This window comes from Anomaloglossus baeobatrachus, chromosome 4, assembly GCF_048569485.1.
Source record: "Anomaloglossus baeobatrachus isolate aAnoBae1 chromosome 4, aAnoBae1.hap1, whole genome shotgun sequence".
NCBI lineage: Eukaryota > Metazoa > Chordata > Amphibia > Anura > Aromobatidae > Anomaloglossus > Anomaloglossus baeobatrachus.
In genome coordinates this window covers 492,521,107-492,643,002 of record NC_134356.1, presented here as the reverse complement: position 1 = coordinate 492,643,002, position 121,896 = coordinate 492,521,107, and the positions used below count along the sequence as shown (strand labels likewise).

The 121,896-nt window shown below is 44.1% G+C and overlaps 1 protein-coding gene across 2 annotated transcripts; it reads left to right on the top strand.

The window, feature by feature from the left end:
* Positions 1-13,981: 13,981 nt before the first annotated feature.
* On the top strand, positions 13,982-108,557 carry SCG3 (secretogranin III). 2 transcript variants are annotated; one of them, XM_075345790.1, is made up of 12 exons: positions 13,987-15,115; positions 15,505-15,557; positions 16,665-16,704; positions 16,786-16,992; positions 20,776-20,918; positions 30,163-30,324; positions 42,425-42,587; positions 42,696-42,812; positions 92,540-92,623; positions 100,753-100,884; positions 105,720-105,800; positions 106,388-108,557. In XM_075345790.1, the coding sequence occupies exons 1-12, from the start codon at positions 15,028-15,030 to the stop codon at positions 106,504-106,506; spliced, it is 1,389 nt and encodes a 462-aa protein (XP_075201905.1). In that variant the 5' UTR covers positions 13,987-15,027; the 3' UTR covers positions 106,507-108,557. The 2 variants fall into 2 exon arrangements, with proteins under 2 accessions (XP_075201906.1, XP_075201905.1); XM_075345791.1 differs by lacking the exon at positions 100,753-100,884 and having other exon boundaries at positions 13,982-15,115.
* The last annotated feature ends 13,339 nt before the right edge of the window (positions 108,558-121,896 follow it).

Genomic DNA, 121,896 nt, shown 5'->3' with positions numbered 1-121,896 from the left:
CTTCCATATAGTATAAAATGTCCTACATAACCCTTCATATATCAGAATTCACCCCCATAGTCTTCCATGTACTATAATGCATTTCCCATAGTCCTCCATGTATAAAGTAGCCCTTTTAGCCCTCCAATTATTATAATGCAACTCCCATAGTCCTCCATGTATTATAATTCGCCCCATAATTCTCCATATATTATAATGTACTCCATAGTACTCCATATATTATACTGCACCACATAGCCCCTCGTATATTATAATGCACCCTTATAGTCCTCCATGTTTTATAATGCACCCCCATAGTCCATGTATAAGGTAGCCCCCATGTCCTCCATATATTATCATGAATCCCCTATAGTCCTATATGTATTATAATGCAGCCCCATAGTCCTTCATATTGTATTATGCAGGTCCATAGTCCTCCATGTATAATGCACCCCTATAGTCCATGTATATGTGTCGCCCTGGGCAAGCCAGGGGACACAGGTCACACACCACCACACCCTACATCCCAGGTAGGAACATCTAAGCTAACCAAAAATCCTTGTTGCCTGCCTCCAGAGGCTGATGATTCACACCAGGGGGTGGGCCAGGCGGTTGGCTCCGCCCACCGAGGAGTTCACAGCTCTGGAGGCGGGAGAAACCAGGCAGAAAGCTCAGGGAAGAGCTAGAGTGTGGAGCTAAGATAGAGTTTGGAGGAGGAAGTGGAAGGAGTGGAAGATTAGCCCAGGCAGGGCATGAGTGCAGTCGAGTCCAGTGAGGGACATGAAGGAGTAAACAGCTAAGATGAGCTAAGGAAGTGAAAGTAGAAGAGAAGTAAAGTGGTAAAAGAGGAGAGCAAGAGTGTGACGGAGAGAAAGCCTGAGGTAGTCCAGCTGTGTGCAGGACAGGTCAGCAAGGTCAGCAACGGCGGTGACTGTCTGGAGGGGGACCGTTTGGAAGTTTCTGGAAGGACCCCGTAGGCTGTGTGCCCGGCGGTCTGGAGCAGTGTTCCGAAGGACAGTCAGCACCAGGGCAGGGGCCTCTCGGACCCCGGCAAGGCTTGGAGTCGCCATAATTTGCCGAATCCGTCAGTGAAGGGGACGTAGATCCCCCAACAACAAAGTCCCGATTGAAGGCAACAGCCCAGCCAGTGTAAGAGAGACACCGCCACCGCCAAGGCACCAGTTTCTTAGGGCCAGCGCCTGCGGGCAAAGAGTAGAGCTCCCCCGGTCCAGCTTGAAGCCGGGGAGCGGGTTACCGGTGGGGACCCATCGCAACCAACAAGTACACAAAGGTGCAAGGAAGAGGGACATCACCGTCACCTACCGGGAGAGCAAGTGCAGCTGTCCGTGGGACCGTCTTACCAGCCGTTTGGTTTACCGCAAAAACTGTGTCAACGTCTCAGGCTGAGTGAGTACCACAGTGCCGCAAGGCACAGCGCTGCCCCCGCGTCCCTGCGCCCACCAGGCCCTGCACCTCCCAAACCATCACCGGGCCCCGGGATCACCAACCCCTACCCACGGAGGGGCAACACAACATCTGGCTGCTCCGCATCACCATCCCCGGGACCCCTGTACTGAGCAGCGGTGGTGAAATCACCACAACCGTGGGTGGCGTCACGGACAATAAACATTTCCCACACCCAACAAAACCCCCTTTCACTCACGGGCGAGGAGTGCCGCTCGAGAAGCCCCCGGGATCCGGCCCACCGCTCGAGCCACCACTGAGCAGCAGCCGCCGGACCCGAGCAGAAGGGGTGAGCGTAGTGTGCTGACACCCTCCTCCCCGCCCGCGACATATAAGGTGTCTTTCATATTGCATTATGCAGCCCCATACTCCTCGTATATAATGCACCCCTATAGTCCATGTATAAAGTGTCCTTCATGTTGTAATATGCAGCCCCATAGACATCCATGTATAATGCAGCCCCATAGACCTTCATGTATAATGCAGCCCCATAGACCTCCATGTATAATGCAGCCACATAGACCTCTGGCCGCCTTCTACTCACTGATTAAAGAAAACAAGCAAGTCCTCACCTCTCCTCGTTCCCCCGCTGCTCCGGTCAGAGCGTCCACCGTCCTGAACTCTCTGCTGTCAGTACAGCAGTCTCACAGGAGTGACGTCAATGCGCTGAGACGTCAAGCGCAGGCACAGGGGGAGAATGATGGAGCATGGAGCGGAGCGCGCCACTCAATGCTTCATTATTGCTGTGTGTGAAGACTGGTGAGGGGGCCTGGTGCCTCCACTGACACCGGGCCCCCCTGACTCACGGGCCATATAGCAACCGTGTGGTCTGCCACAGAACAACGCAGCTCCTCTCACACAGCATGGTGTGTGAGGTGATCCGTAGCTCAGTAACCCGAGGTCGTCATTGTGATGACCCAGGATTGCTATGACAGCAATCGGGATCCTGTGATTGTATTACAGGGACCCAATTGTCAGGGAGAGGTAAACGATCCTTCTCTCTACCTCCTCAATGCTGCAATCACAATTAATTGCAAAATTTAGGGGGTTAAACTGCCAGGAGCAGACAGTGAGATCCAGGTCTCAGCTGTAACATCAGCTGGAGACCTGGTTGCAGTCATAGGGGTACAGCGCAGGAACCTCTGCGATCACCATGACATGAAAAAAAAAAATGAAAAACACATGCAAAAAAATGCAATAAAAAATGCACGTTTTTTTTCTGCTGCGTTTTTTCTGCCAAAACATGCAGTTTTGTGTTAAAAAAATTCTGCACACAAATCTGCTACATGGGCACATAGCCTTACATTTCGAATTGAGAAAAGGCAACATGAAAATGCTTTGCTATCTTTTTATAGCCTTCTCCTGCTTTTTGGGCCTTCACCATTTTCATTTTCAGAGTGCTAGGCAGCTGCTTAGAAGAAGCCATGGCTGCTGTTTTTTTGGCACAAGGATAGAAGAGACTTAGTTTTTATGAAGCTGTGAAATTTGCATCACCTGGCCTTTCCTAACGATGATAGTGAATAAGCCATAATCCTAACAGGCTAACTAAGGACTGAAACCTTGGTCAAAATTATGTTAGCACACACATATCCAAGGGTGTCCAAACTTTTGCATCGGCCCATTTTCCTTTTTGTAATTTAGTTACTTTTTTTTTTGCCTAAAATACAATGGAAATGTGTAATCTTTAACGTTATGCATTCTAGAGATTGTGTCATTTTCAACTTCTTAATGGTTCACAATAACAGTAATTTTGACCAGGGGTGCGCAAACTTTTGCATGCCACTGTAACTACAGCTGTTCTGTGAAGGTATCGGAGTTTTGTTTGAGAACAGTAGGGATCAAACAGCATCATAAAAAAGAAGGAAAACACCAGACAAGCCAGGGATAAAGTTGTTCAGAAGTGTAAGGGCGGCTTTGCACACTACAACATCGCAGGTGCGATGTCGGTGGGGTCAAATCGAAAGTGACGCACATCCGGCGTCTCACTTGCGATGTCGTAGTGTGTAAATCCTAGATGATACGATAAATGAGCGCAAAAGCGTCGTTATTGTATCATCGGTGCAGGCTCCGACATTTCCATAATGCCGGTGCCGCGACAGGTACTATGCAGTTCCTCGTTCCTGCGGCAGCACACATCGCTGTGTGTGAAGCCGCAGGAACGAGGAACATCTCCTTACCTGCCGCAAGCGGCTATACGGAAGGAAGGAGGTGGGCGGGATGTTTACATCCCGCTCATCTCCGCCCCTCCGCCGCCATTGGCCGCCTGCCGTGTGACGTCGCTGTGACGCCGCCCGGCCCCTTAGGAAGGAGGCGGGTCGCCAGCCAGAGCGACGATCGCAGGGCAGGTGAGTGCATGTGAAGCTGGCGTAGCGATAATTATCGCTACGCCAGCTATCACAAGATATCGTACCTGCGACAGGGGCGGGGACTATCGCGTGCGATATTGCAGCATCGGCTTGCGATGTCGCAACGTGCAAAGTCCGCCTAAAGCAGAGTAATAAATAAAATAGTCCTAGCTCTGAACATCTCACGGAGCATTGTTCAATCCATCATCGAAAGATGGAAGGAGTATGCTACAACTGCAAACCTAGCAAGACATGCCCGTCCACCTAAACGGACATCCCGAGCAAGGAAAGCACTAATTAGAGAAGCAGCAAGGAGACCCATGGCCACTCTGGAGGATCTGCAGAGATCCGCAGCAAAGGTGGGAGAATCTGTAAACAGGACAACTATTAAGCCACGGTCAAACGAGAATATTGAAAAAAAATTGGACCGATTTTCATGCAGGAGAGTAGGACAAGTGAAATCTGTTTCGTATTCCATATGTCATGCAAATGTTCTACAAGTGTACATTTTTTTTTCTTGCATAGCATCCGTATGACATGCCTATGCCATCTGTATGCAATACATTTTTTTTCTCAGCAACAATTATGCTACAATAATTAACAGTCCATTTACAGAGTCTTATTCTACAGAATGGTAATATATCCATAAAAAAACGGAAGGAATATGGATGGTCCGTGTGACATCCATTTTTTTTTCTCTTGCATTGGCGAGTCTTGTCCTACTTTAGCAGCCATACACAGCGTGCTGCGATTTTTTTTACAGGTACATGTGAGAAAAAAAAATCACAGAGCTACACTGACTCATTGAGTAACATTGGTCCATGTACAATGCGATATTTTGTCGCATTTCACTGGTCCAATTTATACGCTCATGTGAGCGAGCCCGAAGTCCACAAATCTGGCTTTATGGAAAAGTGGTTGTCAGGGAGAAAAACACAGGAGGGTCACACAGATATCTCACCACAGCTACCAATTTGTCACAAACAACACTCCACTACCCCGGAGTTGAACCATGATAGAAAGAAATCTAACCATAGATGTCTATAAAGTTAATCATGTATAATAATGAGAAATTATACAGAAAAAAGTATTGAACACACTTACTTAAATGTAATACTTTGTACAAGAGCCTTTGTTGGTAATGACAGCTTTGAGACGCCTCCTGTATAGAGAAACTAGTAGAATGCGTGGCTCAGGTGTGATTTTGGTCCATTCTTCCACACACTCTTCAAATCCTAAGTTTCCATGGGCTTCTTCTATGAACTCAAGCTTTAGTTTCTTCCATAAAGTTTCTATTGGATTTAGATCAGGTGATTGGCTCGGCCATTCTAGTAGCTTCATTTTCTTTATTTGAAACCAATTGAGTTTCCTTGGCTGTGTGTTTAGGATCATTGTCTTGCTGATAATATCTACCCCATTTCATCTTCATCATCCTGGTAGATGACAGCAGATTCTTATCAAGAATATCTTGGAACATTTGTCCATTCATCCTTCCTTCAATTATATGAAGTTCCCACCTCCAAACTTCACTATTTGTATGGTCTTTTGGGGGTGATAAGCAGTGCCTTTTGGCCTCCAAACAAGGTGTGTGTAATGCCCATGCCGGCATCCTCGCACTCTCCTGTCACCGTCCCCCAGCGAGAATGTTGATTCCTGACCAGGTGTCCTGCTGCTGTAGGCCTGTCTCTGTTCCATACTGCAGCCCCACAGAATATCTGTACTCCTGACAGGCTCCAGGCCTCTGCCCGTATGGCATAACGATGGCCACGCCCCATTCAGGTCAGCTGAGAGGTCGTAGGTATTTAAGGTAACTCTGGCCTTTTGAGAAGTTGCCTGGGCAATGAGTTGTACCTAGACTCATTGCTGTAGTCAGGTTCCCTAGCACCTTTCTGCTCCTGCTGTTTCGTGGTGGTAGTTCTGTTACTTATACAGTGCCTACAAGTAGTATTCAACCCCCTGCAGATTTAGCAGGTTTACACATTCGGAATTAACTTGGCATTGTGACATTTGGACTGTAGATCAGCTTGGAAGTGTGAAATGCACTGCAGCAAAAAAAGAATGCTATTTTTTTTTTTTTTTTTTTTTTTTTTTTTTTAAATTGTGAAAAGTTTATTCAGAGGGTCATTTATTATTCAACCCCTCAAACCACCAGAATTCTGTTTGGTTCCCCTAAAGTATTAAGAAGTATTTCAGGCACAAAGAACAATGAGCTTCACATGTTTGGATTAATTATCTCTTTTTCCAGCCTTTTCTGACTAATTAAGACCCTCCCCAAACTTGTGAACAGCACTCATACTTGGTCAACATGGGAAAGACAAAGGAGCATTCCAAGGCCATCAGAGACAAGATCATGGAGGGTCACAAGGCTGGCAAGGGGTACAAAACCCTTTCCAAGGAGTTGGGCCTACCTGTCTCCACTGTTGGGAGCATCATCCGGAAGTGGAAGCTTATGGAACTACTGTTAGCCTTCCACGGCCTGGACAGACTTTGAAAGTTTCCACCCGTGCCGAGGCCAGGCTTGTCCGAAGAGTCAAGGCTAACCCAAGGACAACAAGGAAGGAGCTCCGGGAAGATCTCATGGCAGTGGCGACATTGGTTTCAGTCAATACCATAAGTAACGTACTCCACCGCAATGGTCTCCGTTTCAGACGAGCCCGTAAGGTACCTTTACTTTCAAAGCGTCATGTCAAGGCTCGTCTACAGTTTGCTCATGATCACTTGGAGGACTTTGAGACAGACTGGTTTAAGGTTCTCTGGTCTGATGAGACCAAGATCGAGATCTTTGGTGCCAACCACACACGTGACGTTTGGAGACTGGATGGCACTGCATACGACCCCAAGAATACCATCCCTACAGTCAAGCATGGTGGTGGCAGCATCATACTGTGGGGTTGTTTCTCAGCCAAGGGGCCTGGCCATCTGGTCCGCATCCATGGGAAGATGGATAGCACAGCCTACCTGGAGATTTTGGCCAAGAACCTCCGCTCCTCCATCAAGGATCTTAAGATGGGTCGTCATTTCATCTTCCAACAAGACAACGACCCAAAGCACACAGCCAAGAAAACCAAGGCCTGGTTCAAGAGGGAAAAAATCAAGGTGTTGCAGTGGCCTAGTCAGTCTCCTGACCTTAACCCAATTGAAAACTTGTGGAAGGAGCTCAAGATTAAAGTCCACATGAGACACCCAAAGAACCTAGATAACTTGGAGAAGATCTGCATAGAGAAGTGGGCCAAGATAACTCCAAAGACCTGTGCCGGCCTGATCAGGTCTTATAAAAGACGATTATTAGCTGTAATTGCAAACAAGGGTTATTCCACAAAATATTAAACCTAGGGGTTGAATAATAATTGACCCACACTTTTATGTTGAAAATTTATTAAAATTTAACTGAGCAGCATAACTTGCTGGTTTGTAAGATTTATGCATCTGTTAATAAATCCTACTCTTGTTTGAAGTTTGCAGGCTCTAACTTATTTGCATCTTATCAAACCTGCTAAATCTGCAGGGGGTTGAATACTACTTGTAGGCACTGTACCTGTCTGTATTACAGAGTGCTCCTACCATTATCCCTACCTGCTGCTGCAACCCATCACACTGGCCGCCTATGACAATTCCTGCTACCACGAGGTATCATCACCAGCTGCTGCCGTCCAGCCATCCAATCCGGATGGAGTCTCAACACCAGCTGTTGCCGCAAGCAATTACCAGAGACTGTCACTGCCGCAACCTTATACCTGTGACTGTCGCTCCCGCACCCCTGGGGCCAGCCGACGCAACACCAGTCTTCCCAATTAGTACCCAGACCAATACCTGCAGCGTAACACCTCCACCATTAGGTGCTCTGGAGAAGACTAAGCTCCTCCAGGGTTTCTGTGCGTTGTGGCCCAGTGGGTTCTCTAAAACATCTCTGCTCACTCAGCGAGTGTAAGAGTGTGTATAATGATATAAAAAGAGTTCAATTTTGGTCTCATCTCACCAGACTATATTCTCCCAGTATTTCACAGAATTATCTATGTTATTGTGCATATTTTCAATATGCTTCAACATGCTCTTTGTTCAGCAATGGAGTCTTGCATGGTGAGCGTGCATAGAGGCCATGGAGGTTGAGTGCATTACTTATTGTTTTTCTTGAAACAATTTGTATCTGCTAATTCCATGTCTTTCTGTAGCTCTCCACAGGTGGTTTTTGGCTCTTGGACAATTCTTCTGATAATTATTTTCACTGCTCCAATCTGAAAGCTTGCAGAGAGCACCAGTTTGTGGCTGATTTATGGTGAAATGATTATCTTTACACTTTTGAATTATGGCCCTAAAAGTGCTGGCTAGAACCTTCAGTAGTTTAGAAATTCTGCAACCAGTGCCATCAGTATGTTTTGAGGTTTGAGACAGCTCTCTGGTTTTACTCATCATGAGATGTTTCTTGTGTGGTACCTTGCTAATGAGACATATTTTTTATAGTCTGTCAGTTGAACCAGCTATTACTTTTCCCTAAGTAACAGGAATGCTTTCTATTAACTGATAGATGCGAGCTGGTATCATAATTTTTAATTATATTTTGCACCTCTTTTTTCATGTGTTCAATAAGTTTTCCCTGTGTAATTTCTCATTATTACACATACCTTAATATATGGACATGCATTGTTTGATTTCTTTGCCTGTGTGGATTGGATGGGTTGCTACCAACATCTGGTGAGAAATTCATGTCAATAGCACCTTTAGAAATATATTTACTTATAAAATTGGTGACATGTTCAATACATATTTCACACTCTGTATATCAGTGATTTTATGCAGACCACTCAGTCAGTGAAAAATACACAGATATGTGAGTTCCATAGAATATAAAGGGGACAAGCTCTATCCATAAAAAACTTAATACAGCTTGTATGTTAAAAACTGATGTTTGAATGAGCTCATTATTATACACATCAGGGAAAACTTACTTCTACATTTTATTAATTATAACTAAACTTTTAAAATATGAGAAGTATATGAAAGTATAGGATGCTTTACACGCTGCGACATCGCCAACGATATATCGTCGGGGTCACGTCGTTAGTGACGCACATCCGGCGTCGTTAGCGTCATCGCAGCGTGTAACACCTAGGAGCGACGATCAACGATCGCAAAAATGTCAAAAATCATCGATCATTGACACGTTGCTCCTTTTCATAATGTCTTTGGTGGTGCATGTGGCTGGTTGTTCGTCGTTCCTGTGGCGTTCACACATCGCTATGTGTTACACCGCAGGAACGACGAACATCTCTTTACCTGCGTCCACTGGCAATACGGAAGGAAGGAGGTGGGTGGGATATTCCGCCCGCTCATCTCCGCCCCTCCGCTTCTATTGGACGGCTGCCGTGTGACGTCGCTGTGACGCCGCACAAGCCACCCCTTAGAAAGGAGGCGGATTGACGGCCACAGCGACGTCGCAGGGAAGGTAAGTCCGTGTGACGGGTGTGAGCGATGTTGTGCGCCACGGGCAGCGATTTGCCGTGACGCACAACCGACGGGGGCGGGTACGCTCGCTAGCGATATCAATAGCGATATTGCAGCGTGTAAAGTGCCCTTATCAATTATACATACATATATAATGTGGATGGGAAATTGTATTTGTCTTTTAATGCAAGTATCAATTAGCTGTAATAGTCCCTCTAATTATAAGGTAAAACATCTGTCAAGTTATATAAATAGCCAACAAATAAAAAAATCTATAAAGGTATCTAAACAATATATAACGTGTGTACATAAAATACTAATTTGTATTTGCGAGTCAAAAAATCAGTAGTTATTGTCCCAAAGACCTGTAACAACATATTGGTGATTACCAATATCTTTTTACTCCTACCCAACATGATCAATTTCTATTTTTTAACATAATAGAAGAGAAGAAGATATGCCTTCATTCTTTTTTGTAGTGTTGTAGTGGTCACTTTGTTAAACCTACATACAGTATATTTTATGTATCGCTTAAAATGACACGTAATAGAATTTGTATTGTTAAAGGAATGAGTGTCTTCTGAATTTTTTACTACCTTCTTTCACTCTCTGGTGAGATCTGGTTTCCAAAAAATAGCAAAAGTAATATTCACAACATGGTTTAAATTTCAGTCTGTCACAACCATATTTCTGTCACATGCCCATAATCAGTAGTCACCTGGCAGCTCCAAAATGGCTACCACAATCAGGTTTGGAGCAACCCAGAGGTTGACCTGGCCTTTACCCATTAACCCCCGAACAGGGGCCTGGACTTAAACAGATGTTCCTGGATAAAGACCACAGAGCCAGCTGCTGTTCAGTGGCGCAAGTTGGCAAGAAGCATAGCTAGAAAGTTGGGTCAGAACCAGGAGGTCACGTCAGGAATAGAATCAACAACAAGCGGGTAGTCAAATGTAAAGCCAAGGTCAATGGACAGGAACATCAGGTCAAAGTACAGTTCAGGGCAGAGGCACAAACCAGGACAGGATCTCTATTGACTGTAATGGGAGCTGGCTTTCTGAGGTTTATATAGAGCAGCCCTACCCAGTGCTGACAGCAGATAGAAAGCAAGATAACAAGATTAACCCTCTAGCTTCCAGACCACAAGTCCCAGTTATAAAATAGGATTGTATTTTCAAGCATCACCTGCAACAGAGTGGCGCCGCCTAGCGGCCAAGGCACAAAGTGGCACAGATTTTATAAATTCACCTTTAATACTGGTTTTAACTATGGATGCCACTAGATTACCTATCATTAAAATTTCCTGATTACATAGAGTGGCTTATAAACTAACTTTGAGTCGTTGATGTTGCACCATTTCTGCACCTATTATGTAAATTAGGTTACTTGGGGTTTTCAAAGCCACGTGCACACAACGTGTGCACATGGACTTACATAAGTTTTTATTGAATTTTTGACGCTGCGTTGTTTTGTTCTTGTTGTTACAGTGCTGGCCAAAAGTATTGGCACCCCTGCAATTCTGTCAGATAATACTCAGTTTCTTCTTGAAAATAATTGCAATCACAAATTCTTTGGTATTATCTTCATTTATTTTGCTTACAATGAAAAAACACAAAAGAGAATGAAACAAAAATCAAATCATTGATCATTTCACACAAAACTCCAAAAATGGGCCAGAACAAAGTATTGGCACCCTTAGCCTAAGGCGGGCTTTGCACATTACGACATCGCATGCCGATGCTGCGATGTCGAGTGCGATAGTCCCCGCCCCCATCGTATGTGCGATATCTTGTGATAGCTGCCGTAGCGAACATTATCGCTACGGCAGCTTCACATGCACTCACCTGTCCTGCGACGTCGCTCTGGCCAGCGACCTGCCTCCTTCCTAAGGGGGCGGGCCGTGCGGCGTCACAGCGACGTCACATGGCAGGCGGCCAATAGCAGCGGAGGGGCGGAAATGAGCAGGATGTAAACATCCCGCCCACCTCCTTCCTTTTCATATCAGCCGGGACGCAGGTAAGGTGATGTTCCTCGCTCCTGCGGCTTTACACACAGCGATGTGTGCTGCCGCAGGAACGAGGAACAACATCGTAGCTGTCGCTGCATCGGCATTATGGAAATGTCGGAGAATACACCGATGATACGATAATGACGCTTTTGTGCTCGTTCATCGTATCAAAAAGGTTTTACACACTACGACATCGCAAGTGACGCCGGATGTGCGTCACTTTCGATTTGACCCCACCGAGATCGCACCTGCGATAACGTAGTGTGGAAAGCCGCCCTAATACTTGGTTGCACAACTTTTAGCCAAAATAACTGCGAACAACTGCTTCCGGTAACCATCAATGAGTGTCTTACAATGCTCTGCTGGAATTTTAGACCATTCTTCTTTGGCAAACTGCTCCAGGTCCCTGAGATTTGAAGGGTGCCTTCTCCAAACTGCCATTTTGAGATCTCTCCACAGGTGTTCTATGTGATTCAGGTCTGGACTCATTGCTGGCCACTTTAGTAGTCTCCAGTGCTTTCTATCAAATCATTTTCTAGCACTTTTTGAAGTGTGTTTTGGGTCATTGTCCTGCTGGAAGACGCATGACCTCTGAGGAAGACCCAGCTTTCTCACACTGGGCCCTACATTATGCTGCAAAATTTGTTGGTAGTCTTCAGACTTCATAATGCCATGCACACGGTCAAGCAGTCCAGTGCCAGAGGCAGCAAAGCAACCCCAAAACATAAGGGAACCTCCGCCATGTTTGACTGTAGGGACCGTGTTTTTTTTCTTTGAATGCCTCTTTTTTTCCTGTAAACTCTATGTTGATGGCTTTTCCCAAAAAGCTCTACTTTTGTCTCATCTGACCAGAGAACATTCTTCCAAAAGGTTTTAGGCTTTCTCAGGTAAGTTTTGGCAAACTCCAGCCTGGCTTTTTTATGTCTTGGGGTAAGAAGTGGGGTCTTCCTGGGTATCCTACCATACAGTCCATTTTCATTCAGATGCCGACGAATAGTACGGGTTGACACTGTTGTACCCTCGGACTGCAGGGCAGCTTGAACTTGTTTGGATGTTAGTCGAGGTTCTTTATCCACCATCCGCACAATCTTGTGTTGAAATCTCTCGTCAATTTTTCTTTTCCTTCCACATCTAGGGAGGTTAGCCACAGTGCCATGGGCTTTAAATTTCTTGACACTGCGCACCATAGACACAGGAACTTTCAAGGCTTTGGAGATGGACTTGTAGCCTTGAGATTGCTCATGCTTCCTCACAATTTGGATTCTCAAGTTCTCAGACAGTTTTGGTTTTCTTTCTTTTCTCCATGCTCAATGTGGTACACACAAGGACACAGGACAGAGGTTGAGTCAACTTTAATCCATGTCATCTGGCTGCAAGTGTAATTTGGTTATTGCCAACACCTGTTAGGTGCCACAGGTAAGTTACAGGTGCTGTTAATTACACAAATTAGAGAAGCATCACATGATTTTTCAAACAGTGCCAATACTTTTGTCCACCCCTTTTTATGTTTGGTGTGGAATTATATCCAATTTGGCTTTATGGCAATTTTTTTTTTTTCATTGAAGACAAATTAAATGAAGATAATAATACCAAAGCATTTGTGAATGCAATCATTTTCAAGAAGAAAGTGAGTATTATCTGACAGAATTGCAGGGGTGCCAATACTTTTGCCCAGCACTGTATGTCATGTTTTAAACAAAAGGGCTTTGTTTTTTTAGACTTCCTAGTATTTGGCTTTGACAAAACTTCCTTTATATTCTTATTTATGGATTACATGTGTTTTTGATATGTTTCCACAGTGGAAATCTATCATATACTTGTCCATTTTTAAAAATCTTTAGTAATAAAGTACTTAATGTAAAATATAATGCATGTGGTTAATAATGTTGGATGAAATACGTTGATCGAGTGTTCTGTGTAATTAGACTAAGAATGGAATAGAAATGGTGGACATTAGGACCCAGCACTTTCATGATCAGCATAGCTGAGCTCAACATGCTTTCCAGACACCGGTGGAGTAACCTGCCCATATACTGTATACTGTATTACGGAGAACTCAGCAGCTTTATCACTGGCACCGGGGATTTTATGTGACAGTAGCAACTGGAGGAGGACTAGGATGCTCACAGATGCAGCCCTGCACTCTGGATGTATCTGGTCACGTTTTGCATTCTGCGACTCCTTCATTCCTTCCTGCTTTATTGCTGATGAGGATGGGGACAAGTTCCATAGTATTATGCTGTGTACATGACACATCTTTTGTCAATTTCTAAGGCAGAGCGGATTAACCCCCTCCTTCCAATTTTAACACTGTCTTCTCTGTGGGGTTGCTGCAGCCGTGTTTCTGCCCATCCAATGGCTGTGACAAGGTGAGCTTCTACCATCCTTGCCAACACCATCTTCCATCCAGATAAGACCTTATTGCGCTATTTGTCTCCCCGTTCCATTTATGTGTACAGAATACGGATCAGATGGTGTTTTGTTCTTATCTCACCCACCCTTTATTGACCCACCAGCTGCCAATCTATGACAGGTGAAGGGAATGGTAATTGTGTTGTGTTCTCAGACTTCAGCTCCATCAGGAGAGAACCGCTCATATGTTTGAAGGTAACACACAAGTCTTCCATGTACGTGGGTGTATCTTCAATAACCAATCACAAATCCACAGGCTCCAATCAGATTGAGTTTTACATCGTAGACCGTAGTAAGGGTTGCAATGTCCCGCATAGCAGCATTGGTGGTGCCAGACTGCTGTCATTAGGGTGACGCACACTGGAGCCCTGATTCCTGATCTATAGAAGAGCACATCCCATTCATACCATGATGCTATCTGCTGAGGAACAATAGAAGACAGCTACAGCAGCACGTTAAGTATCTCTGCTCAGCTCACAGCACAGCAGTGGCAAGATCCTGTGTCTTCACCCTGTTTACTCCAGCATCACAGCAGTGTGCACCTCTTATCTGGACACTATAGATCTGGATTCAGTCCCACAGCAGTGTGCACCTCTTATCTGGACACTATAGATCTGGATTCAGTCCCACTGCAGTGAGCAGCTCTTGTCTGGGTACTATAGAACTGGATTCAGCACCAAAGCAGTGTGCACCTCTTATCTTGACACTACAGTCTGGATTCAGCACCACAGCATTGAACAGCACTTATCTGGGCACTACAGTCTGAATTCAGCACCACAGCATTGAACAGCACTTATCTGGGCACTACAGTCTGAATTCAGCACCACAGCAGTGGGCAGCTCTTATCTGGACACTACAGTCTGGATTCAGCCCCACAGCAGTGGGCAGCTCTTATCTGGACACTACAGTCTGGATTCAGCACCACAGCAGTGGGCAGCTCTTATCTGAGCACTATAGATCTGGATCCAGCACCACAGCAGTGGACAGCTCTTACCTGGGTACTATAGATCTGGATCCAGCACCACTGCAGTGGGCAGCTCTTATATTGGAAGAACAGTCTAGATCAGCACCACAGTACTGGACAGCTCTCATCTAGACATTATAGTTAAATATTGGTTCAACAGCACAACGTTGGAAGGCAGTGCCATCCAGATTCAGCACCACATTAGTGGACAGCTCTCTGGGTACAACAGTTTCAGCATTTCTGCCTAGGACAGCTCCAGCATCTTCACCTCCACTGGAAGAACCTGCCCTTCTCTCCCCCCTCTCTGATATCATCAATTATAAACCAATGCACTGGTCATCGGCACAAGAATAAACATCAGCCACCGAATCCAAGTATATAGCAGGATTGGACAAGGATATTCGTATTGGTGGGAAATGGCTCTTAAGCCTGTGCTTTCCTTCTGTGCCCTTATTGGAGTGATATGTTTTGTTCATGGATTTCCTAAACCAGAAAGCAATCAAGGTAACTCTACTCTTGACTATGCCATTATTGCTATTATTTAGCAGCGCTTACATAGTGTGTAATAATTATACACAAGCTCCTGTATACTAGAGATGTGTATTGCCCTCTAGAAAGATGTAACAGAGAACGTATATAGGGAGAATGCGCTGACATGTTCTCTGTAATCCAACGATTAAAGTAATCCAACTAAATCCATGTTCACGAGCCAACTCTTAAAGGACTAAAGCTCCTTTTTTGTAGAAAGCATTCTTAATGTGTAGAGTAGTGAGTTTATGATTATTTTATGCAGTTTATGTTCAGTCATTTCCTTCATTTATGCAAATTTCATTTACATATGTGAACTCGGTGATGAGTGAATTGTAATATTTCTGTCTCTTTCTCCCGTCTAGACAAGGCGCTGCATAACCGAGAATTAAGTGTAGAGAGACCCCTGGAAGAACAGGCAAGTTTCTAGACTTTTACATGATTTACTGCATTTTGTGCACAGAACTTATATGGAACATTTCCAAACAGATTGTACAGTGTTGTCTTTAGTTAGCTGCGGATAATTATTTCATGATATTATATAAGATGCAATGTCAATTTTAGCCAAAGTATCATAAATATTATACAACCCAGATCGAATCTAAAACAGATGAACTAATATGCATGGACTAGACTACCACCAGCCTGATACCGTCTGATAGGGTTGGGTCACACAACTGGTTTTCTCCATCCAATGTTAGACTCTGATTAGAGTTTGATCAAAGTGGAATCAGATTTCTCGGAGGTGGAGAGAGAGAAAAAAAGTTTCTCGCCTGTCTCCATTATATCAGTTGGTGAAAATCCGATGGTAATCAGATGTCACCTGAGTGCAGTCCGATGTTTTTCACAGACTTTTCATAGACTTACATTACTGATTTTGACCCAACAGTTGGATCAAAATCAGAAATATCAGTGATTTTTTTTTTATCGGACCACTTGACCCTAGGAAACAATCATACATGTGCACAGCACCATAGAACAATGGGTACAAGGACCATTCGTGAAAACCATAGATAGCACTTCTCCAATATAATCGATCATGTGCGCAAGCTCATAGAACAGTGGGTACAAGGGCCATTCGTGAAAACCTCGGATAGCACTTATCCGATATAATCGGTTGTGTGCAAAAGCTCATAGAGCAATGGGTACAAGGGCCATTCGTGAAAACCACGGATAGCACTTGTCCAATATAATTGGTCGTGTGTGCAAGCTCATAGAACAATGGGTACGTGGGCCATTTGCAAAAAACACTGATAGCACTTATCTGATATATTCGGTCGTGTGCACAAGCTCATAGAACAATGGGTACAAGGGCCATTCACAAAAACCACCGATAGCACTTGTCCGATATATTCGGTCGTGTGCACAAGCTCATAGGGGCAGCATTCTTGCAAACACTTGCAGATGTGTTATATTCATAATTTAGCAGTATGTCATCTCCACTTGTATTCTGGAGGACATAAACAAAACACTAGGAAATCTGGAGACTAGTAATGTTCTTCTGTTTTTCACTATTTCTCCTTAGATTGCTGAAGCAGATACAGTAAGCAGAGGAGCAACACAAGGTAAACTCTGATCCACAGGCATTCATTGCTAATATAAGCAACAGTAACAGCTACAGTTTGTCCTGTTTTTCCATTTTGTAGATAAAGTAAAAAATGATTCCCTTGTGGATGATTTAAGCTTCTTGATGTCAGTAGCAGAAAAAGAAAAAAATGTCAAAAGAAGTGGTGGGACAAAGAGCACAGTCAGTAACCACAAGACCTCGGTGGATGACGCAGACTCAACGAAAAACCTAAAGCCACTGGAATATTTTGATTCCACTAAAAGTGGATTGGATGATAAATCTGAAGGTATTTGATAATCATCATAGCTATGTCATAATATTACTATTGATCGAATACCCGTCTGAGCTTTATCTATTGTTTATCTTTAAATTTGGTTTAGGACTTCAATCTCTCCCCAAAAACATATCACAACATAAAAGCAGAACCCCCGACCGGCTAAAGATACATCACAACAATTGGGTGGCCACATAAAGTATATACAGCTCATGCAGAGCATCACAAAATCATGTTTTGTTTTTTTATAAAAGATGGTAGATCGAGATTAATCCATTCTCTTCATTAGAGAAATCATGTGAGAAAGCCACCGGATATGATCTTCTGATAGGACACATGGGAGGACCACATTACTGCAGCCTGGGATTCAGAATGGTATTGATTTTAAGAATAAAATGGCTGGCGCTAACGATTAATCCCTTTCCTCTGATATTTCAGTTACTGGAAATCTAAAGCATCATTCGTTAGCATAGCCTTGCATTTACTATGTTCCAGTGATAAAAGAAATCTCAGTGATTTACTGCACTAAACAATTAGAAATGGGTCAAGCTCTTTTTAATAATATTTTAATTATGTAGTACTATCAAGAAGTAAGCTGCCATATCAAACAACAAAGAAAAAAGTCACCGCCATAATCTGGGACATTATACAGTGGCTGTACCCATAACACAGATGATTACTTTGGGGTGGATTTCCCCCTCTAAGGATTCATTCATGTAAATGACGTATAATTTGTATCCTATTGATACTAAATTCAGAGATACTGAGATACTAGGTGTAGAAGGTAAAACCTCCATAGATTATTACATTTATTTAAAATAGAATGTTCCATTAACTGCATTAATCTACGGAATGCCATTGACATAACTCACATAATTGATCTCTTTATTTAGTGTGAACAGCTAACTAAAGATACAACTAAGGCCCCTTTCACACATCAGTTTTTTGCCATCCGTCACAATCCGTCGAATTTTGAAAAAAAACGGATACGGCGACTGATGTCGTTCGATCCGTTTTTTTCTCATCGACTTGTATTAGCGACGGATTGCGACGGATGACCTCACGTTTCAACCGTCATTCAACGGGTCCATTGAAAAATGTTTGTCCGTTGGACGGAGACGACGGCTAAAGTAACGTTTTTTGTATACGTTGAAAAAACGGACGGCGACGTCCGTTGTTTGGTAGAGTGGAAGACTATGGGCGCAGGATCCATCGTAATCTGTCAAATTATGGAATTCCGTTTTTTTTTAATTGAGCATGCTCCAATTTATTATTTAGCCTCCAGCTAATCGGATCCGTCAAAAAAGGATCCATCGCATCAGTTTAGCCACAATCTGCAACAGATCCGTTGATCTGTCGAGAAAACGGATTGTGACTGACAGCAAAAAACTGATGTGTGAAAGGGACCTAAGAAGCTGTAAAAATAGTAAAGTGCTATTACCTGGACTCTAAATAGCTTATCAATGTCTATAATACTTATATAACATATTGTGCTAAATGACATCCTGTAATGTCAATGCTTATAACATAAACAACGGCCCCGATTCATCATTGTGTTATACCTGTTTTTGTCTACTTTTGTGTTTTCCACCTTCTTTTTTGTTTGCACAAAATTCATTATTCTATTTGCGCCTTTTGAAGTCTAGTTTACGTGTCCTCGCCTGTTTTGTTTTTCTGATTTGTGGCAACTTTTACTGATTCCACATATTTTTGCATGATTCATTAATTTGGATATTTTGAAAAGTCACAAAATTTGGTGCGACTTCACTCTTGTCTTCCCCCTGGTGTATTTTTGAGTACGTCAGTATTTTGGGATATTTTCTGTGTGACTTTTGGCGCCATGAAGTTGCAAAAAACAGTTCAACGCAGAAAAAAAGGATATTTTTTATTTTGTCCCAAATAATAATAATAATAATCTTTATTTCTATAGCGCCAGCATATTCCGCAGCGCTTTACAATTCAGGAGGTTCATATACATATACATATCATATACATAAACATATACAAACAAGTAACAATTATAGAAGATACAATATTTAAAGGGAAAAATGGCAACCCTGCTCGTGAGAGCTTACAATCTACAATGAGATGGGGGAGGGGCAAGGTACAAGTGTTTATTTAAAATGACAATCCAGCCATCTCATGGGGGATAGATGATGGCTTCCTGGACCAGTTGGCCAGAGCCTTGAGATGCATTTGGGTGCCATGGAGTTTGACGTGGGGTTATGTTCTGAGAAGTTGTAGATGGATTAGGTGAAATTAGTTTGGCTAGGGAGTGTGATAGGCCGCCCTAAAAAGATGCGTTTTTAGGGAGCGTCTGAAGCTGAGTAAGTTGTGATTTGTCCTAACTTCTTGGAGTAGAGCGTTCCAGAGGTTTGGTGCAGCTCAGAAGAAGTCTTGGATTCGGGAGTGGGAGGTTCGAATTAGTGTGGATGTTAGTCGAAAATCATTTTCAGAGCGTAGAGAACGGGTGGGATGATAGACAGAGAAGAGGGTGGAGATGTAGGGGGGTGCTGCACTGTGGAGAGCTTTGTGGGTGAGAACAAGCAGTTTGAATTGGATCCTGTGATATATGGGCAGCCATGTCAGAATTTGGTGCCAAAAACGGCAAGTACTGTAATAAGATAAGACAAAAAAGGAAAGTGACTAAAAAAAAAATAGAAATTATGAATTGCAGCCAAAGCTTCATGGTCATGTACTTTTAAAGAGAATCTGTCACCAGGTTTTTGCTCCTCCCATCTGAGAGCAGCATAATGAAGAGACAGAGACCCTGATTCCAGTGATGTGTCACTTACTGAGCTGTTTGCTGTCATTGTGATAAAATCAATGTTTTCTCTGCTGCAGATCTAGCAGTTAGGCCATGTGCCCACGGGAGATCGTACCTGTGGACTTTTCTGCAGGTATTTCCACAGGTTCATGCACCAACTCCCCAGAATCCGCAGCTATCCATTGCTATGATATATCTGCGCAGTTGTTGCAGTAAACCTGAGGAATCAGTGCAGATTTCATGCAGAATTCCTGCCCTGTATCTCCAGGGTGGAGAAGCGGGAATTCCATAGATAATTCTGCATGAATAATGGACATGCAGTTACGTGCGGCTGCGGGATATTCGCAGCATTTTCCGCAGCCGCAAATATAGCAGCATTGATACAGCACTTTCCAAATCCCATAGGATAACATGAAGAGTGTCTGTACTTGCGTAAACCCGAACCCGCGGATTTATCTGGGAAATCTAGAAAATCCGCAGGTTTTCCATGGCAAAATCCACGGTTACTTTCTCCCGTGGGCACATGGCCTTATACAGAGCTCATGAGTATGCTGGATTCTCTGGCACCAGGCCAAGTAGTGCTCTAATGATCATTTATTGTTGCTTAATCAGTGACTTTATCAAAACTACACTAAGCAGCCCAGTAAGTGACACATTGCTGGAATCAGGATCTCTGCCCCTTCGTTATACTACGCTCAGATTAGGTGGCAAAAACTTGGTGACAGATTCCCTTTAAATAGGATGAATTTTAGATGTAAGGATTGAATAAGTTCATGAGACTTCTTTTATAATAAATCATAAGTAGATGTATTTCTTTTTATAACTACTCCTAATAACCAATTTAATAGCGCATAGATTTTTCTCTGTGTAAGTTACTATTTTATGAATGGAAATGAATGGCTGATTGAGTCAATGGGGGCCTTTGAGTTTAAGGACTCCGCATTAATGAAGGAGACATTAAGTGCAGTTCTCCAGGAATGACATAATGAGATGGCTGAAAGTAGGTCGGAAATTATTTATTCTTTCAGATGATCCTGATGGTCTTCACCAATTAGATGGAACTCCACTCACCGCAGAAGACATTGTTCAGAAGATTGCTATGAGAATATATGAAGAGAATGACAGAGGAGTATTCGACAAGATTGTTTCCAAGCTCCTAAACCTCGGTCTGGTAGGTGAAGAGTTTTCATAGCTACAGTTTATCAGCTAACCAGTTATTCCCAGCCAAAAATACTTACAATCTGCTCAGAGCAAATTCATTTTAGCTTACTCAGAGATATTTGGTATGGGTTAACCCGTCTTGACCAAATTGTATCTTGATCTTGACCTTGTGCTTAGTAATCTAAGGCTTGCATGCAGCTGCTCAGCCATAAAAACCCGTTCCATGAAGCTCCGGATGCACAGTTTTTGTGCTGATATTAATTAACACCAGAGGAGATTTGGTTTGACCCTGGTGATCCCAATCTGTCAATTTCTAGCCCAATTTCTGTATTTCCTAAATGTGTCCACTTTCAATAATATACTTTAATAATACTTTTTGGGAAGGAAGAAACTTCATGAACTGACTTGTTATGATGGTGGCTCCTATTACAGAATCACTGTCAAATTCAGTAAGCTCTTTATAATGATTCACTATTTCACGATTGTTGTTAAAGGGAATCTGTCAGCAGGTTTTTGATATGTAAAGCGGGCTTTACACGATTTGACATCGCTTGCATCAGCTAGCGATGTCGAGCGCGATAGCTCCCACCCCCGCCGTACGTGCGATATTGTGTGATTGCTGCCGTAGTGAACATTATCGGTACGGCAGCGTCACACGCACATACCTTGTCAGCGACGGTGCTCTGGCTGCCGATCCGCCTCCTTTCTAAGGGGGCGGGTCGTGCGGCGTCACTGCGACGTCACACGGCAGCCGTCCAATAGCAGAGGAGGGGCGGAGATGAGCGGCCGTAACATGCCACCCACCTGCTTCCTTCCTCATTGCCGGTGGATGGAGGTAAGGAGATGTTCGTCGCTCCTGCGGTGTCACACACAGCGATGTGTGGTGCCGCAGGAACGAGGCACAACATTGCTAATAAACAGGCAACGATATTTGGTTTGGGGACGACCTCTCCAAAACCAACGATTTTTGCCTGTTTTGCGATCATTTAAGATCGCTCGTACGTGTTACACGCTGCGATGTCGCTAAGGACGCCGGATGTGCGTCACTAACGATGTGACCCCGACGATAAATTATTAGCGATATCGCAGAGTGTAAAGCCCCCTTAAGCTGAAGCCAGCATGCTGCAAGGGTTGATACACAGAATTCAGGCATGCCTGTCTTGCCACTGTCTGATCTGTTATATATTGTATGTTAGTTTAAGCAGCAGGACCCTTATAATTGCTCAAACTACAATGTCACGCTCACGGCAGTCCGGCACGCCCCCTCCTTTGATTAACATCTCGCTGCCAATTTACAATCTCTATAGAGAGCCTGGTGTGGGAGGGACAGGTTTCAGCTCTGCTACATGACTATATCTAAAAATTCTGATTGTGTCAGAATGGCTGCACCCAGTAATCTAAGTGATGCATCGTTGGATTCAGGATCTCTTTTCCTACATCATAGTGATCTCAGATAAGATAGTAAAAACCTGCTGATATGTTCCCTTTAAAGGCAGACTGCATGGCGAGGGCCTATTACTGATAATAGTGGTGTATTTACTGAGAATGTTGAAGATGAAAACTACACCTATATCTCATTAATTCTTTAATTTACTGTGCCATATGATAACAGACTGGAAATCATTATTAGATGTGTCAAAGGCGAAAAGGAATAAGGAATATTTTGGTATATATAAAAAAGCTATATAAGTATTTAAGTCAGGGAAATTGATATTAATAACGTATCACTTACAAAATAGTATAAATCCTGCCTAAATTACAGTCTATAGATATAACAAGTAGCAAAGAAAAAAACATTCAGAACCGGCGTGAACACGTCTTAGAGAGCTCTAGGCAATAAATTAAGAAATTAGACGCCAGCAGGCTTAATAAATCAATTCCACCAGCAAAAGAGAGGTGATAAAGCCAATGCTTATCCGAATATGCAGGACACGAGCTGGATGACTAATACCCAGGAAGGGAAAACATTGGCAGCAGCTTTATGGATGACGTCTGCATCTTCATTCAAGTATCACCTGCAATTTCACCAATTCAATATTTGCAATACAACTTCTATATATAATACCCAACCTGTCATGGAAGTTTGAGAGGAGCATTATACATGTCTGCTAGGTGTTTCTATATATTGATGCTACAATCTTCTGCTTCTGTGCAGGGGGAAGCAGCTGTCACGGGGTGTATAGAGACAGGACTAGGGCCACTAGGCTGGCCTTAAGACTTGTGACCCTGCTCTGTCCCTTATCTCAAAGTTAGGTTTGATGGTAATGTAGCGCTCTACGGGGCAGGTGTTTTAACCTACTCGTTGTCGGGGTGCAGATCCTCTGCATCGTCACAGGGTGGCCTGGCCGGGTTCCGTGGCCCCGATGCGTACAGGAGGGAGGGAAGGCGGTGTAAGGGAGGCAGGACGGAGGATGAGGGTGGTAGTGACGGTTAGGAAAGTCTATTAGATGATCGTGACGCCACCTGTGGTACGCGGCCAGACTCAATAGTGCACATAAAGATAAGCAACTTTGTAATCAGTCATTATCAAAATTCTCAATTCTGGGGTAAAATCTGTATTCACTGAAGACTTTCCCATTACTGAGATAGGAGATGGCAGCTGTTACCGATAATATGCTATGTAGATAGAAGTGGGAGGAGGGGCAGCGCTTTGCTTCTAGCTCCTCCCTCCTCCCATCGTCATAGAATTTTATCAGTACCGTGTTTCAACTACAAATAAGACCTACCCCGAATATAAGCCCTAACATGATTTTACAGGATTTTTTGAGTATGCTTAAAATATAAGCCTTAAGGGGGCTTTACACGCTGCGACATCGCTAATGCGGAGTTGTTGGGGTCACGGAATTTGTGACGCACATCCGGCCGCATTAGCGATGTTGCTGCATGTGACACCGATGAGCGATTTTGCATCGTTGCAAAAACGTGCAAAATCGCTCATCGGTGACATGGGGGTCCATTCTCAATTATCGTTACTGCAGCAGTAACGATTTAGTTCATCGCTCCTGCGGCAGCACACATCGCTATGTGTGACGCCGCAGGAACAAGGAACCTCTCCTTACCTGCCTCCCGGCCGCTATGAGGAAGGAAGGAGGTGGGCGGGATGTTCCAGCCACTCAACTCCGCCCCTCCGCTTCAATTGGGCGGCCGCTCAGTGACGTCGCTGTGACGCCGCACGGACCGCCCCCTTAGAAAGGAGGCGGTTCGCCGGTCACAGCGACGTCGCCGGGCAGGTAAATATGTGTGACGGGTCTGCACGATGTTGTGCGGCACGGGCAGTGATTTGCCCGTGTCGCACAACAGATGGGGGCGGGTACCCACGCTAGCGATATCGGGACCGATATCGCAGCGTGTAAAGTAGCCTTTACTCCAAAAATAAGCCCTAGTTCCAGTCATATCTAGCATTAGCGGAATTAAAGGGAACCTGTCATCAGAAATTTAGCTTTAAACCTAAAAGTTTCCCCTTTTGCAGCTCCTGGGCTGCATTCTGGAAAGGTTCCTGTACTTTTTGTGCCCCCTTTGAAACCAAATTAAACACTTTATAAAGTTTTACCTTTTTGTCTGTAATTCTTGTAAATTATCCATGGGGGCGGGCTCTCTTGCGTCCGTTGCTATCTCTCCTGCAGATTGACGCCGTCCTCCATTGCTCCATTTCATATCTCAGGACCCACCCACTGCGCCCGAGGTCCCGTGCATGCGAGGACCGCTGGTGACGTGGTCGCAGGCACGAGATTATGGGCGGCACTGTGATTACATCGCAAGTGGCTGCCCATAATCTCGTGACCGCGATCTCCCCTCTGCCTCCAGCGTTCTGCGTAAGCGCTGGAAGATGACCCAACGTCACATCCTTCCCATCCTGCCCTGCAGCAGGAAATAGATGGGAGGAGCGGAGCAGCACAGCACAGGTTACAAAAAAAAAAAAAAAAAAAACGTTTAGTGCTTTTCACTTTTCAGAAGACAATGTGTGACTTTGTTTGATTTTACATGTTTTTTTTTACTGTGTACGTCGCTCAGATCCTCTCCGCGTCTCCTCGTATCCTGTGGTGGCCTGCTCCGCTCCTCCCATCTATTTCCTGCTGCAGGGCAGGATGGGAAGGATGTGACGTCGGGTCATCTTCCAGCGCTTGCGCAGAACGCTGGAGGCAGAGGGGAGATCGTGGTCACGAGATTATGGGCGGGCACTTGCGATGCAATCACAGCGCCGCCCATAATCTCGTGCCTGCGACCACGTCACCAGCGGTCCTCGCGTGCACGGGACCTCGGGCGCAGTGGGCGGGTCCTGAGATATGAAATGGAGCAATGGGGGACGGCGTCAATCTGCAGGAGGGACAGCAACGGACGCAAGAGAGCCCGCCCCCATGGATAATTTACAAGAATTACAGACAAAAAGGTACAACTTTATAAAGTGTTTAATTTGGTTTCAAAGGGGACACAAAAAGTACAGGAACCTTGCTAGAATGCAGCCCAGGAGCTGCAGAGGGGGAAACCTTTAGGTTTAAAGCTAAATTTCTGATGACAGGTTCCCTTTAAAATTGTGCAATTTCTCAGGGCTCCCAGTCTTTTAGGGACCCCTGCAGTTGTATTCTAAGGATAAGATTGTTTAGGAAACTTTGATGACTTCACAGACATGTGACCAAAGGTCTCCTAATTGTAGGAGTCTAAAAGAACTGAACAGCAGACAGGCTGGCATGCAGGACTGGCATTAGACGGAAGAGTCTCCTAGGGGTCCCAGGGTTTATATCCTGATGATAACACTGCTTTAGCACCTTTGTGACATCATGTCACGGGACTAGATTATCACAAAAAGGTCTCTTAATTAATTTTTTGGTGCAGTTTTTTTGTCAGAAAGTTCTCACTTTTGACTTCCCAGCAAAGTCTATGAGAATTCAGATTTGCTGCGCCACGTTGCAGTTTTTTTGTCTGCAGTTTATTTGTCACAAAGGTCTGACAAAAAAACTGCAGCAGGTTCTATCGTCCTGCATTTTTTACTTGCTTCTACTGAATAAACGCGTCAAAAAGGCATGGTCAAAATGCACCAAAAACGCATCATCATTACAAGTTGGTTTTTTGACATTTCTTGGAGAAGGTGCAGTTTTGGTGCAGTTTTGTTGTAACAACCAAACTGCAGCATGCGCATGTAGCCTTAAGCTGATGAGACAGGCTGGTATGTATCGGCAGTGCGTGTGTAGATAGATGGATAGATAGATGGATTGATAGATGGATAGATAGATGGATAGATAGAGGAATAGATAGATGGATAGATGGATGGATGGATAGATAGATAAGATAGACTCACGAGATAGATAGACACAAACATGTGTTATACACTGAGTTTGGAGAGTATGTTGATGGTTCAGAATGCAATATGATAATATTTGAATAAATGTTGACTTTTTTGTTCAAGAATAAATGTGGTTTGTTGTTCTTTGAAAATAAAAAAATAAGACATCCCCTGAAAATAAGCCGTAGCCCATCTTTCAGCGCAAACAATAATATTAGGTCCTGTCTTATTTTTAGGAATCATGCTAACAACTTTCATCTCCTAATTTTTATGTGTACTATTGATTTATGAAATAAAAAATTAAAATGACGGATATGCTGTAAGGGTCCATTGCCAGACCCTTTCTTGTACTTTCCTGTACAAGAAATTATCTGGATGGAAACTAAGCTGAAGGGGCTATGAAACACATATACCAAATTATATACGGTAATTCTTAAATTAGCACATTTTCTATTAAAGCCACACTACATGGATTGGATGTACACTGTGTGCAGAATTATTAGGCAAATTAGTATTTTGATCACATGATAATTTTTATACATGTTGAACTACTCCAAGCTGTATAGGCTTGAGAGCCAACTACCAATTAAGTAAATCAGGTGATGTGCATCTCTATAATGAGGAGGGGTGTGGTGTAATGACATCAACACCCTATATAAGGTGTGCTTAATTATTAGGCAACTTCCTTTCCTTTGGCAAAATGTGTCAGAATAGAAATTTGACGGGCTCTGAAAAGTCCAAAATTATGAGAGGTCTTGCAGAGGGATGCAGCAGTCTAGAAATTGCCAAACTTTGTAAGCGTGATCAACGAGAACCGCGTTGGGCAAAAAAAGACGCAAAATAACTGCCCATGAATTGAGGAAAATCAAGCGTGAAGCTGCCAAGATGCCATTTGCCACCAGTTTGGCCATATTTCAGAGCTGCAACGTTACTGGAGTATCAAAAAGCACAAGGTGTGCCATACTCAGGGACATGGCGAAGGTAAGGAAGGCTGAAAAACGACCACCTTTGAACAAGAAACATAAGATAAAACGTCAAGACTGGGCCAAGAAATATCTTAAGACTGATTTTTCAAAGGTTTTATGGACTGATGAAATGAGAGTGACTCTTGATGAGCCAGATGGATGGGCCAGAGGCTGGATCAGTAAAGGGAAGAGAGCTCCACTCTGACTCAGACGCCAGCAAGGTAGAGGTGGGGTACTGGTAGGGGCTGGTATCATCAAAGATGAACTTGTGGGACCTTTTCGGGTTGAGGATGGAGTGAAGCTCAACTCCCAGACCTACTGCCAGTTTCTGGAAGACAACTTCTTCAAGCAGTGGTACAGGAAGAAGTCGGTATCGTTCAAGAAAAACATGATTTTCATACAGGACAGTGCTCCATCACATGCATCCAACTACTCCACAACATAGCTGGCCAGTAAAGGTCTAAAAGATGAAAAAATAATGACATGGCCCCCTTGTTCACCTGATCTGAACCCAATAGAGAACCTGTGGTCCCTCATAAAATGTAAGATCTACAGGGAGGGAAAACAGTACACCTCTCGGAACAGTCTCTGTGAGGCTGTGGCAAGTGAAGCGCTTCAGGCGCATCACATGCAAATCAGCCATGTGGCGGTGCGAGGGGTAGTGGAGTAGGATGTGTCATGCCGTGTCCCAGTGTGCAGGAGCATGATAAGGTCATTATGCTGTAACCTCATCACTGCTGTGGGCAATGCAAAGCCGAGGAGGTGCCGAGGACGCGACAGCCAGTGGGGAATGGTAAGCGCTCCATGGAGGAGCTGAAAACAGTGGCAGGACAATCGAACGGGCTAGGGGTGATGGAGGGGACCACTGACCCAAGCACCTTTTGTATGTGCACACATCCAGCTGAAATGCATCGCAGAACAGAGAGGATAGCGTGATCTGGGAGCCAGAGAGGGTGAGTAAACATATTTTCTGTTTTTGAGTTAGACAGATATGGAGATAGACAGAACAGAGACATCCTTGCCATCATTGGAACATACATACCGAGATGAACCCAGAAAGGTGACATATATACCAAGAAGAGCCCAGGAGGGTGACACATATATACGAGGAGGGGGACATATATACCAGGAAGAGCCCAGGAAATGGACAAATATACCAGGAAGTGCCCAGTAGGACATATATATATATATATATATATATATATATATCCAGGAGGGGGGACATATATACCAGAAAGGGGTCAAATAATGGGGGTAAACATACAAGTGCATCACAATAAATTAGAATATCATCAAAAAGATAATTTATTTCAGTAATTCAATACAAAAAGGAAATGCATATATTATATAGTCATTACAAACAGAGTGATCTATTTCATGTGCTTATTTCTGTTAATGTTGATGATTATGAAAACCCAAAAATCATTATCTCATAAAATAAGATTAATTACCACAAAACACCTTCAAATGCTTCCTAAGCGTTTGAAATGGTCCCTTAGTCTGGTTCAGTGGGCTACTCAATCATGGGGAAGACTGCTGACTTGACAGATGTCTAGAAGGCAGTCATTGACACACTCCACAAGGAGAGTAAGCCACAAAAGGTCATTGCTAAAGAAGCTGGCTATTCCCAGTGTCCTATATCCAAGCATTTTAATGGAAAGTTAAGTGTAAGGAAAAAGTGTGGTAGAAAAAGGTACACTAGCACCCGTGATAACCGCAGCCTTGATAGGATTATTAAGAAAAGGCCATTCAAAAATTTGGAAAATATTCACCAGGAGTGGACTAATGCTGGAGTCAGTGTTTCAAGAGCCACTATACAGAGACATATTCAGTACATGGGCTACAATTATTGAATTCCTTGTTTCAAACTACTCATGACCAATAGACAACGCCAGAAGCGTCTTACCTGGGCCAAAGGGGGGATATCATACACAGAGGTAGTGTGTGTATGAGAGAGAGATATTATATAGAGGGGCAGTGTGTGCTGGGATATTATACAGAGGGGCAGTGTGTGTGGGAGCATATTATTTCCTGAAGTGCATGACGTGGGGGATATTATACAGAGAGAGTGTGTGGGAGGGTATATTCTACAGAAGAGCAGTGTGTGGGGGTATATTGTAAAGATGGGCAGTTTGTGTCTGGGATATTATACAGAGGGGCAGTGTGTGTGGAGATATTATACAGAGGAACAGTGTGGGGGGGATATACAGAGGGGCAGTGTGTGGTGGCGGGGGTATTATACAGAAGGGCAGTGTGTAGGGGGATATTATACAGAGGGGCAGTGTGTAGGGCATATTATATATAAGGGCAGTGTGGAAGAGATATGAAGAAAGGCGGTGTAGGGGTGTATTATTAGTATTAACTTTCTGAGGTAAATACTTCATTTAATTGAACAACTTCAAGGGTGCAAACAGTTTCGGCCATGACTGTGTGTGTGTGTGTGTGTGTGTGTGTCTGTGTGCGCATATATATATATATATATATATATATATATATATATATATATATATTATATACACACAGCCTGCAGCCTCTATAATAAATATATATTTATATTATATAAGTAATATTTTCAGCCAGCAGATGCTGTCTAGGTGGGGTATTTTCAAGAGTGGAGGTGGGACTGTGGAACGTTTGAGGGGTGTAGATGGAGATGGGGTGGAGCCTGGGAGGAGTGTCAAAAAACCCGACATTTTTGCCAGTACGGGGCCCTGAAATTCCTGGTGGAAGTCCTGTACACAGTATATTCTACTATTGAAAAGAAAATGTCACAATGCAAAGCAAAAATCATATGATAGTCCTTGTATATTCACACTTTGGACCAATGTGTTCTTTATTACTCTTACATTGCACTGGCAGAAATGGAGATTTTTATGTTTGCGCATGAAGAATACTAAAATGAATGGCCAATTTGGCTTCACCTGCAGTTGGCAACTCTTCTGTTTAAACTGATTGCCCAGCATGATGTAATGATCTAAGTATAGTTTAATGAGCGCTTTCTTCTTTTCCAGATTACAGAAAGCCAGGCATACACACTAGAAGATGAAGTGGCCATTGTTTTACAACAAATAATTGCTAATGAGGCCAAAACTCGTGAAAAGGAGTCAGAAGGCCTTGATTATCCTGCAGTCAGAGCGGATAGCAAAGGAGAAGAGGAGCAGGAGGGGAGAATGGTAATTTCTTATTTCCCTCCCTCTTGTACACAATAAAAGCTGTTTAATGTAATGGTATGTGATAGTGGGCAGAAATTCAATTTTATGAATGTAGCAAAACAGCCCACAGATGGTAGCAGACAATGTTGACTGAGTGTAGTAAACAGACATGGCACTTAGAAGAAAACCAGTCATCCAAAAGCAAAAACTCTATTTTTTCTGATCTGGGTATGAAGTATGCAAGGATCCTGTTTTTGTAAGACTTTTTTTTTTTTTTTTTTTTTTTAATGCAGCATTTTACTGGCCCTGCAAAGTGAATGGGATTATTGAAATCTCGTGCACACGTTGTTAATATTTAGAAGCAGTTTCATATCTACGGCATGTCAATTCTTTCAATGTGTTTGCAGCGGTTTAATGAATGGGGGAAAAAACATTAAAAAACTGCAAAAACTTGGCAGAAACACTGCAAATATGCACATTTTTTGTGTGCAGCGTTTTCCCTGCCATGAGACACGCTTTTGATGCATAAATGTCTGCAGCAATACGTAACATGTGCACATACCCTTAATAAAGAAACCAGATGTATGAATAACAGACAGGTATATGCTACTTTTCCCCAATAACTCAAACTGATCTAACAAGAGCTAAAAGTGTTTATTGGCTACCTGTTGCCCCAATCTGAAATTTGGCTGATGATTGAGTAAAGCCAACACAGGATTCCCTGTTCATGTGTTTCCAAGGTTGATAATAATGATGTTACCATTGCCATGTTTTTACAGCTTAACCCTTTAGTGACGGAGCTAATTTTCACCTTAATGACCAGACCAAATTTTGCAATTCTGACCAGTGTCACTTCATGAGGTTATAACTCTGGAACGCTTCAACGGATCCCGGTGATTCTGAGATTGTTTTTTCGTCACATATTGGACTTCATGTTAGTACCAAATTTAGGACAATATTTTTTGCGTTTATTTATGAAAAAAATTGAATATTGGCAAAAATTTTGAAAATTTAGCAATTTTCAACTTTTGAATTTTTATACCGTTAAACCAGAGATTTCTGTGACACAAAATAGTTAATAAATAACATTTCCCACATGTCTACTTTACATCAGCACAATTTTGGAAACAAAATTTTTTTTTGTTAGGAAGTTAGAGGGGTTCAAAGTTTATCAGCAATTTCTCATTTTTACATCAAAATTTACAAAACCAGTTTTTTAGGGACCACATCACATTTGAAGTGACTTTGAGGGGCCTAGATGACAGAAAATACCCAAAAGTGACACCATTCTAAAAACTGCACCCCCCAAAGTACTCAAAACCACATTCAAGAAGTTTATTAACCCTTCAGGTGCTTCACATGAACAAAAGCAATGTGGAATGAAAAAAAGCAAAAATTAAATTTTACCTAAAAATGTTGCTCTAACCCAAATTTATTCACTTTTAGAAGAAATAACACAACAAAATGGACCCCAAAACTTGTTCCCCACTTTCTTATGAGCGCGCCGATACCCCACATGTGGTCAGAAACCTCTGTTTGGACAAATGGGAGAGCTCGGAACAGAAGGAGCAATATTTGAATTTTGGAAAGCAAATTTGGCTGAAATAGATTGCGGGCACCATGTTGCATTTACAGGTCCGCTAAGGTACCTAAATAGAAGAAACCCCTCACAAGTGACACCATTTTGGAAACTAGACCCCTCAAGGCTTCTATCTAGGGGTATAGTGAGCATTTTAGATCCACAGGTACTTCACAGATTTTGTTAACGTTACGTTGTCATATTGAAAATTTTAATAATTTTCTCAAAAATGTTGCTTTAGCATCAATTTTCTCACTTTTTCAAGAAGTAATTCCAAAAATTTGACCTCAAGGTTTGTTAACCACTTTTTTATGAGCGCGGCGATACCTCACTTGTGGTCTGAAACCTTTGTTTGGACAAATGGGAGGGCTTGGAACGAAAGGAGCAATATTTGAATTTTGGAAAGGAAATTTGGCTGAAAAAGATTGCAGGCACCATGTCGCATTTGGAGGTCCCCTATGGTACCTAAACAGCAGAAACCCCGCACAAGTGACCCCATTTTGGAAACTAGGCCCCTCAAGGAATTTATCTAGATGTTTGGTGAGTACCCTGAACCCCCAGGTGCTTCACAGAAGTTTATAACGTTGAGCCATGAAAAAAAAAAAATAAAATTTTACCACAAAATTGTTATTTCAACCAGGTAGCTTTTTTTTTTACAAGAGTAAAAGGAAAAAATTCAGCATAACATTTATTGTGCAATTTCTCCTGAGTTTGGCGATACCTTATATGTGGTGGAAATCAACTGTTTGGGCGCATGGCAGGGCTCGGAAGGGAAGGAGTGCCATTTGACTGCAAAATTGGCTGGAATCAATAGCGGACGCCAGGTTGCATTTGGAGAGCCCCTGAGGTGCCTAAACAGTGGCGGTCCCCCACAAGTGACTCCATTCTGGAAACAAGACACCTCAAGGCTTTTATCTAGGTGTATATTGAGCAGTTTGAATCCACGAGTACTTCACAGAATTTGATAAGCTTAGGTTGCCATATTGAAAATTTTCATTTTTTTCACAAAAATGTTGCTTTAGCATCAAATTTCTCACTTTTTCAAGAGACAACAACAAACCGTGGACCCCACAGGTTGTTATCCAATGTCTTATGAGCACAGGGATACCCCACATGGGGCCAAAAACCTCTGTTTGGATAAATGGGAGGGCTTGGAATGGAGGGAGCACCATTTGAATTCTGGAAAAGTTAAAATAAATTGCGGGCACCATGTCACATTTGCAGGGCCCCTTGGGTACCTATACATCAGAAAACCCCCACAAGTGACCCCATTTTGGAAACTGGATTTTATTCAGGAGTATAGTAAGCATTTTGAATCCACAGGTACTTCACAAAAATGTTGCTGTAGCAACAAATGTCTCACTGTTAGGCTATGTGGCCATGATCCAGCGACACGGCGTCCAGTACACAGTGCCAGCCTTCCTGCAGAGATGTGAGTGTTGTCCACGGGAGAACGCAGCTGCCCATGCCCAGGATTTGGGTTCAGGCCGCTGTGGAGCTCTATGCTACCTGCAGAGAACACTCTTGTCTCCGCAGCATAAATTGACATGCTGAGGCTCAGGAAGCTGCGCCACAGGTCAGTGTTTGCTGCGGAGAAAAGAAGCACATTGGGTACGGGATTTCTAAAAATCCTTCCACTGTGCTTCTACTGCACAATGCAGCGCTATGGACGCAGGGAAAACACTCTGCGCCCAAAACGCTGCAAATCCCGATTGTGGGCGCACAGCCTAAAATGCTACAATGGATGAATGGATAGATGTCAAACATATATAACGTCCCACCCCCCTGCATATTCTAAGCTGGCGCCCTTTAGTGCCTTTCATGTTGCAGTAAAGGGTGCCTAGCCTTGTATTTAGCCCCCCAAAAAATTAATAATTAAAATAAACGACGTGGGGTCCCCCCTATTTTTGATAGCCAGCTAGGGTAAAGCAGACAGCTGTAGCCTGCAAACCACAGCTGACAGCTTCACCTTGGCTGGTGATCAATTTGGAGGCCTCCCCAGGCGTTTTTTTAAAAAAAAAAAAAAAACGTGGGGTCCCCCCAAATTTGATCACCAGCCAAGGTGAAGCGGACAGCTGGGGTCTGGTATTCTCAGGGTGGGAAGAGCCATGGTTATTGGACTCTTCCCAGCCTAAAAATAGCAGGCCGCAGCCGCCCCAGAAGTGGCGCATCCATTAGATGCGCCAATCCTGGCGCTTCGCCCCAGCTCATCCCGCGCCCTGGTGCGGTGGCAGACGGGGTAATATATGGGGTTGATACCAGCTGTAATGTCACCTGGCATCAAGCCCTGGGGTTAGTGATGTCACGGCATCTGAACAGATACCCGACATTACTAACCCAGTCAAGTAATAGACAAAAAAAAAAGACAAAAAAAATTTATTTGAAAAAAAAACTCCCCGAAACATTCCTCTTTTACCAATTTATTGAAAATAAAGAAATTCCGGTCGCTGTAATCCATTTTGGAGGTCCCTCGGCGACTCTGGACCTTCTAGAATATGGGGGGCACGTTCAGGGAACGTATCCCCCATTTTCTGGAAGAGCAAGGTCTCCATGAGCAGTGTGGGTGCAGTAATCTGAGAATACTGCACTCACACTGCCCCGGTCCAACCTAGGGCAGAGTGACCTGCAGTAACCTCATTCCAGAATATGAGGGGCACGCTCACAGAACGTACCCCCCATTTTCTGGAACAGCAGTCTCTCCATGTGAGGAGTGTGACTGCAGATTACCGCACTCACCCTCCCCCGGTCCACAGTGGAGCCTGTGCAGCAGCGACGTCAGGGTCCCTGCTTGCAGGGATCCAGCTGACAGCCGCTGTCTGCGCATGCGCCGCCAGCATTGAAGAAGAAGAAGGAGGCGGCGATCGCGGGCCCGGAGCACCAGCAGACAGGTAACGTATGACCGGGGGCTGGGGGGGGGGGGTGACGGGGGGTGACCTAGCGGGACCTGGGGACACCTTTCTGTCGCATGTGACGTGTCACATGCGGCAGAAAGAGCAGAATGAATGCGGCCGCGCGGCGCCGCCATCTTCCACGCTACGGAGGGGGGAGGGGGGAGGCGGCTCTGGAGACCGGAGGGGGCTCCGGGGACCAGAGATCTCCGGTTTACCGGAGGAGGGGTCAGGGGGAGGACATTTCCCTCCGATCTGAAATGTTTGATCATTTCAGATCGGAGGGAAATGACTGCAGAGCCGGCGGCGGCTGCAGTTTTCTGTGCGCTTCGGCGCCATTTTGGATGTCCGGTGGGGGTAGGGGTGGGGGTGGGGGGACTCTCCGGTACCGGGGGCTTTGGGGGCACTAGGGGTTTAGATTTCTTTATCATCTGACATGTTTGATCATGTCAGATGAAAAAGAAATCAGTTTTACCGGCCATTTCTTTTTTTTTCATGTGTTCGTCGGTATACAGTGTATACCGCCGATTACATGATCGGGGTCCAAAAAAAACACCCCGATTCATAATCTGGGGGGTCTCAGCTACCCCCGGTAGCTGAAACCCCCGAGATTTTCGGTCGCTGGGGGGCGCTACAGGGTTTTTTCGGGCCGCCGCTTTAAAGCGGCGGAACAGAATAAGTACCCTGTTTTGCCGCCGCTTTAAGTCGTACGGCCGTCGTTATGAGGTTAAGGCCCGTTTCACACGTCAGTGAAAAACAGTGACGTTTTTCACTGGCGTGTAAAACACGCACATGTCCCTGCGTGTGTCGTGAATCACGGCACACGTGGGTTGTCTAAGTGCAATCCGGGCTCCGTTCTCCGTGGCCCGTGATTGCACTTAGAGATTAACTCACCTGTGCGCGCTCCCGCTCTCCATGGTGCTGATCGCTCCCGCGGTGCAGCATCCGGCCGGCGGTGACCCCCGCAGCAGCTGCTTCCGGGTCGGCTGTGTCGTGCATAATGAATATGCGCAACAGTAATGAGCCGGCTCAGAAGCAGCTGGCAGAACGGGCTGCAGAGAGCGTCGCTGGACCCGGGTGAGTAAAAATGATTTTTATTTTAGAAGCACGTTTTTTTCTGGCACGTGTCTCACGGATCACACCACTGCGTGGTCCGTGGGACATCAGTGATGCCAGAAAAAATGGACATGTCTCCGTGCGGCAATCACGGACACACGCGGGTACGCCGCAAGGAGACACGTGCAGTGAAAAATCATTGATGTGTGAGCAGACCCATTCATTATAATGGGTCTGCGTATGTCAGTGATTCTGGTACGTTTAAAAAAAAAGCACAAACGTACCAGAATCACTGACATGTGAAAGGGGCCTTAGATGTGGCCTAACATATTGGAAAAATAACAGTCATTTTAGTTTTCAAGCACATTTTTGACCTATAAGTCAATGTAAAGGCTGCTTTACACGTTACAATCTCATATGCGATCTCGTATGCGATCGCACACGCCCCCATCGTTTGTGCGGCTCGTGCAATTTGTTGCCTGTGTTGCACAAACGAGTAAACCCCCATCACATGTACTTACCTTCCAAACGACCTCGCTGTGGGCGGTGAACATCCACTTCCTGAAGGGGGAGGGACGTTCAGCGTCACAGCGACGTCACACAGCGGCCGGCCAATAGAAGCGGAGGGGCGGAGATGAGCAGGACGGAACATCCCGCCCACCTTCTTCCTTCCGCATTGCAGGAGGGACGCAGGTAAGCTGTGTTCATCATTCCCGGGGTGTCACACGGAGTGATGTGTGCTGCCCCGGGTACGATGAACAACCTGACGTTCAATTTTTAAAAAATGAACGTGTATGCGACCAACGTTTTAATGCACAATCAGGGTCGCAAGTAGGTGTCACACACTACGGTATAAGTAACGATGCCGGATGTGAGTCACTAACGACGTGAACCCGCCGACATCTCGTTAGATATATCGTAGCGCGTAAAGTCCGCTTTAGTGATCAATCCTGATTTAGGCTCTGCTCTCTTCTGCAATAATTATTTCTGTTGTTCTGCTCCTTTGTAGCTCCCTTCTGCCATGTTTTATGGATACATTCTAAGGCGGGTTTTGCACACTACGACATCGCAGGTGCGATGTCGGTGGGGTCAAATTGAAAGTGACGCACATCCGGCATCGCATGCGACATCGTAGTGTGTAAAGCCTAGATGATACGATTAACGAGCGCAAAATCGTCGTAATTGTATCATCGGTGCAGCGTCGGCGTAATCCATAATTACGCTGACGCGACGGTCCGATGTTGTTCCTCGCTCCTGCGGTAGCACACATCGCTGTGTGTGAAGTCGCAGGAGTGAGGAACATCTCCTACCGGCGTCACCGCGGCTTCCGTAGGATATGCGGAAGGAAGGAGGTGGGCGGGATGTTTACATCCCACTCATCTCCGCCCCTCCGCCGCTATTGGCCGCCTGCCGTCTGACGTCGCTATGACGCCGCACGACCCGCCCCCTTAGGAAGGAGGCGGGTCGCCGGCCAGAGCGACGGTCGCAGGGCAGGTGAGTGCATGTGAAGCTGGCGTAGCGATAATGTTCGCTACGCCAGCTATCACACGATATCGTACCTGCGACGGGGGCGGGGTCTATCGCGTTCGACATCGCAGCATCGGCTTGCGATGTCGCAACGTGAAAAGCCGCCCTAATAGTCTATTAGGCTTCTACTTGCATCCCATGGAAATAATCTGTTAGGAATCTTGGTTTGGCATTCCATCAATTTGGACAGCAAAAATAGCTCAGTATGCAAAATCATGGTCAAGTTTCGTTAGACCCTGTCATGTCTTCCGTATTAAACAAAAGTCATGTCCCAAAGATTAATATGTTTTCTTTCATTAGAAAAATATACTACTGAAGAGTACCTTTAAAAGGGTTTTTCACTACTAATGTGACTCCCTTTCATTTGTCCTAAGTATTCCGAACTAACACTTTCCTAATATACTTCTGCTACCTACCCTGCTTCTGTAAGCTGATCTCTCTACAGTTCCTACATTCATATGTTGATGTTTTAGCTTTGATCTTTCCAGTCTGGAGACCGGCATTAGACAGACTAAGCAGGGCAAATCACTGGTTTGGGCAGGGCTGCCTATCTGTGAGTGACAGCAGTCTGGGCAAGCATGCCCAGATCACACTTTACTCTCTTGTCAGTCTGCTTTAAGCCTGCTTTACACGTTGCAATTAGTTGTACAATCGCATTTGCGATGTGACACGCCCAGGTTGCATACGGGATCTTATGAGATCACACGTAGGTCGTTCATTTGCTGTCACACGTGCGTTAGTAGTCTATGTTAAATTGATCAATTTTGTGTGCGATCCTTTAGATCATGTGTTCTGTGACGTATGCATTGGGCACCTTTTTTTTTTTTTTTTTTTTTTTTTTTTTTTTTATTTATTGACTTGACAAGCGTGTGTAATGTGTAGGGATGCGTTTTTACTATGTCATCTGCCATTCAGCTCTGCTACATGGCCGCTAACAGCAGACACAGACAGCCATGTAGCAGAGGTGAATGGCAGATGACAGCAGACAGACAGAGCCGCACTGTCAGAATGAACTCGGGTGAACTTCACCCGACTTCATGGCCATGCTGCGGCTCTGTCTGTGTCGCGTCCTGATTAGCGGTCACCTGTGAAGGGCTCACCGGTGACCACTAATCCCCCGAGTGACTGAAGTTAGCAGCCCTCTCTCATACTCCCCGATCCCCGGCACTGCACGGCGTTCACACTGCTCCGGCGGCTTTTACTGTTTTGAAAAAGCCGGCCGCCCATTAAACAATCTCGTATTCCCTGCTTTCCCCGCCCACCGGCGCCTATGATTGGTTACAAATAAGAAAGCCGCGGAGACACCATCACGTGTTTCTCAACGCTGGCAGGAAACTAGCCAGGTCTTTCACCGGGAAGGAACAACCACGGGAAGGGCAGTCTCCAGTCAAGGAGACCACCTATACCAAACATGGTATCCATCCACAGACAGCCGTTTCGGGGTATTTGCCCCTCATCAGTGTGGAGTAGGAATCTGGCTAGTGGGGGCAATGCCTAGTAAAAGACTACTTAAGCAAGCATTGTTGACCTTAGGGAGATCAACATATCCACCGCGGAGACACCATCACGTGTTTCTCAACGCAGTGATTCTAGAGCATTGCCCCCTGGGAAGTATGCAAATAATAATAATAATGTTTGGTATAGGTGGTCTCCTTGACTGGAGACTGCCCTTCCCGTGGTTGTTCCTTCCCGGTGAAAGACCTGGCTAGTTTCCTGCCAGCGTTGAGAAACACGTGATGGTGTCTCCGCGGCTTTCTTATTTGCATACTTCCCAGGGGGCAATGCTCTAGAATCACTGCGTTGAGAAACACGTGATGGTGTCTCCGCGGTGGATATGTTGATCTCCCTAAGGTCAACAATGCTTGCTTAAGTAGTCTTTTACTAGGCATTGCCCCCACTAGCCAGATTCCTACTCCACAATTATGAGGGGCAAATACCCCGAAACGGCTGTCTGTGGATGGATACCATGTTTGGTATAGGTGGTCTCCTTGACTGGAGACTGCCCTTCCCGTGGTTGTTCCTTCCCGGTGAAAGACCTGGCTAGTTTCCTGCCAGCGTTGAGAAACACGTGATGGTGTCTCCGCGGCTTTCTTATTTGCATACTTCCCAGGGGGCAATGCTCTAGAATCACTGCGTTGAGAAACACGTGATGGTGTCTCCGCGGTGGATATGTTGATCTCCCTAAGGTCAACAATGCTTGCTTAAGTATGATTGGTTACCGTGAGACACGCCCCCACGCTGAGTGACAGGTGTCACACTGCACCCAATCACAGCAGCCGGTGGGCGTGTCTATACTGTGTAGTGAAATAAATAATTAAATAATTAAAAAAAACGGCGTGCGGTCCCCCCCCAATTTTAAAACCAGCCAGATAAAACCATACGGCTGAAGGCTGGTATTCTCAGGATGGGGAGCTCCACGTTATGGGGAGCCCCCCAGCCTAACAATATCAGCCAACAGCCGCCCAGAATTGCCGCATACATTAGATGCGACAGTTCTGGGACTGTACCCGGCTCTTCCCAATTTGCCCTGGTGCGTTGGCAAATCGGGGTAATAAGGAGTTATTGGCAGCCCATAGCTGCCAATAAGTCCTAGATTAATCATGTCAGGCGTCTATGAGACACCTTCCATGATTAATCTGTAAATTACAGTAAATAAACACACACACCCGAAAAAATCCTTTATTAGAAATAAAAAACACAAACATACCCTGGTTAACCACTTTAATCAGCCCCAAAAAGCCCTCCATGTCCGGCGTAATCCAGGATGGTCCAGCGTCGCATCCAGCGCTGCTGCATGGAGGTGACCAGAGCTGCAGAATACACCGCCGCTCCTGTCAGCTCCACGCAGCTAATGAAGGGAATAGCGCGATCAGCTGAGCTGTCACTGAGGTTACCCGCGGCCACCGCTGGATCCAGTGACAGCGGGTAACCTCACTGACAGCTCAGCTGATCGCACGGCTGTCTTCATTAGCTGCGTGGAGGTGACCGGAGCGGCGGTGTATTCTGCAGCTCCGGTCACCTCCATGCAGCACAGCAGGAAGCGACGCTGGAGCATCCTGGATTCCGCCGGACATGGAGGGCTTTTTGGGGCTGATTAAAGTGGTTAACCAGGGTATATGTTTGTGTTTTTTATTTCTAATAAATGATTTTTTCGGGTGTGTGTGTTTATTTACTGTAATTTACAGATTAATCATGGAAGGTGTCTCATAGACGCCTAACATGATTAATCTAGGTCTTATTGGCAGCTATGGGCTGCCAATAACTCCTTATTACCTCGATTTGCCAACGCACCAGGGCAAATCGGGAAGAGCCGGGTACAGTCCCAGAACTGTTGCATCTAATGTATGCGGCAATTCTGGGCGGCTGCTGGCTGATATTGTTAGGCTGGGGGGCTCCCCATAACGTGGAGCTCCCCATCCTGAGAATACCAGCCTTCAGCCGTATGGCTTTATCCGGCTGGTTTTAAAATTCGGGGGGACCGCACGCCGTTTTTTTTTTTAATTATTTAATTATTTATTTCACTACACAGTATAGACACGCCCACCGGCTGCTGTGATTGGGTGCAGTGTGACACCTGTCACTCAGCGTGGGGGCGTGTCTCACTGTAACCAATCATACTCGCCGGTGGGCGGGGAAAGCAGGGAATACGAGATTGTTTAATGGGTGGCCGGCTTTTTCAAAACAGTAAAAGCCGCCGGAGCAGTGTGAACGCCGTGCAGCGCCGGGGATCGGTGAGTATATGAGAGAGGGGGATAGACTGACATGGACAGAGAGTGAGGGACAGAGATAGTGACCGACTGACAGAGATTAGTGAATGACAGACATTGTGAGGCGCTTCAGAACGCAGCTTTTCAGCTGCGCTCTGAAGCGGACCTTTTTTAAGCTGCGGTGCAGAGCGCAAACCTGCGCACATAGCCTCAGACACCAAAATCGTATGAGGGATGTCACACGTTACAATTGACTAGGTTCGTGCAACAAAACGCTCAATTCTAGACAAAGATACGATGTGTTTGCGATCAACGGTTTTGCGTTCAATCCTGATCGCACATAGATGTCACACACAGATACCTCACAAACGATGCCGGATGTGCGTCACTTACAACTTGACCCCAACATGACAGCACTTGTCACATGAAAGCACTGCACTCTAAAGCAGGCTGATAAGAGAGTGAAGAGTAATCTGGGCAAGCGTGCCCAGACTGCTGTCACTCACAGAAAGGCAACCCCATCCCCAAAAGTGATGTGCTCTGCTCAATTGGTTCAATTACAGTCTCCTGACCATCAGGATCAAAGCTAAAACATCAACATAGGAATATACACGCTGCAGAGAAATGAGTATAAAGGAGCAGGGTAGGTTGCAGAAGTATTGGGACACTGTTAGTTAGGAAGAGTTAGGATAAATGAAAGGGGTCACATTAGTAGGGGAAAATCTCAAAGTTTTAGGTCCCAAAAGCCATTATTACAAATGCCAATATTACTGTCTGACAAATGAATCAAACTGATACAAGAATAGTCATGGGATTGTATACGTATAAAATAGGAAACCAATCACTTCAGTAGTATTCATATTTCATGTATAGATACCATATGCCATTCCAGCTGTTCTAATAGTCCTAAAGAGGAACTGGAAACTCATCACCAGCTGGAGCCCAAGGTGCTTCATTTGATACTTATTCATGCATTAACTACTTATAAATGCACAGTTGGCATATCTTATCCAACCAGCCTGGGGTTATCACAAGGGGTTTGCACCAAGTATGTAGAAAGTGCTGTACTCCGCTTTCTCCACCACTCCCAAAGAGATTGCATAGTGCTGAGTTGTACATGTTCAACCTTGACTCCATTTAGCCAAAGCTCGGTAGAGTCTCATTCTCAGGACTGGTCCCAACAGTCGGACCCGCAGCAATCAATATGTTATCCAAAAGCCTATAGGTACAGTATAACTTATAAACGTGACTCAAACTCTTTAAACATACTACCAAAAATAAAAACATATATTAAATAGATAGTGAGCACACATTTGATACATATTTTTCAGTCTTTACCAATACATTGCATAACTGTATTACAGAAGCCTCAAGATAAAGAATCATCTGATGGAAACAACATTGGAGAGAATGACTGGACCCCGGCAGCCATGTTGGAGAGGAGGAATGATATGCCTCTGGAAGATAATTTTGAAGATCTTCAGTATTTCCCAAATTTCTACAGGCTTATAAAAAGTTTAAATTCAGGTACAAAAACTGTCATTTCTCATTATCATAAGGAGCAATGGATTGCTTTAAGTTTCATTTTTTTAGGTGCATATTTCATATATACTCTTCTTTTTTATCATGTCGTAGAAAATGATGCCAAAGAGAAGGAAACATTGATAACTATTATGAAAACACTTATTGATTTTGTAAAAATGATGGTAAAATATGGGACAATTACGCCAGACGAAGGAGTCAGCTACTTGGGTAAGCATTACGTTTCATTTTTTTATATCTTTTCATGTCTCTATCCAGATAGAACAAAACACTGCAGCTCACTTGTCAGCTTTGCTATGTAAACTAGGATGAGTAAAGGTATGCATACAGCAGAAATTTTAAACTATGAAAAAGACGTTTTATACCACTTTCTGCTGACTATCAGCATTGTGGAATGCTCATGCTGTGGGCTATTGTGACCACGTACACTCCCGCGGTGTTGAAGAAGGCAGAGGATATAAGCGCACATGCACTGCACCAGCACAAGCATTCAAAAAGTCAGAAGAAGGAGGACGGTGTCATCAATAAAATGTTAATCGGAGATAGTGGTATGCACATGCACTGACTCCGAAGCTGTTTTATTGAAGAGTTTCTGCAATACTTCAATATTCTTCTCCCATGCACCTTTCATAACTATAATGGCGGCAATGGAGGGGACAAATTTACCTAACGGCCAACCAAGCACACAGGGGAGGAATATTTACACAAGACCCGACCTACATAGTACCGCCCTGATGCTCAAGCCACTGTGTTGCCAATAGTGCCTGTGAGGTGCGCTATGTGCCCTGCTCATCCCCTCCGCATGACCACTGGGCTCCGTGACCTCTGATGTCTGGTGATGTCACATCAACTTCCTGTTGACCTGACATCACTACTGCTGGCCCCAGTCTTCCTGAGTTATTGGATTGTAGGCAGCATTTCACTGCTCAGCACAGCCTAGCATCAATCCTGCTTGTGGTGCTCTGTAGTGAAGGAGGAAGCGGGGAGATGCTGGGCTGTGACACTGGGCTGTGCTGAACGGTGAAATGCCGCCAACAGCCCGGTCACTCAGGAAGACTTGGGCCGGCAGCGATAATGTCAAGTCAACAGGAAGTTGACGTGACATCACTGGACATCAGAGGTCACGGAGCCCGGGGGTTATGTGAAGGGGTGAGCGGACCGCAATAGCGCCTTTCACAGGCACTATTGGCAACACAAGGTATATGAGAGAAACCTTGTTTCTTAATATAATTTTGATGTGTCTATGAATACTAACTAGTGAATCGCCCCTTTAAGCTTCAACAGTAAATCTTGGTAAAAGTGAAGCTTCATCCCAAGAGTAAATTAGCACTTTCTTTGTGCTTTTCTGTCATTATTAATGTTAAATATTCTCAAGCCTGTATCTTTGATATACAAATGAGCCAGAGCAGGAAATTAATATTCAGAACAATTAAAATCTATGTTGGCTGACGGGTTATTAGAATATTTCTTAATCACGGTCAACCCATCTTTTAAGCTTTAAGGAATCTAGGGCAGCTTGCTATCTCTGCGTAGATAAGGTTTTTAAAGGCTTTTTTTTAAGGAATAGATCCCATGATTAAATGAAATAACGTAGATCAAACAATTTTCTCTGATTTGAATGTGTACGCTGGAATAGCTTGTTTCATCCCAAATATGTGATTGAATATATCTGCAGTGTATAATGCTATTGGGAAGGAAATTGTCCAGACTTAGTTTAAAATTTGGCAAAAGAATCAAAGGAACTGGCCCAATATTACAGCAATGATGTCAGGAATGGAACAGATATCTCCTATTTTACAAGGAAATGTTCCTCCATAATTAAATAAAAAGTAATAAAAAGAAATAATAGGATAATACATTGTGGATGAAATGAACAAGAAATATTCTGATCTTAAGTCTTATCTTATCAAAGCTTAAAGGGAACCAGACAGGCCCAAACCATTATCACATTATATGTAACTAGTGCTGTTTTCTAATGTTCACATTAAAAGACCAAAAACAGGTCTGGTCCAGGTAGTCATGTCACGGCAGAGTAGAACGGTCATACAGCTATTGGCAATGTATTTACATGCATTGGATAGGCGCTTTTAGGTAGTGACAAGGGAGCACTAAAATGCTTGAATCTTATCAAATCGAGCAGGTTGGACATTCGAACGGGATTGATTCGAGTAACAAGTGTAATGGAAATCAATGGGAAACTCTAGCATTTTTCCAGAAGACGCCACCCAGGAGGGCTGGTGGGGGGGCAGGGCAGGAAAATCACTGAAATGGATGGAAACACCACTCAAGTTGTAATGGGAACAGCATGAGGAAGATGCCTGGACACATCTGTGACTCTCAGGTCGCTGCTGGGAACAATGTTGTCTCAGTATTATGCCACTATCACGGACTGACAAAACATACAAAACTGAAGAGAAATTGTTTTTTACAGGAAAAAATGTTTAGAAATATTCTTTCTTGTATAATAATTTGTATATAGGGCAACATAAAAGAGCCTAAATATAAATGCCTCCTCCACCCCTTAGGCTATGTTCACACATAGCATTTTTGCACTTTCTTATTGCTTTCACTGTTGATGCTGCAAAAAAGCTGCAAAATGCTGAAAGAGTTGACACCTTTCTTCATTCAGAAATGCAGCAGTTTTGCACTTCAGTAAGGAAAAACAAATATTTGTGTGCATTAGATTTATGAAATCTCCTAGCTTTTGCTGGTACTGTAAAAAGTTTTTAATTTGTATAAAGCACATCATAAAACGCTGCAAAAAAATGCAACGTGTAACCATAGCCTTAATAGCTAGACCATCTGTCATAGTATTTCACTATCGCCTATGAGTACAGTAGATGACGTAGTAGAGAAGTAATGAAAACTACACCCAGGGTAGTCACCAGTAAATGTAATTTTAACATTTTGTTACCATATCTGGGCATGTGCTGTGTGTGATATCGTCAGACACATCCTGTTTAATTTCTCAAGGAGGGCCTCTGACTCTCACAAACCCTTGTAGGACAATGCAAGAACTTCTAAAAATTAGAAAGGAAAGGGACTCCGATACACCTTGTATTAGACATTAAGGAGGGCCTCATGCACATTCTGTTGAAATTTTTAGGTAGTGGGACTCTAAAAGGTGCTTTACACGCTGCGACATCGCTAACAATATATCGTCGGGGTCATGCCGTTAGTGACGCACATCCGGCGCCGTTAGCGACATTGCACCGTGTGACACCAAAGAGCGACAATCAACGATCGTAAAATCGTCAAAAATTGCTGATCGTTGACACGTCGCTCCTTTTCATAATATCGTTGGTGGTGCATGCCGCTAGTTGTTCGTCGTTCCTGTGGCATTAAACATCGCTGTGTGTGACACCGCAGGAACGACGAACATCTCCTTACCTGCGTCCACCGGCAATGAGGAAGGAAGGAGATGGGCGGCATGTTCCGGCTGCTCATCTCCGCCCCTCCTCTGCTATTGGGCGGCCACTTAGTGATGCCACAGTGACATCGCTATGACGCCGAACGCACCTCCCCCTTGAAGGAGGGATTGTTCAACGGTCACAGCGACGTCGCTCACAAGGTATGTGCGTGTTACGCTCCCGTAGCAATAATGTTCGCTACGGCAGCAATCATCAAATGTCGTACGAACGACGGGGGTGGGTGCTATCGCGCACGACATTGCTAGCTATCGCTAGTGATGTCGCAGCGTGTAAAGCACTCTTTAGACTCCTAAAGCCTATGCACTATGTGCAAGGGCTGCAACAAAATAGAAGGATGGACTGCAATAAACACTGGAAGACACGTAGCGGAGGGCCTCAGAATACAATTTTTTCCTATTGTTAAGAAATGGAACGCCTAGACTAGCAAAGTCCATGTATTATGTGCAAGGGCTGCCAAAAATTAGAAGGAAGAACTGCAATACACCCTGGAAGACATGTAGAGGAAGGCCTCAGAATAAATTTTTTTAAGGCGTAGGACTCCAAAACTAGTAAAGCCTATGCATTATGTCCAAGTGCTTTCAGAAATTAGAAGGAGGGACTGCAATACACTCTGAAAGACACATATAGGAGAGTCTCAGCTTTTAATCTATGCAAAGTTTGATAACATTGTATTAGAGTCATATGACTGAGCCCTGCTCTGTCCCCCTATGATCAGTATTGTTATGTATTCTGATTACAGTGGGGGGAAAAAGTATTTAGTCAGCCACCAATTGTGCAAGTTCTACCACTTAAAAAGATGAGAGAGAGGCCTGTAATTGACATCATAGGTAGACCACAACTATGAGAGACAAAATGAGAAAACAAATCCAGAAAATCACCTTGTCTGATTTGGCAAGATTTTTTTTGCAAATTATGGTGGATAATAAGTATTTAGTCATCTAAAAACATGCAAGATTTCTGGCTCTCACAGACCTGTAACTTCTTCTTTAAGAGGCTCCTCTGTTCTCCACTCATTACCTGTAGTAATGGCACCTGTTTGCACTTTTCAGCATAAAAGACACCTGTCCACAATCTCAAACAGTCACACTCCAAACTCCACTATGGTAAAGACCATAGAGCTGTTGAAGGACACCAGAAACAAAATTGTAGACCTGCACCAGGCTGGGAAGACTGAATCTGCAACAGGCAAGCAGCTTGGTGTGATGAAATCAACTGTGGGAGCAATAATAAGAAAACGGAAAACATACAAGACCACTGATAATCTCCCTCAATCTGGAGCTCCACACAAGATCTCACCCCGTGGGGTCAAAATGATCACAAGAATGCTGAGCAAAAATCCCAGAACCACATGAGAGGACCTAGTGAATGACCAGCATAGAGCTGGAACAACCGTACCAAAGGCTACCATCAATAACACATTACGCCGCCAGGGACTCAGATCCTGCAGTGCCAGACGTGTTCCCCTGCTTAAGCCAGTATATGTCTGGGCCTGTCTGAAATTTGCTAGAGAGCATTTGGATTATCCAGAAGAGTATTAAGAGAATGTCATATGGTTTGATGAAACCGAAGTAGAACTGTTTGGTAGAAACCCAACTCGTCGTGTTTGAAGGAGACAAAATGCTGAGTTTCATCCAAAGAACACCACACCTACTGTAAAGCATGGGGGTGGTAACATCATGCTTTGAGGCTGTTTCTCTGCAAGGGGACCAGGGCGACTGATCCATGTAAATGAAAGAATGAATGGGGCCATGTATTGTGAGATTTTGAGTGCCAACCTCCTTCCATCAGCAAGGGCATTGAAGATGAAACGTGGCTGGGTCTTTCAGCATGATAATTATCCCAAGCACGCCGCTAGCAACGAAGAAGTGGCTCTGTAAGAAGTATATGAAGGTCCTGGAGTAGCCTAGCCAGTCTCCAGATATCAACCCCATTGAAAACCTTTGGAGGGAGTTGAAAGTCTGTGTTGCCCAGTGACCGGCCCAAAACATCACTGCTCTAGAGGAGATCTACATGTAGGAATGGGATAACATACCACCAACAGTGTGTGCCAACCTTGTGAAGACTTACAGAAAATGTTTGACCTCTGCCAACAAAGGATATATAACAAAATATTGAGATGAACTTTTGTTATTGACCAAATACTTATTTTCCTCTATCATTTTAAATAAAAATCTTTTTTTTTCTGTATTTGTTTTCTCATTTTGTCTCTCATATTTGTGGTCTACCTATGATGTCAATTACAGGCCTCATTTTCTTAAGTGGGAGACCTTGCACAATTGGTGGCTGGCTAAATACTTTTTTCCCCACTGTATGTGTTGTTCCCAGCACCGACAATAATTCACTGATCAGATGACATTTCCTCCTCAATATAAATGGCCCCTTGAGTGAAACAGCATATGTCATGTAACTAGTTAAACAAGTATGACACAACAAAATACCAAAAATCATTAATTATTAAATTCATAAAAAATTAGTATGCATTCTTGCAATATATATTTTTCGGGAAATTTGCTGAAGTTGGATATCCCCTTATTATCTCTGTGTACACAATTGTACTGTGATTCCTGTGCAGAGACAATTTATAAGTATCAAATGCAAATAAATAATGAATATGTTTAGGACATTTTCATATGAAGGTTATTGATGTTTTGCCAATCTCACAGAATAACAGAGAGATGTAATTTAAAGCCCTGCGCATAATCTGAAATATTCTGCACAGTACAGCAGCTGCACTATGGATCTGAATGTCCATAAAATAACCTCTGCATGATTTTGACTACCCAGCAAAATTTTAATGATCTGCTAAATCTCAAGGTCTCTTACATTCCCCAGGTCAATTTATTTTTAACAGAAAATTGTGATCTAAACAATGAATAGCAGCCATGCTGGCAGAATAATATACAGTAGAATGGATTGCCCTTGTGAATCTCCTTACCCTTCCAAACCTCGGTTCCTTTTATCTTTCTGCAATTTATCTGTCTGGTAAATATTAATGTACATAGAAAAGCTATCAGTCTCCAAAATATGACTATGTACGGCAGAGATTGATGTCCACACGTACTGTTGGATTACAGTTTTCTATAAAGGACATTTGTGATTGTTCTCTGGCTTTTACAGAAATGTTGGAACAGACTAGAGACAGCCAGCATAAGGCAGCATTCTTTGTGAAAGCAAATCTGGAACTAGCTTGTCCAGTTATATAAAAAAGGTCTTCTTGTTATCTAGAAAGAGCGCCACTTTTGTTCAGAGACTGTGACTGGTAATGCAGCTCATCACCAATCAAGAATCCTCTTTATTACTAGAGATGGACAAGAACTAAAAGATTTGAATGCTTGTTACTGAAATTGAGCTGATGAAATGCTTGGACGAGTAATGAGCATTATGGAAAGTCATTGATTTACCTGATAGGGGCTCCGCTCACATACAGCCTGCCATAAAGAGAGCATTTTTTGGGGGGTTGGGGGGTTTGGTCACACTATGTCCGAGAACGTTGTTTTATTTCCTGGGAGAGCTATTCAGAGACTGCTCACATCATGCAGTAAAGCAAGCACATGTGTTGTGTTCGTTGTGTCACGGATGAAATAGCCGAGCACCCGTGATATTCAGCCGAGCTCTCTGCGAGTACCCAAGCACGATGAAGTAACAAGCAGTGATGAGCATGCTCGCTCATCACTATTCATTACCTTTAAATACAATGGCAATTCTATCCTTTCACTCTGTTCAGTTTTATTATACATCTTATTAAACTGTTTAATTATTGGTTTACTCCACATGCAAGGGGTATTTTTTTACAACTCTGAGTTATGAAGTCTGGTGCTGGTCATATATAGCATTACTAAACAGAACATTTATTCAAATAATATATCCATACAAGTGCTGTGAGTCTACAAAACCTGCAAGTTATTTCCAATATGACAAGGTAACCCCTATCTGTCCCCTGAGAACGGGGCTTTGCAGCCCTGTTTTCATGGCCATGACTTGCGGTGCCACTCTTGCTCTGGGAACTTCTGTTGTGTCCTCCTGCATTCGGTCATCTTGCTATTGTTTATTCTGTGTTGGGTCATTCCCTGCATTTGGTCGGTTACCGGCTGTGGGAGGGGCTTGCTCTCATGCGCCGCTTTCGGGCAATTGCTCTGCATTATCTTGGAGCGTTCGTGTCTGGAGCGGCACCAGTCGTATTTACTTGCTAAGTTGTGGTAAGCTCCCTGCTTCTGTTTTTTGCTATTGATCTCAGCTCTCGACCCCAGACTGACCCTTGACTTGAATCTGCCTGCTCCCTCTGACTTTCCGTTCCCGTCTGGCTCCCGACTTTGTCTTTCCATCCTGACTACTCTTTTGTCTGCCCCCTGTGGTTGTACTGTCTCACCTGGTTACATGAACTCCGACTTGTTACACAACTTCGCAGGGACGTTTCACCTGTCTTATGCGCAACTCCATTCATTATGATGGAAAAAGACGAGTACAGCTCTCCGGTATTTCCTATACATTCACAAACAATGAATTGAGTGGAGATCGAGCATGCGTATAACCACACTATTCAAGATGGGACTCTGCAGAGCCTCATTCTCATGTTTTCAGAGCCCCTTTCTCAACAGATAGTGAATTATTTCTTATTCTGGGAATAACCTTTTAAATTACTTGTTTAGAGCATCAGCTATGTAATAAAGATATTTACATGGCTCTCTGCAAATTACCAATATCTTCATCATGCTTGAAACATGGCAGCTACTTCTCCTACCAGTGCTTCTTAGACCACATGCACACACTGAGTATTTGGTGAGTATTTTTTACCTCAGTGTTTGTAAGCCAAAACCAGAAATGGGTAAAAAAAAATGCAGAAGTGGTGACATGTTTCTATTATACTCCTAGTTTGGGCTCACTCATATACTAAGGTAAAAAAAAACTCACCAAATTCTCAAGATGTGCACGTAGCCTCAGACTGCCAAAAGCTGTGCAACAGAGACTCAGGAGACATAAGATCAACATGATATAATATTAAGATGGTGAATGTTTGCCTGCTGAGAACTATAAGGAGAGACACGATTAATCCGATGTAGCTCACGGTCAGCTTCCCCCCACCCAGCTTCATTTGACTGATAGGAGAGACCTGTCAATTAACTAGAGTGGTATGGGAAGAAGCCGACCAAGGACCATGCTGGACTAGTCATGTCATACCCTATTGTAACCGTCCAGCGTTTCAGAGTAAAACATAACTGGCAATTGTACCTGCAGCCTCTGATTCATTCTGCCCGTAGTTTGTGCAGCATGAATCTAATGACCGGTTCCCTTTATACTCGATTTTAAGGAACATTTGTGAGTTTAGCTGACTGCACATGACTCGCCCACCCCAGGGCTATGGGACACCCGGTGCCGGGCCGGACTAGTCCGGTGGTAGTCAGTGGTGGCTGGGCCCGGCTCCGTGGCCCTGGTGGGTGTCAGTTGAATATGTGGCTGATGAGTTAGAGTTAATGTTCGTGACGCCACCTGTGGTATGCGGCTATTAAGCCGCCGCTGTTATGGGAGAACTCCGGGGTGATGTTATGACAGCTATGATGGTACTGCTCCCCACAGGTGGAGCGATGCCCCGGGATACCGTTGGTGCCCGTGAAAGTCTATGGTGTTGTGTGGCTAACACGGTGCAGGGCCGACAGGCGAGGAAAGAACCAGGCACAAACAACAGTCTCTTTACCTTCTCCTCTTTTACTCTGGGAACAGTCCAGTCCTGGGAGACCGTTACAGGTGGTGATGGGGATCCGGTCGGCCTGGAAGTACTTGGGATGATCTTTCTGGCCAGCTGAGTATGAGGCCTACTCCTGTACTTTGCTTTGTGATGATAGGACCCTGCTTCTCTGAATCCAGCAATGGCCCTCTTTGCTGCTGGGACTGATGGCACGTCCCTTCTTTCTGTAGGTGGCTGCGCAGACCCTCTCTCTGGTGCTTCTCCGCTGGAGTCCACACCGGGCCCTGATGCTGCAGCTGTACCTTGGATCTTTCTGGGCCAGGGGCTTACAGCTCTCCTGCCCTTCGGACTCGGCTACCAGGGACGGATTTTATACCCTGGCAACCACAGACTCCGATGTCTGAGTCTCTCTGCTGCCTCTCAGCTATTCCTGCTTCTCTGGGCCAAGCTGCTCCAGCTCTAGGCCCCAGATTCACAGGACAGCTCACTCTGCGTCTGTTCACTTCCACTACTCCCTTCAGACTGGCTGCACTTCCTCCCTCTGGTCAGGTAGAGGAAGGCTCCCTGGAATTCCAGGTTCAGAGCTCCCCCTGCTGGCCGGAGGGAGAACTGTGTTGGGTGTTAAACCTGCTGGCCAATGGATCTCCCAATTACCTCCAGGCTCAGCATTAACCCTTTGGGAGGGCAATGCTGCTGTGGCGACCAGGTCCTAGGGCGCCACACTCCCCCTTAGTTAAATTCAGTACTCCCGGACTGTGGAAACAAAACATAACATGTCATACATTTCATCCCAATATGGGAGGCACATTATTTTTAACGTTACAACTTCAGACAGTACTATAAGAGTCCAGTGTGGCTCCCTGCCGGGTGTCCATTACACTGCTCCATGGGGGACCCGCCGCGATCAAACCCCCAACGTAGGCTCTGGGCGTGCGTCAGAGCATTGATGACCCCACTCTATGCACGCCGGACGGGTTTTTCTTCAGGGGTGTTGAGCACACTGGTGCTAACTATAAACAATTTAGGTGTTGGCCACCCATAGTCCAGTGGCCCAATTGTCCATTTTCGCAATCACAAAAAAAAACATTTTGTACACGACATTACAGACTTTTCACATAACTATTTACATTCTAATAAATACTCTTTCTTTATATAGTTGATTCCCTATACCTTAGAGGGGGTTGTCCCCGAGTGCTGCGTTGAGACCTGCGTAGCTCTGGTGTTTGTCCCTGACTACTTAGTGTGTCTCCTATCTCAGCACTACCGGTAGGCCTAACCCCAATAGGTATGCATGATGATTGCCTATGTGGTCTAGGAGTCGCCAAGGGTATGACAGGTTCACCACTGACAGGGGGTTGATCCTCCTGTTCCACTGCTGGCGTGTCACCGCGTGTCGAGGCGGACGGTTCTTTGGGTGGATCCGGAACCTGTTCTGTTTCTGGCTCGACCAACTGTGGGAACGTCAGGACCGGTACCACTACGGCACCATTTATGCGGGTCCAAGTCTTGGGGAATTTGCCGAGGATCGTTTGTATCATCTCTTCCCCTTCTTCTCGAACTTCCTCCACTTCCCTTTGAACTTTGCACCGCTCAGGGCACGTCTTCAGGCGGTCTCTGGATATTGCTTGACAAGTCTTGCCTTCGTCCTTGCTTATGAGGCACACCTTACTGTTGTCAAAGTTGGAGGGGATAATGGTGTAGGGCTCGTTCTCCCACTGATCATCCAATTTATGCGTCCTCCGCTTCTTCTTGAGGACTTGTTCTCCAGGTGCTAAGGGAGTTGCTGGGGCCGTTTGATTGTACTGCTGCTCTTGTCTTGTTCTGGCTTGAGACAGGCTCCTCTCTACGCATTCCTGGACCTTACGGTACTGCTGCTGCCGTTCTGTATCCCAATCCTCTATTTCTTGAACCGCCTCAGGCGACACAGTCCCCATCTCAAAGTCTACAGGCAACCTGCCAGGTCTGGCTCGCATCAGGTAAGCGGGGCTGCAGTTGGTCGAATTTACTGGGATATGGTTGTACAGGTCGACCAGATCTGGCAGCTTCTCTGGCCATTGGTTCCTTTCTTCCAGAGGTAGAGTCTTCAGCATATCAATAACCACATGGTTCATTTTCTCGCACAGTCCATTGGTTTGGGGGTGGTACGGTGTTGTTCTGATTTTCTTACAACCGTACATGTTACAAAACTCTTGGAACACCTCCGCCTCGAACGCAGGGCCTTGATCGGTCAGTACCCTTTCCGGATAACCGTGAGGCCGGCAAAAGGATGCCTGGAACGCTTTAGCTGCTGTTCTGGCTGTCTGGTCCTTCACAGGCACTACTACCAGGAAACGAGAGTAATGGTCCACAATTGTGAGGGCGTACACATAGCCTGACCGGCTTGGTGTTAACTTCACGTGGTCCAGGGCCACCAACTCCAGGGGCTGCTTCGTAACAATTGGCTGTAGGGGAGACCTTTGGCTGGCATCATCCTTCCGCCTCAGGTTACACGGGCCACAGTCTCGGCACCACTTCTCGATCACCTTTCTCATGTGCACCCAATAGAACCGATCACGGAGTAGGGCCTCCAACTTCTTCCACCCAAAGTGGCCTGCGTTATCATGATAAGCTGCTAGGACCATTGGAGCATCCCTCTGCGGAACCACGATCTGCCAGACAAGTTCATTTGTTCGCCAGTTGACGTGTCTCTTGCAGAGCTTGCCTTGGTAGGTGAACAGTCGTCCCCTCTCTTTCCACAACTGCTGGGCTTCTTCTGGAGCATCTGGACCAAGATGAGTCTCAGCTTGTGCTAGCTTTTCTTTGACCAATCGCACCGCCGGGTCACCGTTCTGTGTCTCTTCCCAATTATGGTGGAGTAATGGGTTAACCGGGACCTCGTGTTGGCTCGAGCGCTTCACTCCCACAGCATGCTCACACTGGGAAACGCCCTGATGATGGAAAGCCGGTAACTCTATCTCTTCGAGTTCATCCAGGTCTTCTCCAGATTCGGGTAAGTGAGGCATTCTGGACAGCGCATCAGCATTGTTATTCTTCTTGCCAGCCCGGTACTTGATGGTAAAGTCAAAGTTAGACAGCCGGGCCATCCATCGCTGTTCCAACGCCCCTAACTTGGCTGTTGCCAGGTGTGTCAACGGATTGTTGTCCGTGAAGATGGTGAACTTGGCCGACGCCAGATAGTGTTTGAAGCGTTCAGTCACTGCCCAAACAATAGCGAGGAACTCCAGCTTGAAGGAACTGTAATTTTCTGGATTCCTTTCTGTGGGCCGAAGCTTCCTACTGGCGTACGCTATCACCTTCTCCCTGCCTCCCTGCACCTGGGACAAAACGGCTCCCAGGCCCACGTTGCTGGCGTCTGTATACAGTACAAACGGCTGGCTGTAGTCAGGGTAGGCCAGAATTTCTTCTCCCGTGAGAGCCCCTTTCAGCTGGACAAAGGAGGTTTCTAGTTGGCTGCTCCATTCAAATGGAGGGCTCTGCTTCTTAGCCTGCTTTGGCTGGCCCACCAGGAGATCTTGAAGGGGCGCTGCTATCTTGGTGAAACCATCAATGAACCTTCGGTAGTAGCCCACCAGCCCAAGGAACTGCCGCACCTCCTTTACCGTGGTGGGTCTTGGCCAGTCCTTGATTACGGTGACTTTCTCCGGATCAGGTGCCACACCTTCTGCGCTGACCACATGACCCAGGTACTGTACCTTTGGCTTCAAGAGGTGACATTTGGACGGCTTGATCTTCAGGCCATATTTTGACAAAGACTCGAACACTTCTGCTAAGTGCTTCAGGTGGTCTTCATAAGTCTTGGAGTAGACTATGACGTCATCCAGGTACAACAGCACGGTTTCGAAGTTGTGGTGGCCCAAGCAGCACTCCATCAACCGTTGGAATGTCCCTGGGGCGTTGCAGAGCCCGAATGGCATGCAGTTGAACTCGCAGAGGCCCATCGGCGTCGTGAATGCAGTCTTCTCCTTGTCCGCCTCTGCCACGGGAACCTGCCAATACCCACTGGTGAGATCCAAGGTGGAGAAATAGTTAGCTGACTTTAAGGCTGTTAGTGACTCCTCTATTCTGGGTAGGGGATAAGCATCTTTATGTGTAATGCGGTTAATTTGCCTGTAATCTACACACATTCTCATTGTACCATCCTTTTTCTTTACGAGCACTAGTGGAGCTGCCCAGGGGCTACAACTATCTCTGATAACCCCAGCCTCCTTCATTTCCCGTAACATTTCTTTGGCACGCTGATACTGTGCGGGGGGTACAGGGCGGTATCTCTCTTTAACGGGAGGATGATCACCCGTGGGGATTTGATGTTTAACCCCTTTCACCTGCCCAAAATCTAGGGGGTGTTTGCTGAAGACCCGCTCGTACTCCTGTACCACCCGGTAAACCCCATTCTTTTGGTGTGAGGGGGTGGAGTCGGTGCCCACATGTAAGTTTTGGCACCAGTCTTCCAGCTGCCCCTTGGAGCCCTTGTCTTCCGCCTGGTCGGACGGGATCAAGGGTTCCACTGCTTTGATGGTGTTGTTGCTGACAGTGTACAGTTTTGCTACAGTGGCGTACCGGGGCAATTTGGCTTCCTCCTCCCCACAATTCAGGACACGGATGGGCACTCTCCCCTTGCGGACGTCTGCTACCCCTCTGGCTATCAGGACTCCAGGCCTACTGTCGGAATACACCGGTTCTACCAAGGCATGGTAATCCTGACCCTTGAGGCCTATTGCTGCCCGACACCATATCAACATTTCACTTCTTGGGGGTATTGCAATGGGTAGGGGGTCACTTACCCTCACACTGCCAATTTCTCCTCCGGCCAGCTCCACCTGCTGCCTCCTCATCAGGGCTCTGATCTCCCTCTGTAGGGCACGCTGCTGCCCGGAGCTGGCAGTTTCAGACGCCTGCTGCAACAAAATTATCACTTCGGCAATACAATTTTCTATCACATTTGTACCAATGGTTACCAGCGGGTCAGATTCTTTGCGATCAATATCTACAATTATCATCCCCTGACATGGCAATTCCACCCGCCCCACTTTAATGGTTACTTCTTTATACCCAATTTGAGGTAAGGGCTGACCATTACTGGCCACAATTGTTAAATCATCATCTGGGCCATGGTCAATGTCTGAATCAGCCCAATATCTTTTGTACAGTTTATAGGGGATGGTCGTTACCTGGGACCCAGTATCCAGGAGGGCATTCAAAGGGATCCCATCCAGCACAATAGGAAGGACCGGTCGTCCTCCCACATACTTGCTGCGGCTGGGGGTTGAGCCGGGCTTCCTTACACCTGGGGGTCGGCTCCTGGCCCCAGGCTCGGCCCATTTAAAGGACAGTATCGTGCAATGTGGCCCGCCTGGCTGCAGCGGCGGCAGATCGGTTGTCCCGTTGAATCATACCGGTCTGTGTCTCTGCCTCGGGTCGGCGGAACCCTCCTCTGTCGCATCCATGGGACGTCATCTGGGCTGGAGTCCAACCCGATTTTTGCAGGCGATGGGGTCACTTGTAGGGACTGCACGATCTTGGCAAGGGCAGCTACAGTCTTGGTCAGCTCCTGGAACTGCTGTCTGAGCTCTGCAGTGGGATCCTTATCCAGGGACTGCGCCTCAGCCCCTGCAGTGGCTCGTGTTGCAGGCACCACCCCGGGGTACGTGATAGCAAGAGGCCGGAGGGGCACTGGGTCATTCGGTGTAGATTCTCTCAGTACCCGGATGGCCTGGTCCTTAAACTTTGCAAAGTCCAGAGCAGGGTTCTGCAGGACCATGATACGCAGCTGGGTCCTGTGGGCATCTGACAGGAGCCCCTCTATGAACTGCTCAGTTAGGAGTTTGTGTTCTTCACGTACACTCTCTGGGTCCACTTGTTTAACCGCTTTCAGGGCCTCCTGCAGGTTTAAGGCATAGTCCCTTATGCTGTCTGTGGGCCGCTGCTTGCACCCAAAGAATCTCATCTTTATCTCTGCTGCGGTGCGGGTGTCAAAAGTACTCTTTAGCTTGGCCAGTATCTGGGTTACTGTCCCTTTATCTGTATCAGGCCAGGACTTCACTTCACGCTGGGCTGCGCCGGCTAGCTGTCCCATTAATATGCCCACCTTCTGGCTCTCAGTCAGCGGATACACCCGGAATAAGCTGTGCAGGCTTTCTCTGAAGTCGCTCAAGGTATGGGACTCCCCGGAATACTGCGGCAGCCATTCTGCGCCCGGTATGTACGGCATGGTGATCGGCATTACCGGCGCTACAGCGGGGGATGGGGCGACGGCGACAGGGATCGCTTCGGCGGGCGCTGCGGCGTCTCGGGCTATGGCAGCCACCTGCCCTCCCTCTGCGTCGGACATCTTCCTCCCCCTTAGTGAACCTTACCAGGCTCCGTTCACTTTTCAAATTTCCTTCCGGGTCGCGCGGGGTTAACAGCGCTCTGCTCTGATGGCGCGCTCCCTTCGCGCTCTTTGTCAGGCACGCCCCCCTTCTTCCTGCGCTCAGTGAGGATAATGGCGGCGGCAGTTTTCAAACAGTGAAACACGCAGTAATACAGTCTTTAAAGCGCAATTATTCAGGCGCACAGTACCCGGTGGAACCGGGCACGAAATCCTGTTCGTGACGCCAAAAGTGACTCGCCCACCCCAGGGCTATGGGACACCCGGTGCCGGGCCGGACTAGTCCGGTGGTAGTCAGTGGTGGCTGGGCCCGGCTCCGTGGCCCTGGTGGGTGTCAGTTGAATATGTGGCTGATGAGTTAGAGTTAATGTTCGTGACGCCACCTGTGGTATGCGGCTATTAAGCCGCCGCTGTTATGGGAGAACTCCGGGGTGATGTTATGACAGCTATGATGGTACTGCTCCCCACAGGTGGAGCGATGCCCCGGGATACCGTTGGTGCCCGTGAAAGTCTATGGTGTTGTGTGGCTAACACGGTGCAGGGCCGACAGGCGAGGAAAGAACCAGGCACAAACAACAGTCTCTTTACCTTCTCCTCTTTTACTCTGGGAACAGTCCAGTCCTGGGAGACCGTTACAGGTGGTGATGGGGATCCGGTCGGCCTGGAAGTACTTGGGATGATCTTTCTGGCCAGCTGAGTATGAGGCCTACTCCTGTACTTTGCTTTGTGATGATAGGACCCTGCTTCTCTGAATCCAGCAATGGCCCTCTTTGCTGCTGGGACTGATGGCACGTCCCTTCTTTCTGTAGGTGGCTGCGCAGACCCTCTCTCTGGTGCTTCTCCGCTGGAGTCCACACCGGGCCCTGATGCTGCAGCTGTACCTTGGATCTTTCTGGGCCAGGGGCTTGCAGCTCTCCTGCCCTTCGGACTCGGCTACCAGGGACGGATTTTATACCCTGGCAACCACAGACTCCGATGTCTGAGTCTCTCTGCTGCCTCTCAGCTATTCCTGCTTCTCTGGGCCAAGCTGCTCCAGCTCTAGGCCCCAGATTCACAGGACAGCTCACTCTGCGTCTGTTCACTTCCACTACTCCCTTCAGACTGGCTGCACTTCCTCCCTCTGGTCAGGTAGAGGAAGGCTCCCTGGAATTCCAGGTTCAGAGCTCCCCCTGCTGGCCGGAGGGAGAACTGTGTTGGGTGTTAAACCTGCTGGCCAATGGATCTCCCAATTACCTCCAGGCTCAGCATTAACCCTTTGGGAGGGCAATGCTGCTGTGGCGACCAGGTCCTAGGGCGCCACACACAAATCACAAAAATCAAATTTCAGAACTGTAACCTTGCACTGCTAAACGAGATAAAGTATCTATTCATTTGAGAATTTAATTATTCAACGTTACTATATTTAGTGACTGCAATTATGTAAAGATGAGCACCCAGACAGATCAAAGCAGTATATTAAATATTAAGTATTGTATTAAGCAATATCATGTTTCATATCCATTATCAGCAGCAGAGTGTGCCTCAATGCATTTGGTAAGAACGCAAAGAATTATTACATTACTGGAAGTGCTTCCTATAAATTAAATATACTCCTACACATTTAAGAGTATATCTCAGCTAAGAAGAGCCAGGTCTCTCTGTAATTACTGATTTGTGCTTTAGGCTTATATTTAAAAGATCAAAAATGCTGATGTAAATGATCGGTTGCACTTATAAATGCTTCATGCAGTTTTGTATTGTTCCAAGTCATATAAATTTTAAAAAAAAAATTAGGCAACTTTGTAAGTTATCTTTATTGAAAATATCTAATGAATTTATGAATACAGCTATTCATAAAAAAAGTGTATTCAGTGCACCTCCCATATGAAAACACACGTGGAAACACAAGGTATGCAAAAACATGAGATCCCGGTTGGAGAAGTATAAGAATGTAGTCAGAGAAAAGTAGGTCCAGCTCTCGGTCTTCAAAAAGGATTAAGATAAAAACATTATGCAATGCATAAAAACCATACACACCAGTTCAAAACACGTAAGTAGGTTATACTCTTTCTAGGATGTAGTGTTTTGATGTTTTTATCCTAATCTTTTTGGGAGACCAAGTCCTGGACAACTCACTTATTTTCCTCTGCCTACACAAAGCTTTTGTGCAAGCCTACAACTGTAAGACAGGCATACAGTAAATATGCATACAGTTAATATATAATCATTGGGATCCCTAAAGGTCTAAAAAATCTGGAAAGAGCAGTAGTATGCATGCATTTCTCCGTTTCACATCTCCTTCACGGGAGCTACATTATTGCGTGGAAGAAAGGCCTGTCAATCTAATTCCGTGTTATGCAAAGAAAACCTGATGGAAAGTACAACTAAAGGAATTCATTATAATGCTGGAAGATTTACCCATAGGCCGGAAGGCACTCAACAAGCTACTGGGGAAAAAGCGATGGTCGACCTAAGAATGATTAAGTCTTATTATGTGCTAGGTTAGAAGCTGAACGAATGTCTCGGTGGTGATATCGCTTGGTCGAAAAGGTAGATCAAAGTTGCAAACATATCATAAAGTTCGAAACTTGGAATGTATGAACCACAAACAAGGTAAACTCAACATTGTCAAAGCCAAAATGGACAGCACAGGACTTAACTTACTCGAAATTACCAAACTAAGATAGACCGAATTCGGACATTTCCAGTCAAATGAACATTGGGTCCACTATTTTGGCAATGATAAATGAAGATGAGATGGTGTCACTTTCATTCTCATCCTAAAATTTTGCAGACACTGTCCTGAATTACAATGCAGTAAGTGATAGTCATCTCCATACGACTACAAGGAGCGCCAATCCACGTGACAGTTATACAAGATTACTAATCAATAACAATGCCAAGGAGGAGGACTTTGAACTATTTTACTATCACATTCAAGAAGGAACCAATAAGACACCAAAACAAGACTTATTCATCATGGGACACTTGAATGCCAAGGTGGGACAAGGCAAAAATTGAACCGTTGTTAGAGACTTTGGACTTGAATAAAAGAAGGCTGGAGGAAGATTCATTAACTTTTGTATGACCAATCAATTGTCCATCATGAACACCATCTACCAAAATCACAAAAGGAGACTGTACACATGGACGTCACTGTATGGGGCCTATAAGAATCAGATTGACTACATACTGTATGTGTTCACCGAAGATTAAGGTCATTAATCATTACAACAAAAACAAGACTAGGAGCTCATTGTGGAATGATCATGAACTTTTGACAGTAAAGATTCAAGTCAAGCTTCGCAGACAGGCTGGACAATATGTAATTTCCAACTTCAATTTGACCAACATAACTGAAGTTATTTGGAATGGTCTGTACAAACGATTTATATCACTGGACACGGATGAAAGAAAGCCTGAGGAATTATGGGCACATATAAAGACTATTATTACTGAAGAAGCCAGAAAGAAAATAAACAAAAGGCAGAAGAGACCCCCGCAGCCATGACTAAAGGCTACTTTACACACTGCGATATCGGTCCCGATATCGCTAGTGTGGGTACCCGCCCCCATCTGTTGCGCGACACGGGCAAATCGCTGCCCGTGCCGCACAACATCGCCCAGAGCCATCACACATACTTAACTGTCCGGCGACGTCGCTGTGACCGGCGAACTGCCTCCTTTCTAAGGGGGCGGTCCGTGCGGCGTCACAGCGACGTCACTGAAGTGTCACTGAACCGCCGCCCAATAGCAGCGGAGGGGCGGAGATGAGCGGGGCGTAACATCCCGCCCACCTCCTTCCTTCTGCATAGCAGCCGGGAGGCAGGTAAGGGGAGCTTCCTCGTTCCGTTCTGCGGCGTCACACGCAGCGATGTGTGCTGCCGCAGGAACGAGGAACAACTTCGTTACTGCTGCAGTAACGATTTTTAAGAATGGACCCCCATGTCGCCGATTAGCGATTTTGCACGTTTTTGCAACGATGCAAAATCGCTTATCGGTGTCACACGCAACGGCATCGCTAATGCGGCCGGATGTGCGTCACAAATTCCGTGACCCCAATGACTCCGCATTAGCGATGTCGCAGCGTGCAAAGCCCCCTTAAAAGAAGAAAAAGATCATCAAAGAAAGATGACTGGCAAAAGGTAGCAAGCAGGAGGTAGACAACTTTAGTAAAAGATTAAAGAGAGCCATTCGAGCAGACAAAGAACTTTATTTCCAAAATATATGTACTGTGAGGTAGCGTGGTCGGCTGCGCAGCAGAAGACACGGGATCCAGGCATTAAGGTTCACAGCACACGGTTTAATGTCCAAAACAAAAGTCCACAACAAGATACATGTGCCTCTCCAGCAGAGAACTCAGGGAGTTCTGTTCACTCCCTCACACCCGGCACACCTGCCCTTGTTCCTGATTCCATTTAACCCTTCCTTCAGCCTGTAGGGAAACAGCATTAACCCTAGAGTGGATTTACTTTCTATCATGGAGTGAGCACAACCGGGGCGAGACATACCGGCCGTCATAGATAACCCCGGTCACAGTCTCACATACCCCCCCCCTCAGTTCAAGCGTGCGGGGTTGAACTCCCGCCATCAAACACGGGCCGCGGGACAAGGCATCGGCGTTGCCCTGCAACCCACCGGCCCTATGCTCAACCGTAAACCGGAAGTTCTGCAGAGAAAGGAACCACCGGGTAACCCGGGCATTCCGTTCCTTGGCGGACCTCATCCAGACCAGTGGAGAGTGATCCGTCACCAAGCGAAACTGCCGTCCCAGCAGGTAATAGCGTAGGGACTCCAAGGCCCACTTGATCGCCAGGCACTCCTTCTCCACTACGCTATAATTCCGCTCGGGAGGGGTGAGCTTCCTACTCAAGAAGGTGACGGGATGTTCCTCCCCCTGAACCACCTGAGACAGCACTGCCCCCAGGCCGACCTCTGAGGCGTCAGTCTGTACTATGAACTCCTTCCGGAAATCAGGGTGTACAAGAACGGGCTGTCCGCACAGGACCTCCTTCAGGGCCCGGAAGGAGTCCTCGGCCTGCGGAGTCCAGCGCACCATGACGGACTTCTTGCCTTTGAGAAGGTCCGTCAAGGGGGCTGATAGTCCCGCAAAATCCTTTACAAACCTCCTGTAGTACCCCACGATACCCAGGAAGGCCCTAACCTGCTTCGTGCTCAGGGGTCTAGGCCACTTCTGGATCGCCTCAACCTTGTTAATTTGGGGCTTAATCACTCCTTGGCCTATCACGTAGCCCAAGTAGCGGGCTTCCGTGAGTCCCAATGCACATTTCTTGGGATTGGCTGTCAATCCGGCTGTTCGAAGCGCGTCCACCACCGCTTGTACCTGTTCCAAGTGGGTCTGCCAATCGGAGCTGTAAATAATGATGTCATCCAGGTACGCTGATGCATACGCCTGGTGGGGTTCCAGCACTAAGTCCATCAACCTCTGGAACGTGGCCGGAGCGCCATGTAACCCAAAAGGCAAGACAACATAGTGGAAGAGACCCTCCGGCGTAACAAAAGCGGTTTTCTCCTTGGCGGACTCCGTCAGTGGCACCTGCCAGTACCCCTTGGTCAGGTCGAGCGTGGTAAAATATCGCGCCTGTCCCAGCCTATCAATCAGCTCATCCACCCGGGGCATGGGGTAGAGATCGAACTTGGATATTTTGTTCAATCTCCTAAAATCATTGCAGAACCTTAAGGAGCCATCGGGTTTTGGAATTAGGACAATCGGACTAGCCCATTCACTCCGGGATTTTTCGATGACCCCCAGGCGTAACATTGTCTTTACTTCCTCCGATATGGCTTGTCGTCGAGCCTCCGGTACCCGGTATGACTTCAGGCGTACCTTCAGGTGGGGCTCGGTGACAATATCATGTCGTATCAGACTGGTCCTACCGGGCAGCTCGGAGAAGACATCGGGGTTCTGCTGAACCAACCGTCTGGCCTCTCGCCTCTGAGTCTTGGTGAGGGCTTCTCCAATCCTTACTTCCGGTTCGTCCTCTCCGGAGGTCGCTGGAGCCGGATGTGAACGACCCGAAGAGGAGGGAGGTGGGGAAAAAACAGCCATCAGGCTTTCCCGTTCCTGCCAAGGTTTTAATAGGTTGACATGGTATATTTGTTCAGGTTTCCGCCTACCGGGCTGCAATACTTTATAGTTAACCACCCCTACTCTTTCCTTTATCTCGTAGGGGCCTTGCCACTGAGCCAGGAATTTACTCTCCGCCGTGGGGATTAATACCAACACCCGATCCCCGGGTTTAAAGGTCCGCACGGTGGCTTGTCTATTGTAGCGGCCGCTTTGCGCGGCCTGAGCCTCCTGTAAATGCTCCTTCACAATTGGCATGACCGCGCTTATGCGGTTCTTCATACCCAAAATGTGTTCAATCACACTTTTATGGGGGGTGGGCTCTTGCTCCCATGTTTCCTTTGCCAGGTCCAACAATCCCCGGGGATGTCGCCCGTATAACAATTCAAAAGGCGAAAACCCCGTGGATGCCTGTGGCACCTCTCGTATGGCAAACATCAAATAGGGAAGCATCATATCCCAGTCTTTCCCGTCTTTTGAAATCACCCTTTTGAGCATGGTTTTCAGGGTTTTATTGAAACGCTCGACTAAACCGTCCGTTTGAGGATGATACACAGACGTACGCAACTGCTTGATCTGGAGTAGCCGGCATAGCTCTTTGGTCACTTTAGACATGAATGGGGTCCCCTGATCCGTAAGGATCTCCTTGGGCAACCCCACCCGGCAGAACACAGCAAACAACTCCCGAGCTATAAGCTTTGCTGCAGTATGTCTGAGAGGTATCGCCTCGGGATACCGGGTGGCATAGTCAACGATCACTAGGATGTGTTGGTGCCCTCGAGCGGACTTTACGAGGGGCCCCACCAGATCCATCCCTATCCGTTCAAAAGGGACTTCTATAATGGGTAACGGTACCAACGGACTGCGAAAATGGGTCAGGGGTGCGGTAAGCTGACACTCCGGACAGGTTTCGCAGAACCGTTTTACCTCCCCAAAGACCCCGGGCCAATAGAACCTTTGCAATATTCGCTCCTGCGTTTTCTTGACCCCTAGGTGGCCACTCATCAGGTGTTTATGAGCCAAGTCGAGGACCCGCCGGCGATGCGGCTGGGGCACCACCAACTGTTCTACCCCCACGCCCCGTATTTCATCTACCCGGTAGAGTAAATCCTGCTTAAGAGCGAAATGGGGGTACCTTACCTGGGCACCGGGCAGCTGTGCCACCCCGTCAACTATTGTCACCCGACTCCGGGCATGTATTAACGTAGGATCCTGGAGTTGGGCTGTCCCAAACGTATCCGGAGACGCCTCCAACTCCGGGATGGGCTCGACCATCTCAGCCTCTCCTGCCAATACCTCTAGGGGTGACCTATCGGGTTCACACTCTGTCCCTATCATGGTGACCCCTACGGCAGGCGTCCCAGATTCAGGATTGTAGGGCTCAGGTCCCGGACTGTCCAATATCTGAGGGGACTTAGGGGGTCCCCTCCATAAAGTCCAAAAATAGGGCAGATCCCTTCCTAGGATCACGTCATAAGGAAGAGTGTTAAGAAGTCCCACCTCATGTTGCACCTGACCGCAAGGTGCTGTGATGGTGACAATCCCCGTGGGATAGTCTCGGCGGTCCCCATGTATGCAAACCACCCCCACGGTACGTCCTGTGGCCTTTACTTTGGCCCTCAAGGTGGATCGCACAGGGGTCACTAAGCTTCCGGAATCCAACAATCCTGTAACCGGACATCCATTCACCTGTATTTGGCACAAGTGGGGCTCCGTCTCTGGGGAGACCAGGTCAGCGGTACACACCACCTGAGCATACATTGAACCCCGCCGGGTAACCCCACAATCCATGGGCTCCGTGGTGAGTGGACACTGGGCTTCCATATGTCCCACCCGCTGGCACCGCCAACATCTAATGGGGACGGAAACCCCCTTGACGGGTTGTCGTTTAGGGTACGGAACCTTCCGGACCTCAGGAATGGCGGCCGCAGCCTCAGACGGGACGGTAGGGGACTCCTGCACCGTTGTCAGCGGTGGGTCCTTGGCCCTAGGCTTGGAGGGGCCGGACCGACGGGCGGTACGCAAAGTCTCAGTGTCCCGTATCAAGTCCTGCGTAGCCACATGCCGCTCTACCAGGGACACTAATTGGTCCAGGGTACTCGGGTCACCCTGTCCTACCCACCGTTGAACGGTGACGGGTAAAGTGCACACAAAACGATCCACTACTACCCTTTCCACCATTTGCGCCGGGCTCAGAGTGTCAGGCTGCAACCATTTTTTTACAAGATGCAACAAGTCATAGGCCTGGGAGCGTACGGGTTTGGCTTCCTCTTAGAACCACTGATTTACCCGCTGAGCCCGCACATAGGTATTCACCCCCAACCGAGCCAGTATTTCGGCTTTCAGGGTCACATAGTCAATGGCGTCCTCGGTACAGAGGTCCAGGTACGCTTTTTGGGGTTCCCCCGTCAGATAGGGCGACAATACCTCAGCCCACTGGGGGGTCGGCAGCTTTTCCCGCTTGGCCACCCGCTCAAACACCGCCAGGAACGCTTCCACATCATCCCCCGGGGTCATCTTTTGCAACGCTTGTCTCACCGCTTTCCGGACGCTGCCGTCGTCACCCGGTCCCGGGGTTGTTGCTGCCGGTCCGGCACGGATCGACTTGGCCAGGAGAACCATCTGTTCTTGGTGCCTTTTTTCTTGCATTTGCAAGGCTTGCTGCTGACGTTCCAACGCCCGGAGCAGGTGTGCATTGGTCTGTTGCTGCTGTGCATTAGCCTGTTGTTGCTGTGCATTAGCCTCTTGTAGCTGTGCATTAGTCTGTTGCTGCTGCCTTAGTATGTCCTCCATGGCGTCGCCGGGTTTTGGCTGTAGTATAGCCGCTCGAATCCAGGACATGTGCTACTGGGTCACCAGGAATGGATGCTACACCTCACCGGCTCTCATACCCGCATTCTCCACCATATGTGAGGTAGCGTGGTCGGCTGCGCAGCAGAAGACACGGGATCCAGGCATTAAGGTTCACAGCACACGGTTTAATGTCCAAAACAAAAGTCCACAACAAGATACATGTGCCTCTCCAGCAGAGAACTCAGGGAGTTCTGTTCACTCCCTCACACCCGGCACACCTGCCCTTGTTCCTGATTCCATTTAACCCTTCCTTCAGCCTGTAGGGAAACAGCATTAACCCTAGAGTGGATTTACTTTCTATCATGGAGTGAGCACAACCGGGGCGAGACATACCGGCCGTCATAGATAACCCCGGTCACAGTCTCACAGTACAGAGATAGAAAACAAATGTCTAAAAGGCAAGAACAGGAAAGCAAACCAAAGATCAAAAAGATACGACAAAAAGTTTCAACCAAAAGTGGGAATATTAAAAGACGCAAACAGAAACAAACTAACTGAGCCAAAATAGATCAAGGAAAGATAGAAACAGTACACAGAGCATCTCTACAAGACTGACTCATTGTTATGGGAAGAAACTGAGAATGGAAATGATCGTGAACCGAATATCTTGGAGGACAAAGTCGTTGGTGCAATAAAGCTTCTGTCAAAAAATCAAAGCACCTGGTTGGGACAATATTCCAAAAGAGCTAATAAGTCTTCGTAAGAAGCAGCTGATCTCATCACATGCCTGTGTCAACAGATATAGACATCTGGTAAATGAACCAAGGACTGGCCAAGATCGGTGTTTATTCCTATTTCGAAGAAGGGAGATGCTACCAACTGGAAACTATTGGACTATTGTGCTCATGCTTCATGCCAGTAAAATACTATTAAAGATCCTATAAAGACTCTACAGCCTTACATTGCCAAAGAACTGCCAGAGGAACAAGCAGGATTCAAAAAGGCAGAGAAACAAAAGATATAGGTTCTGAAGATCGCTGGATCGAGCTGCTTGAAAGAAATTGTCAAACCATGCACCTGACAGAGCAGAAATCTTTACATTGGTTCAACAACAATTCATTTTGTTCAACATGGAGAAGTAGATTACCCATATGGTGAGCTACAATGTGTGTTATATATTTACAGACTCGCTAGAGGAAAAAGGAATTTTACATGCCAGAAATGCAAGCTTGTGACTCTGTTAGAGGAAAAGGTGCAAAGTCTTCAGGAAAGAAAAGTTACACTGAAGCTTATCAAAGAAAATGAGGATTTCCTTGTCAAAGCAGAATCATTTCTTCAAAATGTTGCAAGAGAAGAACTTTTCAGCGTTCCTACAGAAGCTATTGACAAGCAAAAATTTCTCTTCACAATGTTCAAACAGAAGCACCTTTCAGTGTAGCTGCAGAAGTAGAGAAATGGCAGTATGTGATCAGAAGAAAAAGGATGATGAGGAGGTAGTCAGCACCCATACCGCTGAAGAACCACTAGTAGGCTCTCAGCAGGACAACTACGAAGATGTACATCAAAAAAGTGATTTGCCCACAAAAAAACACTCCAGTAAGCAATCAGAAACCTTTTGAGGAAGAAAAAGGAGCGCTGTGAAGAAGCGGAGAGTGGTGGTCATGGGGGGTTCCCTACTGAGAAACAGAAGCTGCTATCTGCCAACTGGATATCACCTCATGAGACATGTGTTGTCTTTCAGGTGCCCAAATCAAAGATGTCTCTAATAGGTTATCAAGACTCTTCAGTGCTGAAGACTCCTACTAATACAGGTAGGAAACAAATGACAAAGCAAAAAAAAATTAAAAATGAAGTGAACCAATTCTGTAGTGGCCGCTCTCCCCGTAGTAATGATTTTAAAAACAAAAAAAAAATAGATAAAAATTCTTTAAAAAACAAATTTAATTTTTTTTTTTTTGTATTTGTATTATTTGATAAATCTTATTGATAGTAATTTTATTGATAAATGCTTACAGTGTTTTTCGTTTTATGATTTTTTTAAGTGATTTGTTATTTGTGGATTTGTTTTTAATGAACCACTAGAGTTGAAGTGAACTAAGAAACTGATTATACAGCTGTGGTTATATCCACACCCTTATTTGAATACCAGGTAAATTGTATTTATTTTTTTATCTATAAAGTAGAGTGAGAGGCATTTTTATTTAGATACCTGAGGAAGGCGGTTGTTCCCGCCGAAACGCGTTGGATCCGTTTTTTATTTCCGTATGTTGGAGTAATAAATTCCATTTGAGGACAAGAGTTTTTAAAATCATTACTACGGGGAGCGCGGCCACTACAGAATTGGTTCACTTCATTTTTAACTTTTTCACCTGTGGGAATCCGAGGCAGGACCATACACAGGATCAATTCAAGGCAAGCAGCAGACCCGGATAAGGAGACTTTGGAAAAGTCATATATGCCTGAAGTTTTGTGGCAAAAGGTGAGTGCATAAAACTTCAGTATAAAAAAAAAAGGGCACCCGAGAGCCGCTTTGATAACGCGCTGAGATTGGCGCCGCGTGTTTGTTTTTTATTATATACCCTGCAGGAATCACCTTAAAGCAAAAAAAAAGGACCTGGAAACTACTGTATATACACAGACTTTGAAGTCAGAAAGTGAAAGAACTGGAAAGTGCAGGTTGTTTACTCATCCATCCATCCAGTGGACAGACATGTAACAAAGAGATTGAACAGGATTCTCTCAGGGAACAATTGGCTTTGTCAATGGTGCTGTCATCAACCTTTTGGTTACTTGACCATGGAGTGGCTTTTCTGTATGATGGATTCTTTGCTGGAGTTGGGTTGCATCTTACAAAAACAGTAAAACATATATTTGGTAGATGCCTTGCTACACTCATCAGATGAGCTTTAAACTAGAGCAATACGGGATGGGAAATATAGAGCCAGGAAAAAGTATGCAGCTAATGAATTATTTTGAGAGCCCTGCAATTAGAAGTAGAGATAAAGAACAAAGACAACAAATTATTAATTAAAATAGAGGAGCAAGAGAATCAGACTACAAACTAAAATGTGTCTATACAAATGCAAAGAGCATGGGAATCAAACAAGGATAATGGGAGCTACTAACACAGGAAGAGAGATGCTGTATGTCATAGGCATCACTGAAACCTGGTGGGATGATGCTCATTATTAGAATACAAACCTTGAAGGTTACAACGTATTTATAAGCAGGTGTAACAATGAAAAGGCCAAAGAATACAACAAAGAGAGATATTTTTGCTTCATTGACAACCGAAAAGACTTTGACTGTGTTGATCACCTGAAACTTTGGAATACCATGAAGGATATGGGTGTGCCGAACCATCTGATTAGCCTCATTAGGAACCTTTACATCGACCAAGAAGCAACAGTCTGAACAGAACACGGTGGTACAACATGGTTCAAAGAAGAGCAAGGCATCAGACAAAGGCTCCATCCAGTCACCATTTCTCTTCAACTTAGGCCCGTTTCACACGTCAGTGAAAAACAGTGACGTTTTTCACTGGCGTGTAAAACATGCACATGTCCCTGCGTGTGCCGTGAATCACGGCACACGTGGGTTGTCTAAGTGCAATCCGGGCTCCGTTATCCGTGGCCCGTGATTGCACTTAGAAATCAACTCACCTGCGCCCGCTCCCGCTGTCCATGGTGCTGATTGCTCCCGCGACGCAGCATCCGGCCGGCGGTGACCCCCGCAGCAGCTGCTTCCGGGTCGGCTGTGTCGCGCATAATGAATATGCGCGACAGTAATCAGCCGGCATAGAAGCAGCAGGGAGAACAGGCTGCAGAGGACATCGCTGGACGCCGGGTGAGTTAAAATGTTTATTATTTTAAATGCACGTTTTTTTCTAGCACGTGTTTCACGGACCACACCACTGCGTGGTCCGTGGAACATCAGTGATGCCAGAAAAAAATGGACATGTCTCCGTGCAGCAATCACGCACACGCGGGTACGCTGCACGGAGACACGTGCAGTGAAAAATCACTGATGTGTGAGCAGACCCATTCATTATAATGGGTCTGCGTATGTCAGTGATTCTGGTACGTTTAAAAAAAAGCACAAACGTACCAGAATCACTGACGTGTGAAAGGGGCCTTATATGCAGATGCTATTTTCAGGAAGGCTGGACTTGCCGAAATAGAAGAAGGAATCAAACTTGCTAGATGAATCATCAACAATCTTAAATATGGACACATTACAATATTGATAGCAACAAGAGTTGTTTTAATGAAGGACTTATTACGGTGTCAAGATGGAAAACTCAAATATGGGACTCCTACTGCATACAAAGAAGACAGAGATATTGAGTACTGCCAGATATGACCAGGACTCATTTGAGATGGAAGGCAACAAACTGGAAGTTGTCAAGGTCTTCAACCTACTTGGATCAATGATCACTCAAGAAACAGCAACAAAGAAAGTCAATAGAATAGCTATGGGCAAATTAACAATGAAGTCACTGGAAAAGGTCTTCAAATAGAGGAACATTTCAGTGGCAACAAAGACACAGTTTGTACACAGTCTGGTCTTTTCTGTAGTAACATATGGATGCGAAACAAGAAGAAACAACGTCTTCAAAATCTAGTGGAGCAGAATGTTATCAATACCATGGATGTAAGAAGAACAAATCAATCAATTTTGGAACAAATCAAGCCAAACATGTAATTCACAGCAAGTATCACCAAGCTACAATTTACCTACTTTGGACACAACATACAAAGAGAGCAATCACTGGAGTAGAACACAATGGTCAGAAAAATAAATGAAACAAGGTGAAGAAGAAGACCAGCAACCCGATAGGTGGTTACAATCAAGGTAACGACAGAGAAAACCCTGGTGGACCTATATAGGTTTGCACAAAAGTCAATTTTCCTACAGAGCGTTCATCCATCAAGTCGCCATGGCTCAAGAAGGTAATAGTCATGCATGCACACTACTGCTCCATTCACACATGGATTATGGGACCATAATTTCTGGAATTATTGTGGGTCACACCGAATGATCATTATAGGTGTTAAATAAGTGATTATTGGTCTGACCGCCAGGGCTCACAACAATATCAAGAAAGGAGGTCCCATGTCTCACATGTCACTGTAGTAGTATTGTGCTTGAATAACCACCACTCAATTCACTTATAAGGTCCTATTTAACCAGTAATGTGGAAGTTTGAATACTATGTCTATGGCAGAAGACATGCATGTATACTACCACTTCATTCACATGGGTTAAATAACCCCATTCTGTGTTAAACTCCATGATGTTACATTGATAACTATGGATAGACATTCTGAAATCTTCTTTAGACATCAAATAAGCTTGTCTTGTAAGCAACATAGTTGCAGATTAGTAATTAGGACATTTCCTTAAAGGGGTTATCTCTTAAACAAAGTTAATTTTAAACTTGATTTTAACCAATAGCTTTTGGAATAATAATTATTTCTACAATAGGATGTGTTTAAAAACATGTTCCTGTGCTGACATACTATTGTATATGTGTCCCTGCTATGTACTGTGTAATGGCCGTGTCTGACCGTACAGGGACATGGTCTGATCATACCACAGCTCCTGGGCAGGGAAGGAAGCAAAAGAGAGTATACAGATAGCACAGCTTGGAATCAATCACAGAAGATTCTTATTGTGAGATTAAAGGGGTTATCCGGCTTATTTTGACTTTGTTTTTATTATTTCCCTATTGGGCTACATTGGGGCAGGTAAATAGATACAGACCACTTACCTGCCCTGCTGTCAGCCCCTCTCCCCCGGCTCAGAGTGGTCATGTGACCGCTCCTGCCGCGATTTTGCTGCTTCCGGTCATTTCATGTCAACATGGGCAGGACCATGTTGACATGGAAATCTGGGAACAGCATGTTGCCACCCTGCTGGGCGAGTACAGTGCGTGGAGTCTCTGCCCCCTTCTCCGCACCCTCCCACACATTCCCCCGCACCCTTTACTCGCCCCGCAACCTTCACCGGCACTGCTGTGGGACCCGTGAGCTGAGGGGAAGGGCCTGGCGGCGGCTGCCCATGGTGTCACCGCCAGCACCGCGGGGCCCCCTGCTCAGGATCGCACATTCAAATGTATCAGCATCTGTGATGCCAATACATTTGAAAGCAGTGATGAGAGGGAACGCTTCTTCTCATCACTGTCCCGCTGTCTGTGTCTGACAGATCAGGACAGCAGTGACGTCACTACTGTGCTGATATGTCCAGACCAGACAGTGGACGAAAGTGCAGGAGCGGCGGGGACCGAGGAGGGGTAAGTATGTATTCCCTACATGTGTTCCCTATGGGGGTAGGGAGAGGTCAGTGCAGAACGATGGTGGGGGGTTCGGTACAGAGCGCCGTGTGTGGGGGGGGTTGCAGAGCCCGATGTGTGTGTGGGGTGCAGAGCCCTATGTGTGTGTGGAGTGGAGAGCCCTATGTGTGTATGGGGTGCAGAGCCCTATGTGTGTGTGCGGTGCAGAGCCCTATGTGTGTGTGCGGTGCAGAGCCCGATGTGTGTGTGGGGAGTGCAGAGCCCGATGTGTGTGTGCGGTGCAGAGCCCGATGTGGTGGGGCGTGCAGTTCCCTATCTGCGTGTGGGGTGCAGAGCCAGATGTGTGTGCGGGTAGTGCAGAGCCCGATGTGGTGGAGGGGTGCAGAGCCCTATGTGTGTGTGCAGTGCAGAGCCCTATGTGTGTATGCGGTGCAGAGCCCTATGTGTGTGTACGGTGCAGAGCCCTATGTGTTTTCGGTGCAGAGCCCTATGTGTGTGGGGTGCAGAACCCGAGGTGTGTGTGCAGTGCAGAGCCCTATGAGTGTGCGGTGCAGAGCCCTATGTGTGTGGGGTGCAGAGCCCTATGTGTGTGGGGTGCAGAGCCCTATGTGTGTGGGGTGCAGAGCCCTATGTGTGTGGGGTGCAGAGCCCTATGTGTGTGGGGTGCAGAGCCCTATGTGTGTGGGGTGCAGAGCCCTATGTGTGTGCGGTGCAGAGCCCTATGTGTGTGTGTGTGGGGGGGGAGTGCAGAGCCCTATGTGTGTGTGGGGTGCAGAGCCCTATGTGTGTGTGCGGTGTAGAGCCCGATGTGGGGGGGGGTGCAGAGCCCTATGTGTGTGTGCGGTGCAGAGCCCTATGTGTGTGGGGTGCAGAGCCCAATGTGTGTGTGCTGTGCAGAGCCCTATGTGTGTGGGGTGCAGAGCCCTATGTGTGTGTGCGGTGCAGAGCCCGATGTGGGGGGGTGCAGAGCCCTATGTGTGTGTGCGGTGCAGAGCCCTATGTGTTTTCGGTGCAGAGCCCTATGTGTGTGGGGTGCAGAGCCCAATGTGTGTGTGCTGTGCAGAGCCCTATGTGTGTGGGGTGCAGAGCCCTATGTGTGTGGGGTGCAGAGCCCTATGTGTGTGGGGTGCAGAGCCCTATGTGTGTGGGGTGTAGAGCCCTATGTGTGTGTGCGGTGCAGAGCCCGATGTTGTGTGTGTGTGTGTGTGTGGGGGGGGGGGAGTGCAGAGCCCTATGTGTGTGTGGGGTGCAGAGCCCTATGTGTGTGTGGGGAGTACAGAGCCCGATGTGGTGGGGGGGTGCAGAGCCCTATGTGTGTGTCCGGTGCAGAGCCCTATGTGTGTGTGCGGTGCAGAGCCCTATGTGTGTGTGTGTGGGTGTGTGTGTGTGTGTGTGTGTGTCTGTGTATGTGTGTGTGGTGCAGAGCCCAATGTGGGGCTGTTATTTCCATTGCTAGAGTGATAACAGGTCAGTGCTGGGGAAGAATACTGACAGGAAATGTGTGTGCAAGGAGAGGGGCTGGACACTGAGGCTTGGCGGTGCCAGCTGTGACTGGGAGGTTTAGCACAGGAAGTGGTCAGTTTGCTGGAGCTGAATGTAAACAAAGAGCTGCCGAGAATAAAGAGATAATTCAAGAGGAACAAAAGTTAGAAAACAAAAAATAACAATGTAGGGGTGTTTTAAATGAAAATACAGCACAGATTAGCTTACCTAAAATTTTGTCGGACAACTCCTTTAAGCATTTCTCTGCCTGTTTTTAAAAAATGTTTTACCTCAAATAATTGTTTGCTGTCCTGTGCTGTAATGTTTTTGTATACTTTTATATACAGTAAAAGCAGGGACACTTATATAAGATTAGTTCAGCATAGGAACATTTTTTTAAACACATTAAATTGAAGAAAATATTATTATTCCAAGATCTATAGATTAAAATTTACTTTGTTTGTGGGTAAACCCGTTTAAGTGAAAACGATGGACCTTGGCCTTGCACGCTTCAAAGTTATGGGTCCTGTTCCTTTAGTAACTACAAGACTCTGTTACAAGATCACTTAGTTAGTGAGGTGGATCCTCCAAGCCAAGGTTCAGGTGGGCACACAAGCCATGGGCGTCTGTGCAGCAGATTGGTGAGGCATGTGAGGAGCACAGGAGCAGAGGAACTAGAAACCACAAGTATACAGGAGTTGTCCAGAGAATCGCGGACAGGCAGATAAAATGCTGAAACCACAGGTAGGCAGGAAGCTATAACCACAGGTAGGCGGGAGATGTCCAGGAGACCGCAGGCAGTGCAATGTTGGAAACCACAGGCAGGTAGCAGATAACCAAGTAAACTGCACATGGCTGGAAGATGTCCTGAAAACTGCAGGCGGACACAGAGAAGAGGTCGTAGAGGACCAGGGACAGGTAGCAGATAGAACTCCGGAGTAACTAGTAGCAGCTGACGACTAATAGATAGAAGCACTAGAAGCCACTGGTCTACAGAAGATGTCTTGTAGTCCACAGCCAGATTGCTGTGAACAAATAACTGAAATAATTAGGCTTGATTGTCAAGAAGAAATTCCATAGTTTCAGAAATCGCTTTCTTAACAGCAAATGTCTGCTGAAATCTCAAATCAAGCGTTACTGAATGCTAGCAAGGAGGAAATTAGACTACACAAAATGTAGTTAGTATATGCTCCTCATTCAGTAATATGAGGAGGTGCACACCCAAGTGCTTTATTTTTTTATTACACAAGCCTTTTATAGAGCAGTATTTGGTTAATATTTTAGTTAGATTCCTAAGTATGCCATTGGCTATATTAAAGCATATGCAGAAAACCTGTAACATTTATACATTTGTTGGGACTTCCCCTCCAGCCCCTCCTGTGTCTCCCTCTATATATCTTGCAGAGTTTTGGCACATAGCACCTCAGGCCATAAATTTGGACTTGTGCAGATAGCCAGTCTTTCTTATAAACATCTGCATTCCATTCTTTTGTATCAGTCTTCAGCTGCTGACCTTTTGGTATACACATACTTGCTTTCCTGATACCAGCAGTAATCAGAAAACAGGCTCTTTCTTCTTACTCCTAAAAAGAAAGTTTGGTTATAAAAAAGCATATAGAAATATATATATATATATATATATATATATATATATACATATATTCTCACAGTAAAATGCATATAGAAAAATATTTCGTATTCTCATATGAGTCACCCTTCCATGTGACTCCCACAAGGATCGCATCGCAACACCCAGACTGGCTGCCCGCTCTCCTGACAAGCGCGTGCATCTGCATAGAAATATATGAAGCCGACTTGCTCCTGTCAGAAGAACCGGTGGAAAGTCCGGGCAGTGCAATGCCATCCTCATGTGAGTGACACGCAAGTGTGAACCCAGCCTCAGTCTCAATACCAAGGCACAATTGTGTGTCTTAGAAGCCCCTAAATGTGCCTATGTAGTTCAGCAAAGCCCGATGTGGAGCACAAAAAAGTTTAATGAACTGGACCAGATGAAGCAGAGTCCAGCCCTGGGACTGATGGTAACAGAGTCTCAGTGCACCAATGGTGACACAGCTGAACATTCCCCTCCTCCTCCCCTACTACTGTACTTTCAGTTGTCCTGCTCTCATTGTGGCCTTGTATGACTACAGTAACAGATCACACAGATTTAAGTAAATTGTAACAAAGAAGAACTCAATCTCTAGGTCTACGTAAAAGTTAATATCACATATTCATGTAATAATGCGTGATAAGTGAGAATTATGCAATGCATGCAGTAGACCTTTGTTTATTTAGATATCTGTATATCTCTCTACACAGGTTTACTTGTTACAGGCATTACATATAAATGTACAGTAAATTGGTTGTGTAGTTAATCCAGTCTGTTGTTTTATGTTAATATAAAGCAACAGAGTGTATTTTATGGCGCAACCAAATTAATGTACATTTATATGTAATGCCTGTAACATGAAAACCTATATATAGATGTATCAAGACATCTGGAAAAAAAGGACCACTGAATAATTCTATCAGTGCTGTGCAGAATAAACATACAGTCTGTACAAAGACATGTTGTACCCTTGCAGTCACGCAGTTAAATAGCTCCTGGTAATGGTCATTTTAGCTGTGACAGTGCACTGAATGTACTCAGTGTTTTCTTTATTGCACTCAGTGACGTCAAGCTGGTCTTTGGCTCATCAAGCACTACAAATAGCAGCAGTAAAAGGAAGCTACAGTAACATGATGACCTTCAGTTAGTTAATGTCATACGAGCAGCGGAGCTTTGAAAGGCCAGCGCGGCTTCTTACTGCCAGCCACCTCCTCAGAAGCGTCCGCTCTCATTATTTGCAGAATTCATCTTGATTACGGTTCATGGCTTTGTGCCTCTGTAGATCTCAATGACATTAGCAACTCATAGAAAGGTCAAATGATAAAAGCCATAGAATAATCTGATTAGGTTTTATTATTCTTATTAAATAGAATATAACTGTTTACAAAATATCATTCATGGAAGGCATTACAATAGAAAGCTGGAATAACGTAGAACACGAGGGATGATTGTACATGCCACTACTAATGAAGTAGTGTGGTGGAGTAGGTGCACTGAGTTCATTAACACTACTAGAAGTCCCAGAGAGGGGTCCTTTAACATTTCTACCTTTGTAACCCAGAGACGGGTCGAATGACCTGAAGGATTTTAGCTAACATCCTTTCTTGAGGTGGATCAACACAATTACCCCATGCAGATTCCTCAGGCAATGGCCACATTTACAAATGAAAGGATGCTAATTGGAGCCATCAGAGTTGTCAGTTGTCAGTTTGGACTAAGGGGTACTTTGCACACTACAATATCGCAGGTGCGATGTCGGTGGGGTCAAATAGAAAGTGACACACATCCGGTGTCGCTGTCGATATCTTAGTGTGTAAATCCTTTATGCTACGATTAACGAGCGCAAAAGCGTCGTAATCGTATCATCGGTGTAGTGTTCGACATTTCTATAATGTAGCTGCAGCGACGGTACGATGTTGTTCCTCGTTCCTGCGGCAGCACACATCGCTGTGTGAGAAGCCACAGGAGCGAGGAACATCTCCTACCTGCGTCCTGCGGCTCACGCCGGCTATGCGGAAGGAAGGAGGTGGGCGGGATGTTTACATCCTGCTCATCTCCACCCCTCCGCTTCTATTGGCCGCCTGCCGTGTGACGTCGCTGTGATGACGCACTACCTGCCCCCTTAGTAAGGAGGCAGTTCGCCGGCCATAGCGACGTCACAGGGCAGGTGAGTGCATGTGAAGCTGCCGTAGCGATAATGTTCATTACGGCAGCAATCACAAGATATCGCTGCTGTGACGGAGGCGGGGACTATCGCGCTCGGCATCGCTACCATCGGCTTGCGATGTCGTAGTGTGCAAAGTACCCATAAGGGTCATTTGACCCTCTTTCAGGACTTCAGGGGGGAGCTCGAAATTTCTGGGACTTCTAGTGTTAAGAGACACATGCCACTTAATGAATTTGGCGCATCTTCTCATTGGCATGCACTTCTGTGTGCCTCACCAGAAATGCTAACATTACTGGCGGAAGTAATGGCATAACGTTTGATGAATTCTATGGCCTGTCACGTTGATTACTAAAATATCTACTGAATTGGTGGGTGCCCCTGGTGAAAAGGGGATTGAATGCAAATAAGCCACTGTATTAAGCTCCCTATTCACTATAAACTAATGTCGGCCAACTGCATGCACCATGTAAGTATGGTGTGGCTGATTTTTTTTTTCACTTCCAGACCTTATTTCCCTAATTTATCCACCCTATTTATAATGATCTCTTCCCCCACCTCACCACTCTCTGAGGAAGCATTGGCAAAACGCATGCTGGAGTATGAGGTGGAGGACAAGCAGTGTTCATGGATGCATTCAGTAGCTAAAATGTTTCAATATCTGATTATATTTACCCCATATGTCTTATCAGATATGACCTTATTGTCAATATGTACAATCTGTGAATGTGTGTAGTTGTGAACATCTAGAAATAATAAATGCGCCAGTGGTGAGTGCCACTCACTATTTTACTTTTTTCAGTTTTTGAGGATGGCATGTGCTGTATAGTTGAGCACCACTGTTTGGCACTTTTATCTGACCAGCCTTGTATTCCCCAGCTGTATACATTTGTGGTGGTGCCGGATTGTTAATCTTTTGTAGTGGATTATTTAATACTCACATAGCAACCTCATGCTGTTGTTCTGTAGTCCTGCCCAGGTCCCTTATCGGTCTCCCGCCTACTCTTCTGGTGGAGATGGTGCATATCTGATGCAGCCAATGACTGGGTAAAGCAATGACAGGTTGGTCACCCTTTTGACCAATGTTTAGCTGCATCAGTCATACACTGTCCCTGCGAGAAGAGGAAGTAGGAAGACCGATGAGGGACCTGGGCAGAGGAGTTGTGGATTGGTAGGTGAGTATAATTTATTTATTTTCAGATTACAGTGGATTGTTTAGCTGTTCACAGCATAAAAAAGTGGACAACCACTTAAAGCCTTCGTCAAGGGCAAGGAATTATATGTTTCATGAAACTGGAAAAGCAATTGATGGTGGCAGGGACATGCGGCTAAAAGATAATAGCCAGCCCTGAGCTGTGGCAATGAGGAGATGGGGTCATTCTCAGACCACAGTGCGGCATACAGAAGCTGGACAGGACTCAGCAAGTCCTTCCCTTGACTTATCTCATGCATGCAAGGTGACATAATGATCGACATGACAGTGAGTATGAAGAAAAATGAAGTCCATGTTCACACGACGTGTTTGCAATGCTGTTTTTTTAGCAGAATTTTCCAAAATGTGGTACAACTATGGTTGTTTAATTGGGGTTTTGAAAAATAAATGCACTAAAGATGAATGGATAAGAAATGCATCAAAACCGCATGGAATGTAACTGCAGTTTTCCTGCCAATAGTGTGCATTTTTAATTTGGAAAAACATATTCTTACACCTCTGCTTGAATGGATGCACTGTGCTGCCCAACAAAGAAGAAACCGAGTGCAAGGGGATTTACCATCTCGCAAGTTTGCTAGTGGGCCCCACCATGTGCGTGGGCTCCAAACAGCCACCTTCCTGCACCCCTTGCAGGATACACCTTGGCAGCTACTATAAACCTCAGCAAATATATGACAGCATGGTGGCTCAGTGGTTAGCACTTGCAGAGTCTTGCATCTCTGGGTTCTTGGGTTCTAATCCCAAGGATAACATCTGCAAGGAGTCTGTATGTTCCCAAGTCGTTGTGTGGGTTTCTTCCCACACTCTAAAGACATAATGATAGGGAATTTAGATTGTGAGCCCCAATGGGGACAGTGATGCTGATGTGTGTAAAGCGCTGGGGAATATGTTAAAGCTATATAAAGACTATTATTATTATTGGTGTAATCACATTAGGAGCTACACTACTGTGTAAAATACTCCTAAAATACGTCTAGTCTTGCTCCTGCCGAAAAAATAGATTCTGTGATTTTTATTTATTTATTTGTATATTACAATTGTAAAAAGAAATTCAATAAAAGATCTTGGGGAATATGAGTTACAGCAGGGAAACATGATATATATTTATAGTATATGTATAGTGTATTGTTGATGAATTCGAGATGACATTCCGAGCTTTAGAAAAAGTACCGGTATCATTAAGGGAGAAATATAGTCAGCTCACCTGTGTGGTGTTCGGTCTGGCGACTCCAAGTTAAATAGAACAAAAATCAATTTGGGCATTGACTAAGGACCATACCGGTAAGGCCTCTTTCACACGTCAGTGAAAAATACACGTTTTTCACGGACTTGTTGAAAGTGTGTATGGTCTTTCGTGTGCACACGGAAGACCATACACACTTTCAACAAGTCCGTGAAAAACGTGTATTTTGGCACTCGTGAGATCAGGAACTTTTTACTCACCTGTCCCCAACACTGCGGTCACAGTTGCTTCCGGGTCCACGTTGCAGTGAATATGCAATAAGCATAATGAGCGGGCCCTGAAGCAAGTGAAAGCAGCGCCAAAGACAGCATCGCTGGAGACAGGCGAGTATAAAAAATCATTTTATTTCAAAGACATGTGTTTTCTCCGGAATTTGTCAGACGTTCTGTATCGGTGTAACATCAGTGCTGCTGGAGAAAATGGACTTGTCTCCATGCGAAACACACGGACATGCATGCGCCGTCGCATGAACACACGGTCCGTGAGAAATCACTGATGTGTGCACAGACCCATTGATTTTAATGGGTCTGTGTATGTCCGTGTCTCCGGTACATATTAAAACGGCGATATACATACCGGAATCAGTGAAGGATGCTTGAGACACGTTGCTTTTTGTTTTTGTTCCGCATGCGCCATACCTACTGTGCTTTTTTCATAGCTAATATTTTAATAAAGATTGAAGAAATAGACTTATTTTATAATGGCTTGGATGACTTTTGTCCCTTTCAACTATTTTTTCTAAGAAATATCATTAGTCATTAGTATGAGTCATCTCCTGCAGCACCGGCGGATTGTTTTTAGACCTTACAATATTCTTAGCACTGACTGACATCTTTTGAAAAAGCAGAAACACAGCTCCATGCATTCTGCTAATTCATAAGACAATGTAACATAACTAGATGAGGGGTGTACAATCCATGATGTTAGTTCTTTATGGAAATTTTTGGTGGTCTGTTAAGATACCCATATACCCAAGACTGTCATATGACCGATATTCCTCATAATTCCTCCATACACATACATGTCATATGTGACATCACTGGCAGAGGCTAAACGCCAAGGGATCGCAGTATCAGGCATGTTGAAATATAATGCTTTGTCCTAATTTTCCCTGATATCTGTTGCTTGAGGAGTATCTGAACATCCCTATACGTATTACTAGACGGGTTGTTCCCTCTAAATCAGGCAGGTTTAGAAAACGTACATCTAGTGTAACTGGGCACCTTTATTTGCAATAAAATACACAAAGTGCAGATTATGGCTCTGAGTTACAGAAAGTGGGGATTAACAAAGGATCCATAATCTATAGAAATGGCAAAAAGTCAAATAGATAAGTCTAATACAAAACTAGTCCTGTGGTTGCCTGGAGACCGGCCACTAACGTAAGCCTGGTGCCTGGAGTGAGTCACCTCCAGCAATGCCCTAATGTATCTCCGAGCAAACACTGTCCACCTGTGCACAGATGGCTGTGATCCTATTATGTCTCCATGGTAGAGACAAATGAGTTATTTGTTGAGCTGTGTGGACAAGAAGGCAGCTGTTTTCCATTATTGATAGCATTACAATGGAAATGCAGAAATAACCTGCAGTGTTGGGAGAAGGAATTGATTAGATAGGAATGGATTAGAAAGTAATTATAAAACCAGCAAAAAGTGGTGGTCAGCTGGCAAACGACTCTGACTATTACAAGGCATTATTGCAGCCAGTAGAAGACCGATAGATGGTACTCCTCGTAAGGCCTCGGTTCCACTTGCGTTTTGCAGGGACAAGTGCAATCCGATAAAACATCAGATTGTACTTGCACCAGTGCAAAACTATGGGGCAGTGTCCATCTGCGACTGATATCACATGCCATATAAGCATGAGGAATGAATCGCAGCATGCTGTGTTGGCAGTGAGTCTCGGGTCAGGCACCCCCAAACAAGTCTATGGGTGCGTGTGAAATATGGCACGGCACTTGCATGTCATCAGAGTGCAGTGCGATGTACGCAGAGATAGGCTGCGGAGGAGAGGGAGAAAGTTCTCCCTCTCCTCCGCAGTTGTGATCCGATCGCAAGATAAGATCAAAATCGCATGACCCTCGGCTGACACCCACGGCAGAGGGTCATTAGCATATCGCTTCCAATGTTCTCGCATCATAAGCTATGTGCAAGTGGAACCGAGGCCTTATAGTAATCATTTCACATTGGCACACCGTTTATGAAATTTATCTCACAAGTAGATACAATATGTTAAAGAAAAAAAAAACCTCTGTTGCGCCCACATATTCCGCACTGCTGCCTTGGTTCCCCACCAGTCTTTGCCTTTTTTTGGCACATAATTAATGATAGGTGAGCAGAACAATGCTCAGTGCTTGGTACTCGAACTGATGAGTGAACACTACGATGCTCAAGTGCTCGTTACTTGAGTGAAGCTGGTCAGTCGCTTGGACGGGATCCACTGAGTAACAAGCTGTTGTTTTTTGGCCACACTACATCTGAAAAAGTTGTTTTTACCTCCTGTGAGAGGGATTCAGAGACTGCAAGTGGCACTCCATGAAGTTCCGGCTCGTATCATTCAGTGAGCTTGTGTTCAATGTTTCATGAGCAACATCCAAGCACCTGCGTTACTCGGCTGAGCACCACGTGTTCCTGAGCACTCCAATGCTCAATTGAGTGTCAAGCAGTGCCGAGCACGCTTACCCATCTATACACATAACCACTGTAGCCAATCAGGGTCCTAGTGGTGTGGCATGAGACCAATATCGCAATAACCAATATTCCATCAAATAATAGCTAGAAAGGGAATTGGAGGGGTAAAAAAGGCAGTATTGATATTTTCTAATGCCATTGGTGGCTAATTTAGTTTTTGAAATACGTGAAATGTGTTTAACATTGGAAAGTGAGTAAATAATCTGAAATAATTTATCCAAACTATGCTGACTGCATTAAGTAGTAAGAAATAACATAAGCGAATATAGTATGTTTATAAATAGTAAAAAGAAATTTGGATTGGCACTTCCGTAAACAAATCTTCAAATCTAACTTCATCAAATTAAAATAGGATATCCAAATAAAAACAATAGATAAAAATATGTTGCCACTCTAAAAACATGTTGGCACGCTACTAAAATGGCAACATGTGTTTATCTATCGTTTTTTGGATATCCTATTTTAATTTGATAAAATTAAATTTGAAGGTTTAATTTACAGATGTGCCAATCCAAATTGACTTTTGCTATTTCATTCACCGTTTGTCTGCGGTCGTGGAATGTCACGAGCACGGTTAGGAGCACCTTCATGGTTAATCACACGATGAGGCTTTTTATTTTTTGACTCCATGTTTATAAATGTAAAAGTAAAACAGTCATCTACTTAAGACAACCTGTCCATATGATCTATTAGGTCATAATGACATCATAGAGGGCCGTACCCCTTATCTTTGCACACATTTATATTTTAAGACAGATCAAACAGTAACTTAGAAATAGCAGCTTCCAATATTATATCACATGATTGCCCTTTAAAGAGGAAAATTCACCAGTTTGATCATGTTAAATTGGTCACATTATGGTTTAGTGGCTGCAAAAGTGAGTAAAACCTAGTTTTTATTTTGTAATTTCTCATCTCCATTGCAGACATATTAGCTTGTAAATCTTAGGTTATAATTTACAGTGCTGGCCAAAAGTATTGGCACCCCTGCAATTCTGTCAGATAATACTCAGTTTCTTCTTGAAAATTATTGCAATCACAAATTCTTTGGTATTATTATCTTCATTTATTTTGCTTGCAATGAAAAAACACAAAAGAGAATGAAACAAAACTCAAATCATTGATCATTTCACACAAAACTCCAAAAATGGACCAGACAAAAGTATTGGCACCCTTAGCCTAATACTTGGTTGCACAACCTTTAGCCAAAATAACTGTGAACAACCGCTTCCGGTAACCATCAATGAGTTTCTTACAATGGTCCGCTGGAATTTTAGACCATTCTTCTTTGGCAACTGCTCCAGGTCCCTGAGATTTGAAGGGTGCCTTATCCAAACTGCGATTTTGAGATCTCTCCACAGGTGTTCTATGGGATTCAGGTCTGGACTCATTGCTGGCCACTTTAGTAGTCTCCAGTGCTTTCTCTCAAACCATTTTCTAGTGCTTTTTGAAGTGTGTTTTGGGTCATTGTCTTGCTGGAAGACCCATGACCTCTGAGGGAGACCCAGCTTTCTCACACTGAGCCCTACATTATGCTGCAAAATTTGTTGGTAGTCTTCAGACTTCCTAATGCCATGTACACGGTCAAGCAGTCCAGTGCCAGAGGCAGCAAAGCAACCCCAAATCATCAGGGAACCTCCGCCATGTTTGACTGTAGGGACCGTGTTCTTTTCTTTGAATGCCTTTTTTTTCTGTTAACTCTATGTTGATGGCTTTTCCCAAAAAGCTCTACTTTTGTCTCATCTGACCAGAGAACATTCTTCCAAAACGTTTTAGGCTTTCTCAGGTACGTTTTGGCAAACTCCAGCCTGGCTTTTTTATGTCTTGGGGTAAGAAGTGGGGTCTTCCTGGGTATCCTACCATACAGTCCCTTTTCATTCAGACGCCGACGGATAGTACGGGTTGACACTGTTGTACCCTCGGACTGCAGGGCAGCTTGAACTTGTTTGGATGTTAGTCGAGGTTCTTTATCCACCATCTGCACAATCTTGCGTTGAAATCTCTCGTCAATTTTTCTTTTCCTTCCACATCTAGGGAGGTTAGCCACAGTGCCATGGGCTTTAAACTTCTTGATGACACTGAGCACCGTAGACACAGGAGCTTTCAGGTTTTTGGAGATGGACTTGTAGCCTTGAGATTGCTCATGCTTCCTCACAATTTGGATTCTCAAGTCCTCAGACAGTTCTTTGGTCTTCTTTCTTTTCTCCATGCTCAATGTGGTACACACAAAAACACAGGACAGAGCTGGAGTCAACTTTAATCCATGTCAACTGGCTGCAAGTGTGATTTAGTTATTGCCAACACCTGTTAGGTGCCACAGGTAAGTTACAGGTGCTGTTAATTACACAAATTAGAGAAGCATCACATGATTTTTCAAACCGTGCCAATACTTTTGTCCACCCCCTTTTATATGTTTGGTGTGGAATTATATCCAATTTGGCTTTATGACAATTTTTTTTATTTTTTTTCATTGAAGACAAATTAAATGAAGTTAATAATACCAAAGAATTTGTGATTGCAATCATTTTCAAGAAGAAACTGAGTATTATCTGACAGAATTGCAGGGGTGCCAATACTTTTTGCCAGCACTGTTTGTAAAGTCTAAGGAGAGCATTACCACAGATTTTTCACTGGGGGCGTGTACTTTTTCCTCTGTATGAGGTTGACCAGTCATAAGCAGGCAGCAACATATGACATGCCCCCACAAAAAACTAAGAACATGCTTTCTAGTGTGTTAGACATTTAATGAGACAGTCTGCTCTTACTGATCTCACTGCAGGGCTGTGTGTGATTACAAAGTGGTGCAAGTAGAGCACAGATGAAGGAAGTTTTTAATACTTCTTCAGCTTTTGTCTCACTGCAGTCAGTATGAGGGGAGGGGATAGCACTACAAGAGGAGAGCTGCAGCTGCAGAGGTGTTGGTAATGAGACTAAGCTCAGCTCTACTGCCACCACACTAACTACTGTGAGATGAAAGCTGATAGGTACATGTAATCAGACTAATCTCAGCTCTACTCACATCATTTTATAATCACACATAATTCTGCAGCAAGATAGTCTGCAGCAGTAGACTATCATTACATGTCTCACACAGGAGTAAGCCTATTGTAAGCTATTGTGAGGCATTCTCTTTTCTACCCAGTATATAGCTTGCTGCTCATAATTGGTCAACCTCATACAGGGGAAGAAATACATGCCCCAGAGACTAATCTTTAATAATGCTCCCTTCGCTTAATATAATTTACTACCTAAAGTTTACAAGGTAATATTTCCGCAATGGTAAAAAAAGGAGAAAATAAAAACTGAAGCCACTAATGCTTAAACGGGTGAAAGGTCCCCTACTTTCAGAAGTTTGACTCTGGGTAATTGGTTATTGTTTTTAGAAAAGGGTTTTTTGAGTAATTTCCACCACCATTATGCAGAAAAATATCATTCATGACTTGCTATTTCTGTTTTGTGGACATTGATGAGAAGAGAATCTGCCATAATTTATCATACAGTATAACAACCTTGTCTTTCGTTATTCATGATACACATCAAGATTACATCTCCATATTTATCCTTGAAGATCATATCGGGAATTAACCATGGGACTAAAATTACATTAAGAATTTATTCATCCAAAATAGAATGAGTGTAAAATGTATCAGAATATTTTTGAAGTATTGAGATATATTTTACTCTTATTGTAATAATTCTAAATGCAAATATAATGCCGTAATTAATTGTCTATATACTGTTGAATATATTTCCTACCATTAAGTACCAGTGTGTCGACCATAAAAAATGTATATATTTCCTTCTAGATTACTATGTGAACTGCCATACTCGGACACCCATCTGACCATTTTTAACTGAGTGATTTGCCTATTTCCTTGCTTCTCAATCGGCCTTTTCTGGGTTTTTTTCTCATTGAACTTGTCTGTACTAGACTTAGATTGTGAATAGCAGTTTCCATGGCAAGATATTATTGTTGTTACCTCTAACATCTAATGTTATCCACCCCCAATGCTTGAACATAATTACTTGTGAAATTGCTTAGTGGTCCTGCTTCGTTGTGTTCAGTGCTTCACTTTTATTCATCTTCTGACTTGTGAGTAGTTACTGATGGTCCTGCATAAACATTAAACTAATGACGGTCCTCGGCTGCTATCAAGCTCCCCTTTCATGCCTCTCCATGTTTCATTATCTCCGATAGCACAAGACAGGGTGCCCCCTCTCCTCTCTCTTGTTCACGATATGTATTGAACTCTTGGCGGCTATGATTCTACAGAACCTTAATATCTCAGGGGTGGAAATTATGAATAAGGTATTCAAAATTTCTTTATTTGCGGATGATGTTTTGCTAACGCTCACTAACCCTCACACGACTCTCCCTAACCTTTTAGATACACTTAAAGAATATGGGCGTCTTTCTGGGTGTAAGATAAATGCCTCTAAAACAGAAGCTTTACCACTGAATATTCCCTCTAGTATTTTAGAGCAATTAATTTTAAATTACAAATTTAAGTGGAAAACGGACATTATTAAATACCCGGGGGTTAATTTATCCTCCTTATATGATAGCCTTTATAAGAGCAATTTTCCCTCACTATTTAGGCAACTAAAGGACATTCTGAGTAAATGGAAACCTCTTACAATCTCATTAATTGGATGTATAGCGTCTGTAAAAATAACCCTCCTACCTAAATTAATTTATTATATTGAGACCCTCCCAGTTAAAATTCTTCTTGGGGAGCTTATATCTATATAGGCCGCCATAATTAAATTTATTTAGAACGACAAGCGTCATAGAATCTCTAAACAGATTCTCACCACTCATAGACTACAGGGAGGTCTTTCGGTTCCAAATGTCATAAAGTATTACTGGACAGTTCACCTTAGGAGGATTCCTTTATGGGCTTCCTTGTGGGCATATAATAAATAGACAGAGATTGATAAAGCTTTGGATAGCACCTGTCCACCCAAACTCCCTATTATGGACAACTCGCCAGTCTAAGTTAACTACACCACTTTTAAGACCCATGTAGTTTAGAATTGAAATATGGCTCACATGTATGAAACGTTTTCGATTGGCTTCAGCCAACTCCCCGATGATATCTATCATCTATCAACCCTTAATCCCAAACAGCATGAAATTCAAGATGGTCCACCCGTGGATCTCAATAGGTCTTTTTAGATTTCTGGATACAATGGACAAGGACCCATTGAAAATACTCATTTGATTTTCTTAAATCCAACTGCTCCATATCCAACCGCGAGCTCTTTCCAATATATTCAGATAAAACATTTAGCACTATTGTATTATGGTTCATCGGGAGTTTCTCAGCCAACTGTATTTGAAAAGCTTTTTGGTTAATATCGGATATCTATAAGTTAATTAATTCCCTTCAAACCAATCCTTTTAAAAAAAATTCATATGTAGCTAGGTGGGAGTCTTTCCTGGAGAGGGAGCTTTTCCCCCCAGACATGGCAATATATTTGGGATAAGGCAGCTAACACCTCCATATTTACTTACCTCATATAAAGAAAATCAATATAAGATCATGATGTTTTGGTATCACACCCCAGAGTTCCTAAATAAATTAAATCCTCAACTCCCAAGTGAATGCTGGCGTTGTGGTTTATCAGTTGGGTCACAATGTCACATATTTTTTACCTGCCCTAGGCTGTCCGAGTTTTGAACCACAGTGAAAAGGCTGATACAAGAGGTTATTTTTGTGGAGCTGGGCTTGATCCGTACTTTACCTGCTTAATGTCACTACTAGAGGGATGGGGAAGAATTCAACTAACCTGTTACTACACCTTCTAACAGCAGCCAGATGCATGATTCCTCTCCATTGGAAAAAGTCCAATCCTCCGTCCTATTGGGACTTACTAACCAGAATTTCTGACATTCGCAGAATGGAATATTTGACGGAACTGCTGAATGCTACAGTTGATTGTTTTGAATTTACCTGGGCTCCCTGGGATTATTTTTAGGCCCAATAATTAGGTTTTATTCAGCCTTTGACCCCCCCCCCCCTTTCTTTATCTCCAGTGTGTCAGTCCTCTATCTTTCTTTGTCAATTTTTGGTTTGACAACTTTAAGATTAACTGTTTAAGAGAAAGATGTATTATGGTCCTGTAGTCATTTAACTTCACAAGTCTATAATCCCTGCAATGATATGCAGTTAGTTCAGCAGCCGCTAGAGGATCTCAAGTTTTATGGATAAGCTTCAATGTTTTCTTCTTGCATTGATATACTTTTTTTTTATAGTATAAGATTGCATTTGGCCATTTGGCTTATGTTAACTGATATCTGTTGAACTTTATATAATTTAATAAAAACTACAGCTATAAAAAAAAATCTAATGACGGACAAAACTGCAGATATTGGCGGATTCTGCCAACAGTCATATGTGTACGGGAGCTCCAGACAGCTGACTGTGGGGGATGGGGGGTAATATCAATCCGACATGTCCAATTTCTGACTGTCAATTGTATTGTCTCCCAGGGATAAGCCGCCCTCTGACATGTCTGCCAATGACTCAATCATGGAGAGCACAGGAGTGCTCATCTTAATGAATCGTTTGGCCATCAGCTATCTAATATATATGGCGAGCTTAAGGGTACTTTCACATAAATGTATTTTCGATCCTAGTGCTGTCAGTGTGAGAAGACACACAACTGTACAGAGACCAATGGTAATCATTGTGTTGGTACACATGAATGTTTTTTCCAAAAGGACCAATAGTCTGAAAACAAATTTCAACATGCACTAGTCTCGTCCACTTTTTACATGAAACTCCTCTATATATTTCAATGGGTGTGTAGAAAAATGGAGGCAATATGAACACCATCCATATGGCACCATCCATACGGACAGCATACTGCAAGCAATTGAGATGAAAAATTGTCCTTTTATCTGGATGAAAAATAGATGATTTTTCATGTGTTCTTGTGAACTTGGTTCCAAAGATTTGAATTTCTCCATGACAGATACAAAACGAGCAGAGAGCTCACAGACCTGTCTAATGGCAGACTTTCCCTTCAAAGGTAATGTGACAATACTCAAAACATTTGCTCTCCAGACATCTCAGATGTGCTATGCAAATAATCTTATGTGATTGTATTTTGAGATCATTTTTACTTAATCAAAGCTCCATATATATATAATATTATTGCACGAATAATAACATGATCTGTGTATATACTGTGCTGGCCAAAAGTATTGGCACCCCTACAATTCTGTCAGATAATACTCACTTTCTTCTTGAAAATGATTGCAATCACAAATTCTTTGGTATTATTATCTTCATTTAATTTGTCTTCAATGAAAAAAAAATTGTCATAAAGCCAAATTGGATATAATTCCACACCAAACATGAAAAAGGGGGTAGACATAAGTATTGGCACTGTTTGAAAAATCATGTGATGTTTCTCTAATTTGTGTAATTAACAGCACCTGTAACTTACCTGTGGCACCTAACAGGTGTCGGCAATAACTAAATCACACTTGCAGCCAGTTGACATGGATTAAAGTTGACTCAACCTCTGTCCTGTGTCCTTGTGTGTACCACATTGAGCATGGAGAAAAGAAAGAAGACCAAAGAACTGTCTGAGGACTTGAGAATCCAAATTGTGAGGAAGCATGAGCAATCTCAAGGCTACAAGTCCATCTCCAAAGACCTGAAAGTTCCTGTGTCTACGGTGCGCAGTGTCATCAAGAAGTTTAAAGCCCATGGCACTGTGGCTAACCTCCCTAGATGTGGAAGGAAAAGAAAAATGGATGAGAGATTTCAACGCAAGATTGTGCGGATGGTGGATAAAGAACCTCGACTAACATCCAAACAAGCTCAAGCTGCCCTGCAGTCCGAGGGTACAACAGTGTCAACCCGTACTATCCGTCGGCGTCTGAATGAAAAGGGACTGTATGGTAGGATACCCAGGAAGACCCCACTTCTTACCCCGAGACATAAAAAAGCCAGGCTGGAGTTTGCCAAAACTTACCTGAGAAAGCCTAAAACGTTTTGGAAGAATGTTTTCTGGTCAGATGAGACAAAAGTAGAGCTTTTTGGGAAAGGCCATCAACATAGAGTTTACAGGAAAAAAGAAGAGGCATTCAAAGAAAAGAAAACGTTCTCTACAGTCAAACATGGCGGAGGTTCCCTGATGTTTTGGGGTTGCTTTGCTGCCTCTGGCACTGGACTGCTTGACCATGTGCATAGCATTATGAAGTCTGAAGACTACCAACAAATTTTGCAGCATAATGTAGGGCCCAGTGTGAGAAAGCTGGGTCTCCCTCAGAGGTCTGGGTCTTCCAGCAGGACAATGACCCAAAACAAACTTCAAAAAGCACTAGAAAATGGTTTGATAGAAAGCACTGGAGACTATTAAAGTGGCCAGCAATGAGTCCAGACCTGAATCCTATAGAACACCTGTGGAGAGATCTCAAAATGGCAGTTTGGAGAAGGCACCCTTCAAATCTCAGGGACCTGGAGCAGTTTGCCAAAGAAGAATGGTCTAAAATTCCAGCAGAGCATTGTAAGAAACTCATTGATGGTTACCGGAAGCGGTTGTTCGCAGTTATTTTGGCTAAAGGTTGTGCAACCAAGTATTAGGCTAAGGGTGCCAATACTTTTGTCTGGCCCATTTTTGGAGTTTTGTCTGAAATGATCAATGATTTGATTTTTGTTTCATTCTCTTTTGTGTTTTTTCATTGCAAACAAAATAAATGAAGATAATAATAACACAGAATTTGTGATTGCAGTCATTTTCAAGAAAAAACTGAGTATTATCTGACAGAATTGCAAGGGTGCCAATACTTTTGGCCAGCACTGTATATGAAACTTCTGCTATCTATATTTCATATGGCTCATGGATAAAATATCGCTAACAGTTTGAAACTCATGTATTTACAGAGAACCTGGATGCCATGATTGCTGCACAGACAAAGAGCAAACTCGGAAAGAATGCCGTTAATCACAATAACAAAGTGCTAACAGGTATATCACTAACATTGTGTGTTGTATCCAGTGGCTTCCATAATTATTGTAATAAGCAGACATGATGCCTGGCATTTTCCAGTACACATGTGCCAGCGTCAAGCTAAGATAATTACTGATTCTGAATTATCTTGTAGTTTCCATTACATCACTATTGACTTACGAGCAGCGGTACAAGTACAAATCATTTCAGATCTTTATATGGAACTCAGGCAGAAGGATAACCATATCTGTAACTATTATATGTTTATATAAAATGTAACTAATGGAAGATACAGGGTGATGGCAACTCCCACAATGGAAACATTAATTTGCATTAAACATGCCATACCTTACAGTGCCTAGTGTTGTATATTGCTTACTAAAAGAAGTAGGCCTCCTGTCACCTGGAAGTCAGGGATGCATTTCTTAACCCTTTTATGACATCCGCCGAACATGTACAACGCATGTCGGAAGTGGGTGTATGGAACGGGGTTACCCGGCAGCTAGTGGCTGTGTGTTAAAGCCAGGACCTGCCGCTAACACTCGCAGGTGGAGAGGAGTTCCGCCTGCAACCTGTTAAATCACGCAGTCAAACTCTGAAAGTGGGATTTAGCATGCGCCGGCATAGGGGTGCATTATTTTAAGCTCCCATTGGCATACCCATGACGTGATCGCATGTCGTTAATGGGTTGCTGTGAAAGCAGGGGGTCTGCTGAAGACCTCTGTGCTTGTCATAACATCGCTCCTTTGAAATCCTGCCTGTGGCCATGCATCAAAGGATATAGTGATTTCTGGTATATACAGCAATGCTATCATGATGTGCCAACTCTAGGGTGGCTGCATGCTGCTATTTTTAGGCTGGGAAGGTCCAAATAACCATGGACCTTCCCAGCCTAATAATATCAGCCCACAGCTGTCTGCTTTACCTTGGCTGGGGATCAAAAATAGGGGTATTCCCACACCGTTTTTTAAATTATTTATTTATTAAATTAAACAAGGCTAACAACACCCTTTAGTGCCACATGAAAGCCACAATAGGGTGCAAGTGTAAAACCCTGCCTATATGAAAGCTCTAATCTAGCTGTTGATCCTACATCAACTCTCCCTGAAATGCACTGTGCCGAGCATCGCACCTCCAGCTCTCATATAAGGCCCAATGATGCATTGCAACCGGCCAATCACAGTAATGCCAGGAGCCAACATTGCTACATCATTACTGTTACTGGAAGGCAAACCCTGAATGTTTAGCTGCTAAAAAAAGAGCTGCGAAATATGTGGTGCGGGAACTCGAGCATGGTGCCCGAGCACATCCGATACTTGGCTGAGTACCAAGTGTGCCCGAGCATGCTAGCTCATCACTAGTTATAACTCTATTTTTATGCAGCTTTACCCTACAAATAGTTTTTCGGACATGAATATCTCCCTTTAAGTGCTTACCTAATTTTCTGAGTAATCCATCAAATTATATATTCATTATAAATTTCTTGTCACTTATTACTTGTCCCTCACTAGTCATCAATCTTATTCCACATCATCTATTGTACTTTCTCTTCAGACATCACATTCTTGTTTGGTTCCCATAATGATATTCAACCCGATATTGATGTTAATAGAGAACCTGTCACCTCTGCTGATGCATCTTATTTATTAAATACCTGTATATTAATAATGTGCCACCCCCGTGCCAGCAGCCACCGCTGCTCGGATCCGGGACTTCAGGGGTGGTGGCTCGAGGGTCTCCGGACCCGGGGGTCTCGCGGACACGCCGAATAAAAATGGGGGGACGTAGATGTACGGGCTAGGCTGTAACAGGTTTGTGACGCTATCCACAGGTGTGTGGTTAGGTGGGACACCACCGCTGCTGTTACGGGGCACCCAGGGGAGATGTTGTGCAGCAAGATGTTAACCCCTCCGTGGGCAGGGATGGTGGCCCCGGGACCCGATGGCTCTGGTGCAGGGGGAATGACGACCGCAGGGTTGTTGGTGTACTCACTTTCAGTAAAACACACAAGTCTCTGGTACACCAAGGTGGTGGTGGCCGGTTGCATTCGATATCCCCCACCCGGCTGGTGGTCTCTATCCTTTTCCTGCACTGTTTAAGTAGAAAAGACTTCCCAGTTTGAAACGTAGGAGTCCGCTCCCGGCTGGATGTGGCCTAAGGAGCCGTGCCCGCAGACGCTGGCCCGTGGGATCTATTGGTCTTGGCAGTGACCTCTTATCTCTAATTGGTGGGCTGTTGTCTTCTATGAGGGTCTTTGGGTGGGACAGGACCTCTAGTCCTGGCCTCAATCGGTTAATTAACCAGTTCCACTTGTTTCTGGCTCCTGGCTTTAGGGTTCGAGTACCCCCCTTTTGTGCTACGGTTTCCGGGTCGGTTCACCGTGTCGGTACCAGCGGGCTACAACCCTGGCCCGGTCCATCTCGGTTCCACCTATCCGTCTTCCCATCTCCTGCTGACGGAGACCACCGTCTGCCTCCTAGCCAAGGCACCAGGGCTCCTACCCTGGTACCTGTCAGTCAGCTTCAGGCCTGACTCACAGGCCTGACCTCTACTCCACACTCCTCTGTCCTTGAACTCAAAGACTGATCTGCTCTACTTTCCCGCCCCCCGGGCTGTCTGGACCCCTTGGTGGGCGTGTTCCAACCGCCTGGTCACGCCCACTGGTGTGTCTATCTTTCCCTAAGGGGGGTGACCAGGGTTTAATGGTTGACTGTGTGTTTCCTAGTGAGGGAAGGAGTTATGCAGGGGCCTATTTGTGACTACCTGGTTTTGCCAGGGCGTCACAATAACATTCCAGTTCTGGGGCATATTTTCTCTTTCCTCTGTTAGTACTCCTAAAATGTATGAATAAATTGAGAATTCGGTGTTACCTCTTCCCTTGTAAAAAGAGGCATGTCCTGATACATTCTGATTCTCTCAGTGGCAGAATACGATAATCTAAAATAAATACAAAAGTATTGCGACACATCTCTCTGTCAATAATAATAATATAATATTTATTAATTTATACAGTTAGGTCCAGAAATATTTGGACAGTGACATAATTTTCGCGAGTTGGGCTCTGCATGCCACCACATTGGATTTGAAATGAAACCTCTACAACAGAATTCAAGTGCAGATTGTAACGTTTAATTTGAAGGTTTGAACAAAAATATCTGATAGAAATTGTAGGAATTGTACACATTTCTTTACAAACACTCCACATTTTAGGAGGTCAAAGGTAATTGGACAAATAAACCAAACCCAAACAAAATATTTTTATTTTCAATATTTTGTTGCGAATCCTTTGGAGGCAATCACTGCCTTAAGTCTGGAACCCATGGACATCACCAAACGCTGGGTTTCCTCCTTCTTAATGCTTTGCCAGGCCTTTACAGCCGAAGCCTTCAGGTCTTGCTTGTTTGTGGGTCTTTCTGTCTTAAGTCTGGATTTGAGCAAGTGAAATGCATGCTCAATTGGGTTAAGATCTGGTGATTGACTTGGCCATTGCAGAATGTTCCACTTTTTAGCACTCATAAACTCCTGGGTAGCTTTGGCTGTATGCTTGGGGTCATTGTCCATCTGTACTATGAAGCGCCGTTCGATCAACTTTGCGGCATTTGGCTGAATCTGGGCTGAAAGTATATCCCGGTACACTTCAGAATTCATCCGGCTACTCTTGTCTGCTGTTATGTCATCAATAAACACAAGTGACCCAGTGCCATTGAAAGCCATGCATGCCCATGCCATCATGTTGCCTCCACCATGTTTTACAGAGGATGTGGTGTGCCTTGGATCATGTGCCGTTCCCTTTCTTCTCCAAACTTTTTTCTTCCCATCATTCTGGTACAGGTTGATCTTTGTCTCATCTGTCCATAGAATACTTTTCCAGAACTGAGCTGACTTCATGAGGTGTTTTTCAGCAAATTTAACTCTGGCCTGTCTATTTTTGGAATTGATGAATAGTTTGCATCTAGATGTGAACCCTTTGTATTTACTTTCATGGAGTCTTCTCTTTACTGTTGACTTAGAGACAGATACACCTACTTCACTGAGAGTGTTCTGGACTTCAGTTGATGTTGTGAACGGGTTCTTCTTCACCAAAGAAAGTATGCGGCGATCATCCACCAATGTTGTCATCCATGGACGCCCAGGCCTTTTTGAGTTCCCAAGCTCACCAGTCAATTCCTTTTTTCTCAGAATGTACCCGACTGTTGATTTTGCTACTCCAAGCATGTCTGCTATCTCTCTGATGGATTTTTTCTTTTTTTTCAGCCTCAGGATGTTCTGCTTCACCTCAATTGAGAGTTCCTTAGACCGCATGTTGTCTGGTCACAGCAACAGCTTCCAAATGCAAAACCACACACCTGTAATCAACCCCAGACCTTTTAACTACTTCATTGATTACAGGTTAACGAGGGAGACGCCTTCAGAGTTAATTGCAGCCCTTAGAGTCCCTTGTCCAATTACTTTTGGTCCCTTGAAAAAGAGGAGGCTATGCACTACAGAGCTATGATTCCTAAACCCTTTCTCCGATTTGGATGTGAAAACTCTCATATTGCAGCTGGGAGTGTGCACTTTCAGCCCATATTATATATATAATTGTAGTTCTGAACATGTTTTTGTAAACAGCTAAAATAACAAAACTTGTGTCACTGTCCAAATATTTCTGGCCCTGACTGTATAGCGCTATTAATTCCACAGCGCTTTACATACAATAGCAACCAATTCATGTTTTTCATTTGTTGCCACAGATGTATAAAATCCAGGCCCTTGCAATGCAATCTGTCTTTACAAACATTTCTAAAAGAATGGGACGTTCTAAAAAGCTCACTTAATTCAAATCTGGTCCTGTAATAGGATTTCACCATTATTACAAGTCAGTTCATGAAGTTTCCTCCTTCTTAACTATTCTCAATGATCGGTGTGTGGTATTATTGAAAACTAGGGCGGCACGGTGGCTCAGTGGTTAGCACTGCAGCCTTGCAGAGCTGGGGTCCTGGGTTCAAATCCCACCAAGGACATCATCTGCAAAGAGTTTGTATGTTCTCCCCGTGTTTGCGTGGGTTTCCTCCAGGTTCTCCGGTTTCCTCCCACACTCCAAAGACATACAGATAGGGACTCTAGATTGTGAGCCCCAATGAGGACAGTGTTGCCATTGTATGTAAAGCGCTGTGGAATTAATAGCGCTATATAAATGAATACAATTAATGAATTAAACTGGAAGAGATTAGGAACTACATGAACTAGCTCATGAAGTGAAGACCACGTAAAGCTACAGTAGGAATGAACATAGTGCATAAAAGTCACCAACACCCTGCTAGCTCAATAACTGCAAAGTCCAAATCTCCTCTGACACCAGCACAAAAACTGTGCTCCATGAGCTTCAGTGGTATGGCAACCAACCTCACCACGCACAATGTCAAGCCTTGGATGGAGTGGTGGTGTAAAGCTCATCACAAGTAGACTATGGAGAAACGGAAACATATTATTTGGAGTGATGAATTACACTTCTGTGTCTGACATTCTGATGGACTAGTCTGGGTTTGGTGAATGTTAAGAAAATATTACCTTCTTGTCTGCATTGTGCTAACTGCAAAATGTGGTGGAGGATGGATAATTGTATAAGGTTGTTTTTCAAGGAGTTGGCCCAGACCTCTTTGTTCCAGTCAAGAAAAATATTGAAGTGGGTTACCATCAGTGGGGTGTGACATCTGGAACCCCTGCCGTTCGGCTATTACTATTAAAAATCTAAATCAAATCACTATTTGGTGTGACTACCAGTATTTGGTATGACCGCCTTCAAAACAGCATCAGAGCATCAATTCTTCTAGGTGAAGTTGCACATCATTTTTAAAGGAACATGGAATGGAGGTAGTTCTAAGAATCTTGAAGAACTAAACACAGATCTTCTGTGGATGTTGTCCTGCACAGATCCTTCTTTCACTTCATGAGTAACAATTAGGTGAAAAAACTATACTCAACTTTGATGGGTGTGAAAGTCACAACCAACTGCAAAACGCTTGTAGGACACGACTACTGCAACTTCACATGGAAATAGAGGATGAACCATTAGATAGACAGGGGGTGATGCCACGCTAATGTACTGAAGAGACAACCCAGTATTTAAGAATAGTGATTTTATTTCTACACGTTTCGGAGAGAACCCCTCTCCTTCTTCAAGAATAATCTTATTATTATTGTGATTATTTCTGAAGAAGGAGAGAAATTCTCTCAAATGCGCAGAAATAAAATCACTATAGTTAAATCCTGGATTATCTCTTCAGCACCGCAGTGCGGCATCACCCCCTGTCTAAAGGTTCATCCACTATTTCCACATGAGGTTGCAGCAGCCGTGTCCTACAGACTATTTGCAGCTGGTTGTGACTTTCACAACTATCGAAGGTGAGTGTAATATTTTCACCTGATTGTCCTCTAATAAGACCCTATTTTTTGCTCCTTTGTTATCGAGCATTGTTTCATTATATTCATGTAGTACTACACAGACTGGATGATGTTGGGATCAGGGCTCTGTGGGGGCTATCCTATCACCTCCAGAACTCCTTTTTCTGCTTTACTTCTTCATGCTGAATATAGTTCTTAATGGCATTGACTGTTGTTTGCGATCATTGTCCAACTGGAAAATAAATCTGGATTCAATCAGATGCCCCCTGATGGTATTGCATGATGGCTAAGTATATGCTTGTACATGTCAGCATTGAGGACACCTTAAAGATTGACCAAATTCTCAAGTACATTTACTGCTATGTATGTCTAATCTTGCAAGGAACCTCCACTATGCTTTACTGTTGTCTGCATTTACTTATTATTGTACCACTCTTACAGCCAAATATTTCACATTTTTACTTATCAGTCTAGAACACCTGCTACCATTTTTTAAGCTCTGAGTTGATGGCACTGCTGGACATCTTCCAATTTCAAAAGAAAATAAGTGTGATGTGACTTTAATCTGCTTCAATAAATGCCCTTGGCTGACCACTGTATTTATGGTCCTTAATGTTGCCCATTTTATGGTGCCCTCAAGGCTAAGAAATACAGGCAGATACTAATCCACCATGTGGTACCACCAAGGAAGCATCAGATCGGTTCTAAATTTATTCTGCATCAGTACAATAACCCCAAACATACAAACACATATCTTGTGTAAAAACAGAACAAGTAGTCCTAGAAGTGATGATATGACACCTGCAGAGTCCTGATCTCAACATCATTGAGTCTGTCTGGGATTACACGAAGACACAGAAGGATTTGCACAAGCCTAAATTCGCATAAGATAAGTTAGTTCTTCAAGATGTTTGGAACAACATCCCTGCCAAATCCCTTTATAAACTGTGTGCAACTGTACCTGGAATAATTGATACTATTGATTTGATTTAGATTTTTCTTTTATTCATTCACAGGCATTTTGTTAACTGATGAAAAATACACAATGAACACTTTAGTTTTGAAAGCATTCATACTTTGCAGCATTTTTTACACCCCTGCCTAAAACTTTTGCACAGTACTGTGAAAGAGAGTTTGGATATTTGTATGTTGTATGTATTTGTATGTTTCATACATTGCTGGAACAGTTAGGGGAAGGCTTCTTTCTTTTCCAGTATCAACGTGTCCCAGTGTACAAAGCAAGGTCTGTAAAGGCATGGTTAGGTGTTTGGTGTGGAAGAACTTGACTGACCGCACAGATCCCTGAACCTCAACCACATCAGACCCCTTTGGCATTAGCCAGAATGGAGATTGAGAGCCAGGCCCTCTTAATCAACAGCAGTGTCTGATGTGTTCGATATTACAAATACTCATGTGAATGGGCAAAAACTAAAAATCAAAAAAGTTCTCCCAGAAGAGTGGAAGCTATAATAGCTGCAAAGTAGAGATCAAATCCCTATTAATGCCTATGGGTTTAGAATGAAATGTTATAAAAGCTCCTGTAGGTGTCTCAATACTTTTGTCCTTATAGTGTATTTCGATCATGCTTTTGTCCTATTTAATACTATTGTAAACTAGGACGCCCCATATATTAGCATGCCATTTCTAAATCAAATATTCTGGGATAAAGACTAGAAGAAAGTTGAGAATATGAACTTTGCCAAGAACTGAATAATTTATGTAGCAACAGACTCAAGATAAGCCCTTTCTTCTCTTGATGCAGCTGACAAAACAGATGAGGAATCAGATAGCACTAAGGAAGCAGCAGCCACCATGGAAAAAGAATATGAAAAATTAAAGGATTCTACAAAACCAGAAGAGCCAAAAGAAACTCCAGACAGTATAAAACACAAAGGTAAATAAATATGGAAGAATAATAACCTAATACATATATATTATTGTTCCACGCAACTCTTCCTGGGAATAACTGAAGAAGTAAATTATAAAGACATGTATATATGAGCATGAAGGAGCATGTCAAATAGCAGCATAAATCAATATCAGGTGAAGAATATACTGCAGAAAAGCTGGGGGTGAGAACCAAAGGAACAAGCAAGTATGGGGACGGGAATAAATCAACAACTATGAAGGGTATATGGGAACCCAAAGTGAGGAGAAGTTCATGGTTTGGGTGGGATAAAAGTGAATGTCTATGGGGGGTCAAAGAAAATAATTGCTAGCCTAACCAGAATTTGGCCTACGACTACTCAAAGTGTTAGGGTGAACTCTTTCAAAGGTTCACAAGTTGCCTACTGCCTGACCTAAATAGTGTGGATCAAGTGCATGCTTAAGGGAAATCAACAGCGGACAAAGGGTCAGATGTGAACTCTCTTCTTGATCAGAGCAAAATGGCCCCAAGATGTATTTATTCTAACTGTAACATGAACTTGTATACACTAGGAAAAGGGGCATGGTCGGTTCTACAGTGGGCATGCTTGGATGTGTCCATTGGTTAGTGGTTGGTTATTGGGCCGGTCAGTGGGTTGGTCCATGAGTTTGTCAGTGGGGTGGGTCCTTGATGATGCTGATGGGCAGATCTATGATGTTATCAGGGTGGATCCATGGTGACGCTGGTGGCAGGCCTCTGATATCATCTTGGATATCTCTGAAGACTGGCTTACGTATAGAGAATCGATTTCATTGAACACACTTCCCACAGTCCTCTATGTCCAGAGGTTAATTAAGTATTTAATCCAAAGGCCCTCCTCAACAGAAGTACATAGACTATTTCACGCAGAATTGCAAAAACCATTGCGGTTTGTGGATGCACCAAATTAGCAATTATCGAAAAACCTTGGGAAAGGGGTTCTGCAGTTCTCCATTTGAATGTTGCTATACTGACGTTTACTGAGCTCTGTAATTGGCAGTCCCATAGAAAATACACTACAGTTCAAAAGCTTAGGGTTACTTAGATATTTCCTTATTTTTGAAAGGAAAGCACATTTTTTTCAATGAAGCTAACATTAAATTAAACAGAAATATACTCTATACATTGTTAATGTGCTAAATAACTATTCTAGCTTCAAACATCTAGTTTTTAATGCAATATCTACATAGGTGTATAGAGGCTAATTTCCAACAACCACCACTCCCGTGTTCTAATGGTACATTATGTTTCCTGTGTTAGAAGGCTAATAGATGTTTAGAAATCCCTTGAAAACCCTTGTGCAAGTATGTTAGCACAGCTGAAAACAGTTTTGCTGATTAGAGAAGCTATAAAACGTATCTTCCTTTGACCTGGTTGAGAATCTGGAGCATTACATTTGTTGGTTCCATTAAACTTTCAAAATGGCCAGAAAAAGAGAACTTTCATGTGAAACTCGATAGTTTATTCTTGTTCTTAAAAATGAAGGTATTCCATGCAAGAAATTGCCAAGAAACTGAAGATTTTCTACAATGTTGTGTACTACTCCCTTCAGAGGAGAGCACAAACAGGCTCTAACTAGAGTAGAAAAAGATGTGTGAGACCCCGCTGCACAACTGAGCAACAAGACAAGTACAGAGCCTCTAGTTTGAGAAATCGATACCTCACAGGTCCTCAACTGGCAGTTTCCTTAAATAGTACCTGCAAAACGCCACTGCCAACGTCTACAGTGAAGAGGCGACTCCAGGATGCTGGCCTTCAGGGCAGAGTGGCAAAGAAAAAGACATATCTGAGACTGACTAATAAAAGGAAAAGATTAATATGGGCAAAAGAACACAGATGTTGGACAGAGGAAGATTGGAAAAAAGTGTTATGGACAGACGAATCGAAGTTTGAGGTGTTTTGATCACACAGAAGAACATTTTTGAGATGCAGAACAACTGAAAAGATGCTGAAAGAGTGAATGACGCTATCTGTCAAGCATGGTGGAGGGAATGTGATGGCATGGGGTTGCTTTGGTGCTGGTAAAGTGGGAGATTTGTACAAGGTAAAAGGGATTTTGAATAAGGAAGGCTATCACTTCATTTTGCAACGCCATGCCATACCCTGTGGACAGCGCTTTATTGGAGCCAATTTCATCCTACAACAGGACAATGACCCACAGCACACCTCCAAATTATGCATGACCTATTTAGGGAAGAAGCAGGAAGCTGGTATTCTATCTGTAATGGAGTGGCCAGCCTAGTCACCAGATCTCAACCCTATTGAGCTGTTGTGGGATTAGCTTGACCGTATGGTACACCAAAAGTGCCCATCAAGCCAATCCAACTTGTAGGAGGGGCTTTTGGAAGCATGGGATGAAATATCTCCAGATTACCTCAGCAAATTAACAGCTAGAATGCCAAAGGTCTGCAAAGCTGGAATTGCTGCAAAGGGAACATTCTTTGACAAAAGCAAAGTTTAAGGGAGAAAATTATTATTTTAAACAAAAATCATTATTTCTGACCTAGTCAATGTCTGGACTATATTTACTATCCATTATGCAACTCATTTAATAAATAAAAGTATGATTTTTCATGGAAAAGACAAAATTGTCTGGGTGACCCCAAACTTTTGAACTGTAGTGTATATGGAGTAGAGGTTAAGCACGTCCATTCCAATAGGAGACTGTAGAGCCCTGTTCTTGAGATCAGAGGGGATCCCAACAATGGGACCCTAATGATCCGTAAGTTATAGATAGGTGATAGGGCTAGAATGGGACAAAAAAAAGCAGACCTGGCACAAAACCCCACCAGCCAACATATAATAACACCTACCACCCCTGATCAGTGAATTTGAATTTATCTTTAGTTAGTAATGCCTCTCGCCACTCTCTCAAATTTGTAGAGCCACATGTGAATGATGCACCAGTGCGTATGAGCGACCACAGCTCCATTTACATGGTGCTCTTCAGAGCTCTGTTTCTTGGGACCGTGGGACCACCTCAGTCAGGTCCCCAGCTATTGAAAATTCATACTCAATCCAGAAGATAGGGGATAACGTCTAAATTTGGGATAAAAAAATTGTTTAAAAGAACAGAGAGTTCTCAGTGGTTGATACCTTTTAATGGCTAACTGAAAAGATGGTAATAATTGCAAGCTTTCGAGACTACTCAGGTCTCTTCATCAGGCATGGTATAACACAAAATCTGAAGAGTCACGTATTTATACACAACAGGACTTAGACTCATTCTAAGTCCTGTTGTGTATAAATACGTGACTCTTCAGATTTTGTGTTATACCATGCCTGATGAAGAGACCTGAGTAGTCTCGAAAGCTTGCAATTATTACCATCTTTTCAGTTAGCCATTAAAAGGTATCAACCACTGAGAACTCTCTGTTCTTTTAAACAATTTTTTTATCTCTACTGGCTAACACGGTACAAAGATATATTTTACTTGTATCTAAATTTGGGATAACACATTTAAACAGGTTTTTCAATATTTGTTTTTGTTGGCCCTTAGGAATGTAGAAAATAATAAGCAAATAATGACCCTTCTGAAATCCAATGCTGCAGCCTGCTCTGTAGTTTACTGCTGCGGTCCACCGGTTTGGGAGATTTCCAGTCCGGGTCTGATAGGTGATAAATTGCTAACTTGGTACAACCTCTTTAAATGAGGGAGTTGCCCACTGCATAGCAACATAATTCCCCACATGTCACGTGCATTCAGGGTTTGACAATAAATGCTGTCATTGTTTATGGAAGAGAACATGTCTAGTTATTTGTTATTATCATTGTGGATAGTTTCTTATAAGTAAAGAATTTACTGATTAATAGACTTAAAGGGAACCTGTCAGGTGCAATATGCACCCAGGACTATGAACAGTTCTGGGTGCATATTGCTAATTCCTGCCTATAGTAGCATAGATAAAGAGATCTTTAGAAAAATAATTTCTAAAGATCCTTTATGATATGCTAATGAGTGCAGGGACTACAGTAGTTGCAAGGGCATTAGTTCCTGCGTTCATTCCATCCTCTTAGCATGTTAGCACTCCCACAGGGGTGTCTAACATGCTATTCAATGCAGCATCACCAGAGGCGAGGCGTGTACCTGTGTCCACTATCACTGCTCTTCTGAATGTCCAGCACTTCTAGTCAAGCGCAGTATGAATCTGGGTGAACGCGTCCCAGATTCAGAGAGGTCTAGCACGCATGACTGGAAGTGCCAGGACTCCTAATTAGCGGACACAGGTACACGCCTCGCCTCTGGTGATGCTGCATTGAATAGCATGTTAGCACACCTCTGTGGGAGTACTAACAAGCTAAGAGGACGGAATGAGCGCAGGAACTAATGCCCTTGTGACTTGACGCTGGCCTCATTAGCATATCATAAAGGATCTTTAGACATACTTTCTCTAAAGATCTCTTTATCTATGCTACTAGATACAGGGACAGTTAGGCAGGAATTAGCAATATACACCCAGAACTGCTCGTGGTTGTGGGTACATATTGCACCTGACAGGTTCCCTTTAACACTGGGTAATTACTATTTTAATGCAGTTTTTCCTTTGTCAGATAAAATCCATTCAGTTCTGCATTCTGTATACTTTGCCAGGACATGAGAAAGCTTCTTAAAACTATTATAACATTATATTTAATAATTGAGGGTATCACATAGGTATTCCGTGGGATCAATCCACTTGTAAATTAGGACTTAAAATATTTTTATGTTCTAGGAAAAAGAAGAACACTTGATATAAATGGATGCTGAAAATAGCATTGCTGCGTCAAACTGCTTCTAATCCCATTATCAATCAATCATTAACAATCTCTGACGTTCTCTCCAGGGAAAGCTGAAACATATTTAGAAGCAATCAGAAAGAATATCGAGTGGCTGAAAACTCACAACAAACAGGACAACAAAGAAGGTAATAAAAGTAGGAACAGAGACTGCTTTTACTGTTAACATGACTGTGAGCAGGACAGGGGCAATTTATCAAAGGTCTTCATTAGCTTGGGCCGCAGTTCTCTCCATTAACACCCAGTGATAACCAGGAAAAAAAGCATTATGTTATATTTTGTATGTCCAACAATATAAGCTTTTCTTTTTAGCAGAACAGGTGGTTATTTTACTTTTTTTTTTTTACTCTTTTGTGTATTACTAATAGCTGTATTTTGATTCTTTGAAGCCCTGATGCCCCCTATCTCCTGCACTGTAAAGTAGAATTATCCTAATGGTCAAGTGTTCACATACACAGTCATGGCCGAAAGTGTTGGCCCTTTGAAATTGGTCCAGAAAATTAAGTATTTTTCACAGAAAATGATTGCAGTTACACATGTTTTGTTATATACATATTTGTTTCCTTTGTGTGTATTGAAACAACAGAGAAAAAAACACAGAAAAAAGGCATAATGGACATAAATTCACATAAAGCCCCAAAATGTTACATGCTACGTGATCTATATAAATACAATACATACGTAATATGTAGCAATATAATATTTTGTTTTTTAGATTACGATATTTCAAAGCTGAGAGACTTCATTGACCAGCAGGCAGACACCTACGTAGAAAAAGGAATTCTGGACCAAGAAGAAGCCAATGTCATAAAGCGTATCTACAGTAGCCTCTGAGGAAGACGCTGCGGAGTGTCCTTACTACCATGGGAAATAAGCTTTAGATTTAGAAACTATCACTATGATCCAAACCCCACACTTTTCCAATGTACTTTTAGTAGGTTGATTTACTAAAGGCATATACCTGTTCAGCAGGCAGACTGAGGCCTGTGGACTTTTTTCAGTTGTATATTTCTTTTGCTTAATTTTACATGAATCTAATAAACATAGAAAAAGATGTTACATCTGTAGCAGTAGCGGGGTACACATATGGTGATCCTTAAGATAATGTACATTTTAAAAGTATTCCTTTTCAAATGTTTTTAAGCCTGTTTACTTCTTTGGTCTATCTGATCCTCAAACTGGGTCTCCACCATTAGTTATAGGCCTCCATTCACAAGGACAAATCGGCAAAATGTAAGGATTTCAGGCGACATATCGACCATCTGATGTGGTATGTGGGCAGAATCCTTTTATTTTCTCCCATCTCCCCATTGAAAACACATGAACACCAAACTGAGTGTCCATACGTAGGAGGAGTCCAAAGAGACAGCTGTTGTTCGGCCAACAGATCTGTCATACATATGAGCACTTTACGGTTTTGGAGTCTAGAAGAGATGTCCATTCAATGCAGTGTGCAGCAATGTCCACTTTTAGTTTTGCAGGAAAATCAGCATACCCTTGCTCATCTGTTGAATTTCCCATAATCAGGTGATCATGGGGGTCGTAGTATCTACATTTCTGAGTTGCCTAATGTTGCCCATACACAGGTTTAGGTTGGGTTCACATTGTATTTTACCCTACTGTGAGTGGCTTCTGTGGGTCTTTGACTGGGTCTCAGAGACTGTAGCAAATAGGCAGATACGCCCAAAAGTTATGTCGGACAGCACACAGTAACTACATAAGCATCATTACAATCAATGGCCCTGTAAGCACAAATGTCTGAATCCTGTTTTCCAAAGCTTCAGACGTAAGCCCCAACAAAGCCACTGACTGTAGACTAAAATACAAAGTGAATCTAGCCTTAAGGGTACTATCATGACCCCTATGACACTGGAGGCCCCTTCACAGGTCATAGGAGTGAGCTATACACGTTTTTATACAGTAGGGCAGTGGTTTTCATTTTGGGGCAAAAAAATATTAACTCCCAGCCCCATCTTGCCTTGACAGATGCATGCTGGAAGTTATACTTTTGCCACAATTGGAGGTTAACAGACTAAACATCACAACAGTAAAGACAACTAGGACAATCAAGAATGAATGAATGAATGAATGAATGAATGAATGAATGAATGAATGAATAACAAGGTAGTCAATGAATTTATGCATATCTTATTAATGTACAGATGTAGCAAAGGTTATCATGACACACAATGATAACTTAAGCGGTTTGTCCGATACAGAAATACATTTCTTAAGACATTGATGTGACTACAGTAAAATGTCGGAATATTAGTGGTTCAGAGAAACAGCTGATGATGCGCTCTTCTGGTCACCTCACTGCTGCAGTCCTCAGATATCCGAATGGAGCAGGCATCGCGTCCGGTGACGCCGCAGACCTCCGGAATGTCCACGGGAAGGTAAGTATGCCTGTTTGTTTATTTATTTTTTTTCTATATCAGATTACACCTTATTATACAGGCCATAGAGCAATGTCAAGTTTGGTGTCGAATAACACTCTTTTTGTGCTGCGATATTTGTCAATTTAACCTTTGCTAAATCTGTATCTATCATAGCTCTATCAAATCACTACTTTCTAGACACTTGTGAGACTTTAGCTCAATGTATTCTTTGCTGATGACAGATGCACTTTAATAAATCAGCCTGTACCATCTCTTTGCATCAGTCTAATTTGTAAGTACAACAGACGAATACCGCTCCTTTATGACAATACCATTTACTTGCGTTTATACCAGTAGTGTTTGAGTTGCTGCACTTCTACTGATTAGAATAAGGTAACCTGAAGGTTCCTAAACCATGAACCTGATATAATACATGAACTTTCTTAATATTCTAAATATTACATAGAATATTTAACTAAATAAAACCTTTACAGCGTTGTACAAAAATTATGGGGACTGTTTCTTTTTATAGCGCCATTTATTCCATGGCGCTTTACAAGTGAAAAGGGGTATACATAAAAACAAGTATATTAATCATGACCAATACGAAAAAGACAGGTACAGGAGGAGAGAGGACCCTGCCCATGAGGGCTCACAGTCTACATCGGAAGGATGAGGATACAGTAGGTGAAGATCCCACATAAAGAAGCCTCCCATTAACTCTCTGGGTAAATGTTAGTGTCAGTGTATAAATACACTTAATGATTGCCATCTTCTTCTGTATGCAGCGCTGTTACACTCCTCTTCTGAGTCACATGATGGCAAGTCAGACTCCTTGTATCACACTGAGCTCTCTGCTAGAGCCGGAAGTCTCTTTTACAAGTCTATGAAGCCTTTTTCCGACTCTCCATAGACTTACATTTTTTAAAGTCACTTCTGTGTTATATAGCTTGTGACTGGAAGAGTCTCACTCACTGTCACGTGAGTGAAAGGAGCGGAGCTGGAACCTAGGGAAGACGGGAGTGTATTATCACTCTATGCTATGCTAACAATTATACAGGTTCAGGGAAAAAAGTTAATGCAAGGTTTCTTTGCTATCCAGCATTTATAGGCAATATCTCAGTATACAGATAATTACTTAAAGTGACTATGTATTTCTTATTTATAGCCATCCTATCTGGTGCCCTATTGACATTTTCCTGACTTCACTACTCAGATTGGCGGTCTATTCCTCCTGCTAGCAAGATGGCCGCCTCAGCGGCATAGGGAGTGCAATGGTAAGCACATGAAGCTCATGGGCTTCAATGCAAAAGGCCCAACGAGGCCCCAACTATTGCAAGTCTTGCATTGGTCTTTTAGTATAGGACAAAGGAACTTTATGGCCCCTAGTCCCAGGGCCCGAGTGCAATTGCAACCCCTGCACCTATTGTAGTTAAGCCCCTGATGGTAAGCAAAGCCTTCCCTGAAGTTCCAGGGTTGTGGGAGAGAGAAAGCTGGGAAGGCTTGGTTCAGTGGACCCACTATGTACTGCGGCAGACTTCTTGGTAGCAGGAGGAAGAGAACGACTAATCCAAGTGATGATGGCATTGGGAGGCAAATGGAAGGCACCAAGTAGAGTGACTACACAGCAGAAATGTATAATCACTTTTCAGCCCCATAGTGTAGGGTCTCTTTATCGGTTTCTTTTATAAGAGTAATACAATTTATACAATAGACATTAATGGCGTATCGCTAAGATGTCTCTAAATCATCACCAGGCATCAAAGAAATAGCAAATTTTGAGCTGCTACATCTGTAACTATAATAGGACTTAAAGTGAGACTTATGGAGGATTCAAGTTCACCTCCGCTACATCTGTAGGTAATGTGACCATTGTGAACTCAATAAATAAGTGACTAACTAGAAACACAATGTAATTCCTATTACACCATGGTCTACATATCATGTGTTCTTATCTGTTGTACGTGTTTTGTGTTGCACCATAATCCTGTATGTCCTATACAATGATTCACATCCTCACTTGTATAGTTCATCCTTCAGCTAAATTTGATTAAACTTTACAAGAAATGGATTCTGAAATTCATTTACTGCATAAAGACCTGATTCTGATTTGTTGCTTTAGAGATATTTGATAGCAATTCTTCTTTCCTGTTGGGATATTAATTTCCTGTTACCACAATTAGTCCCAGTTTTGTGTTGTGGTCATGCGGCAAGTACAGGTGAAGCTCCTGAAAATGACATGGTTAACAGCTTTTGCATATCATCATAAAAATAGTAATGTCCATGGTAATCTATGTTCTATTTTAGCTGTACAGTTCCCAGACTCAAGGCAAAAAAATGCCATGTACTGTATACGGGTGGTTGTAAATTGTACTTTTATGTGAATCAGATTTTTTTTTTCAATTTTTGATGTTTTATTACACTTTCCATATAACTATTTAAAAAAATATATAAATAAATAAGAACTTGCAGTTTTCCCTCCAAACCTCATTAGCAGGCTGATATTTCTCATTTAGCAGACAAAGCTTTTAGCATTCATCTCATTGTAACATGGCGCTGGGTGGTATTTGTGGGTGAGGTACTCATCTCTTGTACCCAGTCATGTTACATGAACGTGGGAGTCCTGGTTGGGTGTGTAGACTTGTACTAAGGGAGTGTTACGCACTCACAAACTGTATAATGCCAATGGTTTCACTTGGCCAGTGTCACGATTCCTCTGTGCAGAGCATCTTGCCTTTGGAGATTCTCTGCTGCGCCTTCCTGAGTTACTGAGCTGGCAGCTTGCTTGACAGCGCAGGATTTCATGTTGGTGCTGATTACTCAGGTGTTCTTGCTTACTAATTGTAGTAAATGCTCAGGCTTCTCTACTAAGCATGCTCAATTAGAGCTTTGCCAGTTGAATTTTCTGGCTCTGCTATTGTGCCGTTGCCTCTGCTAGTGTTCTGACCTCAGATTATTATTTGACTTTTCTCTGTCCGCTCCCTGTTCCAGTCATGACCTCCTGCCTATTGACCTCGGACCGTTACCTGACCAAGTCTCTTTTTTCTCCTTGAACCTATTATGTGCTCTACTGGATTTCTGACCCTCAGCTAATGACCTGACTACGCCTCAGTTTACTCCTTGTGCTCATACGTGTCTTCCCGTTACCAGACCAAGGCTTTCATGACTACTCTTCCGTCCATTCTGCCCGTAAGTAGTGACTGCATCACAAACAGGACCAGAAGTTGTACAACTCCATGAAGGAGACCACTAATTCTTTAAAAACAGGGTTTTACTAAACAGCCACTTGACAACAATTATGTACAGTAGATAGCGGGCACATAACTTCTTGTACCGTTCTTCTTCTACACAGAGCATTTCTATACACAGCCTCTATACTTCCCTAACTTCACTTAGTCCTGCTTCCATAGCCACTAGGCAGGTTAGCACAACAGTCCAGTTAGTGAAAGTCATACAGTCAACCCATCTTCCTTTCAAAAGGAACTGATTTGTCAATATGGATAAACATAGCTTCTAGCTTGCTGATGCCAAATGAACTTCTTCCCAAATTCTGGCACTCCCTTCGTCTTACATTCTCTGTTTCGTCATGGCCCATCGCCTCTCTGAGTTGTAAACACTGGGCTGTCTTGCTAGGTATCCTGTCCCAGGACCTGTCACCAGTTCCACACTCTGTACTTCAGTCAATTCTCCTCTCACATCAGTGACACCCTTATCATGCGGCACTGTTCACCCGTCAGACCTTGGGTCCGTTACTACGACACGCTTGATCCTATCGGACTCCTGACAGGGAACAGTCATTGTTCCCTCACTCTAGCCCCTCCTACTATGGACTAGTCCCATATATTAATTCTGTCTTTCCCTACAGTTATCACAAATAATGCATGTCACAATGCACATTACACATTGTAACAATAGTGGTGTGTTGAAGGGGGAAACATGGCAGTATGTTCATTTTTTTACATAATTATATTCATTATCATAAAAAAGGATTATAATACAAATAAAACCTCAATATACAGTAGAGAAGGATACAAGAAGAGATCCTGAATTCACTTGCAGTTCTGGATCATAAAAGAATACTGCCTTGTTAATACCGTATATAGCGACTGTTACATACCACGATGATGGTTATGGTTTTAGTAAAGGGATAAAGATGACTGGTAGTTAAAACTATATTTATGCCAACACCCGTACTACTTTCTAACTGTGCATGAAAGGTTAGTGAAAGGACAGATCTGTGCTGCTCCTCATTTCCTCATAATCCTCTTTCCGCTCATCTGTAAATTCTACTTCTTCCTTTGAGACGTGCCCTTTGTAGTGGACATGCCCATAAGTCTGCATTACAGTCGGATGCCTCTCTTCCTCCTCACACAATCTAATAACATCCCATATAATGTTTTCTAACAGCACTGATATTTAGGACCCCATTCATTAAAACTTTTAACCGGAATTCTGTTGTATAAAGCTTTGAAAAGTTGCCACATTTTTGTGCAATGTGGTGTTACTCAAATTTTTTGGGACTTTTGCCACTTTTAGGCCAGCTTCTTTTAGATCAGCCAAAATAGACAGAGTTATGGCTTTCCTTTTGCCGGAAATCTTATTCCAGTCTCTGACTACAGTAACATTATTTTCATGGCGCACGTCGCTTGTCAGGCATTTCTGCTGTACCAAAAGTTGTATTTTTGATAAATCGCACACGTGGGCCCTGTCCCTTGCCTAATCCGGTTTCATCACAGCTGATTTAAACTGACTTGAACAGTCCAAAAGTGGCTAAATTTCCAAGATTTGTCAAGGCTTTTTCTTTTCTGGAGTAAAAGCTTTAATGTGTATTCCAATGCGTGTGTGAGTGTTTGAGTCCACCATATCCCCTCATCAATACCAGTATGTAAATCTCTGGTCTTGATGAATAGAGACCATAGACTCCGATATTATTGTATTCTATAGGGGTATGTTTCTGTAAACTGGAATTACAAGTGAATTAGATTGTATTAAACCCAGTACCATAGCTGGGCAGAGGGGGTGGTTACCTCACACTCATAGGAGCTCACTCCAAGCTACTGATACTGTTAACTATGTCTGCGGTAGAGCAGGGAGACATGATTTCCCTGCACGGTCACTCTCTGTTGTGTAGACCGTAGAGCTCTTTAAGCCTGCAGTCTACAGAACAGCTGAAATATGGTGGCAGCGCACTCACAAGACTTCGAAATCCCAACGCAATGATGTCATTGTGCTTTGCTGGGACTCTGATGTCCTGTGTTTGTGATTGCAGTGCGATGATCCGCCCATGCTGGACTCATGAGGGTCCTAGATTAGGTGAGTATATGAGTTTTTTTTATTACTATTAAAACATGTGGTAAGAATGTGGGGGCATCATACAATATGAAGGATCCTTATACATTGCAGGGCGTATTGTGGGGGAACTTCTACATTGTGGGGGTCCAATACTGTATACATTGTAGGTAGGTTTATGGGTGGCCCTTATACATTTTGAGAAGCACTTATACAGTGAACAGATCCCTTATACATTGTGTGGACCCTTATACAATGGGGGAGCTTATGCGGTGGCCATTATTCAGCAAGTGGTGGTCATTATACAGTGTGGAGCTAATTTGGGGGTCTTTATATAATGTGATGCTAATGCAGGGGTCATTGTACAACGTGGGAGCTAGTGCGGGGGCTATTATACAGTGTGGGAGCAAATGCAGGGGCCATTATACAGCATGGGAACTATTGTGGGGGCCATTATACAATGTGGGAGCTAATGGGGGGGGTCATTATACAGGAAGCTTATGTGGGGGTCATTATAGCATGTGGGAGCTAAGGCGTGGGCCATTATACAGTATGGAGCTACTGTGGGGGTCATTATACAGTGCGGAACTAATGCAGGGGTCATAATACAACGTGGAGCTAATGTGTGGGTCATCATACCGCATGGAGTTAGTGCAGGGGTCATTATACAAGGTGGAGCTAATGTAGGGGTCATAATACAACATTGAGCTAATGCGGTGGTCATTATAAAGAATGCGGGCTAAGGTGGGAGTAATTATACACTGTGAAGCAAATACGTTGATCATTATACAGCACAGAGATAGTGTGGGGACTACTGTGTAGGGCTGTCAAACTATGAGGACTACTTTGGGGTTCATTATACAGTTTTGGGGCTACTGTGAGGGCCAAGGCGGCTATTGTGGGTATCATTAAACACAGTGTCTGCTACTGTAGACTTTTATAAAGTGATGAGGTCCTTATAAAGTTTGTGGATCATTATGCTGTGTTTTGACCTTTGAACCCATCATACTTTGTAGTGGGAAGCTGTGGGCTCATCAGACTGTATATAGGAGAGCTGTAGGTCCACCATACTGTCTATAGGGAAGCTGTTGGTTCATCATACTGTGTATTGGGAAGCTTTGGGCTGATCATACTTTATATAGCAATGCTGGAAAACCTTTCAGAGACAGAGTACCCAAACTGAAACCCAAAACCAAAATTATCGTGAAGTGCCAACAGGGTAATTTAACCAATTCTACTATTTAAACAATTTTTTTATTTTAAATTTACCATTGCAGTTTTCTCTTCTCTTCATCAAGGGATGCATCAAGCTCGTGCTTGCTTTCCACACATTGAAGCTGCCTGCTCCAAACACAGCAGTTGAATTGACCGTTATAAAAAAAAAATGCTAAATGATAGATAGATAGATAGACTAGCTGTACTACCCGGCTTCGCCCGGGTTAATAACTGCTGTTAACAAAATAGAATGTATTACCAAAAATGTATTCTGCACACAAAAAACACAAAACAAATAGAAATGTAATTATTAAAAGGCAAAAACTAAGCTAATAGAAGCATTTCACAGCATATATTTCAACACCACTGATATTCCACACAGATTTAAGTAAATTGGCCAAGTAATGTGCTCCGTCTGTCTCTTTCCAGGTCTGTCTCTTTCCCTGTCTGTCTCTCTCTTCCCCGTCTGTCTCTTTCCAGGTCTGCCTCTTTCCCCGTCTTCCTCTTTCTTTGTCTGTCTCTATCTCTCTGTTTCTTTCCCCATCTGTCTCTTTCCAGGTCTGTCTCTTTCCCCGTCTGCCTCCCCGTCTCTTTGTCTGTGTCTTTTCCTGTCTGTCTCTTTCCCTGTCTGCCTGTCTCTTTCCTTGTCTGTCTCTATTTCTCTGTCTTTTTCCCCATCTTTCTCTATCAAGGTCTGTGTCTTTCCCCATCTATCTTTGTCTGTCTCTCTAGCTGTCTCCTCCTTTCCTGTCTGCCTGTCTCTGTCTGCATGTCTGTCTGTTTCTTTCCCCATCTGTCTCTTTCCCGGTCTGTCTCTTTCCCTGTCTGTCTCTCTCTATATCCGTCTCCCCACCGACATCTTATTGCCTCACATATAAGCTTCTTATACTATGAATGTCTTTTGTTCCTATAGCAACCAATCACAGCTCCTACTAATAACCTGTAGCTCCAGGCACCATTTACTTTAATGGAGGCATGTTTTTTGGAGCGTAACTGTAAAACGCGGGGTTAAATTTTCCTGTCAAAACAGTCTACGATGTTCCCTGGGTCACATGAGGTGTCTGTGCAAAATTTCGTGATTGTAAATGTGACGGTGCGGATACACTTTTCGTTTCACTTTTTCCCAATTATGTAGATAGGGGCAAAATTGATTGGTAAATTGGAACGCGCAGGGTTAACATTTCACCTCACAACATAGCCTATGAAGCTCTCGGGGTCCAGACTTGTGAGTGTGCAAAATTTTGTGCCTGTAGCTGCGACGATGCAGATGCCAATCCCGGACATACACACACACATTCAGCTTTATATATTAGATGAGCTAGATTTTAACATGGAATGCAAGGAGATTCCACTCTGAAATCCACATCAACATTTCAAAGTGTGAACATATCTAAATCCTATAAAGACACACAAGTTGCCCCTCCACTTAATTATGTAGTAATGTCCCCCATCCTTTGCCCATCCTGTTATATGTCCCCATCATAGCCAAATCCTGGTACATATGTCACCATCATGGCCCATTCCTGTATTATATGTCCCCATCATGGCCCATCCTGGTATATATGTCCCCATCATAGCCCCATCCTGGTATATATGGTGCCATGATAGCCCAATCCTGGTATAGATGTCCGCAGCATAGCCCCATCCTGGTATATACATTCCTATCATGGCCCCGTCCTGATATATGTCCCCATCATGGCCCCATCCTGGTATAGATGACCCCATCATAGTATAGATGTTCCAATCATGGCCTCATTCTGATATGTGTCCCTATAATAGCCCCATCCTGGTATATATGTCCCCATTATCTCCCCTATCCTGATATATGTCACCATCATTTCCCCTTCCTGGTATATATGGCCCCATCATAGTCCCATCCTGGCGTATGTCCCCCATCCTGGTACAGTATATGTCCCCTGTTCTGGTGCATATGATCCCCCATCATGCCACACACAGTATCACAACAAAAAAAATCATACTGACTTTCCTAATCCCGCTCCACTGCTGCTCGCTGCTGTTCTCCTCAGTTTTCTTTGTCAGTTCCCTTGTGATCACAAGATGTCATCCCACCGGTGCTTGATGTCATGATGTTAAGCGATGGTGCTGCGCTCCCAGTCTCTCTTAGGTTGTAGGCTTCCAGCCTAGGAGTGTGAGTATCGGAGCGAGGAGTAATGTCTCCTCTGCTCTGACACAACTTTGAACTGCTGCTGAGATCGCGACAGCAGTTCAAAGTGGAAGTAAACTCTGGATGAGGTAACGGTGCACGTGCCAACAAAGAGGGCTCTGTGTGCCCTGTCTGGCACGCGTGTCATAGGTTTGCCATCACTAGTATATAGGGTAGTAGTGGGCTCCCCATATTGTCTATAAGGGAGCTGTGGACCCAGCAGATTGTGTATAGGGAAGCTGTGGGCCCATCAAACTGTGTAAAGGAGAGGTGTATGGGCATCACACTGTGTAAAGGGGAGTTGTACATTAAGGGACTCAAACTATATTATTAAATGTTAATTGGACACACACATTATTCTTATAGGGGCACTCAAAAGTATTGTAACAGTCAAAGGTGCACAGGGGGCATTATTATTTCTATGGGCAAAATATAGCCACCTTTCTAGGGCATTTATACGAGGCATTAATTTTTTTCTAGGGAGAAATTGTACCATCTAGAGGGCACAAAGAAGGCATTTACTATGTAAAAGGCACAGTGGTGGCATTACTATGTGGGGCACTAAGAAGAGCGCTGTTATTATAGAACACAGCAGGTGTATTAATATGGACACATACGGCAGCAGCGGCGAGGGAACCTTGCTTTGAAGTATGGGATCATTCTGCTGAATCTATCCAGCAATATATTATATGTATACAGTCAGGGATTAAAGTTATTCTTCCTGACGTTTGAAGTCAAACTGAATTCTCCACACAGCCGCATAGAATAACAAGGTGTGAATGGTAATTTCACGTTTCATTCGGATGTTATGGGGCACGCTCAGCGCTGCAGTCATACAGTGACAGGTGATGGCCCTATTTATAGCACATATTCGGGAAGTGATTTCATGAAATAAGACAGATGATGGTTAGCTGCCATAACTGTTATACACAACTGTATCCTGAAACGAGACTTTTTTTCCTGTCAGAATTCTCAAGAGACTTGATAGAAACAAACTATGGAATCAGTGCTTTGATATAAAATCTAAGGGGCACTTTGCACACTACGACATCGCAGGTACGATGTCGGTGGGGTCATGTGGAAAGTGACGCACTTCCTGAGTCGCTCTCGACATCGTAGTGTGTAAATCTAGATGATTCGATTAACGAGCGCAAAAGCGTTGTAATCGTATCATCGGTGCAGCGACGGCAAATTCCATAATTACGCTGACGCGACTGTCCAATGTTGTTCCTCACTCCAGCGGCAGCACACATTGCTGTGTGTGAAGTCGCAGGAGCGAGGAACACCTCCTACCTGCGTCACCGCGGCTCCCGTCGGCTATGCGGAAGGAAGGAGGTGGGCGGGATGTTTATATCCCGCTCATCTCCGCCCCTCCACTCCTATTGGCCGCCTGCCGTGTGACGTCGCAGTGACGCCGAACAACCCGCCCCCTTAATAAGGAGGCGGGTCGCCGGCCAGAGCGACGTCGCACGGCAGGTGAGTGTATGTGAAGCAGCCGTAGCGATAATATTCGCTACGGCAGCTATCACAATGATATCGCAGCTGCGACGGGGGGCGGGGACTATCGCGCTCGGCATCGCAGCATCGGCTTGCGATGTCGTAGTGTACAAAGTACCCCTAAGAGCCTCTATATTACAGCTCCATAACATTTCTGGGCTGTGTCTATGTATTTGTGTCTTTAAACTATTTTTATATATTTTTCTTTTTAGTAAAACAGACATAAGGGTCAGACATGGAAGAAAAAAAAATGAAGTACTTAGCCAATTCAGGTTTTGTTCACAACTTTTTCTTTAAAGGGAAACTTTCAGCTAAATTACACAGCATGGGCAGCAAGCATTGCGTTTTCCTGTATGTCATTTAAACATGTGTTTTTATTGCGTTTTTGACCCTGCGGTTTTTGTCTCTATTTAGTATGCCATGCTTTAACCCCTTCATCCCCAGGCAATTTTCCACTTTCCATTTTTTTTTCCTCCCCTTCTTTCGAGACCCATAACTTTTTTATTTTTCCGTTAATCTTGCCATATGAGGGCTTATTTTTTGCAGGAGTTGTACTTTTGGACAAAATCATTAGTTTTACCATATAGTGTACTGGAAAAAGGGAAAAAAAAACCCAAGTACCATGAAATTGCAAAAAAAAAGTGCAAGTGCACAATTGTGTTGGGGTCTTTTATTCACAGGGTTCATTATATGTTCAAACTGATGTGTCCATATGATGCCTCACGTCAGTACGAGTTTGTGGATACCAAATGTATAGTTTTACTTTTATCTAAGGGGTTAAAAAAAAAATTCAGAATTTTGTCCATAAAGAAAGTAGAGCTTTTGGCACCATATTCCAAAACCTGTAGTGTTCTGATTTTTCAGGATCTGGGACTTAGTGACGACATATTTGTTACGTCTTGAGCTGGCGATTTTAATTATACTATTTTTGTGCAGATGCTACATTTTGATCGCCTGTTATTGCTTTTAAAAAAAAATTGCGCAACCAAAAAAGTAATTAGGACGTTTGGAATTTTCTTTCTCGCTAAGCCATGTAACGATCAGATTAAATGGTTTTATATTTTGATAGTTCGAGCATTTCTGAATGCAGCGATACCAAATTTGTGTATTATTTTTAACTGTTTTATTTTCAGTAGGGCAAATGGGGGGTGATTTGAACTTTTAGATTTTTTTTTTTATTTTTTCATATTTTTTTATTTTACATTTTTAATTTATTTTACTAGTTCCCCTAGGGGACTTTATGCCTGCACAGTCTGATCGCTTGTTCATTTCTGCTGATCAGAGCAACATCGCTCTGATCAGGAGAAATGCTGCTTCCTGTGAATGCCGCCACTCTGTCGGCTCTCACAGGAAGTGAGTCATGGTAGTGTCAGGCGTCATAAGCTGACCCCGCGCTAGGATGGCAACACCAAGGCGTCCCGTGACCACGTCACGGGGCACAGCATGATCCCCCCGTGGCCTGTTAGCCACATATCTGTGCTGATCAAATCAGCAGACATGTGCGGGGATTACCTCGGGCTCGCCCGCCTGAACCCACGGTAAACGCAGGTAGGTGACCGAGGACATACAGTTACGCCCTTGATCGTAAAGAGTTTAAATAAAGCTACTTTGGTTTTGATACTTCCTTGTATTTGGCAAGACTTTAAAAGATATACTAATGTGCAAATTACAAGGGTATTTGATGCATTTCCGCCACAGAAACGTACTAAAAATGCATGTGCATTTTTTACCTGCAGATTTTCCAAATCTATTGCAAGTCTATGAGGAAAATCTGCACAGAAAACGCAAGTGTACCTGCAGGAGAAAGCAACATGCGGTGCATTTGAAATATGCACCTCAGGTCAGTTCATGCAGAATAAAAAAGAAAATACTAAAGCAGATCAAAACAAAAAACCATACAGAACACCAATATAAATAAATATACAGGGTGGTCCAAAAGTAGGTGGACAGTATGTGTAATAGGGTTATGAAGGAGGAGATTTATCAAACACGGTGTAAAGTGAAACTGACTCAGTTGCCCTTAGCAACTAATCAAATTCCACCTTTCATTTTCCAAAGAGTCTGGGTAGAATGAAAAGTGGAATCTGATCGGTTGCTAAGGGCAACTAAATCAGTTTCACTTTACACCATGTTTGATAAATCTCCCCCTTCATAACCCTATTACACATACTGTCCACCTACTTTTGGACCACCCTGTATACATAGCAAGCGCATATAATAAAGTGTATGGGCTGTAAGGATGGACCTATGGAAATTACAATAGGGACACAGAAATGTTGAAAAAAAATTCTACAGAGAACCGATGAGGTAAAAAGCAATGATATTTATTGGTTAAAAATAATGACCGCCACAACCGGCAGTTTAGACCAGAAAAAGAAATGTGATGGAAAGGGCATAGTAGCAGAACACAGGTACTCAGCAATATATAAATAAGTCAGTCCAGGGAAAGTAGGTAATGACAAAGGCATGTAAAATGATAATTAGTGACTAGAAAAAAAATGCAAACAGGGAAAAGTATAAAGTACACATAAGCAAATTAATTATACTAATAGGCCACCCAGCTCCAAACTGTGAGGTGTAACAATAATCATATCACATGGTACATATATAGCATTATAATGAAAATTACTAGACTCGGGTAACCAAATAAGATAGTATTAGTATGCTAATCCACAAGGTATGAGAGGAATGCTGGAGAGCAATAGAGAGAGCACAACATGGAGCATGCACAGAACAATGGTATGCCAAATAAATCAAGCACTCGTGGCTTTAGCATACCATGGTGAGCAATGCACCAAGTAACAAAACGTAGTGGATGTAGTGAAATGAAAGGTACATAGCCAGATCATAAAAGGAAAAGATAAATACCTGGACAGAGAGGATCTGTGGGCACTTGATGCCAAACCCCGATGCGCAATCCCTGACGAAGGTGAAGCCAAAAAACGGAGAAGGGAGGAAGATGGATGGAAAACAAGCAGGTGGGAAGTGGTGTTAAAATGATTTGCCCTGGGGTGGCGTGGACGGATCTCCATAGGTGAGGACGCGTGAGTGCTGAGCTCCCACCACCTAGAGCGATAAATAGCCCTAAAAGTAGCTGAAGGGATGGGGAAGTGGTGTCCAACAAAGCCCCCCAAGGACTCTGGAGCCCCTTTCACCTTAGATTCATTCCTGGTGACAGAGGACCATGATGCCACAGAGCTGCAGCTGTGAGACACTCTCCTGGGCTGGTGGATGCAGGAGAGCAATATCTTGCTGGGGCGGCCCCTCGGTTCCCGGCTGTCTCTAGAGGAACCCCAGACTCCGTGTACTCCCTGCACCTGGATCTCCCGCGGCCCCATTTGTGATGTGTGGGCTGGAGACAAGATTGTACCGACCGTCGACTGCCGCGCAAGACCTCCAGAGGTATGATTCCTCCCCCCCCCACCCTGTCAGCACAATCTTGGGAATGGGCTAACCAGGGGGAGGGAGAGGACCCAGCCGAAGTCCCTCCCAAACAGGTCCACTACAGCCCTGCAGACCCTCAGATAGCGGAGCCCCCACGCAACTAGGCCACATCAATCCCACCCACAGAGGGGGGTGGAATGCCTGCTTGCAGGACTCCCCCAGGGGACTGGGGAGATTCCCTTGGCTACTGGATCGCAGGGGTAACAGAGGCCCCTAATCAGTGCCTACCATATGTAC

Excerpts from the sequence above, each read along its gene's own strand:
- SCG3 (XM_075345790.1), top strand. The coding sequence starts at position 15,028 with ATGGCTCTTAAGCCTGTGCTTTCCTTCTGTGCCCTTATTGGAGTGATA. Across the intron at positions 16,705-16,785 it reads AAGCAGAGGAGCAACACAAG|ATAAAGTAAAAAATGATTCC; the intron begins GTAAACTCTGAT and ends TCCATTTTGTAG. Across the intron at positions 16,993-20,775 it reads ATTGGATGATAAATCTGAAG|ATGATCCTGATGGTCTTCAC; the intron begins GTATTTGATAAT and ends TTATTCTTTCAG.